A 121896-nucleotide genomic window follows, 5' to 3' on the forward strand; every position below is an offset into this window, starting at 1 on the left:
CTTATATTTTGTATTTTGAATACGTAATCCCATTACATTTCGTTACTCTCAACCCTGTATATAGGATAAATTAATGTTCTAGGGCTTTGGACTTAATCACAACATCAACCACGTGTAATATAATGAATAGTGTTAAACAGATTTAATTACCTGTTGAAAGGAGATGCTCAACAGCATCAGAGTATTGCAGCAGCCTCATAAGGTACATCCAACACTGCAGGCGGTAAGAGTTACCATCACTGGCTTTGGGCTCCAAGTAGAACTTCTCCATACTGCAGTTTCCATTGAAGGCTTTATCCAGAGCAACTTTCTCATTCATCATTTTGTCCATATAGTGTGTGTCTGGCTCTGGCATGTACAGCATCCCTAATGATGAGAGAAACAAAATGCTTAGTAACTCACTAATTACCAAGCTATATATTAAGAACTGAATCCAATGAAAATCACCCCTGAAGAAAAGCATTTAAAGAGGAGAGATTTGACTCCATATAACATATTTCAGTCGATGAGTCTTTTTTCATTGTTTATTCTGGGTTTTGCTAGTTCAATGATTGACATCTGGATATTGTTTGTTTCAGGGTTAATGCATATGTTTACCCTTTTTAAGTTGTTTGTGATATCTTGAAGAGCGATTTCTAGTCCAAATTTTAGAAAAACATTTATATTCACTATAGAAAAGTCAATTTCCATGATATTCTAAGGCCTGGAAATAAATTATAAAATTCTCCTATATTTTAAGGTTTTCCATTGACCAGGATCCCTGTTGTTCATTGTTTGTGGCTGTTCATTGTTAGGTAATAAAAGTAATACATAAAACAGGGAACAAGGCTTTATCATAAGCTTACCCATTTTATCTGCCAATTTTTGTGCAAGTGCTCCTTTTCCAGATGCTAAGTTGCCATCGATGGAAATTATTTTGCTGTTTTCCTTGAAGCGGGAGGTTGTCCTCTCGCCCAGAGCATAAGCCCACCATCCATACCGCAGGTTACTGACAGCACTTGTGTGGATTTGACCCTCAAGAGTTAAAAAAAAAAAAAAAAAAAGTAACATTTATTTTACATACAAATGGTGTGACAAGATGCGGTATCTACCTATGACAGTTCTAATTAGGTAGAAAACCAAACAACAAAGTTTAGCGTGGTTCTGAATGAATAAATTGTTGATGAAGATTGAGATTTAGTTTAATTTATGACTGGCTCTAATTTTGTCATATGTAAAAATAAAATAAAAAATAATAATTGAAAAAAAATATGAATGCAAAACGTTAGTGTGCTTTTCACAGCTGTCGCTCTGATGTTGTCCTTCACTCTGAACTAGTAAGGCCCGACACAACAGATAACCCTTTCGTCTGGACCGTAAAGTGTTTCTTAATCTTACCGTCGGCACAGGCGAACCAACTTTCAAAGCTGCTGCACCCGCGGGCGCAACCATCCGAAATAACCGCAACGCCATAGCAAAATTTCAAACCCCAGCGAGTCTGATGAGCCTCAATGTCGCCTTGAAGGATCCCTGAGCCACGTCGCGGGAGTTTTGCGTCATCATTGTGTCATATGTTTAGACTCCTATCGAATGCAGAACTGGTTGAGAGAGAAAAAGGTTGCTGTTTTGAACTTGTCTTTATATGAAATATGGGAATGATGAATAAGAAGGCAAAGTAGGGTTTTTGATTAACAATATTTTGCTGTTGGTCAAACATTTTATACATAAATGTAGATTTTTTTTAAATCTGTTTGTAGTTTTCAAGAATTATATGGTTCAATACCTAAAAACCCTGTCAAAAATAAAAAAGCTGTGATTTTGAAGAATATATTTTTTTTTAATGTTTGCTTAATAAAAAAAAAAAAAAGGAGAGACTCCAATCCTCTACTGCCCCAATGTTCTTTTATTTATGTAAATAGATGGGGCTACAGGCACTGGCTCTGAAATAAATAAAACATTTAATCTATTCCAGATATTTAGTTTTACCTTAAATCCTTAGAAATATGTACTATACCTAAATATTTAACAACAGACTTGATTGGGATATTAAAGTAAGTTTCAAGAAGGCAATCGTGTATGGTCATAATTTCACATTTGACAAAATTAAATTTTAGACTTGAAAATTTTGAGAAATAATTTACTATGTCTATTACTTTAGCAATCAGATCAAGAGTTTTCAAAAATAATGTTGTATAGTCCACCAGTTGACTGATCACGATTTATTGTCCAAACACATTTAGCTTTTCAATATTTGAATTTTTAATAAGGAAGGCCAACATCTCCGTAGCCATAATAAATAATGAGGGCGAAATAGGCAGCCTTGTTAAACCCCTCTTTTAATGTCAAATCTAGGTGAAGTACCAGTTGGCAAAGCAACTGAGCTATTAGTATCTGTATAGAACATCTGAACAACCTTACAAAAGTTTTCACCAAACCCGTACACTTGTAAACATTTAAAAATAAAAGAGTGTTCCAACATATCAAATGCTTTACAGAAGTCTAAAAATAAAATCTCCATCATCTTCTATCTCATTATTATAGTCAAGCAAGTCTAAAACCAGGCAAATGTTGGTATGTATAGATCGGCCTCTAACAAATCTAGTTTGTATCTCCCCAATTATCTGAGTTAAACCAACAAATTATTATTATATACTGTATATGGGTTTACAATTTGTAGTCACTGTTCAATAAAGTGATAGGTCGTAGATTGTCCAGCAAACTGGAATTCTATCCGGTTTGGGAATAAGCGTGATTAAACCTTGCCTCATTGAGCTGGGTAGTACAGAATTTTCAGATATTTCCTGAAAAACTGTCAAAATAAATTCTCTCAAAAGGCTCTAGAAATGATGATAAGGTACCATAAAGGCCAGGTGATTTATCTAATGTCAAGTACATAACAGCAGAATCAAGCTCTTCAATTGCCAACCTTGCATCACAGGTCATTTTAAGTTTTTCATCTAGGGACGAATTCACCAATTTCTTCAAAAAGGGCATGTAAGTCTAAAATTGAAAGAGGATGAGAATAAGTTCTGATAAAAGTTGGCCATTTATTTTGCAAATAATTTTGCATTTATTTTCCTTTAGCTTTCCTCATATAAACATCATCTAACTGTGACTGCAAGATAAATATCTTGATTTATCGATTTATTTTTAAAGTTAGTTTGTTACAACATTCATTTATTTCTTTAATAAGGGAAGTCTCTTCTAAAATATAAATTCTATTTAGTTGTTTATTGTAAGAGACAGAAAATTCAAAAAATCCAAAATCCTTTATTATGAGAAGGTTTATTTTTCTGATTTATCGTCAACTCAACTGAACAATGATCTGTTTGGGGAGCTGCAGATATACTAGAGACTTTTTGATAAAATTAAACTCTGAAAAATTTACCAAAAGTCAATTCGAGACTGGCAGGAAGTGTCAGGTTTTAAAAAACTCTCAGAAAACTCCTTAGATACAGGTTTGATTCTCTACAAGTATCTTCTAAACCTTGGTCATTACAAAAGTAAACAAATAACTAATTATAATGATGGGCATTATATTTAGTAGAAGACTTACCTAACCACTCATCATACACCATGTTTAAGTCACCACCCATTATAACAAATTTAGAATACTTACTTTTCATTTCTTCTATAACCAATGAAATTTCAGAAATTAAGATTCTATTTTGGGACAAATTATTAAGACCATATACATTTCCAAGAATAAAACAAAAATTATACATTTCTAAACTACAAAATAGCCAATGTCCATCTGAGCTGGACCTTGACTCAAGAATTTTCCCAGGAAAATTGTTAAAAAGAAGACAAACACCTCTTGAACGAGTACCAGGGTCAAATAATGTTGGTTTAACCCAACTGATTATACCAAAAGGTACTATTGCTACCACTTGAATGTGTTTCCTGCAAAAGAACACATTGAGCCTTCCTCTCTTTACAAAATAAAAATGTAGCCTTTCTTTTTGTAAGGTCTCTGAGACCCCTTACATTTAGTGAAAGAAAAGAAAGATTGCCATTTATTTGAAACATAGCACAAAAATAGCACAATGTTAACAAAGAACAATGTTCAATCATGCTGTTTGCGTTTCCAAGACAGTATATTTCTGTTTATATTCCTTAATCTCAGCAGCATTAAACTCCACTGACTTGGAAACGTTTGCCTTCATTATGCCGTGTTGCTTGATTTGTACTGCGATGTCCTCCAATTTCTTGTCTTGGGAATCAAATCTTGCCATCAAGGAGTTAATCACTTGCAGAAGAGCTGCATTGGAGATATCAGCATCATCTGGCTTTACTTTTTGGGGAGGATTTTTTGGTTGGAGTAATGTGAGGAGTCCCGTTGTCTTTCCTTGGTGCTCTCTTGACCGTAATTGTGATCCACATCCGGGGATACATGTTGGGCTCTGTTCACTGAGAACGCCATATTCACACAGGTTGTACTTGTAGATTGATCTAATAACACATTAATTATATTGGCAAAAAATGAGCAATAAAAACTACATTTTCTGAGTGTGCTAGATTAGAGAAATGCAAATAAGCACAAATAATATAAAAACCTGCCAGAGCTCAGCGAAACACATATACCTAGCTAACCATCTTGACGGAATCCGGTCGTTACAAGCATGTGCCACTGAAATTTAAGGCATGTTGTAGATGTTGTCAATGATATGTGCCAGTTTATTTAACGATAGTGATGTTGCACAGACATACTGTATAAATCACGTTGCTTCCAAACTTTAGCTTTTAGAAGGCTAACTGCAAAAAGGCAAAAAGATTGTTTTACAATGTTTAGGTCTGTCTTGTGTTCCGTTGTAATGTGCGTTATGTGTGAAATTTATTATTTTATTTATTTTTTGTAATAAAGCCATTCTGTCATTAAACAACCCAGGTTTGTCTTTTATAAATTTGCTTAAACAATTTATTTATTATTTTTTAAATGGTCACTGTGCTTTGACAGCTTAACTATTTAAACTGTTTAACTTTTCATTATATTTGTATGGTTAATATGTCACTGTGATCACCAATGTGTGATTGTATTCTTCTTAGTCTATGTAGAGTGGTGGCTACAAGTAAAGACGCTGACTACCACCCCTGGAGTTGCGAGTTCAAATCCAGGGCATGCTGAGTGACTCCAGCCAGGTCTCCGACCTAAGCAACCAAATTGGCCAGGTTGCAAGGGAGAGTAGAGTTACATGGGGTAACCTCCTCCTGGTCACTATAATGTAGTTCTCACTCCAAATTGGGGAGAAATGGGGAGAAAAAAAAAAACTTTTGTCCATTGTCTGGAATGACATGAAAAGTACCTACAGTTGAAATCACAAGTGCTGATGTCAAGGTGAAGAGAATAAAGTGGGAGATGAAGTTTTGGTCACATGCATTTATCTTCTTCAGATCACACAAAGAGAGATTACGTGTCTTTACATACAGAGATGTTATCTGTGCCTTTAACTGTTCACACACATTGATGATATGAGTGCACCTTTGCCAAATGCTTCAGAGAAAATGAGTGCTTAAATACAAAGTTTTATGCTTACTGTTACAAAAACATTCAATGTGCATACAAGGTAGACTTGTAAACATTGTTGCAGGAAGACATTAGTGCTTTTCCAAATACAGAGCTGTACCTTTTACCGCTCCCTAAATGCGAGCAGTGTCTAAGTCAATAATACAACATTAAATACTATGTTCTCTACAAGAGGAAAACAAAATGCCATCATGTCCATGTCAGCAGAGGTCTTACAGCAGTCACAGGAGATGCATTTAAGCAATCAGGTGTAATGTGATCACCTGAGATACATCTTAATACATTTACATGTATGCATTTGGCAGACGCTTTTATCCAAAGCTACTTACAGTGCACTTATTACAGGGACAATCCCCCCGGGAGCAACCTGGATTAAGTGTCTTGCTCAAGGACACAATGGTGGTGGCTGTGGGGATCGAACCAGCGACCTTCTGATTACCAGTGATGTGCTTTAGTCCACTACGCCACCACCACTCCTGAAAACCAGAAGTGCATGCACTTCTTCATCGACAGTATCAAAATGCAGCTGCATGTGTCAGTGCCAAAAAATCACTGGCATGTGCCACAACTTATGCCACAACTTCCAGTGGCACATGCCATTCTCAACCAGATGTGCCACAAAATCCAGAGAAGATGAGACGGTTTTATGCACACCAGCTCCAGACACTCATGACTCTCCTAAATCTAACATCACAAGAACAGCATAAATGGGTTCTATGAAACATAACAAATTTATGTTACCCAACTATTGAGAAGAAAAAGAGCCACTTCTGCATCCCTCTTCAAGCCTTTTACCTCTCAGAGGACTCTCCACCACTGAAAAGCCTCACCGATGTTGACCCGATTCCTAGTCCTTGACTTATCATAATCCTTCTTTTTTATATCCATCTGACCTTTTTCTCTTGGTCTGTGTTTCTCAGCCATTTGTCCTCCTTGGTGTTTAGAAAATTCGCATCAGCCAGATTTGCTGTCACTCTTCTAATGAATTTCCTTCTCGCTCTGCCCCCACCCCTCATCTTGTGCATGTGCAAGAACCACCCCCTGTTGCTGATTGGCTGGAGTAGTGTTGTGTGGATAAGTCTGATCCACTTTGTTTTTGTCTCATTTACAGAGCAGGGCTGTGTACAAATACTAGATTTATTTTTTCAGCCCACTCAGACAGCTAGCAGAATGATATCTGCAGAATTTGACAAAAAGTGTATTATATTAGAATTACTGTTACTTATTGCTCCTCTCCCCAGCCTCTTAAATGTTTGGATACCCCAGAATAAAAAAAATGTTATGGTTAAACTGAAGTTGATCAAGATGTGGCAGAAAAACACCTCAACCTATTGTGCAAATTTGTTCCCCCAGTCCACTATTTTCATGGTTGCGATATATGAACTTAGCTGCCCATAAGTTATAGTCATACTTCCCTTGTCGTCCTGTGCAAGATATGAGCTAATTGCCTCTAGTAATAGGCCTTTATTCTGCTTGTTAAAGATCTTTGTTGTCTTTATCGCAAATACATATTTATAGTAATTGTACTACGCAGAACAGTTTTGTTTGACATTCTTGACACAGACACTGTTCCCTCATAACTTATTAAAGAAGTTAGATAAGTACTCAAACTATATGATTTCTGATAAGGACTCAAATTAAGATGAATCAATATATGTTTATAAAGGCTAATCGCAGAGTGCAATACATTTAAAATATATCTTTTCATTTGTATTGTAATTTATATGTAAGATACAGTGCATATGAACAAGCTTCAACAGATAGAGTAAATATCTAATTTGACATGGTGTCAAATTAGATATTTACTCTATCTGTTGAAGCTATGACCTTATTTTTTGAATATATAGATTTTGTTTATAATTTATTGATTTTGCTTTACTGTCAGTCTTTTTTTATTATTTTATTTATTTAAAGAATGGAAATAGAAATTATAATTTAAACACGTAGCTACTTTACAAATAAGTGCTAAGATGTCAACATGAACACAAATATTATAATAGGTTCTGATTCTTTCATTCAGGTAGTTAGATATTATTAACAGTAGATGTCAGTAGTGTTTACTGTTGCTTTCAGCCTGACATAAAACCAGAGAGGAACAAGAAGCTGTTGCCAGAGTAACTGTTGTTAGCTGAGGCCGATTTGAGCTAGTTGTTTTGATGTTGTTGGTATTTTCTACCTTGATGAAAAGCTGATCAGATTCACAGAGACACGCGTGTAATTCCTGCTCTGATTTGGGTCGGTAACTGTGTTTACAGTATTTATATCACTGACTTTCAATGATCGACAGATTATTTATTTTCTCAGGTTTGATGGTTCTGACACATAATTTTGGACAGCTTTTATTCATATATTCTTACTAAAGAACTGTAAATTATTTTAGAAAAATTCATACCTGCCTACAAATAATTAGCTTTTCGAGTGCTAGGCTATTTAACAAGACCAAAAATAATCTAGCTGTCAGTGTTTTATTATTAGTTATATTTAATGTTTAGAATGAATTGAAATTAGTGCATAAATTAAGACGTTTGAAGTCGTTGCTTTGCTTTAAAAACATTGCTTTACAGATTTAGAGCAGTAAATTATATTAGCTCAATCACTAAGCACGAGTATTTACTTTGGTGTCTGTTATATGCATAATGTAACTTCATTCTTATATGAGCCATTTATTTTCCTCAAACTGTAAGTACACTGTCCTCATCAACTCTGCCCTGCTGATAAAAGACCAAATATTTCACAATCCTTTAATATGTTTTCTTTATTATTATTATTATTACCACACATAATGCATTGTATAGTGCTGGCTGTCATTTACACCTTTTCTGTCTCTGTACTGAAACTGTTAGGTATTGGAGGACAGATGATGTCAGGAGATCTTGTTGCTGTCTGGGAAGTGGCTTTGAGCGATGGTGTGCACAGAATTGAATTTGAACATGGCACAACTACAGGAAAACGGGTTATTTACATAGATGGAAAGGTAAGGATTTTTTTTCTGCTGCTATAGACATGCTGTTATTTAAAGGGATAGTTTACACAAATACAAACTACTGTCATCATTTACTCACCCTCATGCTGTTCCAAAACCACATGACTTTATCTTTCGTAAATCAGGAGATATTAGGCAGTATTTCATCCTCAGTCATCATTCACTTTACATACAATGAAGAGGCTAACAGAATGATGACATTTTGTGGGTGAACTTTCCCTTTGAAATAATCCACTAGAGATAATTAAGTATGTATAGATTTATTAAATAGAACAAAGAATGGAGAAAAAAAAGGAAATTAATAAGTCAGTTAGTCATGAAATGTAATATTACAATGGTAGTTTTAAAGTTTTTAATGGATCCTATGTCAGTAAATGTAAGGAACTGAATGACGCAGAAAACCTGTATTTGTTTTTTTGACATGGATACTACATACAAATAAGTGCATAAGCATTTTAGGTTGGCTTATGACTTTCACAGGAAATCATAAGGAGAGATTGGATGTTCAAACTGGTTGGAAAGGAGACTTTTCATGTGGGAGGAACAGACACGAAGGCCACTATTAACATTGATGCAGTGAGTGGCTTTGCATATGAGTACACGCTAGAGATTAATGGACAGAGTCTGAGGAAATACATGGAGAATCGCTCTAAAGTTACCAGCACATGGCTCCTCAACCTGGATGGCATTGACTGCAGAGTTGTTCTGGGTAAGAAATACCTGACTATAGTAGATAATAATCCTCTACTTGGTCCCTACAGTACAGCTTATTTCTGAAAATCGCAAAGCATTTCCTCATCCTCAGTGACCTGATTAAATAAGGTTAAATAATGGTTAAAAAAGATCACAAATCCCTTTAACTAATTAGTGCTTAACAATAGGAGGCGCTTTCTCTCATGAGACCAACAGAGATTTTGCGGTCTCATTAACTTCATGGGATCGCAAGTGGGCAATTTGATTTCTGTCTTAAGTTAACATTAAGCTTTTTGTGACCATTAGAGGAAGGTGCTGCCTGGAATTACCTGACAGGGCTGTAAGGCAGCCTAACCCTTAAAGGGATAGTTCACCCAAAAATGTTTGTGTTACCTGCAGAACACAAACATATATTTTTATAAGAGTATTTCAGCTCGGGAGGTCTTCACAATGCAAGTGAATGGGTACCAACATTTTGAAGCTCCAAAATAGCACATGAAGGCAGCATAAAAGTAATCCATACAACTTCAGTGGTTAAATCTACAGTATGTCTTCAGAAGCGGTATGATAGGTGTCTGTACTTTTATCAATCTTACTATCAATCTCCAGTTTTACTTTAACATTCTTCTTTTGTTTTTGGCAATTTACATTCTTCATGCATATCTCCACCTGCTGGGCAGGGAGGAGAATTGATAGTAAAAAAAAGTACTTAGATATTGATCTGTTTCTTACCCACACCTGTCATATCGCTTCTGAAGACATAGATTTAACCACTGGAGTCTTATGGGTTACTTTTATGCTGACATTGTGCTTTTTGGAATTTCAAGTTCTGGCCACTATTCACTTGCATTGTATGGACCAACAGAGCTGAGATATTCTTCTAAAAATTTTAGTTTTTGTGTTCAACAGGAGAAATAAAGTCATACACATCTGGGATGGCATGAGGGTGAGTAAATTATGAGAGAATTTTCATTTTTGGGTAAACTATCCCTTTAACCCTACCCAATATCAACCTGTCAGGCAATATGCAGAGATGTGCCCTTTTAGTCAGCTCATTCAAATGCAGTATATGGCCTAGACAGCAAACACAATATCTATATAAAGAGAGAAGGGAAACTTCCAAGGACTTTCCATACTTTTGACTAACATTTATGTGCATGGTTGATGCCTTCTTATAAAGGTGATTACATAGCAGGTGTATTGCACAAGTTACAAATACCAGAAATCAAAGCTGAACAAACAAGTCAAATGGCAATTAAAAAAGACAGCCCAAGACACAAGAATGAGATAGCAAAGGCAAATAAAGTTGGAATAGTGAGTCTAGTTTAAAGATTGAAACTAAACGTTAGCTGAAGTAGGATTTGTATTACTGTTGTTATCTTTATCACTCATCCTGCAGCCTGCTAATTGCTCACTTATAAACTGTTCCATGTTCAACAGAGAAGGACACCATGGATATATGGTGCAATGGACAGAAAATGGAAACAGCTGTAAGTTCCAGCAGTTACTTTAATCAAGATTTATTACAAGACTGTTTTTCATTTCAAACAGTTAAATTGAATGTTAGACTGATTTTGACAAGTTGAAGTATTGCATGTTGTTCTTTTAATGTTAAAGAAAAACATGAATCATGAATTTTACTTCTGTAACACGTGCAGGGAGAGTTTGTTGATGATGGTACAGAAACACACTTCACTCTGGGTGAACACGACTGCTGCATCAAAGCTGTAAGCAGCGGAAAGAGACGAGACGGCATAGTTCACACGCTGCTGGTGGATGGTATGGAAGTTTCAGAGTCTGCTGAATGATCTGTGTGAGGTTGTATGTGCAGATTATCCATCCTTATGAGAAGACTGTGTGTACTGTTTGTGTTTGGTTATAGGAATTGCATGTGCATCATCGTGCTAATTTGTAAAGACAAATCAGCGTTGTGTTGGTTTAGGAGTAATAAGCTGTTTTTAGTAAATGAAAAAGAGAGATGTGTCTTACAAACACAGTTTAGTTAATTGCTATATACCTTACATAGTAGCAACAAATAAAAGTGTTTTAACTGTCTTGATAGTTTATTATTACTTTGTGAATTGACAATGAAACTAGGCCTGTAGCCAGTTGCATTAAACACCTTGAGTTAAGAAAACCCTCAGTGACAATAGCTTACAGTTACATCTAAGGGTTTTCTTAGCTTATTTGTTTCAACTGGGTCCTTATCTTTATCATTTGAGATTCTAAGTGAAACAAAAAGATGTGAGGATGTCAGGACCTGTATAGTTTGGTAAGATGGTCATGTGAAGTATTTGGGAGATTGTTGGTGTCAAATATCTGAGTGTTTGTGCGGTAGCACAATCATGTTCTCAAAAGCATTTAATGATCCAAATAAGCATAACATTTAAACATGTTTACAAGTTTTAGAATACTCAGTCTTGAAGAAATTGATCTGACCAGCCACTGTCTGATAAATAAGGTCAGAGTACAGCAATAACGTTCTTTAGGAAATAAATGTTTTTGAGTCTGTGTGCTTTGAGACACTTTGATTCAAGGCCTTGTGAAAAGCAAGAATACTTGTTTCTATAACTCAAACTCTATTTGTCTTGTGAATTCAAGGTGTGGTGATGTGCTAGTCTTTTGTTGTCATCAGTTTTTATTTCTGAAACAACGATCTTGTATGTGAGGTCCAGAGATGCTTGCATTGTATCATGACACAATGTTTAGGCTATTAAAAATGAACTGATATAAATATGTAACAAATATAAAAACTAAATATGAATCAAGCTTCCTTCACAGCATTTTAAAGCGAAATGTTAACTTTCACATATTTTTCTTTCATAGAATGACTGATTTGAATTGAAATGTGCTTCTTGTGTAAATTTGTCTAATACTACATAAGTATAAGAATGGTGGCATTAGTATTGCAATATATTTGCCATTAAAATCTTTTTATAATTTGAAACTGATGTATTTCATCTTTTTATATGTAGAACAACTTTTACAAACGTTAAAAACATGTCTTGTTGTTATGGTCAGTTTGTAACCAATAAATATTTCCCTTGAATTCATTTTAAGTGTGAATAAATATTTACTAGTTTAAGGACAATTTGAGATATATATATATATATATATATATATACACACACACACACACACACACACACACACACACACACACACACACACACACAGTAGCTCATAATGTTGCACCAATAAATTTTGCCATTAGGTTAAATTGAAGCATTTATTTTTCCTTGTTTCAAATTATTCAGTTGTGTAAATCAAATACAGTCTATAAACAGGAAGGCTTTGGTAACTGACAAAATAGTGTCAGTCTGTCAGAGTTCATTTGTATTGCTTAGTTGAACTTCAGCATATAGTTTGAAACAACCAACCCACCACCAAACTTACAGGGTAAAAACTTTCTGTAATTTGAATGGTAAAAACTGTAAAAATTCTACAGATGTTTTAAAATTGATTAACATCTATTAATTGTAAAATATACAGTAACATTTTTTTATATATTTTAAAAACAAAATACAGTATTTTAAGATGTATTTAAGATGTACAATTTTAAGATGTAAAAAGTATGATTTTCATGTATAATTAATGTTAAAAACTTAGTGCATGTGCTTTTTACAGTAAATTATTGTTAAAATTACATTAAAAAACAATCAATCTTTCCCAAAATTCCCTGCATGACCCATCATATTTCATGTTTCTTTTCTTTTTTTTAATATCAGTTAAGTACATTGGAGTGTTCTGTTTTATATTTAATATAGTTTAGTTAATGTTTACTGCATTATTTAAATTTCACATGTGTTTCACACTGATGGTGTTTAGTGTTTGTGTGAGTGACACTGAGCACTGTCTCTATATGTTTATTGGTCATTGCTCCTGGAAGAGCCACTATTGGTGAATTTCATGTCATCATGTGCTTTTCTGTAATGACTACGGTGATTAACAATACCGTTTAAAGTAAAAAGCAGTTTTTTTTACAGTTTCAGATGTTTAATATCAAGTTTATGAAATTGTCTTACTGTAAATTTAAAAATTTTTTTTTTTTTTGGAAAAAAAATTGTTTACAGTGTATTTATCCTCTTTAATTTGATTATGTTGAAGAATAACTTTTACAAGCAATTATTTTCATCTTACTAACATTCATATTTACCATTTACTGTATATACCACATATTTATTATAACTCACATTAACTAAGCATTCACATAAATACTTAGCTGAACATTACAGCTGTTAAGGAAAGACATTGAATGAACTATTGTAAGAGCAGTTATAGTCAAAAGCAGGATACACCCACATTTAGCACATTTTCAAAAATATATAGGTCATTATTTGTTGTGTGATGCCTTTTTAGTTTAAATTTTAAGTCAAACATTCATCCTATTTGATTCCAATGGGGTTAGTTAATGCATATTGCTCTGTGCAGCAACACAGCACATTATTTTTGGCATATGAACAGGTATTCAGGAAGAGCTTGTTGACCACTGAAGATGACATGGGTCTGTTTTGAACTGTTAGTTATGCTGTCATAACGATCCAAAGGGTCACCAGCTCGAGCAGGGGGCAAAATCAGATCTGGTGAACCATGCGTGGATAACCCAGTGAGAACCTGGGCCTGAATAATGTAGATGTACTGCTCTTCGATGAACTGTCCCTTCCACAGTCTCATTGCCTCTTCCAATGTACTGGTGAAGTATATTCCACTGCCATACTGTTGCACTAGAAATGGAGGAAACATTTTGATATGTAACCTGTTGCCAGACCTTACAAGTGAGAAATATCATATGCTCCTTAAATACACATGTTATTATGCTGAAAACTCGCTTTCACAAGAAATATCTTCAGAGATGAACACGGGGGAATTTTTAACTATTCATCTGAATGACTTTTACTTATTTTACCTACCCTACTTTTTCCACATTTATAAGCAGAAAGACTGGATTTTATTTTATATATGTAAATTGTTCTGATATCCCAGAATTGGTTTTGAGCATTGACGAGAATTCAATTTGCAAGTAGATTTAATTGAGAAACATCTCCAAGAAACAGGGAAAGCATCTACAATCATAACTAAGCATCAATTACCTTCTTATCAACAGAAACGTGTCAACTGCACTGAAAAAAAACTGCATTTGTCTTACCTCCAGGAGGAGCGAACTCTTTCTGAAAGCCAACTCTGCAGATAAGATCACAGAACTGAGCTGATACACACTGGTAGAGCTGCTTTGGTTTATCTTTCAGTCGCTTCCCATTCATCTCGAAAAGCTGCTACAGGGCGATGTTTTCCATTTTCTCGACCTGCAACAACCAGTGCAACCACATTCCATTAGAAGCTTTTATTAAAACAACACTGTGCTTCATTTCTTAATTGCTGTCTTCTTATGCTAAAAAAATAAACAATTGTGGATAAGCAAATGGAATTAACCTATGTAGATTTAATTTTTTTTTTTTATTGTTTAACAGCTAGCAGATACAATAGCTACTCTAAAGAAACACACAAAAAAAATCTACTGTTCTTTCAGAAATAAAAAATCTTTGATATTAAAAATGTTGGTTTAAATGATTTCACACATCTACATTGCATTAAGATCCTCCAAGTGTAGGCAATGTGGTTTCTGGGATAATAGCTCACTCACCTTGACTACACTGAGTCCACAATCTTCGAAAGATCTTGTTTTTTTATTTACATAATCTCTGCTGGTCACAGGTGTTCTTGCATAAAATGAATTGCCAACCTTGCTCAAATAGTTGTAATCCATCAACAGGCCTAAGGTGTAAAGGAAATAAATATGTATTATGTCATTGAGGTGTAAACTTAAATGCTATACTGGGGAAACTATTTAACTTTTTACACCTACAACATATTGACAGTCTTAAGAATTAAAAACATACATGTCCTTTTCACAGGGCTTATTTTCCCACGGCTGTCAACTAAATTCTTGAGCGTAAAGTTGACTTTGAGATTATGGCCATTCAGCACAAGGCTTCTCTCTCCTGAAAGGTAAGCCTTCTCTAAAGCTGCACTGATTTCAGGTGTTTGTAGCCAAGGTAAATCTTTACAGTGCCAGCGAACCACAGAATACAGCATGTCATTCTCTTCGGCTAGGGCAAAGTCCTCTTGCGCCTTACTAAGCATGGACTCCACCTCAAAGCCCACAACGCTGATGGCTGCAGGACTTCCAGTGATGACGATACCAGCATTACCACTCCTGAAAGTCTCCTTGATGTGAACACCAAACTTGGCTTTGAGAGAGAGCAGGTTTACATGGTCTCTTTGTCCAAGATATACAACAAGATTATTCTTAATGGTCAATGTCTCATTTTTTTGGCTAAGCATATGAAAGGTCCACGTTTTTGCCTCTCTCAAAGCTTCATCGGAGACAGTGCTTAACTTAATCGTGGGGATTTCATTTGTTGTGGTTTCTTTTGTGCCAAAAGCAGAACCTGAAACATTTGATTGTGATGTTAGACCATTTATCATACATTCATTGTCATTAGGTTTCATGAGTGTCTATATTGTTACAGTGCCACAGTGGCTTTACCAAACAAAAGTCAGAATGTTATCTGCATAACTGAACAACATAAATGTGACAATGAAGAGGAGTATTCCTAATCTGTGCAAAATTGTGAAACTGTGAAATCATTATAACTCATATGGAACATTTTCACTTAATATAAACGTATCTTTGTCATATATACATCTACAGTATGTCATATATTTTGCTCACTATTTGGCATATCATGGTCTAATCCTGAGGACTTCAAACCTCCATTCATGGAAATCATCTCCTTTTCGAAAGCCTACACATTAATAGTACAATCAAATTTGTGCAAAAAGTTAATTCTCTGATGAACTGCATCTGTGCTTGAATACTATTACCAACTGTGTTCAAAGTTTATGTCCAGTTTCTTCTCCATGTTTTGTTTTGCAAATGCTACCACAGCATTCATCATTATTTGGGCAACCTCGTTTTTTTCGAAGCCCAGATTGCCAGTTCCGATAGCTGGGAAGGAGATAGACTTGAATATCTGTATGGCATTTCTCAAACATTCTGTGACCACGGTGTAAAGAATCTACAGACAACCAAAGCAGACAGATTGAAAACTGAAAATAATGGCAGACATAAAATGGTGTGCTGAATTACTGATAATCCTACCACTGTGGATTTAGGGTCAGACCCAGAACTTGAAAAATATTTATTTTCAATTAAGTTGTCTGAGAACAAAAAAGCCTTAAAAACATTATCTGTTTGTAATTCCTTTCCTTTTTTTCAGTGTCTTGTAATTCTTATAATGTATCAATATGTTTAATTTATACCATTCCCCCATTGTTATTTTTTTTTTAAAAAACTTTTTTATTATTTTTATTAATTAATTAATTAAATTTATTTTTTTGGTGTTGTTTTTATATTCTGTTATCTGTTATTATTTGTGTATTGTGTTAAGCATTAATTAAAAAACAAAAAAAAAAAGATTCAAAACAGATGATGGTAAAGGAACCCGTAAACCCTAACCTCTGATCTGAATGACTGCTACGTTACCATTAGAAGTTTCATAATTAATAGCTAAATAATATGTTGACGAAGTGGATGGAGTCCAAGAAACGAAAGTGACCTCTCTTCACGTCCATGGCAATATTGTCTATTCATATAGTATATCTATTCATTGTCTTTTTACACGTTTTATATGTGTGCGCAGTGAGACAGCGGGTTCTGCATAAACAGACGCATGAGCTCAAGATTGGCCATAATACAATTAAAATGACAGTTTGTCTCCCGTCCTCAGAGGTCTCAAATCCTGAGGTGAGTATATTCAATAAAGAAATCGACTAACTATAACAATGGCCTACTGTCACTTAAATTCAAACAAATCTTTGTTTGGCAGGAATCAACACCTTCGTTCAGCGCAATCACAACATGTGAGTTCCTCACTGCCCTGCCTCTGAATAAACGCGCTGTTCTGCTGCCCTCTGCTGGTCATACCTGCATGTACAGTCCTCTTCAAAATACCGTTACAAGTAGTTACGTTATTACAAGTTTTTTTTTGTTTTTTTTACATTTGGTTTTAAATGTCGAATCTCTGGTGTTGGGTTAAAAGTTAATTGTAGGCCTACATATATTCACCACATACACAAATCTCACACTCAACGGAAGAAAATCACACGGTAGTCAGTTTCTTAGTTTTATTGTGTTCACTTGTTGACCTTACAGCTATAGTAAAAATAGAATGATATTGACATTTTTATTTTTTTGGAGGATTGAATTCACAAATATTATTATAATTTAAGGTTTTGAACAATAGGTGTTTGAAACCAACATACAAAATTACTGTTAGAGCAAGCACTTCTGTAATATGACTACTGATTCAGAAACATATAAATAGTGAGATTTAGCCCTAAAGTGACAACTCAGTATGACAACTTGCCCAATCTCCCCTATCTATACTCTGAAATATGCTTTTATTCTGCTTCTGTTTGCTGGTTAATCATGCATGCAGTGTATCTATATGACAAACAGAGGAGGATACTCAAGCTCAATGATTATATCCTAAATAATTCCGAACTGACAAATCAAAGGAAAATAACTCAACATCAGTTTTGGGCACATATTATAAAAGCCATGTAAAAAGATTTTTCAAAGACAATGATGTTTTACATTCAGGCGAACTAAAGAGTGAGGTAGAAGAAGAGGTTGAGCCAATGGAGGAGAATGAAGAGACAACCTGTAGATCAGTTGTAATTGAAAACATCCAAAACAATACTCAAGAGTTTCTGGTGATGCTGGTGGAAAATGTGCTGAAGGGACCTTCTGAGTCAAAGGACTTCAGCATTGAAATAATACCAGAGAGCAACTGTGCTGTGGTGACATTCTCTGATAATATGGGTAAGTCAGAGGTTGTGTTTTGTTCATAAAAGTTACTTATTGTCCCAATAGGATATACTTTTCTGATACACAATGAAAAAATTAATTGCACTTTTTTGTTTCACAGATACAGCAAACTTCGTTTTGTGCTGCTCAAGCAATGCAATGATTAAGAAGAAAATCATGAAAGTCAGATTGCTTGAGATAACTTCAAAGGTGAAAGCTGAAGGCTTACCTTCACATACGAACTCTGACTACCTCATGCACTATTTTGAAAAATTTGGGGAAGTAGAGGATAATGTTGAAATATTTGAAGAGGGACAATCAGCACTAATTACTTTTGTAAATCCCAAAGGTACATAAAAAGTGGTTTCATTTAAGTCATTGGGTTTATTCAACATTCACAAATACATAACATTTTTGCTTTTTCAGATGTGCATTCAGTTGTCAATGAGCAACATAATATTAAAAAGCAACCATTCAGAGTACTGCCATACTATGAAACACTACAAACAGCCCTTTATGGAAAAGACAGACCCACCCTGAAACTTCCAGCGGCATTTACAGAAAGCATTGATGAGACCATATGGCACCATTTAAAAGAAAACCAAAATTCCATGGAACTGATCGGCCAAGCTATGTCCAGTCATTTTTGTGATATGGATTTTCAGTCCCCATTGGTGAAGATAAAACCTATGCCACCCTTACTTCTGCAAGGTGGGCAGACAAGAAAACTCATTCAGACTTGGAGAGAAAAGGCCTCCACTGCGTTCACTCAATGTCTGTGTCTAAGTTTAAATCAGTAGAGCTCCACATTCAGATGGATGCATGGACTGAGGTAGAATCTGAAATTCACAAAGCAGTAACAGCAGTGACGGTCACACTGGTTCCCTATGTGGATCAAGGAACAATGGCTGTAGCCGGCCTGAAAGAAGATGTAAACAGAATTGAGAGTATTCTGAGAGGAATTGTTGAGAGAGTCACCCAAAGAATCCAAAGGGAGAAGGGTAGTGAGACAGATGAAATTTCGATGTCTCCTTCCATTTACAATCTAGTTCTCTGCAGTGGTTTGAAGCAGCAAATTTGTGACAAATTTCCAGATCTGGAGCTCACGTACCATGAGCACAGCAAAAACCTAACCCTCTATGGTCTAAAGAATGAGGTGCTGGAAACAAAGAATGAGATACTGCAGGATGTTGTCAATTTAGATCGTAAGCCAGTTGAACTCCATCAGTCTGTTTTAGATTTTCTGCATAACAAGGACCTAGATGAAATGGCCAGTGGTTTGTTTTTTAGAAAAGGAATCAATGCATCATTGGTATTTGAGGGAAAGGAAGCTTTGCTGCTAGGCAAAACAGAGAAAGCCTTGAATGATGGTGAGGAGAAGCTGAAGACAGAGCTAGGTCATAGGAGCTTTGCAGTAGAAGATTCCAGTGTTCTTGGAAGATCAGACTGGCAAGACCTTGTCTCTAACATAAGAAACACTGACACAAAGGTTACAGTACAGACATCTGTCAATGAAGTTGTGATTTCTGGCTTTATAGATTCCATCAAGGATGTTGAAAAACAATTATATGATTTTGTTAAGAGAAACTCTTTCACCGAGAAAACCTTAAAGGCTCACAAGTCTGTTGTCACATTCATCAAGAATCACAAAATGCAGGTTTGGTCTGAAGAGGTAAAAGGTAAAGTCATTGTGAACTTCAAAGATGACACCATACTGATCAGTGGCCCATTCCATCATGTCACTCAATATTTGCCTATGTTTGACAAGATGCTTAAGTCTATTCAACACTGCACCATGAAAATAGCTAAACCAGGGGCAAAGAAGTTTTTCAAGGAAAAACAGTCAATGTGTGTCGCATTTGCCAAGATCAGTATGGGTTGTTTGATTCAATTAATAGATCAGTATGACCCCCCACATGACCCAATGAAATCTGTGATGAAGCCAATTTATCAATTTAAAATACCAGATGGGGTGGAGATTACCATAAACAAAGCTGACATTTGTTCATTTCAAGTGGATGCCGTAGTCGGTGCAAACAAAGAGACGCTCCTACTGGACGGAGGCTTAGCAAAGTCTCTCTCAGATGCAGCTGGCCCTAAACTTCAGGACAACTGTGAAAAGTTTGTCAAAAGACGGCAATTGACCACAGGTGATGCTGTTCTTTTTGACGCAGGAGGACGGCTCCAATGCAAATATGTCATTTTTGCAATAGGACCACAGTACAATGCTTCCAACCCAAAGGGGGCAGTAGCACTTTTGAAAAAAACTGTGAAAAAGAGTCTGAATCTGGCTGATAAAGAAAGCTGCCAATCTGTGGCAATCCCAGCCATTAGCTCTGCTGCATTTGGCTTTCCACTGGACCTATGTGCAAACACCATTGTGAAAGCTATAAAATAGTTTTTTGATATTGCCGGTGGGGACAGTGTTCTAAGGAGGATTCACCTGGTTGACACTAATGATATTGCAGTTCAAGCACTGGGAGTTGCAGTGAAGAAAATGTATGGGGTCAGTGCTGTTAGTCACGGCATAACAACCAGAGGAAGTTCAGGCAACCAGCAGCGAGACCAAAAGCAAGCAAGTTCCTCTATAAGCCAAGGACACAGTGCTGCAAACACTCAAAGGGCATCCCAAAGTTTTCAGACAAAAGAAGGCTTAACCATCTCCATTTTGAAAGGAAACATTGAGGACACAACAGTAAGTTTAACATTAAATGAGTATTATACAAGTGACAAAATAATATTTGTGATATATGTGTTTTTTGCTAAAGGGACCCTCCAGCTTTTTGAAAAATAGTGAAAGTAGATGTGATAAGTGACAAGCTTACATCTAGTTGAATTTTAAAAATATTATTAAAGTTTTTTCCTCTAAATGATGAGAGGAATTACTTTCTTCCAGATGTTTATAAAGGGTGCAGGGCAGTCTCATAAGTGAAGTGTCAGTGTTGCAAAGTTTAGCCTGCATTATTTCGTTGACATTCTGTTCTCACCTCGGTTCGGAGGATTCCATCATAGGTTCAGCAATATTCAGATATTAGTGAATGTGTTTAACCGCTATGTTTTATTATACATATAAATACATTTGTTACATCATGCTATCGTATCTGTATTTTATATCCCAACCCCTAACCTTTAACCTAACCACTTACCAACAATATTAAACATGTAACCGAAAGTTGAATTTAGTCACAATCATTTTTGTTTAATTTCACTATAATTTACTGTAGATATTTTTGAGCAAATTCGCAACAATATAAAATATGTATCAGATAAAAGTACAGTCTCAATAATTTGTTCCAGAAGTGACAAAAAAGTATTATAAAAGTATTCCAAATGACTCATGCTGCATTCAAAGTCTTCCGAAGTCACACGATAGCTCTGTGTGAGGAACACAGTGTTTTAATCACCGGAAACATGTCTGTGAAGGCAGTCACATAACATGTAAATGCAAAAATATACTTGAGGCATCAATGTTTAAATCAGTGCAGGTCGGAATTTGAGTGTTAAGGTGGACAGGAACCATAATCATTGAATAAAGACTTAATCTTTTAGCTGTTCCTCACAAAAAGCCATTATAGGACATCAGAAGGTACACAATACAGCGTACAAAGAGAGGATTACTTTTATGGTCATTGTTATGGTGCTTCTCTCATTTTTGGAGGCACAACTCACTTCGTGTCCCAAGGCAAAAAAAAAAAAAAGTATTTATACAGCAATGAGTAAATAATGACAGAATTTTCAGGTTATTTGATTTTAAAATTAAGCCTTTATAGTAAAGTAATAGAATGCCCTTAAATGATTGGAATATGTCAGTGTTTCCCAACCTTTTTGCCGCAAATACCCCCACAGCACCATCAGTAAGGCTAAAGTACCCCTTCATCGACAGAAGCCCAAAGATGTGTACCAAAGACTATTTAATTTAACATTACCATTTTATACTAAACGCATTGCAAAGATCTCCATGTCTTACTTTGAACAGAGTAAAAGATTGCTATCGGGATTGTTCAAATGAAGACTGTTGAAGAATATCAAGCTCTGCGCCTTTTTTATTATTATTTTAATTCCAAGTTGTAAAACGGTTCCTTGTAAAATTACAGGTATACCTTTTCAATTCAGTTTGAGTTGGAACAATGGAGTGTAAATATTTGCTACTTTTTGTGCAGATGGATGTGGTTGTGAACACTCTTAGCAGCAACCTGGATCTAAGTGTAGGAGCTATTTCAAATGCCCTTCTTAAAGCAGCTGGACCTCAGCTGCAAGTTCTGCTCAACCAGCAAGTTACAGGCACTGCAAATAATGGAGCAGTCTTTGTAACAACAGGTGCAAACCTTAAGAACAAACTGGTGTTCCATGCAGTTGTACCACACTGGAATCAGGGACAAGGCTCAGAGCAAAAGGTATTTTTAATCTTTTTTTTTTTTTACCTGAAATTTCTGGATCAATGTTAATGTTGCCTATTAATCGCAATTGTTAATAATTGACCTAACACTGTGTTTTTAATCACAAACGTAGAGAAAATGCTGTAAATTAGTTTTTAAAATTGTAACATTAATATATTTAATGATTAGTGTTTAAAAGACTTTTAATCACTTTATTTTCTCTTTGAGCAGGTGCTGGAGGATATCATTGATAAGTGTTTGAATGAGGCAGAACAGCATCAGCAGAGCTCCATCGTGTTCTCTGCCATTGGCACAGGAAACCTGGGATTTCCAAAGGCACTTGTGGTTTGCTCAATGCTTGACCTAGTCCTAAAGTTTAACCGTAAAAGGACTTCAAAGCATGTGCAGGAAGTAGTGTTTGCTCTTCACCCCAAAAACACAGCAACTATTCAGGTACATTTTGTGAGATTTCAGCCTTTTTAACTGCGCACAGAATCAAAATTCCAAACTCTGCAGGCACATAGTCATTTTCAATAACATTATGTTATTATCACCTAAGAACTTTACTTTTTACCTTCCTCAACAGGTGTTTACAGATGAGTTCAACAAAAGGTTTATGGTCCAGCCTGCCTCGGCAAATAACCCCACACAGCAGCAGAGCACAGGTGCACTAAACACCTTTTTAAAAAGCTGCTTTTTTATGCTTGCGTAAACATATATTTTATATATTGTGTGGTATATATTTGATAAAGCAAATTATCTTTCTGTCAAGTTTAATTAGTTCTGTTATATTTGATAACGATTCACAGGGCCTTTCTCAAAAGTCACACTGAAATCTGGGGTTTATGAGACTATAGTGGGAGGAGTAACACTTCAGGTTCTGCAAGGCGACATCACTGCAGAGAAAACTGATGTCATTGTGAACTCCAGCAATAAAGATTTTACTCTGAAGTCAGGTAAGTTTAACAAGTTTTTTGAGTTCTTAGAACAATTTTGGAGGGATAGTTCACAGAAATTTTTTAATTCTGTCATAATTTACTCACCTTCATGTTGATCCAACCCTGTATGACTATTTCTTCTTTTGTGGAACAATAAAGGAGATGTTAGGCAAAATGTTTGCAGCAGTCACCATTCGTTTTCACTGATTTTCTTTTATTTACTTTTTCTATACATTGAAAGTGAATGATGACTGAGGCACTAACGTTCTGTCTAACATCTCCTTTTGTGTTCCACAATAGTTTGGAATGACATGAAGGTAAATAAATAAAAACAGAATATAAATTTTTTGGAACTAACATTTAACTACTTCATATCTGAAACATGACTTTTCAAATGCTTTGCATTGAATTGCTTGAAATGTATCATCTTATAATTAAGGGATAATGTATAGTCAGCCGGTTGTTATCGCACAATAAACCCCAACTACCCCAACGCAAATCGGAGGGGTTTTGGATCACCCTGAAGGGGTTTATTTTGTGATAACAACTGGCTGACAATACATTATCCTGCTTATTACATGGCTACTAACCAAAAAACAAATACATGGACATAAAATATTGATTTGCATTGAAATTATGTAATCTGAGAAGAAAGAAGTTGCTGAACAGCTGAAATCCGCCTCCGGTTTGCGGAGTTCTGTTGGTGTTTATTTTGTGAAAATTACCATCTAACTCCTCAACATTCAGCCTATTACAAGACTACTTGCCAAATAAATAAAGAAATAGACATGAAACATTGATTTGCACTGAAAGTGTTTAATTATGTGAGAAGAAATAAATAGCTGAACAGCTGAAATCAACATCCGGTTTGTGTCAGAGTTCTGTTGGTGTTTACTTCTGTAAAAATGTCCATCTGAATCCTCGTTGTTCAGCCTGACAAGACTACTTGCCAAATAAATAAATAAATGCACATGAAACTTTGATTTAAGTTGAAATTATTTTATTAGCTTACTGGTAGAGATCGCACAGCGATCCGAGAATCAGGAGAGATGTCTCACAGAACAAGGATGAGCGGTCTGACACTTCTTAATCCCCGGATATGCGGTTATCACAGAGCAATATCTGACCCCTGGATGGCACCATTGACCAATCAGAATAGAGTATTCCATGTAATAAAATAAGAATAATGAAGTTGAGAGTTGCAAGATAAGACACGTCATAAAACTTTTATTTTAAACTAGGTGTCTCAAAGGCTATCTTGGATAAGGCCGGTCCAAATGTAGAAGCTGAGTGCCAGCAACTCGGTAAGAAACCGTTTTTAAGTTACTAAATAGTGTAATAATAATCAAATAATACATGAATCATTAAATAAAATTATTTATTTAAGTGAAAGTGAACAATTTAACACAATGAACATAATAGGTGGTGTCTAAAATATTTTTTATATGCTTTTATAGGGGCCCAGCCTAACAAAGGACTGATAATGACTCAAGCAGGAAATTTACAGTGCAAAAAGATTATTCACATTTCAGCCAATAACAACATAATCCAAAAACAGGCTGAAAAGGCTCTGCAAATGTGTGCTAAGGATAAGTTCACCTCCATCTCATTCCCAGCTATTGGTACAGGTGAGGACAAACAGCAAAATGCACAGAGGAGGGGGAAAGCAACAGTGTTCATTTACATGTAAAACATTACATATACAGTAAATATACATGGTCTTTGATACTGTATACAAAGAACTTACATGAATGCAATTTTTATAAGTTTTAATTTATCATTAATCTAGTGCCTAAAATCATAAACTTGGTTTATTTTAACTTGGGCTAACATATTATTTCTGATTAACGTTGGTACCAGATACATTGTGTTTTGCTCATAAGTTATATATTATAATGTTTTTCTAATTAAATTTTATTATACAAAAGTGCTGATGATTTTTCTTTTGTTAAAAGTCATTTAAAATAAATAAATGAGTGGTTATTAAGTTCTTTCTCCATCATTTTCTATATAATGATGATATATACATTTTCTGATGTATAAAGTTAGGTCATAAGTTAACACGTTAACTTTGGCAGTCCTAATGTTTACACAAAGCACATGAATTTTATTAGGACAAGCAGGGCTGTCTCCAGGTCAAGTAGCAGATTCTATGATGGATGCTGTGGTGGACATGGTAAGACAGACACCGCAGTCCTCTCTCAAGCTGGTCAGAATGGTCGTCTTCCAGGGCCCAATGCTCAATGAATTCTACAAAAGCATGCAGAATCGAGAAGTCACTCACAAACAAGAGAAGGAGAGTACCTGGTCAAAAATCAAAAGTTTGATTCTCATCACTTTCATTTCTGCCTAATAACTTAATTTTATAAAACATGTATTTTTAAAAAGACAGGCTTTAAAAACACACAAAAACCAGACAGAATTATATTTTTTTTGGTCTGCTAATTTCAGTCTCTGCTTTCTGAATTTCTGAACTACCCCTGTGGCCTAAGCTACAGTTATACAGTTAAACACATGCACACCTTCGTGCAATGCACGAGACATGAGCAACCATTATCCAAATGGAAAATTAGATTAATATCCTACTAACCCAAACCTAATACTATGCTAACAATACTGAGAACAAAATTGCATTCTTTTACTTACTTCTAGGGCTGATACGATTAGTCAACATTATCGACAACATCGACTATAAAAAATTGTCTAAAAAAATGTTAATTATCGAATAGTCGTTTGATCTCATTTAACGTAAAATGAGATCACATTAAACTCTTAATGAAGACGTGCGAGAGCAGCACTGCAGTTCTCTCCTGACTGAGGAGAGGAAGAATTAAACAGCTCTCAGTCCAGATGGACTCTAAATATTCTAAACAGCTTCAGGTGATGTATGAGGGAATTATAATGCAAAAATACCAAATAAGTAAATGCAACTCTCGCTGTGGAATAAGTGGAGCCGGGGCTCTTTAAAGGAAACACCCCAACATTACATCTTAAATGTTATATTGAATGCATTACAGCTTTATTACATTTCAAATAATATGGAACCAGATCATATAAATAATTACAAACTCCGAAACTGGCATTTCTCTGTGTGGTCAGCGCCTTTTCTATGGGTTTTGCAAATGTCCCGATCTAAGGGGGAGAGATTGAAACTGCACCCGGCTGAGAGACACACTCATCACGCATAATGCAGTTAGATTATAACGTGATGCTCGTGACTTATTGAATCATAATATATGTCACTGTGCATTTCTTACCTTGAAGAAAAGTGCCAATATGCAGCTCTATTAATAAGAGAGCTGCATATTTTTTTTTTTGTTAAATATGGACTGAAATGAACGGAATTGTGAGAGAGGAAGTCTTTACCCCTTTATACACTGCAACAAAATATGTTTTTGATTTGTTTGTTTTTTGGCTTGTTTTCCAATATAAATATCTAAAACAATGTACATTTACTTTAGGAACTATACTGCAGAAGATAAGACAAATATTTTTAAATATCTCTAAATCCTTTAAAAAAAGATGCAGTCACCTGATAAGCAGCATATATGATATTTAGACTTGCTTTTAGAGAATAGATCTTGAATATATGTTTATTTTGTCTTTACTGCACTAGAAGTATAACCAAGTGAAAACAATACATGTATATACAAAATAAACTTATATTTAAGATACATTCTCTTAAAGCAAGTCTAAATATATTATATGTTACTTCTTAATTAAATGTATCTCGTTTTAAGGATTATTAGACATTTTTAAATGGAAAACAAGACATTTACATTTAAATTTATGCATTTGGCAGACGCTTTTATCCAAAGCGACTTACAGTGCACTTATTACAGGGACAATCCCTCTGGAGAAACCTGGAGTTAAGTGCCTTGGACACAATGGTGGTGGCTGTGGGGCTCGAACCAGCGTCCTTCTGATTACCAGATTACCAGTTATGTGCTTTAGACCACTACAGCAATAACACACTAGACCACTACACCAACACCAATAATTTTTTGCAGTGAATCCCCCATCATTGCAATAAATGCAGAATAGTCAAATAATCTTTCTAATAATAGTTAGATTAATCGACTATCAAAATAATCATTAGTTGCAGCCCTACATACTTCTTTACAAAGTAGTATCTTGCTAGCCAGATATCAAAAAAGGAATGTGATGACAAAGGCACAGCATGGCCAGGTTTCAGTAGAATAAATGTTTTCTGGAATTTGGCACATTGAGTCAGAATTTGGGTGGAAGAAATTTGAGAACTAACACGGTGATTTTCGGAGAGAACATGTTGCTAAAACAGTCATTGATCAAAAAGAATGGTTCATGTAAAATGCAACCTAACTTATAATATTTCTTTATTCCAATGTTCTGTATTTTTACAGCATATGCTGCTAGTGGTATATCTTTATTAACCGGATCTTGGGAGAAACATGGTGGCAAAGACTTTGTCATTGAAGGAATGAGAGTAGATCCAGTGTGTTTTTCTATCTGTGGACCATCACAAACAGCAGTGGATAAAACAAAGCAATTTTTAGAGGATATGATCACTCAGGAACAAGCATTCCATACCTTCACTGACACAGCGATACTGAGTTTCTCAGATAAAGACCAGCAGCGAATCCAGGATCTGCAGAGTACACTTGGAGTGACTATAAGGTTGGAATACAAAGCCCATAAAGGTTCAGAGGGTAACGCAGGAAAGGGCACACTCACAGTGGAAGGCCTCACCCGAGATGTTCTAATAGCCACTCAAGATATCCAAGACATGGTCAAAACAGCCAAAGAGCAAGAGATACTGAAAAAAGAAATGGAATACATAAGTGAGCTTGTGGAATGGCAGTATGAACAGGGTGGGCAATATCAGAGTTTTGATCAACGTACAAACTTTGAGTTGGAACAGGCCCTCGGTAGAGGTGATGCAGACATCAATATTTCCTTACAAGGCCAGAGTTACCTGATCAAACTGCCTGAGGGTCCTGCGGTAAGCACCAGTGGTGGCACCCAGATGAATATCAAACGCATTGACAAACTGAAAGGTACATATTCTCATGAATTGATAGACAAATCAATTTTTAACAAGATTATTTGAGTGCTGCTTCTATGCCTTTTTCAGCCATTTGGATTTAAACCTACTTTTGTAATTTATTTTTGTTGATTTAAATACAGAAAGGTATAATGAATATTGTTGGGGTTCCACTTGTCTTACTTCACAACAACAAAAATGGTGTAAAGATTTTTGATTTGTCATTTTAATAATAATTGTTAATTAACTATATATTTTTCTCCACCAGCTACTGAAAGTATCCCACAGAATTGGGATGCAATGGCTTCTAAAGAGTTGTACAAAGTGTGCAACTTGCAACCAACAAGTACCGAATACAAAGAGATATCGGGGCTCTTCAAGGCCACTTGTCCTAAATGCAATGTAGTGTAGGTGTGTTTAATTTTATGGTGTTATTTTGTTACAACATATGACCTAAAAGACTTGAACCTTGATATTTTTAGCATAATTTCTGAACAATGACTTTTAGTTATGGACAGATTCCTCATTACAAGGTTTGTGTAAGTAGGTTGAAGAACACCGACTTGCAAATTACATTGTGTCACTTTTACACCACTTCTTTGAATTAGACATTTACAATAGCACAACGCAGTGTAAATGTGCAAGAAACATGACAGGGAAATAAGCACATGACAACATCATTTAGATAATAGAGACTACATAATATTAAACTTTTGACCTATATGCTATTCTTACCTTGTTTTCACTGCTGTTTTCCATAATAGATTGAACGAATCCAGAATCCTGGCATGAATTACCACAATAACAAAAGTGTCATGGAACAAAAGAATGGGCATCTCAAAAATGAGAAAAGACTGTTTCATGGAACCAGTGAGCAGACTATAACTCACATTAATCAAAGTGGCTTTAATCGCAGCTATGCAGGAAAAAATGGTAAATCCATCATTTGCTAGTAGAATCTAACTACTACAGAGTTCAAAAGACCCTTTACCTTCCACATCAATCTAAGACAGTAAATAGTAAATAGGTATACTGTAGTTGTTCATCTCTTAATGTTCATCTCTTTTTTTTTTTTTTACAGCTGCAGCATATGGAAATGGCACTTACTTTGCACTTAATGCAAGCTATTCTGCCTGTGATAAATTCGCTGTGCCTAATGCTCAGAGACAAAAGCACATGTACCTCTGCAGAGTCCTTACAGGAGACTTCACTACAGGCCAGAAGGGAATGATTGTCCCTCCAGGAAAAAACACCACCAGCTGTGATCTGTACGACACAGTTGTGGACAACCCAACTGCTCCAACCATTTTTGTGGTATTCCATGATGATCATGCTTAACCAGAGTATTTAATCAGTTTCACTTAAAATCAAGATTAATCATGTTAATCATACTGTAAAGCTGAGGGCTTGAACACGTGCAATAAATTAGGTTGAAAATTGTAAAGACACTGTAGCCATAGTATCTTATTGTACAATTTTTATATGAAAGTGCTTTAATGCATGTGTCTTAGAATATATAAATGAATGAATCAATAAAGGAATGTAGGAAGTTACAGACAAGTAGTGTTCTAATTTACTGAATATCTACTGTAAAATATTTAGCAGTAAATTTATAAAAATTTTACAAGTCTTCTTGTTAATTCAGGTGATCTGGTCATTAAATAAACAAGACAAGGTGCAAGCAAATCTAAACATACTGCTCTTCAAATAAAGAACTTCTGAACTTAAAATGCAAGTTTTGCCCTTACAGGATATACTGTACATCCTCTACATTAAACTTTTAAATAAATACCTTTGGTATCCAGACAAGGAAAGGACTATGTTTCTAAAATGGAATGAAGGTTGGTGCATGCTGATAACAGTAATAACTTTATAATTATTCAGTATTTAGATTTTAAGTTAAACCGTTTTAAAACATGAATAGAGCACCAATAACATTGCAATACACTTTCATGACAAGACCTGATTTAAGAAGTGTTTAATAATTACAATTATTGTTATTGCTACTTTCCAAGTAAGCTTCAATGAGATCAGTAAGCTCTGAACTATGTTCTTCATGTTATTTACAAATGTAAAAATAAAATAATCCAGTTACATGTTTCTGGTATCTGCTTGTTTTGAAAAAATATGTTCTAGACCACAATATAAAGTAGACATATTAAAAAGTAGAATGAAAATGTAGATCTTCGAAGTCCTGAATACATTACAGCAACCAAACAATACTTTATGCAAGCATTCCAAACACATATTTGTATGTTATTCAGAAAAGTTTCTTCAGTAAAATGATTCTAGTTTGTCTTCTTTAGCCCAGGGAGAGTGAGTTCATACCTGTGTTTATCAGAAAGAAAAAAAGTTATACATAAAGCATCTGCACAATTACTTGAGGATCCATGAGAGTCAGTAATGTACAGTATGTGTTTTCAGCAATGAAATGTAACTTAAGCCAATACCAAACAAATTCTCTCATTCAATTTCTTTAGATGACCACACACTACATGCTTATTCTCCTTTTTGTTTAGAAAAATTACAAGAAATAAAACTTAAGAAAATATAAAGTTGACCTTATTTGAGGATGTAAACTTATTGCTTTTCTTACCATTCTGTGGAGGGCTTAGGCAGATCTATTTCAGACAGATCAATCAGAACCTTTGAAAGGGAAATATTTTACATAATTAGGCAAATTAGAAAATGTGTTTTAGAACATGTTTTAAGGTTGAACAATGAACACATGTTGGACTTTGTGGAGGGCATTTATAGTCTATATTTAATCTCACTCATGTGTTCATGTCACACCGTGTTTCCCATTTACTTACCATTCCGATCTCCTTTCGCTCTCTTTTGTTATGCATTTTATTGTTTTTTACTGCAATGTCCAACTTTCTGGTCCTTGCTTCCTCCATTGACACAGAAAACTCAAATCTAAGATGAATAGGTACAGAATGTTAAAACCTTTCAGCATTTCAAGAGATGACAGTACTTGGTTAATAATAGGTGAAAAACACTCTTACATCTCATAGAAGTCAGGGTTAACCGTCTTCTTTTTAACTTTAGTGCATTTGCGGTGTTTCCATGTTTGATCAGGTAACAGATATATGCGGACGTAAGTATCAGAGCCGCTCTCGCTACAGGAGAACAGGCCCCTGTAGGGAGCCAAGAAGAAGCCATGAAGGGGATCATATTTAAAAAAAATAATAATAATTAAGCTGTGGTGTTAAGAACAGCTACAGGGTTAAGAAAAGAGGAATAAGCTGTATCACCTGCAGCTGTTGACCATCACAGTGAGTCGTCTCCTTAAGGTGGCATAACGCAACGTCAGCTCAATCTGCCCAAAGCTGCCTTGATGATTCAGTATGGCCCTACAATAAACATTTTATATAACACATTGGTTTAAATCATATTAGCCTATTTAAACAATTAATAGCCTCAAAAAGTATTTGGACACAAAAGTATTTGGATAGAAGTCTCACTTTAAATGTCTGTATGTCATTGCAATTGGAAATAAAAAATCAAACCAAGTAGCATCTGCAATTAGCTTTAACTTCATTGAGCCATTTTTTGCAAGGACTTTTACAAACCTCTTTTTGTGAAAGGTTTTGCTTGAAAGTGTGGTTGTACTTGTGTGATCAAAAGCATGTGGTCAAAGTGTGAAAAGTGTGGTCAAATACATGCTACATGCTTTTTTTGTTATTTAATGCAAATGCATCCAAACTTTATTAAAGGAACAGAATTTAAAATAAAAATTCTCTCATCATCCTCATGCCATCTCAGATGTGTATGGTTTTCTATCTTCTGAACAACACAAATTAAGATTTTTGAAGACTATTTCAGCTCTGTTGGTTCTCACAATGCAAGTGAATGGTGACCAGAACTCAGAAAGTCCAAAAAGGACATAAAGGCAGCATAAAAGTAATCCATAAGACTTCAAGACTTGTTTAAATCAAACATATCAATATTAACTCATTTTTACTGTAAATATACACTTTTACTTTCACTTCAAAATTCTGGTTTGGAAGTGACTTTCAATTTCAGATTCAGCCAACTACTGGTTGGGGCTAGTCAAAGGTGGAGATTTTTATAAAACAAGAACTTAAATATTGATCTCTTTCTCTGTCACACCTTTCATTTTGCTTCTGAACACATTGATTTAACCACTGGAGTCCTATGTATGACTTTGATGCTGCCTTTATGTCCCTTTTGGACCTTCAAAGTTCTGGTCACCATTCACTTTGTGACAATCAGCATTGTGAGAACCAACAGAGCTGAAATATTCTTCTAAAAATCTGAAGAAAGATGCAGAAGAAAGAAAGTCATACACACCTTGGATGGCATGACTGTGAGTAAATAATGAGAGAATTACATTTTCTTGGTGAACTATTCCATTAAGTGATGCTTAAGTGTCTAAAAACGTTTTAGGGCCACTGCACTGGTTCAACCCCAAGAGATATTGCAATACAAAGTATTTGTAAATTTTAGTAGGACAAAACAACATTGAATCTGTCAGTGAGGCTTTAAAGCACAGGTTTCAAGCAGTAGCAGATTGTACTCACTCTGGATAAGGGACACTGTCCGCTAGATCAAAGCGAGAAGATGCAATTGAGTTCTCTGACAAGAGGCTGTGGGAATCATAGCGACGCATTTGACTAGGGATGGAGGGTGAGAAATATCGCCCCTCTGTGGCCATGAAAGAACTTCGGCGGTAGGGTGGGTAATCTGCTTGGAGTCCGTTAGTTGAGCTGGCTGAACCTGTCATTTTGACTGGTACAGTCTGTGTTCTTGAAAGTTGGACAGATGAAATGGGCATGTTTTCCTTCTGGTCCAACTGTAAGGTCTGAGCTGTTGCTGGACTTGCAACTGGAGCTGGAGTTGGAGTTGGAGTTGGTGGCTGAGGATCAATTTGGGAAGCTGAGGTGTTTGCCTGAGAATTCGGTGGCGGGGTGACAACCTTTGGTTCTGGTTTCTCCAGTGTAAGAATCTAGTTTGGATGCAACGGGTGTTTAGCCATTGTTTACAAATATACAAATATAATCTGCCTCACTATAGCAAAACAGTAACTTTGACAAAACTGAGTGATTTCCGCTTCTCATTTGCATTAAGTTGAGCATTTCTCAATTTTTTGAGAGCTGTACACACAGGACATGCTGCAGTGCCAGGCATAGTATTAAAAAGCCTTAACGGGGGGCCTGGGTAGCTCAGCGAGTAAATATGCTGACTACCACCCCTGGAGTCACAAGTTCGAATCCAGGGCATGCTGAGTGACTCCAGCCAGGTCTACAAGCAACCAAATTGGCCCGGTTGCTAGGGAGGGTAGAGTCACATGGGGTAACCTCCTAATGTTCCCTATAATGTGGTTCTTGCTCTCGGTGGGGCATGTAGTGAGCTGTGCGTGGATGCCGTGGAGAATAGCGTGAAGCCTCCACACACGCTAGGTCTCTGCAGTGACGCGCTCAACAAGCCACTTGATAAGATACATGAATTGACGTCTCAGACACAGCGGCAACTGAGATTCGTCTTCCGGCACCCGGATAGAGGCGAGTCACTATGACACCACGAGGACCTAGAGCGCATTGGGAATTGGGCATTCCAAAAACACAGAGGAAAGAAAATTGCCCACATTGGTTCTTGCAAGTATTGTCACGTTTTTTGTTTTTATGGGTGATGAATGATATTTGAGAATAGGGCGGTCTTTGCCACATTTTGAGAACCACAGGTCTAAGGGACCTGATTTAGTTTATCTCAGTTTTGACAAAATATGTGTTTGCCTTTGCACAGAATTGTTCTTTTCACAGAAACAGCAACAAAATAAAAAATATTACAGTTATGACTATTATGACTATGATTAATTATAGTAATTTGTGTTTTCATACAAAGCATAGACCAACATAGTTTTTTAAAAGTCAGCTGTTTAAAGTTCCCTTCACTGTTAATTAGTTCACTTACCCTGAGAACAGCTTTCATCTTGATTTGGCTATTGGCTCCTGAGCGTTCAAGCTGGAAGCGCTGGTCCATGGTCATGTCGGATACATTGAGCAGTCGTACCAGAGGCAATCTGAGCAAGCCCAGTGAGCCTTTCTTATCGTTTTCTTTCACCTGAGGTAATTCGGTAATTGTAGAAGAAAGAGAAATTAATCTTGAGTCTCATAGTATTAGGTAGAAACTCATTAGATCATAAACCAGCCCACGATTCAATGTTATTCAATCGTTCGCATCTTCAGTCTAATATATTCACACTGTTTGTCTTTTCAAACTCTTTGTATTGAAGAACAAGTAGATTCAAGTAAATGGCAGCTGTACTTGCATGACTAAATATAGATGTCACAAATATGGCCACCAAGTGACATATCGGGACTGTGGTTACACATACTGTACCTGTTAAGATTTAAAGACTGTTCTTCTTACCTCAACATTCAACACCTGGCTATTCACACTGTGTACAAAGAATGTGAAGCATTCTTCATAAACAGGGTCTTTTGAGGCAAAAACAACCTGTCAAAAAAATATAAAACACTTATGAAAACACTCCACCTATTAAATATTTGATCCACATTTTTAAGAAAAGGGAAAACAGGATTTTGACATTAAAGTTAGATTCCAAAGGAACTATATACCTTGCTTTTTTGACTTTGTCGATCTATGGAAAACTCCACATATGAGTTGGGGTCGTTAGTTTTTCTGGTGAGCTGCAATTTAAAAGGTCATTGTAAGCCTCTAGACATATTCTGAAACAGATTGTTCTTCTTAAAAATAATTTAAAAGTGATTACTGGATAAGGGTTTTACAAATCATTTTAAAGAAATTTCTGGGGCACATTTCCCCAGAAATAAATAAACATCCAGATAAGAATGCACCTCAATAGACAATCCAGTCTTCCCCTATTCTCCTTTCCTATCCTACTGGACCACTTTGTGTCCAACAGGAAACTGTTAATAGTTTATAATATTTGCTGTCTGGTGAATTTCTGGCAGTTACTCTCCAAAGGACAGACTGATGACACTATCAAAGAGCAATATCTAGCTGATGAAATATTTCATGACAAAGTATAACTAGAAAAACTTCTAGCTTTTGCACTACAGTTTCACTAAATTTCTGTGACTTATAAGATTGTTTTAATTTCCATTACTCTCCATGCCTGGAAAGCACAATGCATTTTGAAATTCCCTGATATTTCTAAGTTTTCCAAAACTGATGGAAACCTTTGATTACAGCACCACCCCAGATTGCTCCAGGGGAACCCTACTGAACAATGATGGCACACTTTATGGTTATGCTGCATTCAGTAAAGTTGCTTAGCAAATATTACTTGCTTCAGTCATGGGACAAATAAAGTCTCTATTTATTCACCCTAAATATGTAATGTCAATGCAGTTAAGGTTTGGAGCTTGCAAAAGAGAGAGATAAAGAAGTTCACTGTAGCGCTGGCTAGTGTTAAATGGATAATTCACCCAAAAATTAACATTCTCTCATCATTTACTCACCCTCATGCCATCCCTGATGTAAATGACTTTTTTTTCTTCATTTGAACTCAAATTAAGATTTTTAGAAGAATATTTCAGCTCTGTAGGTCCATATAATGCAAGTGAAAGGTGGCCAGAAATGTGAAGGTCCAAAAAGGACATAAAGGAAATAGTAGTATGGTAAAAGTAATCCATAAGACACCAGTGGTTAAATCCATGTCTTCTGAAGCGATATGATATGTGTGGGTGAGAAAAAGATCAATATTGATGTCCTTTTTAATGTAAATCTACACTTACACTTTCATATTCAGTCACTTACACTTTGGGACAGGTCAAAGGTACAGATTTATAGTAAAAAAAAAAGACTTAAATATTGATCTGATTGAAAGCATCAAGAGAGCGGAAATATTCATCTAAAATTCATCTAAGTTCTGCAGACAAAAGAAAGACTAGTATGGCATGAGGGTGAGTAAATGATGAGAGAATTTTAATTTTTGTATGAACTATACCTTTAAGAGGTGATTGTGGTGCCAGCCTAAAAACATTTTGTGCCAAGGGCAACTCTGGCAGTTGCAGAAATGCTTTTACTTTCAACTGAAGAATTAATTCATATATTTATCTAATAAACCTCTGGATCTTTGAATAATAAGTTTGTGAGCCATTCACAATGGGGCACACCCATGATTATGAAACCATTAGTCTATGAAAAAGTCTTGGATGTTTCACCTTTTAATTTGCATGATGTATATGTGGTTAACTTGTTCATTTTCATAGTTGAGTCCTTGGAAACCAGCTGAACAGGTCATTAAAATGATTGAGAAGTAGAAACTAAAACCTGTGCCTTGACATTATTAGGTTTACAGTTAAGATGTAATCTTTGGTATGCTCCATTTTCCAAACAAGTTGGCAAAGTCTGCATTCCAAAAACATCAGATAAGAAATCACAAAAGGAAATTATTATATCTAGCTCTATATTAAGTCTCCAGTGAGGATTGGGCAATGCTTTGGACTCAACAGCAGATAAAGAAAGGAAAATCTTGCTTTTCTCAAGGGATTGTGAGAATTTCATAGTAGCCTATCAGGATATGCATAAGTCCTATTTGACCTAAAGGAATAGTTCAGATAAGTGAAAAAGGTGTTACATTGTAGTCTGTTCACACCCAAAACCGAATAAATTACTTTTATACTGAGAAATTATTCTAAAAATATTTGTTTGTGTTTTGCAGAAGAAAGACATACACATCTGTGTTGGCATGAGGGTGAGTAAATGATAAGATCATTTTTATTTCTTTAATGTGAAAATGTGAAAACTATTTTCTCCAACCCCAGCTTAATATGCTGAAACAACTATACTTAAGCCTTTTGTAGGTTGATTCCCCAAACTGTAAACACGGCGGTTAATCTTCCATTTTAATTAAGAGTTTTTCTCTTAATCAGCTGTGACGGGTGACAGGAAATTTTGTTGTTTCTATTTCTGCGGCGTCATGCCTCATAGCCCCGTCCACTACGAAGTTTATCTGGTCCAAAATCCAACTCCTCATAATTGCAATTTAAACATCAAATATGTTCTGATTGGCTGTGATTGTGCCTCTTTGCCCAGCAGTTTCACATTAAGTGTGGACAAAATTGATTGTTGTTAGTATCCTATTGCGTCGGGACTATGTAGAGCAAACTTCACAACAATAGCATTCATGAGCACTCTGTACCAGAACCATCACACAACTTCTACACAGTGTACAAAGATCAGTTGAGGTGATTTCCTACCCGAGATTCTTTGACTGGTTTTCCATGCTTATCATTTTGGGTGAATTCTCTTTGGTCTTTCTGCAAAGAAAATGGTTAAAATGAAATTTGTTGAGCCATGTTGTGGTATGAAATGCTGACAGTCTGTAAGAGATTACCACATTGTGTATGTATACTCACAGGCAAATTGGAGGCACTGTCAAGGTATACTGCCAGCATGGCACAAGCGAGGCCATCAGTGGTCTAAAAAGGAAATAATGAACAACGTAAAGCATTCTAAATCTAGTAGCTGAGCCTGGCTGTTTTGTAATTAAGATCTTCAGGTTTACATGACAATAATTTTGTTCGATAATCCAGCACTTAACACCTGTCTGGGAAAGTACAGTTGAAGTCAGAAGTTTACATACACATTGGCCAAATACATTAAAACTCAGTTTTTCACAATTCCTGAAATGTCTTATTTCTTTCATCACATTTTCAGTGCGTCAGAAGTTTACATACAATTTGTTAGTATTTGGTAGCATTGCCTTTAAATTGTTTAACTTAGGTTAAACGTTTTGTAGCCTTCCACAAGCTTCTCACATAAGTTGCTAGAATTTTAGCCCAATCCTCTAAAATTCTCTAATCATTTACTCACACTCATGCCATCCCAAAAGGCAACAGATCAATATTTAAGTCCTTTTTTGACTATAAATGTACCTCCCTGCCCAGAAAGTTGCGATGTGCACGAAGAATGCAAATCGACAAAAAAGGGGAAAAAAAGAATGTGAAAGTGAAAGTGGAGATTGATTGTAAAAAAATAAAAAATTATTATCCGTTTCTCATCCATACTTATCATACAGCTTTTGAAGACACATTTATAATTAATAACTTAATGTGCTTTAGGAGCTTCAAAAGTTTGGTACCCATTCACTTGCATTGTGAGGACCTAGAGCTAAAATGTTCTTCTAAAAATCTTTGTTTGTGTTCAGCAGAAGAAAGACATACACACCTGGGATGGCATGAGTGTAAGTAAATGAGATAATTTTCATTTTTGGGTGAACTATCCCTTTAAATGCAGCAAGATTGCAGAAAGTTATTATTATAAACAATGTTCTCCCTGATTATTATTAGTGAATATAATTGTTATGATGATGATGATGATGATGATGATGATGATGGAGAATTGTGTTTGGGTTATGATTCACTTTTTACAAAAACCTGATAAATATTTGATCACCAAAAAAGAAAAAAATATATCTAGCATGACAGAGGATACAAATTGGTAAAAAAAAAAAGTACACTATTCTTAGCCAATGAATAGAAAATACAAGCTTACCTCCTTCATTAGTGCTTGGTTTGTTTGCAGAGAAAACCACTGTAACTTCATATGTATCTCACCACTCTGAATGTCCTCCAGAGTGAACCACTGTGAATTAAAGACAATGCTGGTGTGTTCACTTGAACAACAAAACTAAAAACACAGACAAGTCTAAAGAAGTTAAATGAGTATTTAATCCCTGACTTAAAAAACAAATGGCAAAAATGGATTTGCCCACTGTCTGTTTGCACACCACACAGACATTCTGACTGTATAAATGTTGTTTTTCTTCAGCATTCCTAATCACATGTGTGCTTTGCTTCCCTTACAAAAAGTACTCTGGTGGTACAATGTTAAAGTGATAGTATTAGATGATAATACCATGGTATTTACATGATATTCCCAGGAACTTCAATGAATAACTTGATATAACCATGGTACTGTTTTGTTAAAGGAATATTCTGGGTTCAATACAAGTTAAGCTCAATTGACAGCATTTGTAACAATGTTGATTGCCACAGAAATTCATCTATACTTGTCCTTCCTACAGTGAGGCGCTTACAATGGGAGTAAATGAGGCCAATTAGAAGCTACACATTTCTTCCTTTAAAGCCTCCAAAGATTGGCCCCACTTAATTTATTTATTTCATAAAAAAATTGTAGAAAAGGAAGGATGAGTTCAAATTATCTTTTTGTGCCAATCAAAAAAATGCCGTCGATAGCGCTTAACTTGTATTGAACCCGGAATATACCGGAATAACCCTTTAATACTTCAGGGAATTCACCCAAATTTTATGTTCTCACTCCACTCAAATGAGATATCAGAGACAACAATGTATGCATCATAATACATGGGATACAATTTTAAATCTGTTTAAAAGTTACATTGGCAAAGAGTAAAACATTTTCAATATTGTTTGTTAAAAAATACAAAAGAAAAATAATTAAATTCATTTCAGAGCATAAAATGAGATGGACTGAAAACTTTTCAGATCTACCAATTGCTTTATTCCACCACTACAGACAATCATCCAATGCTATTATCATTTGTAATCAAACTCATTGTACACATTGGCTATATGTTTAAAACCTACAAATCCAGAGCAATGACACCAAGCTGTTATTCCTTGTCTAATTAGAGGAACCTGCCTACAGAACATTTTATCATATTCATCAACAAAAATGTATGACCATAAAGTGAGAATACCAGACATTCCAAGATTTTCTTACTGTTTCATAATATGTTGACAGAGAATCCCAATTTCTTTCCAACCACTGAATATTTTAAGCTATTTTTGTGAGAATAAATACATAAATAAAGATTATCTATAATACATAAAGATTCTTTACTCATTCGTCAAGCACATATTACATTTTTATCATCTATTCTTATTACACACAAACACAAAGGTATATAACACAAAACACACATGCACACACTTGTTGAAGGCAATTATAAATTAGCACTGAGAAAAGTCTTGCACATTATGCACCCAGGGGCCGGCTGCATAAACATAGACATTGAATGCTTGCGTCTAACAATTAGTCTGACTAACTTAAGATCCCAGAGAAAGCCTGTTGCATAAAACAAGCTCACAGCTGTCTTTATAAGACAGTCTAATACAAATTTTTTGCAGGAAAAGTACAACACTGAACAACATAGAAAATGGCCGACAGTGGGCACTCAACATGCTGAAAATGTTTGCATATTATAAAAATACAATGCTTAAAATCTATTCTAATGAACACATTTAGTGATTTTAACCCAAATAATATATAAAACACAAGAAACTGTGTTACCAGAAGTCGAAGTTTTCTACAAAGTCTCAACTCGAGCCCCTTTGAGCCCTTAACTGAAGCGCCCACGAGCACAGCTGACAGTTATTTTTCATGACAACATAGAATGGAACCAAAAGTTAGCCTAGGTGTCGGCAGGCTTATATTTTGGTCTTAAATAAGTTCAATGTAAGTTTTTATGCAACTGACTGAAAAAGTTAAGACCAAAATATTAGACAACTAAGTTGTAAGACTGTAATTGTTGATTTACATTGATAAAGCAAAGAATAAGTTATATAGGTCTTACACATACCTCAAGCAGCCACATCTTGCTGTTGAAGTGCTGATGCCAGCTGAGGCGGTTTTACTTCTTTTATCTTAAAGAATTCTGAAATGTCCATTGCGATATTCTAATAAATCTCCTTACCGAGATAAGTGCACACCTATAAACCGTCTGTCTAAAGCAGTCGAAGTAATTACATCCAAAAGTTTTAATCTCATTGGCTAGATCGTAAGTAACTTCTTATCGATGATTGGACAGTTAACATGTCAGTCAGTAGCCTCCTTGTCTGAGTGGGCGGTTCTTGTCAGGAGTGAATGAGCATAAATGGACAGCAGAATTCAGGTTCTGGATTTTATTTTACTGTGCGCATGAAAATGCGATGATTAGTACAAGGTAATAAAAATGCTGGGGCTTTTCCTAAAATATTCGGGGCTTTAGCCCGGTAAACCCACCGTAGTGCCACCCTTGGTGTGGAGCACTTCGATTTAATCCAGGAAACTGTGCCTATGGATTCTGTAAAGGACCTTTCTAAAGCTTACCTTGTCTAGCACTCTTTCTTTCTTCACCTCCCCAAAATCCAGATTGAACCTGCGACATACAATCCAACACCTCAAACTAATTTACATACTTTCCAAATGCTTACCAGATTTACAGGAAATCATTTTCATAATATTCTGCACTCTAATCTGCATGAAAGGTAAAATAATGATGATGTTTGAGCATAATCACCTGCCCAAAAAGTCATCAGCATCCGTGTCTTCATCGAAAAGTTCCACTTCCAACTCTTGCCCAGGAGCTTCATGAATGACGAACTATTGAAATTCAAATATAAGTACAGCAATGAGAGCTTTTGCATTTCCTATTTTTCATTTGAAATGAGCAAAATCGATTATGTCCTGACACCGTGGCGAGGCCAGAAATCTCAAAGTGGGTGGACCTTAGTGTAGTGGATCAACGTCTATTCTGTGCCTATGTAATTTCATTGTAAAAAAATTATGAAGTGCACCACTTTATTTAGCCTTTATGAGACAATTTTTTGCTAAAGTCAAAGTTTTCCGATGTGAAAAATATAATTCGTTTTTTCAAAAACTGATAATGATGAGTGTGTGACAAAATGTAGTTTCTTTCAATTTCCAAACTATTAGTAGCCTGCATTCCAGCAGTTTATATTGGGTGGACCCACTGTCAATCTGGGTGTACCAGTGCCACCCTGGCTCTTATGTGGCCTCGCCTCTGGCTTGACAAGAATAGCAGGTGTACTAAACAAAAGGATAGGGGTGTATTAATGGACAAAACATCAGCTGCTACCTCAAAAACTTCATTCCAGCGTGGATTCAAGTTTTCTTTTATAGTCTTTGTTTTGAACTGCTTATTTCCGACCCTCAGCACAGTATATGGATCTGACTTGCCCTTCACCAGTCCCATCATGTGCGCATCTTTTGCTACAAGATCCCGGGCCTCCAAGATGTGGACCCGTACCACGCCCTTAAGGCATCAATAAAGAAAGAAATTATTCATTCACATGGTGATGAAATTAAAAAACAAATCTATGTAAATAAAACAAAACTAGAGAATTGAACATTATATCAGCACTGCCAAAAGAAAAACACATCAAGCATACTAATATATTTTCTGCTTATCAAATGCTCTAAGACTACTGTACTCCTTATTTTCCAATTCATTTAGCATACAGTATATAGGCCTTGTCTGAAACACATAAGAAGCTCTTTGATTGAGGCAATGGGACTCATTCATCTGAAGTCTTACTCGAGGCAGTGGAAACCTCATCTGGTCGACCTTGACTTGTTCAATCAATGGAAAGCACATCCGATTGGGCAGAACCATGAGAGAGGCGATGATGTCCACAATCGCAGATTCTGACATATGACTAGAGAGTAAACAGAGATTCGGGTTTATACTACGAGAAACTCTGTGGTTTAGTTTAATTTATTTAGATGAACAATGATGTGCACAGACCTTAGCAGGGACAGGGGCAGAAGGATAAAAAAGGGCACAGATTTTTTTTTTCTTTTAATTTAATTGTTTTTATGAGTAGCCTAGTAATTATAAATACTTAACAAATTTCTTTGCTTATTGAGTATTTAACCATTTTCTTGTATACTGTACATAATTGTAAAAACATTTCTTTATCACAAATAATAGCCTATTCTGTTATATTTCTCACAAAAAGCTCCATGGTAATACACTTGTTTATTTATCTATTTTCAGACATGGTGATAACCCCATGTTTATGACATGTGTCATAGGAAAACCATGGTATTAAAGTACCTTGGAGTACCACGACAGTATCATGAAATATGAACATGATCAATAATTCAGTACAATGTTATTACCCTGGTAATGGCACAGTGTTGATTTTTGTTATACTACTCTTATGTTTTTCTTGTCTCATCTCTGCTCCCTCACTCTTTATATAACTGACACTTCTTATATTACTTTCCCTTAATTTATTTTAATATTCATATAATGTTATTTTCAGTATTCTGTCATTAATATCTATAAATATACAGGACCTAAAAGCAATAATATGGCAGAACCATGGTACAATAATGGAGTCAAGATGGTACCATGGTTTTGCATGGATATGTCTACATGTAAACTACATGTCTAAAAAATTATTAAGTATTTTTTTCTGAAAGTGATCTAATGGCTTATTAGTTTCAACAAAACAAAACTGGCTTTGGCTGAACCAGACAGCGCCTTCAGTTTATGTCAACATTCACTGAAAGTGTCGCAACTGTTCACATTATAATGAATAAATCTTTCTACACTGCAGATGTGCAATGCAGAAAATGCAGGAGCAATCGAGTATTATTCTTCCGATGAACTTACAACACAATACATGGAGTAGACTTTTTAATTTTTAAAATGTCTCCCCTTTTTCTGGATGCCCAAAAGGGCACCTTTAGATTTGTGAATGAAAGGGGCTTGTGCCCCTGCTGCCCCCATTCTGTGAACGTCACAGTATATTAATTCAAACTAATTGTGCCAGTCTTTCTCACTGGCTACAGCAAGCCAGTGATTGAAGGAGCCTAACAAGTCAAATCTGTCCTGACTGGCTGGGTATTTCAGTATATCTTTACTACTAATTATTAACAGAGGGTCATTTTAACAGATTTAGTAATTTTATGCAAGTTGTTCCAATAGTTTGAGATAGACATCATGCAATGTGACAAAAACTGGCAAATAAGGAACATACAGCATATTGTATTAGGAGCACAAAAACAAGTAATCTTTTAACTTGTTTTAACACACTGGCAGAAGGAAACCTTCAAAAAGGAATAGTATTATCCGGCCTAATCCTATTCATCCACGACGGCATCATTTATGACAACATTTAATGCCCTGAAGCAAGGTGGCACTAAACAGGTTCATTTATCATTACATCGGTGTTTCTATTATTTGTTTAGCACCTGTAGCTTTCATTTGACCAAGTCGCTAATGCTTGTTACGATGCTAACTGCTGTCTTACTACCATAAATCAAATGCACATTTTACAGCACAACAGACAACAGCGATTAGGTTATAATTGAAATAAAGACTTAAATATTACTTTAATAAAAAAATACTTTCATTCTTCTGGGACAGCGTGTGTTTTTAGAATAAAAATACATAATACTGTTATTCTGACATGTTTTTATAAATACCAAAAATTCAAGGAAATTTGTACGCACCTATAATAAGAAATAATCAAAATCTTTGATCAGAATCTATGAATGTACCTTAGTGCTGGACTGTCCAAAACATTAGTCATGCCAGTCCAATTTATTTGCAGAGTCTGAAAATTCAATTTTACACACAACAGAGTTGTAGATAAACTCATGACACATTTATGTTTTATTTTAAAGTTGCTAATTGCATGCAGTTTCCATACTCACGGGTCGACGAATAAAGAACATGGTGACTCCACCTACAAGGGGTGCCTGACCAATCAGAGGCTCAAGGATGACACGTAGCATCCCCTGAAGCTAAAATTAAAAATAGATTTATACTTGCTCAATTTTTTATCTTTTTAATGATTGACTGTGCAGTGAGAACGTTCCAAGATGAATGTGTATTTACTCTGAAATTATGTGAAACATCTAATCTCTGTTAAAGTGAACTTTCACAATGTACTATGATGAAATTCAAGTTTCACTGACCTGAAGCCCTTTGACTCCTACTTTGATGGCTGGTTTAACATCAGCATCAATGTCCACATCAGCCTCATAACTAGAAGGAAAATAGAGTCTAAAACATTCAAGTGTAGATGCACTTACACAACTCATTATTGGCACAACACAACACCACGTAAATGGCACATTTCATATAAAACAACCTATCTTTATGAGTCAAAAAGCAAAAATCCTGAAATATATAATACTGTAGCTATAAACATCTGCTTAAACAGTCATTTAATTTAACAACTGTATCTGTGATGAATTTAAGTGCACATGTTCTGCCAAGGCATAGCCAATTATTACTGTTGAATTCTGAATTACATACCCAAAATCAAACTTAAATTGTTCTAACTTGATTTAATAAAAAGACCTGAGAAGTTTTCAGTTGTGTCTATCCAGTGAAATATTTATAAGTGATACGTTTGTGTTGTTGACAAGCAGTCTGCTTCAGTATGGTAACTGTAACTGTAAACTGCATTGCAATTGTTGTGCATAAACTTTATTAGTGCAACTCGAATTTTAGTCTATTTGGAAAAGATATTATGTGCATATAAAAACAGCCCCATGGGTTAACGATGGCATAAAAACAGGTTAGCAAAATAATCTCTCAATTAAATAATATTTGTTGTCAAAGCTCACACAATGTTGAGGTCAATGATGACCTCTCTTGTGTCCAGCTCATGTGTGTACACCCGTACACCTGTGATAGTTGGAGCCTGAAACACAAATGTACAGTTATAAACTTCTTTATGATGTATATTATGGTCTACTCCCAGTTAAGATCACAGTTTCTCAGACAATTATGGAATTATACCCTCTGTCCGATGTGGACTTTAGTAAAGCTGAAGGTCTTGAGATGGGGACTAGACGATCTTACGGACGGCTGAATGTTTTCAATTAGAAGCTTCTCCATGAACATGCCAAAAAATGGCCATGCCTGCTGAAGAATCTACAACAAACAAGCACATTTAGAGATCTGCAGTTAAAAAGAAAACCTGAAATAAGCCAACCTGTACTCTCTCAGACAGAAAAATGTATTAAACAGACAATTACCACTACATTAGAGGTGCAAAACCTAGATGAAGTCTTACCTTGTTGATCCAAGCAGCCTTCTCAACATCAGCAATGTGAATCTATAGAGGACAAAGACAAAGAAGCGTGGACATCTATGACAATTCATAACAAAATGATGGTCCACCAGTTTGGTAGTGCACAACTTTCATATGAGCTGTTAATGATTGTTCACCAGATTAGACAAATTAATACATCTTCCCCATAACTGTCCATAAAACGTTTTAGAATTTAATTATGTAAATACTAGATCAAAATCGAATCCTATGATTACATTTAATCCAAGTTTTTTTATGCCACTGAAATAGTGAGTTCACCCAAAAATGAAAATTCTCTCCCTCAACCCTTCCCAGGTGTGTATGATTTTCTTTCTTCTGCAGAACACAAACAAAGATTCTTAGAAGAATTTTTAAGTTCTCTAGGTCCATACTATGCAAGTGAATGGGTACCACATATTTGAAGCTACAAAAATCACCTAATTCGCTTGCATTGTATGGACCTAGAGAGCTTAAATATTCTTCAATATAAACAAATATTTGTTTGTGTTCTGCTGAAGAAAAAAAAGTCATACCCATCTGGGATGACATGAGAGTGAGTAAATCATAAGAGAATTTTCCTTTTTGGGTGAACTATTCCTTTAAGGTTAGTTTAGAGTTTGGAAACTAGAGATCTTGGGAACTATAAAAACTGGGTAACTGTAATATATCAAAATAGGCCAAATTGATCTATTTAAAATATTTGTTTCAACCCTAGTTCTGCATTAAAAGGTGTCAGTCTCTAGTTTCAAATGAAAATTGGTAACACTTTATATAAGCTTCCATTTGTTAACATTGGTTAACTACATTAGTTAACATGAACTAACTTTTACAGCATTTCTTAATCTTGGTTAATGTTCATTTCAATACATGCTATTTTTTTAATTAAAAGTTGTACAAAATGTAACATTAGTTAATGCATTACAAACTTGAACTCATGATGAACAATTTTATAAACTAACAATAACCAAGATTAATAAATGCTGTAAAAATATATTATTCATTATAAGTTTATAATATCTAATGCATTAACTAATGTCAACAAATAGCACCTTTTTGTAAAGTGTAACCAGACATTATTTTATCTTTTTTAAGCATGAAAAGCAGGTAGGTATTTTAATTAAGAAACTCAAGCTGACACGTTTTTGTGTGATGTTCCCAAAGCAACAAAACAAGAAACCACACCTCTGACAGTTCGCCACATTGCAATCCAGTATTTTAAATTGGACACCATGCAGTATGTATTGCACAATTACTGTAAGATAGGGTTTAAAACGTAATATGCATAGAAACAATACTGTACACCATACTTATTTGTTATTCAGGGTGTCATCTCATTCAAATAATTTGCACATAGAGGACTAATACTTTAAACTAGTATTATTTGCATCAAGGTTAACTGGTAGTAAAGTCTTGTGTAGAGTATCTCAAGGCCACCCACCCAAGCTGGCATGTTCATAGCCTTCAGTTCAGTGTTGATCACCGTCTTCTCGTTTTCCAAGAAGTCGATGGCTGTGTCGAGCCTGTGATCTTTCCACTTGCGGTTGTTTTTCCACATGGTCCACATCAGCATACTCAGAAGAATCCAGCTAATGCTCAGTCCAAGTGATCCGGTCAGGTATACGGGATAGCACAGGACAATCGCTCTCATCATGAACATCAGGAATTCCATGACTATTTGATTGACATCCTTTACACTGAGACCGAGTCCATCGCTTGTTTCAACAGCAGGGATGGAGGGCACTTGACCCTCACTGTTTGTAACTGCAGCACTCATTTTATTCTGATTACGTCTGTCGATCGTTGTGTTGTGTTTGGATGTCTACTTTAGATTAAATACATCCCCCAACAAAAATAAAAATAAAAGCCAATCATCAGACGACAAGAGTAAACAAAACATTTACCCAGACGCCCTCAGCATCATCTCGTAAAATCCATCGTGTTCAGTTCATCTCCACTGAAGCTGGAGCGCAATCCGCGATTTTGGAAGCTCTCTGTCAGTTTTATGAACTTCCGTGTTTCCCCATCCATTGGATGTTTTTTGTTTTTTTTTACCTGGCATGGCCTCGGAGGTAGACACGCCTAAATCCACCCTTTTCTTGTTATTAGAGTTAGGCTTGCACGCACATTCATATAGTCGACAGACAGGACGATCTGCCTCGAAACAAAACAATTGCAAATACGATTGACTGTGCTTGGAGGAGAAAGACAAAATTACTTTAATAATCGTCTGATGAAGAGTCCGCCACTGAGATTCATAGAAATGAATGATAATTTGTAAACTAGGGAAGTAGGCATGGGTTTAATTGGGATTTCGGAGGTGGGGGAACACTAAAATCGTGTGATGTCGTAGATATATTATTATGCCTGTATGATATGTAATTCATATAGCTAATTTTTCTTTCTTTCAGATGAATAAATTTTACAGGGATAATGATTTGTCTGTAATTATTTTGCATAGCATTATTCAACTTAATTGTGAAAATACATAATTACATGGAATATTTGGTTTAGTGTTATTGGTAGGCTATATAATATTATATTGGAGAAGTTACCTTTTTCTTGTCCTATAGGTTTGGGGTCAATTTATAGAACATGCTAAACTTTTATCTAATTATGTTTAAAAGTAATTGCACAGGAAACAAACACCTTCTACCTTTTACTTAAATTGTAATGAAAACATTTGGATTAAATTAGGAAAGAGTTTCAAATTCTTCACTCTAAATTATATTGATTAATGTTATTGTTGCTTTTGATGCGAGAGATTCTGGATACAAAACCCCTTAGTGTATACAGTTTTTTAATAACTAAGCAAAATCACTTCTGCATATCAGTGGATCTAAGAAACGGGTGAGCAGTTGACTCATTCTTTGAAACAGAGTACCACTTTTTATAATGTAGGGTTCTTAATTTGAGTTACATGGTCCTTTGGTGATTATAAAAGTTCTTTATGTTTCAGTGTTCAGTATCTAAGGTTTCATGTAAGTGAAGCCCTTCTAGGTGTGTGTGTGTGTGTGTGTGTGTGTGTGTGTGTGTGTGTGTGTGTGTGTGTGTGTGTGTGTGTATGTGCGTGTGTGTGTGTGTGTGTGTGATTTAGATTTATATTCACTCACGTGGGTATGTGTAAGAGTTGTATTTATGTACACACAAGTGTGTGTGTATATATACCCAAACATACACTTATGAAAACAAATAAAACTCTCACACACACAAGTGTGTAAATAAATAAAACTCTCACAGACACCTGTGTATGTTTGAATAAAATCTTCCTCAATCACTCACACACACACACACACACACACACACACACACACAGGGCTGGATTGGTAATCTGGCATACAGCAGTGGCGGAACTAGAGTTTTATTTTTGGGGTGGCCACTGCTACATTCGGGGTCCACACACACACGCACACACACAATGTTGGTTTTCCATGTTTTATGGGGAATTTCCATAATGATTTTTATACTGTACAAACTGTATTTTCTTTATTTACCTAAATATATAAATGTAAAAATGTGGTATGTATGATTTATAAGCTGTTTTTCTGGTATTGATAGTAATAACACACACACACATACACAGTACTCACATAGAGGAAAGTATAGGGTTACTCTGTTTGTGTCTACAAGTGTTGAACATCCTAAATATTTTCAGAAAATAAAGCTTAAGTACCAAGGAGACAAGATACAGTAGCATGTGTCTGTTACATTAAATGCTGAGTTTATTTACAAAAAATTACATAAAAGAATTCCACACAATACTTACAAAGAGGAAAGAATTTATTAGTGTTGAACATCTCCTGGCAGCTCTGGCTCACTGTCTTTCTCAGAACAAGAGGTCACTGCGTCATCCCTTGATACATCTATTTATAACACAAGAACCATTAGTGTATAATCAAAATATAAATGCCACAGCCATCAACAACAAGAACACACATGAACCAACATTTTAAACGTCCAAACCTGTATGACTGACTTTCTTCTGCTGAACACAAAATGTGATATTTTGAAGCATGCTGGTAACCAAACAGTCTTGTCCCATGTGAATAGGTTTGTTTTGAAGCACAATTCTGATTATAGTAACAAAAACGTCTTGTCAGAAGTGGGATTCGAACCCACGCCTCCATTCGGAGACCAGAAGACCCATGATGCACAGGGAAGGACTGAACCTTGAGTCTGGCGCCTTAGACCACTCGGCCATCCTGACAACTGTATACGCTGAAGTACATACACCCATAAGTAACATAAGTAACAGACACTAATACATTTATTTATCCATAAATACTAATAATTATGGTATACTCGACTTTCCCTAAACAGCATGTTACTAGAATGCAAGAATGTGGTCGAATAAAGATTTAATCCCCGTATTAGGAAATGTATGGCAAGCCGTTTTAACTTTTATTCATTTTCAGGATACGAATTCTTGATATCAACAATTCAATTTTCACTAGTTAAAATTATAGTTATTTATATCAGGAATTCGATATCTACTAGTAACAATGGGAATGTTTAATATCAGAAATTACATTTCCACTAGAAACAATGCTAATTCTTGATATCAACAATTACATTTTTACTAGTTAAAATGTTCATTCTAGATATCAAGAATTGTAATTCAACTAGTAAAAACTATCATTCTTGATATTTGTATTTTCACTAGTGAAATGTCACCATAGGCTGCCATTCAAAATCAATTGTTGATATCAAGAATTGATTACTTACTTGTTGAAATGTCTATTCTTGATATCAAGAATTACGTTGTTACTAGTAAAAATGTATATTCTAGATATCAACAATTTAATTGTTACTAGTAAAAATTTTAAAAAATTATATCTGAAAATGTATTTATGATATCAACATAATTTCAGATATCTAAAATGGCTTTCTGACTAGTAACAATCACATTCATGATATCAGAAATGAACATTGTCACTAGTGAAAATGGAATTATTGATATAAAAAATGAACATTGTTACTAATAGCAATTCAACTGTTGATATCAAGAATAGACATTTCAACTAGTGACAATTGAATTCTTGATATCAAAAATAAAGGTTTTTACTAGTACGAATTGTATTTCTGATTTCTGAAATTGGAATTTCAACAAGTAAGAAATCGATTCTTGATATCAACAATTGATTTTGAGTGGCAGCCTATGGTGACATTTCACTAGTGAAAATACAAATATCAAGAATGATAGTTTTTACTAGTTGAATTACAATTCTTGATATCTAGAATGAGCATTTTAACTAGTAAAAATGTAATTGTTGATATCAAGAATTAGCATTGTTTCTAGTGGAAATGTAATTTCTGATATTAAACATTCCCATTGTTACTAGTAGATATCGAATTAAAGATATCAATAACTATAATTTTAACTAGTGAAAATTGAATTGTTGATATCAAGATGGAAATGAATAAAAGTTAAAACTGCTTGCCATAAAAATGCGCATGCGTACTGTAAATCGCTACTCGCTTACAACACACTCGACACGTGATGTTATCAAACGCTACAGGGCCGTGTGTAAAGTGTTATGAGACCGTTCTGGAGTAGAAGCTCGTAAAACCGTACTGATGTCTTTCTATCGAAACACGGTTTGGTTTATAAAAGGTCTACAGGAATATACAAAGTAAGTACTCGTTCTAATGTAGTTTGTCTATATTCATCTGAGATTCCTTCCAACAACGTGACAAGCAAGGCACAAATTTATAAAATTAAATTAACATTCTCTGCTATTACAATGTTTGAATGTCACTTTCAGTCGTTTAATCTTTGCTTCTCATCAGGAGCGGTTATGAGGCAGCGGAGAGGCGTTTCAGCGCGGCGGATCTGGAGGCGAGTGTGAGCGGCCGCTCGTTCATCATCACCGGAGCTAATAGCGGCATCGGTAAAGCCGTCGCCTGCGAAATAGCCAAAAGAGGTGAGAAAAAAACCTTTTTACTAAATAATAAAGATTGCTCCAATGATATTCCGTCATGTAATAACCGTCAAACTATAAAGATCTTGTATCTTCCATCAAAACGTTGGAATAGCATTTGTAATGTAAAAGTTTAACCATCAAAAGGGACGCAACAGTGACTCCTTCTGGTAAATGATCTGCAGTGCTATTTAAATCAGAAAACGATCAAGCTGAACAAAAGTTGAGTCAGAATTTCTTGTTTGTCTTCAGGTGGGACGGTACACCTTGTGTGCAGAAATAAAGATCGGGCGGAGGAGGCAAGAAATGAGATCGTTGAGCATAGTAAAAATGAGGTATATTTTCATAACAAAATAGAACTGTATAACTCATTATTATTTCACATTACATCCACACGTACTGTAAAAATGTTACCAGTCTGATATTATTTGATGTACCATGATAGGAACATGCCGATTAAATAATTCCATACTCCCGTTACCTGTACACTATACTTGTATTCCACTGGAACAGAAACAGTGGACTCTGTTCTAAGTTTGTCTCTCAATTACTTTTTAGAATGTCCATGTCCACATTGTTGACATGTCCAGCCCCAAAAAAGTGTGGGAGTTTGCCAATGAATTCTCTCACAACAAAAGTCTACATGTTCTGGTAAATCTGATGTGCATTGTATGCAGTATGTTCATTTGCATGCAACCACTGCCCGTTTTGCCCAACCCCTTGTCTTATCATCTTGTTGTTTAATGCTGTAGATCAATAATGCCGGCTGCATGGTAAATCAGAGAGAACTGACAGAGGATGACCTGGAGAAAAACTTTGCGACCAACACACTTGGTAGGAGAGTTATAACTTGTATTCATGTTATATTGTGTTTTTTTATTTAATTTAATTTTTTTATTTTATTTTAAACAATGACTACAAATAATTAAGTTTTATTAAAGCATTGTTACAAAGGTCACAGGAATCCATACTCATGGAGTATTTCCATTATCTCTGTAAAGTAAATGTTTTTAAGTGTCATCCCTTTACATGGCATATATGACTAAAGGGTGAGTTCAGAACGGCATACTACCCATACTACTCCTACTACTTCTGCCATGTCTGCCTATGGCAGAAATAGTAAGAGTAGTATGGTAGAATGCCAATCCGAACTCAGCCTAAGTTCAAGCATGAATTTACATGGCACAAGCTGATAGGTTCAATGAACTTATATTTATCAGCTTGCTCACATGTGATACGTCAGGCCAGTCGGCTCAGATGGTGTAAACAATTGGATCCTTTCACATGTAATCGGGTATCCAGTTAACTTGCAGACTCTCTCTTTTACTAACATTTTAAATATGCTCAGTTTGCAAGTAAGCCCATTTTACTTCAGTTTTACTTTATCTGAACCCCCCCAGATCTGCTACAGGGGTATTGTATTTATGTCTGATTTTGCAGCAGTATGTCTGTGTATGTTCTAACAGACTTAGACCAAAACCAATATCCTATCAATATGTAATTCCCACAAACACATGCTAAGTCTTTCTGAGAGTTGTCATAACTGAATCTTGTTTGCTGTTAGGGACATATATTCTGACAACAGCACTGATTCCCACGCTGAAAAAGTCACAGAATCCGAGAGTGGTGAGTGGATCCTCTGTATAGAACCTCTGTGTATCGATATTGTGGTAAACTGAATTAGTTATATGTGTGTGTGTGTATATATACACACACACACACACACACACACACACACACACACACACACACACACACACACACACACACACACACACACACACACCACCTTGCCAAAAAAAGTTGCCTTTTGGATTTAAGGCAGCATTATGATATGGGGTTGCTTCAATTGGTCAGGTCTAGGCTCAGGAACATTATGTGGCAATAAAATGAAGTCTACTGACTACCTGAATCTTCTGAATGACCAGGTTATCCCAACAATAGATTTTTTCTTACCTGATGGCACAGGCATATTCCAGGATGGCAATGCCAAGATTAATTGGGCTCAAACTGTGAAAGAGTGGTTCGGGGGGGCTGGGTAGCTCAGCGAATATTGACATTGACTTCCTCCCCTGGAGTCATGAGTTCGAATCTAGGGTGCGCTGAGTGACTCCAGCCAGGTCTCTTAAGCAAACAAATTGGCCTGGTTGCGAGAGACTGTAGTCACATGGGGTAACCTCCTCGTGGTCATGATTAGTGGTTCTCGCTCTCAATGGGGCACGTGGTAAGTTACATGGGGTAACCTCCTCGTGGTCATGATTAGTGGTTCTCGCTCTCAATGGGGCACGTGGTAAGTTGTGCGTGGACTGCAGATGGTAGCATGAGCCTCCACAAGCTGGGAGTCTCTGCAGTGTCATGCACAACGAGCCACATGATAAGATGCATGTATTGACTGTCTCAGAAGCGGAGGCAACTGAGACTTGTCCTCCACCACCCAGTTTGAGGTGAGTAACCGCACCACCATGATGATCTACTAAGTAGTGGGAATTGGGCATTCCAAGTTGGGGAGACTTTTTTTTTTTTTTTTTTTTTAGTGAGTGAGTGGTTCAGGGAGCATGAATTTTCACACATAAATTGGCCACCACAGAGTCCTGACTTTAACCCCATTGAAAGTTTTGGGATGTGCTGGAGAAGACTTTACAGAGTGGTTAGACTCTCCTGCCATCAATACAAGATCTCAGCCAAAAATGAATGCAACTCTGGATAGAAATAACTGCTGTGACATTGCATACGTTTTTGAAACAATGCCACAACGAAAACGCTCTGTAATCTAAGCAACAAAAATATTAAAGCATGTGACTTTTTTGGCCAGGCTGTGTGTGTGTGTGTGTGATATAATATATATATATATATATATATATATGTATATATATATATATATATATATATATATGTGTGTGTGTGTGTCACATTATTCTTTGTACAGATCACTGTGTCTTCTGGTGGCATGCTGGTTCAGAAGTTGAATGTTGAAGACCTTCAGTTTGAGAAAGGCTCTTTTGATGGCACCATGGCATATGCGCAGAACAAGGTACTGCCATAAACCCCCATTTAAACCTGTCTGTTCTGCATCTTCATTCAAAGTCTTGAGCTGAGACCTGCATTTTATACTGTATTTATATTAAGACTTGACCAAAAAAAAAAATCCAGATGATACGAAACATACGATCATTAGCGGCTACATTTTTTGACAGAAAACAACAAATGCTAGCTGCATCACACATGCTGCACTATGTTTGTTAACACAAAGCTTTTTTTTGTCTCTCATGCAGCCTTCTTACTCTGGCTTTTGGTTTTGCTGAATCTATATGGATTTCTTGTTCATTTAAAACATGATTTATATTGTTTTATAGCAACACAAAATGTTATGTTAAATGCTGATGTTAACATTGGTGTCAGGAAAGATTCTGGAGTTGTTTAGTGTTTACGGTGAACTTTCTCAGAGGCAACAGGTGATCATGACAGAGCAATGGGCAGCTCAGCACAAAGAAATCCACTTCTCGTCCATGCACCCAGGCTGGGCAGATACCCCAGGTGGGGAATGTGTGTTTGTGTGTACTAGCTTCAGTAACATTTGCAAGTAAATGTCTTGCTTATAAAATATAGACATACAGACATTTTTGGAGTCTTGGCACCGAGTTTCTTTGTGCGTCTTTGTTTTTCCCACAGCGGTGCGGTCATCCATGCCAGACTTTTATGCTAAAATGAAGAACAAACTCCGTACTGAAGCGCAAGGTGCTGACACAGTGGTGTGGCTGGCCGTATCAGATGCTGCCAGCAGACAGCCCAGTGGCCTCTTCTTCCAAGGTCAAGCTACTTTTATAATATAGAACTCAATGGTGACAGAGAAGCTCTATAATGTATTGTGCTTTTATGTGCTGTACAGTTTTAAACATGTTTTGTGACCCAACTCTCCTTGACTTTGCAAAGGATTTAATAGTCTATCTATCTAGAGTTTTTTAACCTGTAACTGAACTTTCACACATTGATTCATTAACAGACAGAAAAGCTGTTTCTACGCACCTGCCCCTTGCCTTCTCCAGGTCCTCTCCCTCTGAAGAGGAGAAGCTGATGAGTACGCTGGAGGAGCTTGCTGTTAAATTCAAGTGCTAATCGGTAAAGTTCAAAATCAAATGGTCAAATCCACAGAGGCTTTATGATCAAAAATACATCATTCCACCGAGAGACTTTGATACTCATTCCTAATCATGGGATTGCAGTGACCTGAGGAGCTCATGAATACTACACCAAAAAGGCATAAATGTGCATTAATAGTGGACTTTTTGTCCCCTCTCCTAAGCAAATACACTCCTCAGACAAGACAAGAAACAAATACATCCACCTCTGCAGCTAATTAAATGTGCACCCTGTAGAGTTGAGTTCTGAATGTTTTATATAAGATGGTTTGAATTTTTGAATAGCTGAAATTACAACATGCTTAACAATATTTTCCATGAGGACACACAAGTACTATAGAGATTTGACCAGCCCATGCAGATAAAGTTATGATGCCAGCATCCTGTATAACTATCAAGAAAATAAATGACACTATAAATGTGAAAGGAAAGTTATGAAACTATATTATGGACAAGGGGGTTACCCTTTATACACACTTACAAATGAGTTTACTAACAGTTAACAAGCTAATTATTAATTTACCATTTATATTATATATCATTTATATGACCATTTGTGGCTGATGAGATGATTCTTAATAAAATACTGAACACTAAATCGCTCTCAAAATCATTTGGGAGTTTTTAATTGGCTCTTTATTAACATTTGATGATTGTCACAGATACATTTTAACCACAGCAACTAATAGAATCCATATATTTTCTTTATAAGGAATACATTGACAAGTATCTAAGGATAAGTGCTAAGCCGCAAGGTATTGTTTACTATTTTCTGTTTTATAGAAATTAGCAATTGCAGAACTGAAACTGTTCTTTCTCTATGAATAGTATTAATGTAATAGGTAAAGTTAATATTGTTTGTGAGTCTGGATTTATAAAATGAGTGCCAATATAGTAAGGGAACAGAGATGAAAAAATTACATATCTATGAACAAAAATGGTTGCGAGGACATGGCAAACTACCTGTGATGAATCTTTTTTGTTTTGTTTTTTTGTGTAAAGAAAACAACAAAGGAACCTGCTGAATTAAGACAGAAATAAGAACAGACAGACTGCGACATGTTCTGTACAACTTTTATTTCACAATTTCAATCACACTTAAGTACTGTCACAAAGGCCTTTTATGATGTTGGGTCATAAACCACTGATGGGAGTCACTAAAAAGAAACAAAAGTTCTTAGTTCTGAATATTGAGTAGAAAAGGTTGCTCCAGAGGTAAAAGAAAGGATCAAAAAGACTGCTTGACTACTGTTTCTCTTCCCTGAGACGAGATACACTTTTTGGTCAGTTGGGTCAATAGACAATTTACTGAATTTGTATGCGAGCAAGAAAAGCTTCTTCTCAATAAAAAAAAAATATCTATTAGCTTTTCATTCAAGGCCAGCAAAGAGTTCAACCTTATTACTATTTATTTAAAAAAAAAAATGTTTTTCATTTGACTTGAATGAGTCAAAATCCTTCCACAGTTCATTCATTGTATTTAGCCTCTTTGGAAATCTCTCATACTTGTGAAAGTGCAGACACATACTGCTGTTTAGTCATCAAAAATGTGATTTTGTTAAATATGGAGAAAGTTAAACTTCTTTATCATATGGAGTTTATTATCTGCCCATACCCTGTATCCGCTCAGCTATTGTGTTTTTTGGGAATCCCAAATGTCCATATTGTGCTATGGGAAGTCACTGATTAGGAAAACATTGCTTGATTCAACATTCAGTGAAAAAGGGTGCCTGGGGAAAGAAGTCAAATGATGTTTCAAATTACATGATATGATCTGACGAAGAAGTAAAAGAATGAAATGCTGTGTGTGTTTTTTTTTTTTTACAGTAATCAGATGTCTATGAAACATTTGATCTTAAGATTAGGATTTTGTTTTAAATGAAGCATGATTGATCACTTATAATCAAATAAATATTTAATTGTCCCATTAAACTATACCAATAAAAACTACAAGTGCCTATGTTTTAACATGTTACGGATTGTGACCAAACAGCAATTGTACAGACCTTTTTCCCATGCCAAATCTGACCACTGATTAAGTTGTGGTGAAGGCACTTAAATATAAAACAGTTCCAGCTGGCTATGATGTAATATCAGGATAATTAAATTAAGTATAAGACAGTGAAATATAGACACAGACAATATATTGTATAACAACACTGGTTTATGTCAATATAAACAACCTCAAATATTTAAACAAATTGGGCCTTATTCATGAGCAGAACTAATTTGTGTGTAAATCATTAGTAAAACCATTCTTACATAAATTCTTCAATTCAATGGGACAATTTATATAAGAATGCATTTACACACAGTTGTTCTGTTCATGTTTTATGTATAAGGCCCAATATATCCAAGCAGATTTAGAACATATTTACACTTTTACCATTACCCACATTCACAAATGCACATGTTCAGTTCTGTTGTTTTGTTTTTCAATGCATCACTTTTCAATGTCACTTCATGACGTCCTTGTGTTTTTCACATGGGAAGCGATATCAGCATTCTCTTTTGTCATTGTCACAAACACACTATTCTTGGTTCGGCTTCCAGAATGACCACCTTCACAGTACCTGTATGCTTATGGTGCTGAGAACATTCAAGATACCACTGGAGTCATGTCCCACATCTGCATGTCCAAGCACATAACAGAGATTAAAATAATTTATATCTTATTTACAAACACACTTGAGTCTTATTGACAAACAGTTGTGTGAGAATGGTACTGACCTTGATGACTTTGTCAGTCCCAGAGGTGAGCAGCCAGCCCCTGGTTGGTTCATACTGCATGTGTACGATGCTGTGCTTACTGTCATGGAATGTTGCTGTGGGTGCCCGTCTGTGCAAAAAAAAAGGTTGATTCTATATCATCTAGAGACAGGAAGACATTCAAAATATTTAAAACATTGATGACAATCAAAGTCTGACTTACTCCTCATCCGTAATGGAGTCATAACAACTGTCACAAACCCGCACCTCAAACTCAAATCCCATGAGAGGTATAGTGGAATGCTTAGAGGAGCACTTTCCACACACGGCTTGGCCACACTTCCTACAGTGATGCTGAAAGAGATGAAAAAACATGCTTCTTCATATGGTTTAGTGAAAATTCTGAACTTGTATGCCGTTATTTGTTACGAGAAACACAAAAGTAGATATTTTTAAAGAATCGTTAAGCAGCTCTTGTCATACAATGACTGTTCATGGCAACCAGGCACTGTCAAACTCCATAAAGGCCCTATAATAGTAGTCCATATGACGACTCCTATATTTCAAGGCTTCTAAAGCCAATCTTCACCTCTGGCAAAACTTGTGTCTAGCTTGTGTTTTCTTCCAGAATTCAAAGATGCAGTTTGAATATTACACATGAGAAAACCTATTCCATTTTGGTGTCAATAATGTGTAGTTTTTTAATCTGGAAACTGACATGAACTCAACAAGCTTTGGCAAAGGTTAAGATTATCAGTGAATAACGTTAGTCTGTTCCTCAAGCAAAGCTATCACACGGCATCAAAACACTATATATAGAGCGCAAGTCATATGGTGCTTTTTTGTCCTTTTTAAGGGATAGTTCACCCAAAAATGAAAAATTTATTTATTTACTCATGGCATCCCAGACTTACTTTTTTCTGCAGTATACAAATTAAGATTTTTAGAAGAATTTTTCAGCTATTTTGGTCCATGCAATGCAAGTGAATGGGTGCCAACATTTTGAAGCTCCAAAATCCACATAAGGGCAACATAAATGTACTCCAGAGGATTATGATGGTTAAATCAATATCTTCAGAATCGATATGACGTGTGGGAGAGAAACAGATGCATATTCCTTTTGAAAAACCTCCCTGCTCAATCTCCTGGTGATTCTCATTATTCATGCATATCGCCCTCCACTGGGCAGGGAGGATAATTTATAGGAAAACAATTCTAAATAAATTATATATAGATACATTACTTAAACATTGATCTTTTTCTCACCCACACCTATCATATTATGTCTGAAAACATGGATTTAGCCACTGGAATCATATGGATTACTTTTATGCTCCCTTTATGTGGATTTTGGAGCTTAAACATTTTGGCACCCATTCACTTGCATTGTAAGGACCTACAGAGCTGAGAAATTCTTCTTAAAATCTTTGTGTTCTGTAGAAGAAAGAGTAAAAATGTTTTGAGTGAACTAACTCTTTAAGAGCTTGACAGCCCCTTGTCTCTATTAACTGTCATTTTCCCAGTAATGATTCTTCAAAACGTTCTACTTTTGTGTTCCGTGAAATAAATCATATCAGAGATATGCCTGCTCATATGTGCTGTGAATTACCTGCCGCAGGCCAATTTTCTTACTGTCCCACATCTGTTTGAAGTTCCAGAAGAACGGTTGTTCACACTTTTGACACGAGTCACTGTCTAGCCACTCTGGGGTCTGAGACAGAGAACATAAAATTATGAAAATAACACAAATATGTAACTAACATAAACAGGTATAGCCAGTTGACAAGAATATCCATTTTGTCCTAGATGCTCCATTTTCTCTTTATATATCCTCCCACTCTCAGTGGGTTTTCTCTAACCTCTTGTCGTGTGACATCCATGTTCCAGATAACTATTCCTCCATCTGAGCCACAGGAAATGAGCTGACGAGTGTGTGGAGCGTAACACAAACCCTGCACTTTATCACTGCATAACACACAGGAACAAACACACACATTTCATGACATGCTACACTTAGACTAATATCTTGAATATACTGTATAGGCTGACAAAAATTCATAATTTCCTACTTATGTCCCTGCATTTCGATGGCTGTGCCTTTACGGCCCCCAATGTCCCACATGATGATTGAATGATCTGAACTTCCAGAGAATAAAACCCTTTGAACAGGATCCCAACACAGAGCAGTAACATTGCCTGCAAACATAAACATACACAGGGGCAACATTAAAAGATTCAGTAAGCTATTAGCATATGCTTTTAGGTACTCTGTGAATGTTGCTTAAATAATGAATATTGCCTTAGGACCCATTTCAGTGTGCTTAAGTAATGGAATACTGGAATATGAGGATATTTGCATGAGGAATAGTGTGTTTGTGTATGTTTGTTTATCCTGCGATAATGAGGAATCCTTTGAAGATACTCTCCATATTTAAAGATGTACATTAAAAAGGTGATTTTATTTTTTATACATGTTGTCTTGGACTTACACTGACCACTCGGGCCATGGATGCAGCATCATTCAAACACAACCGTTTTCAGTTATAGATGCCACTGTAGAAATTCTCAACTTAGTCATCCATGATTAATTTAATACTTTAGTGTACGTGTCCAGTAACAGGGCGGTTACTAGCAGTATTCAGCTGGTCATGTGATCGTAATGTGGGGATCCTCTCCATGTAGAATAATACAGCTTTTATAATGTTACTGATATGACTGTGGGTCTTCATCTCATGTGAGAGTTCATGATTTCATGCATGTTTAAAATTACTTTTCATTTATTTTTGAATACAGCTTTTGCTTCTTTTTTTTTTTATATATTGAGTGCAACTTTGAGGGGTAAATTATGGTGTTACTAATACTCTGGCACAGTATATATAGACGCTTTTACACGCTTTGGATAAAAGCGTCTGCCAAATGCATAAATATATCATATTGTGTGTGTGGATTTGTAATACGTTTATCATAATCGTGTGCAGTTTGTTTGAGTGAGCACCTGTGTGGCCTTTAAAGGTGGTGACCAGGCTGCAGTTGTCCTGCTCCAGCTTAAGGATTGTCACTTGACCAGAATAATCTCCAACGAAAGCATGTCTGGTCTCCACATCAAATCTTACACAGAGATCGTGAAGGAACCAAAGCTGAATAAGTCCTTATCTCCTGTCCACACAATTTTTGTACAAATTTACTAACTATATCCATATATTAAAAAAAAAACATTTAGTTATTTATATTACATGTGTAATAATTATATTAACTTCTAAATAATAAACTATTGATGTTAATTGGCTAACTATTTGTGGTTTTGTTTTCATGCTTTCAAAGAAAAGTGAAACAATTTAAAGAATCATATTCACTATGATGATGATGGCATGTCAAGATTGCATTCAATCAGATTGACTTTTGTCATTGCCCTGTACTTTACTGACAAGATACGGAGCGATCTGAAAATATTTAGTGTGATCTGAAATGTGTTTGATGTTTTGGGTTGAAGAAGGCCACTTGGCTATAGCATTTGAATGGGTACTGTAGTCCAGACACCCATGCTGTGGTTCTGTATGTGCCCAGCTGCTGTCCACTCTCTGAGCAGTGCCACGTAAAGCTTTTGTCCTGAGCTGTGCTTAGAACCCACTCCATCTCTAAGACAAACAACACCACAGTCACAGCACCCTGATGAGCTAAACACAAACAAAAGAAAAAATACAATGAGCAAAGGGGGATCAAATTACCAGCACATATACTTTTTGATTATCTGCATATACTTTTATATCAACTGCACACCTACATCAAAAACATTGTTTTCATTTATCTTTTTGCCATATGCCATAAGCATTTTGCCATATGTTTTCAAGAAGGTTCGCTATTTGTATCTTATTCATGACAATAATGGCACACTCTGATTGAAAGATTAATGCTCATAGAAATACTTAATAATAAAGTTTCCCTGCACCTACATTGTACTTTTCAGAATTGTATATTTATATTGTTCTTTGATTACTGTTGTATAAATGGAACTTTCTGAATTGTCTGTATGTTCTAGGATTACCATTCATGGTAAACCAGGAAATAAACTGCCATTACAGTGTCCCGTTCACTTAATCAAAAAGAAATGTCAGTTTTTTGGCATAAAATGTTAATTGTGTTCAGAAGAACAGCAACATCCTTTCTAAAATTTGAAAGAATATTTTTGTTGTATTGATGATAATGACAAATAAGATTAATTTTGACCTGGTGAAATACACCTAAAAAAATACTATCAAACTAAAAGTAACTCCTCACTAATTATGCTTTTCTGTAAATATTATATAAAGCCACATTTGACTAGACACAGTTTTTACCTTAAATCTCAAATCACAGGGAAAGACAAAAGTGATCCTTCCACATCTTCATATGATGTAATGTATGTTTAGCACTTACATTTAACAAAACATACAGTACAGTTAAAGGTATAGTTCACTTAAAAATGAAAATTCTCTCATCATTGAGTCATTCTCATAACATCACAGATGTGAATTACTTTCTTTCAACTGCAGAATGCAAACAAAGATTTTAAAAGAACATCTCATATCTGTAGGTCCAAATGCAAGTGAGTTTTTGTCAAAAAAAAAAAAAAAAAAAAGAGTAAAAGTAAATCCATACGACTCCAGTGGTAATATCAATATCTTCAGAAGTGATATGATAGGTGTGGATGAGAAACAGATCAATATTTAAGTCCGTTTTAACTATAAATCTCCACATTCACTTTCATATTCTTCTTCTTGAGTTTTTGATGATTCGCATTCTTCATGCACATCATCACCTACTGGGCAGGGAGGAGAATTTATAGTTTATAGGTCAATTTATGTATGGACCTACAGAGCTGAAATACTCTTCTGGTTATGTTCAGCAGAAGAAAGAAAGTCATCTTGGATGGCATAAGAGTGAGTAAATGAGAGAATTTTCATTTTTGGGTGACCTATTCCTATAAAGGTACACACTTATTTTTGCTAATTGCTAAACCTTTTAAACAAAAAGAAATAGTAACAGTAGAATAGTATTTATGAAAAATATGTTCAAAATGATGTACACTCACATAAAATAAAAAATAAAATAAATACTCAAGTTGTAATTGTTTGTGGAAAAAGCTGCTTTTTTCTTCATATGATGCTGGGCAGACATTAATGAGTACCGGCATGTTAAGATCTGATGAATATTAGGGCTACTAGCTTTATCTCAATCCCTTTTCATTGAATGCTTTCATTTGCATAATAAATTAATCATGGCTTAACAAGGACAGTGCATCAATAGCTGAGAACTTCTGTTTTTTTGTGGTGCTGCATCAACGCTGCAAGGTGTCAGTGCACCATAATCACTTGTATTACTGAGTGCACCTATAAGAAAACAAACTTCATGCATGTGGGGCCATCTGCTAATAGATTTGTGACTCACCCTGATATGTTCGTGCAGGAGTCATCTTGTTGTAGTCCTCAGACAGGACAAACTCCTAAGAGAAAAAACACACCCATACAAACAGAGCAAAGACAAAGGGTGAAACATAAATTAAGCTCAAGTCATGGCTTCAAGAAGCTTTAGATTTAGAATGTAAATTAGTACCTGCTAGAGACATATTACTAGGTGTGTGTAATACTATCTCTGCAGTTCAGCTTATGCTGCGGTTGGCGATAATGTTTTAACAACATACCGACACAACACCATTGTCCATCCCAACAGATATCCTCCTTGTCTCTGGGTTGAAGGACATACATGAACATGAAGCTACAACATAAGAAAGACAAGCTTTGTGTATGAGCATCTCTCCAATAAAATCTATGCCAATGGCATTCAGTCATACACATACTCATTACTGGGAGCCAGTGACCTCTGCAATAGTCATAGTCTGCAATAGGTAACTAGAAAGCAAGCTAATTACATAATTACTGAGAAATTAAACTGATGAATGTGGGATTCATCTGAATCTGAACACGAACAAAAGCAGAAGTTCATTCCCAAACTGGTTGCATTTAGCCTTTTAACTTTAACAGTAAAATTCCTAATGTTTTTGGTTGTATATCCCACAATTGTGGCTCTCAGAAAGCTGCAAGCAAACAACAACATATTGGACAGTAAACTCACCAGGCATTGTGTGATAGACACTGGGCCAGTACTGACCGCTGTCCCTCTTCAACCACACACGGATTGTCCTAAAAAAAAAAAAAAATCATTATATATATATATCTTTACTCATCCACTGTAACAGGCATGGATTAAAAGATTGATCTTTGGATTAAAAATCAATATCAAATCGTTCAAATAAAGATCATCATTAATGGGAAAAACTATATTTTGTATCTAGCCCTAGGTGCGTTTGGCTGTTTTCACAGGTGTTGGGACTCAACATGGGAATTGGCTTCAGAGTTGAGCAGGGCCATAACTGCAATATACATTGAGGGGGACAAGACATGGCCAGTTTGTCCCCCCAGTAATTGGTATCCTTGTTGCTGTTCTGTTGCTGTTCTGCTGCAGTTCATTATGCACCGCTGTTTAATTGTCATTATGTTGTTGCAGGAATAACATAATGGTTTAAAAAAAGTTACATTTATAGCATGTACAGTAGTCTAACACCACTCGTCAATGTCATTTGAGATCAATCAAATCGAGAAGACAGGACTCAAATTTAAGAAGCAGAATGGGAACCTTGTGGATTATTCCAGCGCCACGCAGCAGGCACGCATCACTGTCAGCAGTTCAGATTATGAGTGTTAGTGTCTGACTAAATATGCTAAATTTGACCACTGTTTTATCATTAAAGTGTTGTACCAACTGTAAGTAATTTCCAAGGGTGCAAACTATTCTCCATTTTGCGAAATTTGGGATTTTTAATTAAAAGAATATGTCACATACAGTATGCGTTTCGTATGTCATTCATAATTTTAAATGTGAAAATATTAACGGAGCCGTTTTCAGCATATCAGGCTTAAGATATAAAGCGATTGTGTGTACATTGTAAAGAATTGAATGAATGTGGTTATCTGGTAAGTTTCTGAAGTGCCTTTTTAGAAAATTCACTTAATATTGTCTTAGAAAAAAATCTATAACAGCATATCAGCATATAGGTTTGTGATAAAAAAAAAAAAAATCTTGAACCTTTAGCTGTTATCTTTAGCTTGCTCAAATAAGGGTAGTACAGTACAGCTGCATTGGAACAATATTTTTTGTGAAAGCGCAATAAAAGTACATTTGAATAGCGATTGATTGTACATCAATAGAAAAATAAGATAAATCTGCCTTTATATTTTGAGAAGGGGGGGTCCCTCGCAAGGGTATCATCCTATTTGGGGGCCCTTGGCATCAAAAAGTTTGTAAACCCCTCATCTACTTATTTTGTATTAGGCTATATTCAAAAAGCAGTGAAATGCAAATTAAGACAACATCTTATAGCATAACTACCCAGCTCCCTCTAACATCCCACTAACCCATATTTAAAAGCAGCATGCAAACTAACATTACGATGTGAGAGGAAACATGATTTCTGACACTGACTGTGAACCCTGGGGCTTTTTCAGGGTGTTTACTTGCTTCAACCGAATGTGTACTTGCACAGCCAATCATATGAGACGAAACATAAATCAGATTTAATCTGAGCAGGAAGAGTAGATCTGATGTGGTGATTATGAAAATAAAGACACTGCACAGTGTTGTCGGTTTTTACATAAATTGGAAATGAGGGCGGAAAGAGCGCTGCTGTGTTGGAACGGAACAGCAATCAAATGCTCGGAATACTTTACAGCATGTAGAGTTGTACATGCAAGCACACGACGTTCCTCGATATCAGCGGTTTAGGGGGCGTTCACAACGAACGCATTCATTAGCTTTGCATAGCCGGAGCGGAACGAATAGAACAGACCGCATGTTGCGGCGCTAAAGTCTGTTTTTGCATGTTTACATAGGAAAATAATTGAAAATCTGGGCGGATGAAAGCCAAATTGCGTGTTCGGCGTGAACGCTCCTTAGGGCAGCCGTGTTTGCATATTGAAAGCTCTTTATTATTATTATCTTCAATTTGCGCTATGAAATGTAAATATATCGATTAACCAACTCGTTTATTGACACGAGCCGAATTGGAAATTAAATATATTTGTTGTTGCGCAACAAGAAAATTAGCATCTTATGTTGTAACTGTTACTTGTCACAAATGTTATATATATATATATATATATATATATATATATATATATATATATATATATATATATATATATATATGTTTTTTTTACATTTCAGTCCCAGCTACACGATTAGCCTACTGTATAAATAGCCTATTCTTGATTGTTTGGGACATAGTTTTGTTTCTAATCGTGGTGGGCTGCTAACCTGTCCAGAGATACGCTGATAACACCATCCTCTTTGGGGATGATCACAGCCGTGTTCACCACATCTTGGAAACCCTCGATCTTACTCAGCAGGACGGGCTTTCGTGTCTGCGGACGGGGATGAATCTCTGCCGCCATGGTGCTGTAGCTTCTACTCCGTCACATGAATTCCCTCACGGCAGCATAACACGCGGAGCTCAGCTCGATTATTAAAACGACCACACGGAGAACTGTAGCAGTCAGTCAGGGATGCTGCTGGTCAGCTGATCGCCCCTCGCAATCTATCGCTTTACAATGAGACGCGATCTTTATGTCATGTTCCATACACAGAGACGCGTATATTCTCACTATAATGTCTATGGATCAGACTATCCGATTTACGAATGAATAAGTGACGTTGCGTTTGCGTTGTGCAGTGTTGACTTCAACGAATACAGAATGTCTAGAACAGGAAGTTGAACGTCATTCCTTTTTTTTTTTCATAAAATGTTTAAACATTTCTGCACGGATCATTCATTGCACCAAAGTTGGGTAGCAATTGTGTGGCTGTCATGTGGTCTTTGTTTGAAATAGTTGAGTTAATTCCTTTACGCTGAAATACATTTTGAAATTTTAGATTAGTCCATTGTATTTCTTTGATGTGCTTTTTTAAAATTAATACTTTAGTCACAACAGTCTTATTTTTTCTATTTATAGTTCAGACTTATCACAAAACTCTTGTAGGCTACATGTTCTCAAAACTCTGCAACATACACAAAGTGTTTCTGTTTCCCTCTTTTTATATTTTATTATTATTATTATCAGTTTTGTGTTTTATACACAGTGTCACGAAAAGGTATTAATTCTTAAATATCCTCCACATTGCGTCATATAAAATTATTCACTATATTTTTCAAATCTGAAACATCCAACTAATCATTTCCATTCACTGTGGCTGGAAAAATAACAATACTACTATCTTTTGTTTCATTTGGCATTCATCCTGTCAAATCTGCCTGTCCCAGGGAACTTAGCTGCATCCTAATGACAGAGTATAAAATGCTTTTGAGAAAGGACACAGCAGGTGTGTAGAATACATTATTTACTGTACATACTTCAAGTACAATTTAACGACAAGCAACACATTTATATATTACAATTGAAAAGATTTGCAAAAACTTTTTTGCAAAAAAACTTTGCTGGTTTTCTTTAATTCATCAATTTCAAATTGATGTTTCTGGAGCTTCCAGGGCATTATGGGATATTCCCAGTGGATGTGCACTTCAGAATCTGAAGCACCGCCTTAAACTGTTCTTTATTGAAAAGATTTGTGCCGCATAGGTCCTTCAATGCATTTTGTAAAAGTCTGATATTCTGTCATTCATTGTGACTCTGTTCTTCTGATCAAATTAAGTATATTTCTATGTTTTGTTACCAATGATCATGGTATGTCTGTTGTATAGCCCTCTGTACAGCAAAGCAGGCTGTATTGATTGACTGGTTATAATCTGTAAGAAATTAGATGTGATCATAGATTTAGCTCAAAATACTTTTCCTATACACTGACTTGTTTGCTGTTGTAATTTATATATCTCCTGAAAAAATATCCAGAAAAGGTTACAAACATGTGTTTTAAAATAAATCTACTTTACCAAATATAACATAGGCCTACAGTTCAAATTTTAATTTTAAGTAGGCCTACACCATACATCACAATATGTAAGGAATTATATTAGACTATTGTTGTGGCAAAAAATTATTAACCAACCATTATCACTGCGTAAGAGACACTCTGAATCAAACAGTATTTTAAAATAATTTATTCTTGCAAGAAGGACCACAGGAGTTACTCTGTGCCATGAGCGAGACGCTGAAGGGGAGGGCTGACATTGTTTTTTATACCTCTTTTCCCCAAGGTCTCCAACAGAAGCAGATCCTCCCCCTCTGCATTCCTCAGACACAGGGGCATTCCCTTGCAATGACTATTGCTGATCAATGAGTACTAACATTTCTACAGCACTATCAACACATGTAAAAAATGAACATAACTTTCCAAGATATAGATTTTTAAATCAGTAAAGTGAAAGTATGTAAAACACCAAAATAAATGTTTCAGATGTGGTGCATTATTTGGAGCATTGAACAGGTTTGCCTTCTACTTTGTATAAAAAATATTTTTGTAATAAATAACAATATTATAATGATAAGAGATCATCATCTAAATCAAATTAAAGGGATAGGTCACCCAAAAATGGAAATGTTCTTGTAATTTACTCACCCTCATGCCATCTAGGTGTGAATTACTTTTTTCTTCAGCACAACACAAACAAAGATTTTCAGTAGAATATCTCAGCTCTGTAGGTCCATACAATGCAAGTGAATGTTGATCAAACCTTTGTAACTCCAAAAATCACATAAAGGAAACATATAAGTAATCCATAAGACTCTTTTGGTTAAATCCATATCATCATAAGTGATGTAATAGGTGTGGGTGAGAAACAGAGCAATATTGAATTCCTTTTTTTACTCTAAATCTCCACTTTAACTTTCACTTTCAGATGTGAAATTGAAAATGTAGAGTAAAAAAAGGATTTAAATTTTAACCTGTTTCTCACCCACACCTATTCTCACTTCTGATTATATGGATTTAACCACTGGAGTCTTATGGATTACTTTTATGCTGACTTTCTGGCATTTCTGGAGATTTAAAGTTCTGATCACCATTCACATGCATTGTATGGACCTACAGAGCTGAGATATTCTTCTGAAAATCTTTGTTTGTGTTCTGCTGAAATAAGAATGTCATACACATCAGGGAATGGTATGAGGGTGAGTAAATGTTGAGAGAATTTTCCTTTTTGGGTGAACTATCCCTTTAAAGTCAGACAGTTTATTTATTTGTTTATTTATTTTTTAATATTTTTTTTATTGTGAAATAGTGGACACCATGTATAGCATGATTATGCATGGTCTACTTGAGAAAAACAAACAACAATAACAAAAACAGATGCTCAAATGTTCTTTATCTAGAAAACTAATACCTATAAATAAGGGCCTCTATGATTCACAAACATATTACATGTGATGCTTATAAGGGAAATCGCAGTTCCTCTGCTGTTATCTGAAAACATCACACCTTTAGCAGCACAGTACTGTCTGTCTGCTTCTGCTTGTAGGCTATATCTTGTTTTGTGTTTGCAGAACGTGCACTCTTAAAACCTCTTTTTCTTTGGTGGATTTTGAAAAGCGATATAGCTCATATATTCAGTGGCATAGAAAGACAAATAAACAAAAACAAGTCGATGAACTTTAGGACAGGAACGTATACGTCCTTAAAATAATTATAGCTTGTCACAACATGTAAATCTTGTACGTGCTCCTCCAAACACTTTCCACGGTAAACGCACAACCCAGTACGTTCTTATATACGCATGCTCCTAGCTGTCGAGAATATGCTAATCAGTAATTTTCAAGTGCCAATCAGCTGAGGCGTTTTGACGCATTGTACTCGGGCAGTGCTTGGGAGGCGGAGTCATGAGCACAGCGAAGAATAAAACCACTGCAGCCAGCGAGCAGCTTTCAGTGAGAGGAGAATAATGGACGAAAACTAAACAGAAAGTTACCATGATAAAAGTTAGACATTTCTTTAAAATTGCAGCAACAACATCAGTTTCCCTTGTAAATCAATAACCTTCCCCCCCAGGGTCCGAGGTTTGCTCAAGTTTACAAGGCATCGCTCTTTAAACACTAACAACAATTACACTGACAGAAAGAATGCGCGAGCCAGTTAGCATTAGCCAGCTATCAGCGTGCTGACAGCAGCGACAGGAGGCGAACAAAAGATTTCTCTGCATTTGTCCGCTTGCTCTGACACTCGGTCCATGTAGAAGGGGTGATTATCAACACAATGCCCGTGTTACTTTTTCTGATAGACACGTCCGCCTCCATGAACCAGCGCTCCCATCTGGGCACTAGCTATCTGGACATAGCGAAGGGCGCAGTTGAGACTTTCCTGAAGGTAAATGAACACAAAGCCTCTGCTTCACACTGTCTCGCTTTGATGGAAACATACTATAACACACGTTTTCATTCGCTTTTCTCCACAGTTGAGGAGCAGAGATCCGGCAAGCAGAGGAGACAGATACATGTTAGTGAGTTTCGAGGAAGCGCCGGCTGGAATCAAGGTACAAACAGTTTTATTTCACCCCAGACGCTTTCAGCTTTCGGTTCGACTGTTTGCTGTTAAAACACGCTGACTGAAAGTGTGATGTGAAAACATTGTTCCCAACATGAATGTATGTGTGTTTAAACATGGCCGACATTTTGTTCAGTGAGGCAGCATAGAGCTGTGTGTGTGCGCGCTTGAGAAAACAGAGATGGTGTGTGTGAACTTAAGTTTTCTACCCAGAGAGGGCGAGAGAGATCTTCATAGCGCTCTGTGTCTGCACTCTCCGTTACTGCCTCTCTGAAACCTCTTTCAGCATAGTCCAATAACCGATCAATGTGTCTGACCTGTCATGTTTAAGGTAATGAATGTCTGGATGTTTAAAAAGGCATAACACACATTTTGCTCTTGTCTTCATATTTCAGGCTGGATGGAAGGACAGTCATGCCACTTTTATGACAGAGCTCAGGAACCTACAAGCAATTGGATTGACAACGTTTGGCCAGTCTTTAAGGACCGCTTTTGATTTGCTCAATCTCAATAGATTAGTTTCGGGGATAGACAACTATGGACAGGTATGTTATGGACAAGTGACTGGTATAAAGTCTCTGGCCTGACCCCATGAGCCCACCCCCCCACATATCACAGTTTTACAAGCACCCAATAGGCTCACACTGTGCCAACACAATCCCAAGAGACCCTGCAACAGTAGTAGTTAAAAATATTTTGGATGCATATAAGGGCAAGAGACAAACTGAACCAGGTTTTGTGATGAGGCTAGTGTTTATGCTTTGTATGTATGCTCAAATACTGATTTTCCCAGGTTAATTTTGCTATATATTTTTTTTAGGTTGTATGCAAAACGCAAGCAAATTAAATTCTTAGAGTAGAAAACAAATATTTTCAAGGCAGATCTTGTTTTTGATCAAGTTGTGAAACTACTACAGATGGGCTGCAGCATCGCCTCACATTTGACGATAACATGAAGTTGCTATTGAAATATATTAAACCGTCGTGGTAGATTAGGTTTTGTTTTTAGGTTTGCCTAGGAGAAGTTTCCCGCAGGGGCCATGTGATTATGCATCTCAAAAATCATCTGTTGAAGAATATTATTCAACTAGGTATTTTAACATTTGGTAAAGAAAGCGTTAGTGTTGCTTTAAGAATGCGGTTGCCAGTGTGTTCTGGCCCATGTCAAAAGAGCCCACTACCAATTCTGTATAGTATTCTGGTCCCTGTACATTGCTCTGGGCCGTCCTGTAATCTGTGACATTTTTAGAGACCAATTTGTTTTACCAATATATTTAACCGATATTTACACTTCACTTAATTCTAAATTGGTTCTTTATATCTAGTTTACTGATGAAGTTAGACAAAATACTTTGAATTTTAAATGTTAAGTTAGGGGCTTTAACAGGTTTATGTTGACCAAGTAAGGGTTAATGTACAGTCAGCTGGTTGTCATCGCTAAACAGAAGCAAAGCAATACCAACCTGCTGACTAAACATTAGCCTGCTTATTACACGCTACTAACAAAATAAATAAATACTTTGAAATAAAATATTGATTTATATTTAAATTATTTGAGAAGAAATCACTGAACAGCTAACTTCCTTCTCCGGTTTTCGTTCTGTTGGTGTTTAATTGGTGCAAATGACCATCTGATTCATCACGCTTCTTGCAAGACTACTTGTCAAATCAATTAATGCACATGAATTGTTTTGAGTTGAAATTATTTTATTTGCTTACTTGTATAGAGCACTCAGTGATCCAAAAAGCCGAAACGATGGCTGGCAATACCTGGAGGAGCAGTTTGATATGAAGATGTGCAGTTGTTACTAAGAAATATCAGACCGCTAGATGGCGCCATTGACCGAATTAGAATTGAGTATTCTAGATAGCCTTGCAATAAAAACAGTTCAAATTTATTATTTGTAGACTGTGTGCAATATTGGTTTTGTAAAGCATTTCACTGTTCAAGTTGTTTCTTTTTGCTTTAAAGCAGAAATAAAACAAGAATTAAAAATCAGTTATGTTTAATGGTTATTGGACACTTAAAACAAAAATCATCTGTATTGTATCGGCCATTAAAAACCCTTATCGGTCGGTCTTTAGACCTTTTTTTTTTTTGCTGTTTTATTGAAGTTTGATATGTGGTATCGTTCTTGGCCTTAGCAGTGAGTAATGTCTCTGAGGATCCATGCGTCGATGTTTAATACCTAATACAAAACTATTTCTTACTGGAAAGCCCAAAAATTATATATAATTTTTATACTGTATTTAAAAATACTCTCAACTAAATAAACTATAAAATAGTGTCATTTTTGTACTTGTTTTATCAGCCATTTTGTCCTGGCATGAGGTTGATTTGATCCTTCACTCACCAAAACGACAAATTATTTGTTTTCTTGTTCTGAAAGAAAGAGGATTTCAAAAATATGCTTTTCTTTAAAGGGTTAGTTCACCCAAAAAATCTCTCATAATTTACTCACCCTCATGACAACCCAGGTGTGTATGACTTTCTTCAGTTGTACAAATTTGAAGAGAAATAGAAAGTCAGCTCTGTAGGTCCTTAAAATGCAAGTGGATGGTGATCCGACATTTGAAGCTCCAAAAATCACAGACAGTCAGCATTAACGTCATTGATAGTAATCCAGCAGTTAAATTAATGCCTTAAGCAATACGAGTTCATGTGGTCTCTCGTATGATGAATTTGCATTGGCATGTTACACATGTAATCTCACGTTTTTCTCTCAGTTGAGACATGCAGGATAAGCGCACAAATGTACCATTGTGAGTAAAGAAACAGATGCAAATACAGATGTAACCAAAACCAACAAAGCGTATATAATACATATGTAAGTGATGATTTAGATTTAAAAAGAACTTATATATAGATTTTGTTCCACACCAAAAATGATTGACAACTGCTGGTGGTATGGATGATGCTTATGCTCACTGTCTGTGATTTTTGAAGCTTCAAAAGTTGGATCACCATCCACTTAAGAACCTATAGAGCGAAGATATTTTCTTTTTTTCTTCAAATGTGTTCTGCTGAAGAAAGTCATACACACCTTGGATGGCATGAAGGTGAGTAAATGATGAGAGAATTAAAATGTTTTGGTGAACTATGCCTTTAATATAGTAAGAGAATATTTGATTTATATGTATGTCTCAGAGTTTACTGTTGTCATGAATTCATTGAGAACTGAATGTACTGACATGACACAAGGAAAAGGGGCCATACAAATTGTCCCCTAGCTGCTTGTGGTAAATTTGGATAAAATATTCTCACTTTGTCATTGTGAAAGCTCAGTGGATCTCACAACTAACAACAGTGATTCTAGCTCTATTAATTGTTTCAGAAATTTCATACCACTGCTTTTATTATGTTGTTGTCCATAAAATCTACAAGATGCAGATAAGTGTGTAGTCTTAAAGGGTTAACCATTTGATTAAGTTACATTATATTATCTCTGTGCTTTTGCTCCACAATTATAGTGTAATAAAATCACTTTAGCTATGGCTAACTTGAAGAACATTGAGTGCATTTCAAGCTCTGTATTTGTCTCGTGAGATGCAACCTTCGGTTATTGTTTTATTTTTTTGTGTATTGTATAATTTTTGCAGGGTAGAAACCCCTTTTTCTTGGAGCCTGCTATTATTTTGGCCATAACTGATGGAAACAAGCTGACCAGCAGTTCAGGGGTCCAAGATGAGGTGGGTCGTCATAGGCTGGCCTTGAGGATTTCCTTAATGAGTTCTCTCTCCTCCTGTCTTTCCATCAGTTTCCTATTTTCTCATGCTTCTTTTTATGTCTTGCTTGCCTTTTACCACTCACCTATTTTCTTCTGATGTAATTTACTTCTCTGCTTCCTTGTGATTTCTCACTTCCTTTCAGTTTTTCTCTTTATGCATGCAGATCTGTAAAATAAGTCTGTAGCTGATAAGATGAGAAATGGGTGAAGTCACTGAGAAAGATAAAGAGAGAGTTGAACACAACCACAATTAAAGAGTGTGCTTTTACGCAATCCCTTGAAAAATTTTATTGGATCACTCTAATTTTCAGTGTACATGCTCTCTACATTTTTGAGTTTGGAGATGTCATAAGCCTTGAGGAGTGATGAGTGTGCATATCCGATATCTTTTTTTTTTTTTTTTACCATTATGTGCTGACATGTGCAGTGAATTAATTCATCCCTATTCTCCGCTCCAGTTACATTTACCACTGACAACACCGTTGCCAGGCAGTGAGCTGACCAAAGAGCCATTTCGATGGGACCAGCGACTCTTCTCTTTAGTGCTCCGCATTCCAGGCCACATCTCCCATGATCCTGAACCAATAGGGGGAGTTCCACCTGACACCTCCCCAATTAGACCCATGTGTGAAGTCACAGGAGGTGTGTGTTTCTTTAGTTTATGTACTCTAATTTCATACATTTGTAAGTTTAAGCACAAAGGGACTTTTTGGCACAAAGGGATATCATTCTCTAAGGATGAATTCAGTGCATGCTAATTAATAGAAATACTAATCTGTTATACTACAGTCATAATCCGCTTCATTAAAGTTCACTAAATTTTTTAATCCTCTCATAATTTACTCACCCATATGCCATCCCAGACGTGTATGACTTTCTATTTTCTGCCAAATACAAACAAAGATTTTTAAAAGAATAGTTCAGCTCTGTTGGTCCTCAAAATGCAAGTGAATGTTGACCAGAACTTTGAAGGTCCAAAAGGGACATAAAGGCACTATAAAAGTAATCCAAAAGTCTCCAGTGATGAAATCCATATCTTCTGAAGCGATATGATGGGTGGCACAAAGCACAAAGTCCATGCAAAAGGGAGTTAATCTCTCCCACAGACAACACTGCTTAAGAATTACACGAAACGCCTGGTTTGTAGTCCAGCCATTTCTTCCGTAAAGTATCTACGTCAGTATGTAATACATTTGCATAATGCACACCTATGAGCTACTTTGGCCCGACCTCATACAAACATAGTTATAGCAGAGGCCAGGATGAGTTGTGTTAGTGTTGTCGCCATGTCAAGAAGACGCTTTTTTCACTGCGAAAGCAAAACCAAAGGTAGATGAATTGAAGAATAATTGGTTAAAATATATTTGCATTATTTAGCAGTACTACCAATGCTGGATTTTCAAGTCTGTTACCCCTGAAAGATGATGCAGTTCCCACTTTGTTGGGGCAATATGGTGCTTCAGGATGTTTGATTATTATTAAACCACAAGTATGTTTGATTATTTGTGGATTTATCTACTACCGAGTGTTTAAATGCAGAGTTTTATGTTGCAGCTACTTTGTACAACCAGTGCACAGCTGAAGGCCTCTGCTAACCTGATAGCTAATCTTATTGTGTTGAAGTAGTTTTGCTAATCCGCTACGGGCCCAATTTTACATACAATTGTGTAGAATTATGCAGATCTCAAAGAGACTTTTTATAATTACAAGCTGTAATATTATGGCCGCTATTCATGGTAGTCCATGGCTAACTTGCTCAGTAACTCTAATAAACCCAGTTATGTCCAACTGGGAGTAAACCTCTGTTCTCTGTTCATATCTAAGGTGAAAAAAGTTTGGCTACACTCATTCCAGCAAAAGATGACTGAATTTGATGCACTACATTTCTTTTACTTGAAGCTTTGTTAGGTTCACAATAATCAACAGTACTTGTAAGAAAGCTACAAAATTAAAACCTACCACTGTAAAACGTCCTGTTCAAGTCGTGCTTTCAGTTTGTTCTTCCAAACTTTTCAGAAAGGGGGGGCTTTAAAGAGATAGGAGGTAAATCGGAGCATTTCGGCCAGAGTATGAAGAGCTGGGAAAAGAAATGTACAGTATGAGAAAAATAACTTGTTTTTTTTAACATTAAAGCATGTAAACCTATTCTAGTAGACCCCCCCCCCCCCCCAAAAAAATTAAAATTATGAACCTGTAAATTAGCATTATATGGGCTCTAAGTCCTTTTATGAGGGTGAGTAAAAAAGAGAGAATTTTCATTTTTGGGTGAACTACCCATTTAAATGTGGGCAACTAAAGTCCAGTAAAGAGATAAATCCAGTATGATTTGTGTGCCATAAACTAGCAGGTCATTGTGCAAATTTGTAGTGAGAGAAGTTTATAAATTTGGCAGAACTGAATGGCAATAATGCCTGACATGCTCTGTCAGGTGGTATTTAAGTGCTGTGGAAATGGTGTTTGAATTGTGAATTGAAGAGAATAGCTGATTTGTTAAGGATATATTCTGCTGGACACAGGTGTGCTTACATTTATGCATTTGGGAGACGCTTTTATCCAAAGTGCAATTATACAGGGACAATCCCCCCGGAGCAATCTGGAGTTAAGTGTCTTACTCAAGGACACAATGGTGGTGGCTGTGGGGTTAGAACCTGTGACCTTCTGATTAACAGCCCTGTGCTTTAGCCACTATGTCGCCACCCACTCCACCACTTAGTGTGCTTACTAATACAGCTGTGTAATAGAGACAAGCTGAACAATACCATAGAGAGGAAGAGTCTTTGCTTTCATGCTGATGAACTACTAAACACAATATGACATCTTCTTTGTAGTGTCACTCGCATGTGAATAGCTGTGGCCTGGTAGTGAACTGATAAGAAAAAAAGCACACAGACTGGTTCAGCTTAATACAGACAGTGGTTTAAATTTTAGTTACCGTTCATAGTCTTCATATATGAATGGCTTTGAACAAAATTAAAAGTTTTAAATTAAGTGCTTATCTTATGTGGTGGATGTATTTGTTACAAGATTTTTAACAAAGAACTATGTTTCCCAATGTGTTCAGGCCGGTCATACAGCGTGTTTTCCCAGAGAATGCTAAACCAGTGCCTGGAGTCTCTGGTGCAGAAGATCCACAGTGGAGTGGTCATCAATTTTGAGAAGACTGGACCTGACCCTCAACCCACTGAAGGTTAGGAAGGCACATAAAAAAAGAGTTCAATAGCTCTTACCTGATATTGCTACTATACTAATATCGGATATTAGTGTGTTCCGTCTGTAATGGTAAATGCATACAAATGTTGTAGATCTACTTGCATATCCTTTTGTATGATACACATGCATCTTTAGATGAGATGTAGACACAGTTTCAGTTTTCACAGATCAGTTTCTGCAGTGTTATCCGTGAGCAAGATGGAAGAGTACTTCCAGAAGTCTGCATGAAATGAAAATTCACCCTATTTTCTAAATGCATGTTATTGATTTTATTGTGAACAATTCATCCATGCATGTTTTATTAAAAAAATGTACCTCGTAATCATTAATCAAAATATCAACACGACCTTCCGGTGAAACAACAGACTTCTCTCTGGTGATGTATGCAGGACTGCTCCAATCATTTAGTCTGCTTAAACCCTGTTCTTATAAAAACACAAGCACCACAACCTTGCGTACTTTCAAAATGCCACCTCGCTGGCCCAGCGTCGGAATCCAGCGAAGCGGTGAAGGTATCTGTGCATTCGTCTGTTTAATGCGTGTGTCGCTGTAGCGTCATAACTATTTGATTTTAAGACAGAATCTTACTCTATTAATAATTTAATCTGACTCCCAATTATATTAGATCACAGATTTATATCTATTTATTTGTATATTAGATAACAATTTAGTTTGAGATTAATCATTAATTGACATCTTATCTAGATTTGGATACTTGATGATTCTAGTCAATTCTGTATTTTTAAATTGCACTCGTTCATTCAGAATTCTGTCACTTATGGCCTTGTCAGCCGTGTGCATGGGTCTCATGGTCACAAACTTGTCTGTTTGATCTTTAGCTAGAGGTAAATGACTAATTCTATAAAGAATGATTATCTATTTCTAAATTGTAGTTTTGCTTAGTTTCTATAGATCTGTATACACTTAATGACATAATATTATCTCTAGAGAGAGGTAAACGACTAATACTAGTTGGATAAGGCTGACCAACATACCATTATCCAAATAGTAGTTTTGTTTAGTTCTATAGTTTCCTATTACATTTGACTAGAAAATTATTAGCAGGGGTCATGGCTAGTGACATCTGGACAGGTCGATTAATATTACATTGTCACAAATAGTACTTCCTTTTAGCCTTAAGTCTATTACACTTAACTGAAGTCAAATGGTTAATCAGAAAGCGTAAGATCCAAGGTCTTAGTATGTATTAACCCTGATCACAGATTTGCAGTCACAATAATTTAACTTAATCTACTAAAGCCAATAATTTCAGAATAAATCATAATAGAATCAAGTTTAGCAATTTATTAGTCGGTTAAATATGTATAAAGCCAATTACACAATACATTAATAAATAATCAATACAAAACAATCTAATGCTCAAAGATGAATCTTAAGAGTAATAGATGCATATCTGACTTCAGCAAAGTACGTAGTTTCAAACTGCAGGGATTTCTGGCTGCAGGAAATTCCAATTAACAATGTGCTAAGTTTCCTTAAATACTCAGACCTGTGGGATGAATAGGTTTGGAAGTCTTGGGGTCGCACCTCATCTGCATACAGGAGGTAGGCACACCCCCAGAATTGGTCAGAATTCCTTTCGTCATGTTCACAGACGGCCGATTAATAGCCTTTGCAATGATCTTCAGCCTCCGAAGAGGTTCTGGCAGTGTCTGAAATTTTGCATTGCAGCCATATAATGTGACTGCTGTTACCACGGCCAGATGAGATTTTCTGCTCCTCTCTCACACCCAAAAAAAGCCTGCTTCGCGTTTGCACCACCATCGCAACATTTGTGCCCAGTTATCACTCAAGCACTTTCAATATTGTTTCTTTTCATTTTATATAAATAAGCAGAAAATAAGTGGAGAAAAGTGTAACATGGCAGCAATATGAAAGCATTATTCTCTGAATTATATAAATACAGAGCTTAGGCTACAAAACGAATGCATTTTCTTTACAATGTTATTTTAGTAACCATTTTACTTTTAAAAATTTACTTAAAACGTCTGTAACATTCTTTAGTTAAGGTTCACACCACTCCAATTTTATATATAAATAAATACGTTCATTCTCAACATATGTAATTTTCTGTATTTGTGTTATTGTCTTATTATAGGCCTATTTGACAAAATTAATCTTTCTTGTAAAAGTCAGCCTATGCTCGTGATGGAGTAGTATTGGAGGAATGGAAATGCTGATGTCCTGACTATCAGAGAGAGAGGAAAAATCCTCCATGCTGGGCAAATTTCGCCATTTCGCTTCTGTTCCGTAACACTCCCGTAATGGGTGTCACGTTCACTGATCAGGACGATTGGGTCACAATCGACTACGATGTATATTGTGCAGTCTGACATAACGTCGCACAGTGTGCCATGGCGATATCAATGTGTTCATATCATACAGTCTGACAAGCAACAATCATAAAGGACTATTATAAATTGTACAGTGTGCACCCGCCTTTACATGTAGATTTGAACAAAGCATCAGTCACATGTTGGTGAAGATAGCAATGTATTTATGTCTATTTTACTTCAAAAATAATGTTCCTTAACTCTTTCCCCGCCAAACACGGAATTTTCTGTGTTTTATGAACTTCCGCCAAACACGAATTTCCGTGTTTATGACGCTTCCGCCAAACACGGAATTTTCCGGTTTCCGTGTTTTAGGTGTTATACGGTAAGGAAGACCCCTCCGCATGTTTTGAAAGAGTACGCAACTCTTTGATCAAAGAAACAGACTGCGATCGTCTCAAACATGAAGAAGTGGAGTATTGAGAAGCTCAAAATATCAGACATAAACATGCCTTTTTATCAGCTTTTTGTCTGAAATGTTGTTTTTGACAAAACCGACCTCTGTTCAAGTCGCAATAAAAAAGAACAAATGAAGATAAAATAAAATCGTTTTTTTGCCTAAAAGCAGAGGCTCAGATCTTTATTGTGATATATAGCATCTTCATATATTCATGGAAGAAAATATTCTGCGGGCCATTAAAATGTAGTGAAAATCGTCAAAAACCCTGGCGGTGGCTGACAACTTTTTTTTAAAAACGCTGGCGGGGAAAGAGTTAACAAAAGCTTAATTGGTTACTGGGTTAGCTGGCTTGAATTTAAATTTAGAATGTGCAGGAACAATGGTGAATTTGTGAATGTGTTTGAGACATTTCATGACTGAATTGCTGAGGTGATTGCTAATGAATACTGGTGCTCCTGGAGTATATTTATATTTTTGAATGCAGTTATCTTGGAATGCAAAGCACAGTTTTTTTTCCTTTATATTATTGTGTGTGTGTGTGTGTGTGTGTGTGTGTGTGTGTGTATATATATTAGTGTATTGTGATTCAAAACATTAAAATATTGTTATCTTTTACTCAAGGAAAGAAGGTGTGTGTCCACTGCAAACTCTTTCAGATCTGCCTTCGTTCTGCTATGCAACGGCTATATTTTCAACAAGCAATAGATCAACTTAAATCCCCGTCCTACATTTTTTTTTCTTGTTCGATATGCCGTTTCACTCGGAAATATGTGACAATATGGAAGTCAGTCACAACTTCTTTTTCATGGCGATTTTAACCCTATGTGGGAAATGATGGTGCTTAAGCAGCCATACAAAATCAACACTGTATGGTACAACATGTATTACAGAGAATATGCTCTGCATATACTTTTCAATATGTAGTTTTCACATCTGTATCCACAAAAAGGAATGTTTTGCACTGGTAGTATTTGTAGTACATTGATGATATGCTTAAATTTGTAAACAAGATAAGGCAATACTATGAGTTACAAGAGAACTGTGGGACAGAAATGAAAATGTCATTGTGATATTTCTTCCCAGATGGTCCAGCAGAGGTGAAGTTTGGACCGCAGTCATGGCACAGCTGTCATAAACTCATTTATGTCAGACCAAACCCTAAAACTGGTGTTCCTGTGGGCCACTGGCCTATCCCAGAGTCTTTTTGGCCTGATCAAAACTCACCTACTTTGGTATGAGAAAACTGTGTGTTTGTGTCCTGTAAATTGTGTCTAATATATGCTAGGTTTATAAGATATATTTTGTATAGGTTTGCTTTTTATGCTTTTGTTTTTTATTTATTGTCATGAATCCTGAAAATACTATATACCATTCCCTTGCAGCCTCCACGGGCAGCTCACCCACAGGTGAAGTTCTCATGTGTAGATTCAGAGCCCATGGTTGTGGATAAAGTACCCTTTGACAAGTACGAGTTGGAGCCTTCACCTCTCACTCAGTTTATACTGGAGAGGAAATCGCCACACACCTGCTGGCAGGTACTGCTCATTTCAACATTTAACTCAGTCTAAAGTAGGGTTGTGGAAGGACCAACCCTAACCCTTCATTGTCATTAAAATGTAAATTTTGGAGTTGACTAGTCTAAGTAAGGAACCCTCGGAAAACAGTCAAAAAACATGTGACCCATTTAAAATACTGTAATCTATTCCAATAGCCAAATCTGATAATAAATTCCACTGAAAAGGGGCATTTATCTCCAAAGTGCTTCCTTTGCATTATGATTATTATATAAATATGATTAAGCATAGAACATGACACGCATTCACTGAATCAACTTTAGTGAATACAGGCATATAACTTGAAAACAGTTGAATGAATAGTGCAGACCTATAGAGCAAACCTGTTCTAAAGATAATTCAACAAGTAAAAGTTACTTAATATTGTTGAAAATAATTAAAAGGTAAGCCATATCTACGAGAGAAAATAATGCACTGATTTGATTGCTGTCTGGTTAAGAATGTTAACCAATAATAATTAGGATGTTAAAAAAAAAATAATTGCTAGGATCTAAAAAATAAGCCTGTGAGAAATGTACAATAAGCCTAATATATTGTTTTAAACATGTGCGCACAGAATAAAATATAGTTTAACCAGTTAAGTGGTCCGCACATCATTGAAAATAACTTTGTTGATCAGTAGGGCTATAAAAAAAAAATGTTTTACCTAGCCCAAAAGTCATTTTCTAGGCTACTTAAAGCATTTGTGATGAGCAAAATTAACTTGTTAACATGGGTCGGTGAAAGACGGGACCTTACTCGCATGATCCGGTTATCCTGCGCTTAAAAAAAAGCCTGTTTGGCAGGAAAAAAAACTTTCAAAAGACTCTGTCAAAACATCCATAGTGACTTGCTAGCCAACGTTTCGGAAATTTTTCCCCCTCTTTTTTTAATAATTGTATTATTAATTATATTTAAAATGTAACATTAACATGAAAGTAATTTAAGCACATCCTTTGTAAAAAATAAAATAAAAAAATAAATATATATATATATATTTTAAATAAAAGCCAAACATGTGTGAAAATGCTGAACAGATTAATGGGGGAAAACTATTGACTGGCTAGCAGCATCAGAACCATTTAGTCGAATAGTCTCGCACATCCCTAATCTAAAGCAGCCTACTTGAGTCACGCAACAGACAAGCTATATATTCAAATATTATGCTTTATTGCTACTGCTATGGCTAAACATTAAATGCTGTAACATTTTGTTCTACCTCTTAAGGTTTTTGTGTGTAACAGTGCGAAGTATGGAGAACTTGGGCAGCCATTTGGCTATCTGAAGGCCAGCACAGCTCTCAACTGCGTCAACCTTTTCGTCATGCCCTACAACTATCCTGTGGTGCTGCCTTTACTTGGTAACATCTCATTCATTTACATTTTTAAAGATCAGATTGAATGAATAATTATTAATAATTCATACTGACAATTGCTCAACTTCCCTCTGAGCCTTTAACATCTTTGGAAATAAAAACAATAAGTCTGAAACCCTGTATTTGCTCTAAATCAGATTCAAACTAGCCACAAGTTTTCCTTTGAGCGTATTATTATTAATATAATAGTGTATGTGCATTTTTTTTATTTCTAGATGACCTGATAACTGTGCATAAGTTTAAGCCTCCAGCAAAATGGCGACAGTCTTTTGAAAACTATCTTAAAGCAATGCCCCCCTACTACATTACTGTAAGTAATGAAATCACTCTTATTTTACTGTTACAACAGTGTGTTTACTTATAATATGTGTTGATATTATTCCTTTAATGTTTTCTCATCCTGATCCTGCTAGGCCCTGCGGAAAGCACTTAGAATGATGGGAGCTCCAAACCTGTTAGCTGACAGCATAGAGTATGGCCTCAGCTACAGTGTTGTGTCCTACCTCAAAAAGCTCAGTCAGCAGGTAGTTGCTGACATACAGCCTGCTTTTATCATCTGCATTATTAAAAATGCTTTATGAAGTTGAATTGTATTTGTGTGTTTTACAGGCGAAGGTAGAGGCTGATAGAGTTTGCGCATCAGTAGGAAAGAAGGCGGCACCAGAGGGCGGGATTAAACTTCGCTGCAGAAGCTCCGCCCTCTCTCTTGCACACAGGAAGGATTTCACACAGCTGCTGCACAGTATCATAGGAGATGGGCCAGCTCTGCCATTGGAGGCAAACCCCAAGGAGTTTGCTGGGTTTCAGCTAGCTGCTCTGAATAAAGTACACGCACACAAAATACTTTGTCACACCAAAATGTTACGCACTGTGTGGATGTTTGTACTTTTCTCATATGAACAAAGAATAGGCAAGTTACATTTCAATGAAGTCTCTGTTCAGAATATGTCTCTCTGAATATTTTCTGAATGTGCAGTTCAAATTTATAACATCGCTTCTGCTAGAACTTAACTTTCCAAGGACCAATAGAAGGAATTGTTATTTGGATGTTAACCTACAAGGTTTTAGATGGTTTACTTATGGCACATGTGCTGTATAAAATGTTCCATGTGCCACTCAACATGGTTTTTGCATACTGAGCATGTGGTACATGGTCAATTTTTACTAATTTAGCTCCCACAGCTTTTCCATTATCTCTATTATCCTTCAACTCTCTCTTTTCCCACAGGCATTGAAACCACAAGGATTGCGGAACCCATATGATATCCCAAGAGCTCATCTGCTGGACCAGCTGAGCCGAATGCGGAGGAACCTCCTGCATGCCAGCATCTGCATTCTGAAAGGACAGGATCAAGGTAACTCTCAGTGGGCCATGTGTGAATATTGATATTCTTGAAGCAATCTCAATTGTATTTTACTCATGATTTCCAAGAGAACCATGAGACTCTGATTACATCATTCTGATTTATTGTGAAAGTAATCTCAAGTTAATTTCTCTTTAGTTGGTACATTTTGAATTCTGTTAATGAAATAATTTTAAAATCTGTGATTTTCTTAGATCAGCTTCACAGTGTGCCCATTGCTCAGATGGGCAACTATCAGGACTACCTGAAGCATTGCCCGGCCCCTCTGAGAGAGGCTGAACCTGACCAGCCTAAACGTCTGCACACCTTTGGCAACCCCTTCAAACTGGACAAGAAGGTATCGTCAGGTTTATTTATGTATTTTTTATTATTGAGGTATGGACATTCAGAGAGAGGAACTAAAAACATACTTGATTTTCAGCCATAAATCACTCTGCTTTTCTCTCTGTGTCAGGCGATGATGGTGGATGAAGCAGATGAATTTGTTACTGGCACTCAAGGCAAAGGCAAACGTCCTGGAGAACCCAGCAGTACTGCAGTGGGAGGGGCTCCGAAACGCAGACGCTGCATGTCTCCTCTGCTTCGTCCAGGGCGAGCCTACACTCCTCCAAAAACACCACCCAGAAGTAAGTCTGACCAACCCACACATGCGGGAAAAACCCTATTTGTAAATTTTATATGCACACAAACTGTCACTTTCATTTATGTTCAACAACAGATACTGGATACACTGTCACACAACATGAAAGTCATCTACATTTTATTACATGTGGATTTTCCATGCTTTTGGACTGACAAGTGTCTGATTCCTCAGCTCCAGAAAATGATCACACAGCATTGGACGACGACATCACTAACCATCTCGAGCCAAATCATAGCCTAGACAGTGAGCCGAGTCCAGGACCGGAGTCTGCTTCCCTTCAGCAGAGAAACCACCTTCAGCCAGATGAGGCTGAGAACCAGCAGGAGGAAGTGCTGGAGAATGGACAGTCCAGCGAGAATGAGCTGTCTCTAGGCAGTGAGGGTGAAGAGGAGTCCCCCAGGTGCTACCCTTCCCTGTGCAAGCTTAAGAAGATCAGAAATCAAGAAAGCCAGGAGCTGAACTCTAAACTCCGAGTGCTCATCACCAAGGAGATCAGGAAACCTGGGAGACGTATGTCAAGTAACAAAACATTCATACATGATTGCAGGTGTCTGGATTGCAAATTAACTCTGCTCAAGTGTTTGTCATTTCCTCTACCATTTACGTCATGCTCTGATTATTAGCAGTAGTATTGGAACATTTAAAATCATGTTTGCAAATATAATGTGTGCTGCACATTTTGGAAGATCTTACAAAGATGCTGACACTTAATTGACAGACGATGATTAACAATATCAGGAAATGGCAAAACCATGGATCTGGGAAGTCTGCAAATATATGAATCAGTACACCAGGTTGTGGATCTGGTGTAAAGATGCTGACTACCACACCTGGAGTTGCAAATTTGAATCCAGGGTGTGGTGAGGGACTCCAGTCAGGCTTCCTAAGCAACCAATTGGCCCGGTTGCTAGGGTGGGTAGTGTCCTGTTGGGTTAACCTCTTTGTGGTCACTAATGTGGCTCCCGCGCTCAGTGGGGTGCGTGGCGAGTTGTGCGTGGATGCCACGGAGAATAGTGTGAAGCCTCCACACTCGCTAGGTCTCCGTGGTAACACGCTCAAACCACGTGATTAGATAAGCAGATTGACAGTCTCAGATTCGGAGGCAACTGAGATTTGTCCTGCGCCACCCAGATTAGGGTGAGTCACTATGCCACCATGAGGGCTTGGAGCGAATTGGGAAGAAATGGGGAGAAAAAAAGAAAGAAATAAACAGTAGCCCAGGGTGTGAAACTAGCACATCACCCACCAAATGCAACGAGGCTGAATCCAGTTCACAAGCTCCTCGTCCAAATGTATTTCATGAGTGGGTTATTTTTCTCATCTACCCGCAACAGGCGGGCGACCTGTAAGGCGTACGGAGTGACACGACAAGGAATATTGTTAGTCACAAAGACATAAGCTATTATGTCTTTGGGACATAAGACAATTCTATTTTTAAGAACCGACAAAAGAAACGCTGTCAATGCTCGTGTGTCTGATTCAATGTTTGAACATAATCCTCCAGCATGAGACTGTCTCATGGAATATGCACATTTAAAGAGTTTTCACAATTTCTTTTCTGTTTCATTCATCTGAAAACTGTTTGCAAGAATAATCTATGAGAATGCTGTAAATGATCTCCGATCATCTCGGAAGGTACTGTGAGTTTAGTTCACTTTATTTCCAGGGACCAGTTTGTGACAACTCGGCATGTTTGGTAATATCTTTGTATTAAAGAAGCAAAGACATGAGTAATTTGATCATAAAATAATACAAGACATGTTCACCTTGAACCTAAAATTAGTTCTACTTTATTTTCTTTAGGCAGCATTAACTGTATTACCAAAATGCAATACAAACACAAATTTGATAAGAACAGAAATTTGTCAGCTTTATTTTGGGAACACAAGGGAATTTATTAGGCTTTATTATGATTATTACTATCTTTACATTTCTAATTGTCTTTAGGTCTTAATTTGTAGGCTTTTAGTAATTTTTCTGTGATTTACTAAAATATTTGCATGATGGCAAATGGAGCTGTTGGAGATGGTAAATGTTTGGATTTGAGGAGGTGGTTAAATAAGATTTTTGATCACTTGGTTATTTCATTTACTTTTTTCGTTTAGTTAAAGTGCAATTTGAACTTCGAAAATATTCACTAACCCTCAGCAGGGTGGTTGACGATATAATTGTATGTCACTATTTTCTTTAAAGCCGATTATCGATACAATATTTTTTACAAATTGCCCAGCCCTATACTAAAGTGTTACTTAATTGTTACTACGTGGTTAGAATACACATTTTCAGTTATATATATCTATTTAATTATTATTTGTTTTTTGTTTTTTTTACATGTGCAAATGTTGAATCATGCATTTTACTTGCATACAAATTAGCATTTTCTATGGATGATGCAAGAAAATGCTGCCCACACAAGAAAATTTATAAATTACATTAGGCATAAATATACATTACAGTAACTTTGCTTTGGACTTTTAATGGGTGCTACAATCGGGAACATTGTCCCAGGGTTAATTACTGTGGGGACCTGGATGCAATCAATAAGCACAACATTTTTACTCATGGGCCTGGCCTACATTTGCTCTACTTGCTATGTGAAAGCTCTAACATTGCTACAGATGGTTTCTATTTGTCTGTTTTATTTGCACATTTGTTATAAATGTTCCTGTTATTGGGAAATGGATTTGGCCTCCATGGTTTCTCAGTTGCTGATTGATTTGACAGTGCTCATTATCAAAATCAAATCACTTTGTCACTCTACAATATACACAAGTGCAACAGTGGGTGAAAGTCTTGGGTGCAGTTCCAAGCAACATAGCAGTCGTGACAGTAATAAGACATATACAAATCTACAATAAACATCTAATTTACACATAAAATATACATCTAATAATATATATTTTACAACAATATACACAATGTGAAATAAACAGTATACAATAAAAATACACAGTATCCCCCCTCCCTCTCCCCCCATTTACACATGTAATCAGTTGGGAATAAATTTGTAGTATGATGTTGTATAGGCATATGGCATATGTCAAACCTCATCTGTGTGAAAGAGAATTGTTAGCAGGGATTTATTCATTTTTTTTTTTAAAGTCCCCATTTTCTTTGTATGTCAATGCAGGTTATGAGAAAATCTTCTACCTCCTCAAACAAATCCAGGGAAGTTTGGAAATAAGGCTGATTTTCTTGCAAAGCATAATCAAAGAGGCTGCCAGGTACTCTTTCCATCTGTGGGAAAATGCAGTTTGAGTTAAAGGCTACATATGCTACTAGTATTTGTTTGTGAACCCAGCTGTGTATTTTTATTATACATTATAAGCAAGAAACTACTTATTATGTAATGCTGAGCACAAATGTTTTTTCTATACATCTCATCTCCATATTAATTGACAAATAGACAAAACTCTTTAATTTATTATTACTTTCATGTCTTTGGCCTTACTTGTTTAACTTGTGCCCTTTTCCAGAAAGCATTGAATGCAGAATGCTTTAATAGACTGTGGATATGAGAATGTTTAGTGTGTGAATGAAATGTTTTGGCTTTTGTGTGGATAGGTTTAAGAAGAGGGTCTTGATTGAGCAACTGGAGAACTTCTTAGAGGATATTCACTTGAGAGCAAATGGCATGAATCATCTGGATGGTTTCTGAGCACTCTATTTTCCCTACTTGAAGGACTTGCACACATATCTGCACTATTTATGTAACTTACTTGGGACTCTTGTGTTTTGGGTCTTTAGCAGTATTGAAGTTGATTTTATTGATGAGGAATTTGGGTGTAATTTCTGAACCTCAGGGCTGGGGGGCATAATGATTCTTTCTTTCTAACAGACACACAAACGCACTGTTCTTTCTCAGTCCATTTTTCTTTCTATTTGTGCCAAAAATGAATTGACACATGGTGTCAGATTTGTCCTTGGCTCATTTGCTTTACTGCATCCCCCCACCATCTCTTAATCACCAATATAAACATGCTCTTGTTTAATTTCAATCTGGAATAGCACCTTTACAAACTCTCCACTGCATTCAGTCTCAGACTGTCAGATTACTGGTGGGACTTCTTGGGTTGGATTTCTCTAATAAAGAGACTAAATCAGCAATATTCTACACCAATAAAAGGCGTGTTATCAAGCAATTCTTTAATGTTGGAGCCTTGAGTTGCTTTGAGAGTCTATAATTACTTTTAGACTTGCACACACCACACTCCAAAAGTAATTGTTTAAAAAAAATAACTCAAGAATTATGTAATTTCAAAAGATTTGTCAGAGGGACATGTTTTTGACATTTTGTTCTTGTAATTCTTAAGCAATTTCTTTCTCCTTAATCAAAAAGATGTTCTACGTTTACGAACCTTTTGCCACTTAAACATCTGATGTTTTGTACTATGTGGTTTTCAGACCACATGTGCTTTTGTAAACTTTGAGGTCTCTTATTTTTGCTGAACATTGCAAATGAGGTATCTTTTTTCAGCATTAAGTAACCAGATTTTAGTTACACTGAGGCTACAATAGGATGGATTTAAAAAAAAAAAATAAAAATACAATTGACAGGAAAGATGTCCAAATGAGTGAGAAGGCCTTTTTTTCCCTCCCCTTCCAAAAATGTAATTGTTTACGCATCCAAGATAGTCACTTATTCATTGACATGGGAGGCAGTTGCTGCTAATGTTTCCTACATTACTGCCAAATATTCAGTTTCCCTATTTTTTTTTTTTTTTTTCTTCCTGTCTCTTGACTTGTCTCTGTCCCTTTTATCCCTGCACCCTAATGTAGGGACCAACTCTTTGCCATATATGTATCGATAAAGATAAATGAGTAGCTAAAAAAATAAAGTATGTTTAAAATGCTGTATATATGTACATGGTGACATTGAAAGTATTATTTAAGAGATTGTTTGGTGGAAAGCCTCTTTTTTGTATGTATTTGAATAAAGTCTATTTTATAATGTCAGTAGTCATGTAAATAAAAGCTGTTTTTCTGATTAACTTCTCAGCGGCATTATGTCATTAAAAGGAGTGCAATCTTCAGCCTTCAACCTACTGTGATTATAAGGCATTCTCAGGTTTATGTGAATAGTCTGCCCCCCCTTCCAATCATTGAGATGCTTTATTGATGAAAGATATAAGCAATTTCAGAGAGGCAGCCCTGCCATAGTTACTAGATTCTCTGAGGATCTTATGATCAAAAGCTTACTGGTGTAGCCTATGAAGATGTTTATCTTGAAGATTGGTCACTACACTACAATACAACACATCCTTCAAACTTTATCAACTCATTATGATTTTTTGAGAACTTCATGTTATCTGTCAGGTCTCTTTTTAATTGCTGATACGTACGGTTATTTGGCAATCAAACACATTTATTGTCCTTATGCAGCTGCATATATAATGGATTGCCATGTTCAACTTATTCACCCCTTCAATGTAATATTAGAATTCATAGTCATATTTAATTTTAATTTGCATTAAGCGGTCTATCAACACGTGGGCAAACACCATGGATTTAAAGCTGAAAAATCTAATGAATTGGTTAAACCTATGAAATCCATAACTGATGGTAACCAAAATATAATAAAAAAATGTGGGAATTTATTGAAGGTAGAGATAATAAATGACTGCAGACACTTTAAAGTGCAAAAAACACTGATGTTATAAAATTGTATTTACAGATATGTACAAAAGTCTTGTCCCTCTTCCCGAAGTGCCAGTGGACCCTCCTAATAGCCTCAGATACTCTTATCCCCTACGTCCATGAGGGAGGTGGGGGTGTGCTGAGCTGGCAAAACCATTTGAATTAAAGTGTTTATTAAAATAGGTCTCCTGTGTGTGCACGGTCGTAATTTCAAGCATATGTGATTGCATGTATCTTCTTAAGACATCTGTTCTGCTGGATTCAAAACTCGACCTATAAACAGCAATAAACCTGTGGAATAAAAACCAAATAAATTAACCTCAATCATGTCTGATACCGGTAGACATGTTAAAGCTAGATTCCATGCAGGTCTGTCTAAGTTTTGGTATTTACCTGTGCTGATTTGTCGTAAGATGAAGAGAAATGGTCGATCTGCTTTAAAAACTGCTGCACGAGATCTTTTCAATAGCACCATTGCTAAAGAAGAGAGAGACATCAGTGAGTGGTTAAGCTCTGTGGAAAAAAACATGACCTTAGAATATACTCCAAGTAATACTTAGGTTCAACTTTAGCCTTAAAAACTGCAACTACAAAGTGGTGTATTTAAATGCCTTCAGTCTTTGTATCCTGAGCAACACTACATAACTCTATTTGCATCCTATTTGCCAGTGGATACATATATCTAGTCATCCTACTTCAGCTGTATCCCACATGTTCACTTATATCATACACTAGAATGCTGCAGTAAACAGAAACTGAGTTAGATTTTGAGTAAATCTATTAATGAATGGGGAATTGTTTTTTATTTTATTATACATTTTTTAGGTAATGTTAGGACAAGCTTTGCTAAGTGCGATATCATATTGATATTTACAAGCCTGAGACTTCATTATATGATTAACATGAAAACTTCAAAAACACATATGGCAATCAATATTCAGTGATCTCAAATGAGCTGCTCCCAAACATTTCCCTCATTTTCAACTTCCTACCAACCCTCAACCCAAAGTAAAACTGTCAGGTTCTTACCTGTGGCTGAAGCTGCTTTTGTCCCATCTTCTGTCACCTGTATTCTTGCCTCATGGAAAGCCTCAGATACGAAAAGTCCTTCCTCATCTGTAGAGATAATGGCAGTAAACTTCAGAGTGAGCAATTTAGTATTCATTGATTTAAAAATGCTATTAATGAGTTCATTAATGACATAATGACAGAAGTTGAGCCACAAAATAAACACAATAACTTTAATAAAGTTTGAGACTACGAGATAATTACTATGATGAGGACTCTGGTAAATGGTCAGTGTTTTAAAATTAGTTTTCCATAAACTGTACTAATGTAATGTCTTTATATCAAACAATAAGTACACATCAACAACTTGAATTACAGAATGTCTATGTTCAATAACTACCTGAGATGCCTCTAAAATCTGCTGCTGAAGGGCTGAAGATGTCAGAGATACCAAGAGACTGTAGAACAGGCTTCAAATTGAGCCTGCTCTGCATTTTAAACCTGAAATACACACAACACCAGGGTATTCCACTGATGCCAACCCCCATTTGTAAGATTACAGTACATTTAACATGGCTTATTTCTTCATAGTATTACCTGGGAAAAAATATATCCATCTTGGTTCGCCTTAATCCATTATCCCATAGTCCCACAGCATGGGCGGTGAGCTGCGATTCCAGCTGGGATAGAGGGGTCTTCCGGTCACTAGGTAATACCACCAATAGCCTGAGTGAGCGCTCCAGGTACGGCAGTTCCAATACTGTGTATTGCTGATCTGAAGGCAGGCGAAATTGTCCTGTGAGCAGTCAATCAGGAAGACAGGTAGAGTGAGGTCACTTTCATTATTTAACATACATTAATATGAAAGAAGCATATCTTTAACAGTGTTGTGCTGTAAAGTTCATATTTATATCAATCGACCATAGTCCAGATTTATACAGTCCTGTTCAAAAGTCTGAGTTCACATTGGATTACAAATCTTTTTTTCTTTTTTTTTTTTTCCCTAATAGGGCAGTGTAGAGAAGCAGGGGAGAGAGATGAGGGAAGGACATTGGGACATGACCCAAGTCAGAATCAAACCCGAGTCCCCGTGAGCCAACAGCTCGGATACGTGTCCTACGCGAGTGCGCCACCGTCTGCACCACTCTCTGACTGGGATTAGAAACCTAATGTAGACTTTATGGACGTTTGAACGGCTCTGTATTTTTGTTTAGAGCTTGGTTGCCACTAGCGCACAAAATCTAAAAAGTATTGTGTGATTAGAGCTGCTATGTTCATCAGTGGCCCATGATTTAATCAATGTCTTTTCCATAAATGTCCCCCATAGATGTTTGTTTATGATTCTAAACAGAGCAGTGTATTTTTTGCTCCTTCCTTTACCAAAGTTGACTTTGGTTGACTGGTACATCATTGGCACTTTGACAGTGCTGCCATCGGAAAGGGTGAAGGGCAGGTTCTGAGTCTCTGTGAAGAGGAATTGTTTCTGCCAGGCACCCTGGAACAGCACTGCACTCAATAGAGTCATGTGTGGCAAAATATCCTGCCTGGAGACCTGCAGTTGCTTCTCTCTTGCCTGAAGGTAGTCATCAGCTGTAGAAATACGATTAATTACATTTAACCAAGGATGTAACCATATGCTTCAGGACTGAGGGGGACCAAATATAATAATTTAAGGATCAACCATTGATAAACCCATTTTGGTCGACCACTGAACTGAATATTGGTCAATGTCTATGGTAGGGAATGGCGGTACTGTACATAACTTATAAATCCAGTACTAAGCATAGATTACATTAGATTCAATTACAGAGCCAATGAAAAGCAGTTAGCATCTAACTAGAAGTGCAAATAGCGATATTGCATATACAGTAAATAAAAATGATGGTATTATCATATAATGGCATTATGATATTATATGTACTGAAATGAGACACAATAACACAATCTTAAAAAAAAATATATATATATATAAACTCACATTTACTGTGGTAGCGTGCCCATTGCTGTAGTTGAGTGTGGTTGGAATTGCTGAAGTTTACACTCAGTAGACTGCTGTTACTCCATCCCAGGGCATGCTGAGTAAACTCTGGCAGGACTTTCACACCACTTTGGACAAATAAAGCATTGGCAAGCTCAAGCCGCATGCCCTTACTGGAATTACCCAGGTCTCCTTGTGGCCGAGAAAGAAAATCCTGGACACGAGCATCTATGAAGAGACCTTGCTGTCATTTTATTATCATGACTGCTGTATCATCTTAACTGAAATGTTTAGTTAATACTTGGCATTGTTTAGAACAACAACATGCACAATACAAGTGAGATGAGAGTGCCATGCAAATATAAAAATGAAACATTTGAGCACTGGTCACATTTGCAGGCCTAGTACATTACATATACCAGAATGAATAGTAAGAATTTAAGCAATATAATTCAATTTACAGTGCAGTAATGACAGAGCATTTATCTCATAATATGAACGCAGAAAGAAATCTGTTGATCTACATTCAATTTCTCAGAATCTTTTAAAGAAGCAATTCATCCAAAAATGTTCATTCTATCATTATTTACTCAAACACATGTCTTTTTTAAACGACTTTCTTCCAGGAAAAACAAACTGGTCTCAACCAGCTTTAAATGTATGGAAAAAAGCAGCATGTACATTCTTAAAACCTCTCCAATTTTGTTCCATGGAAGAATGAATGAATTAATGAACTTTACAAATATATGGTGCGTTTCTGACACTACACTCAAAGTGCTTTACATAGTGAACAGGCTCTCCTCAACCACCACCCTCCACCTGGATGATGCGATTGCAGCCATATTGCACTAGTACGATCACCACACACCAGCTATTGGTGAAGAGGAGAGTGTAGAGTGATAGAACCAATTCATGGATGGGGATTATTAGGAGGCCATGATTGATAAGAGCCAAAGGGGTAATTTAGCCTCAGGACCTCAGTTTAACATCTCATCCGGAGGATGGTGTCACGGTCCCCGTGACTGTACTGGGGTGTTAGGACCACAGCCCACAGGGTGAGCATCTCCTACTGGCCTTACTAACACCTATACAAGCAGCATCCTCAGTTTTTCCCCAGTTACTGACCAGGCTCAAACCTGCTTAGCTTCAGTGGGTAACCAGTCTAGAGCTACAGGGTGATGGAACAAATAAAGCCATACTGGAATGATATGAGGGTGTGCCAAGGAGGGTCAAGCTCTTACCGTTTACATCATAGCCCAGAGTTCCCTCAAGCTGAGCTAGAGTGTTCCCCCTGGCACCTAACTGCAGAAGGCCCAGACACAACGAGATGCTGGCCGGAGACACGATCAGGTTGGAGTTGTACTCTGTCTCTGTTAGTATTTGGTAAAGGCTGACACCAAAGTGTGTGTGCAGATCATTGAGGCTGTTGCCCAAGCTGCTGTTGCCATGGCTGTGCTCCACCAGCCACAGACAGACGAATAGAGAAGTCACAGACAGTTGATGCATGATATCAGATCAGAGGATCAATTGGTCAAAATCTACAAGAAATGTCCAAGAATGAATAAAAAATGGATGACTAATTCAGTGTAACAGGAGTATTCAGTTACACAGTATTTAATTGGTTAAATTCCAGTCTGAAGAGCTGTGATCTTATCATAATTCTGGAAATATTGTAAAAACAGAGCTGGATAATCTTTTTTAGCTTTTCACCAGCACAACCATAAAGGATATATATGTATATGTAATGGTGGAAAATAGGTGTTATAATAATAATAATTATTATTATTAATCAAACCTGTTGGCTCGTCCTCTGTGAGCGTTCTGTCAGTGTCAGCTGCGTTTCCTCACGACCTTTCACTGACGTTCACCTTCAGATCCACTGTCACTCAGCGCACTTTGCTTTAAGTGTAGGAGGACGTGCGATCGCCTTGATCCTGTAGGCCTATGCCTAGATAACTGATTGAAAGAGTTGTCAATCATGAGACTGTGTTTGTGGTCTCCGGCGGCTATGTCCGTACCACTTGGTCAAAATTCCTGCCTCCCGCCCGGCACTATATGGATCTAGGCAGAGGGAGGCATGCCCCGTCCAGCAAATCCGCACTGGAGCTGAGAAGCAGGCAGACACACATAATAGAGAGAGGAGGTCTCTTCGTTACACAAGTGGTTTATTCTTTTGATGGGGTAATCAAATGCCATCCCGGCTATCACACAGGAATGTGGCCTGAACTCAGGGCCAGCTTGCTGCATCAGCATTTCTGCATTAGATGCAAGTCATAAGCGTAATTATGTTCACCCAAAAAACGAATGTAAGATTTATGCATTTCAAATAGATTTGTTATGAGAACATTCTAAATGAATTTACATTGACTGATCCAATCACAATGGAGATTTACTTGTTTATAGACTACTGTAGATGTTATGAAATGCCAAATGTGATTGACATTAACAGGAAATTGTGAACCCTTTTCTGAAATGCTTATTATGAATATGCATTATCATTGTTTCTCAAAAAAGCATCTTGCTGTCTCAAACGTATTTGCACAAGTTAACAAATTTTGCCCTAAATATTTCAGAATCACCATATCCCTCTTCCCCATCAAATCAATCCTCTGTTATTATTTATCTTCACACAAAAATGTTGCTCTATAAATATTCAATAAAAAGATCATTTATTTCAATATATTTTGCGACCAGATAAAAGCACAACTTCATTAAAGGGTGCTTTTAGCCCCATTCTACCCTACTTACTGTATTGTTCTCTGTACATTATGGATTGCAAGTAAATAACCAAATTATCCAGCCCTGTTCACTAACATTAACCTAGGCGATTTGTGTAGAAGCAGTTCTTTTGTTATAACTTGACTCTCGTAAATGGATTGAAATATTTATGGTTATTTCTAATTGTCCAGTCAGATCTCCAAAGTAAGTTTTCCATAACAAGTAACCCTGTAATCAGGGTTGGGAGGGTTACTTTTGAAATGTATTCCACAACAGATTACAGAATACATGCTGTAAAATGTAATTTGTAACATATTCAGATAACTCAATGTCAGTAACTTATTCTAAATACTTTGGATTACTTCTTCAGCACTGGTAGATTTTTTCACTTGTTTTGACTATTAAAAACTCTGCCAGTACAGTAAGACAATATACACAGGTTAAAAATACATTCTCTGAGAAACCTAAATATCTTATGCAGTGTTGTTTCTAAAACAAGAAAATTTTTACAGGAAAACAATAAAAAAATTATTATCAAGAATATGATTTTTGCCCTAATATCAAAGGTCTTACAAGAAAAAAAGTATTTATGACACAACGTGACAATTTACACAAGGTTTATTTCTATTTCTTCTGCTCCAAACTTACTTCAAACTTACTTCTCTGTTTGCTCGTATGAATGTAACACATCATAAGGAAGTGTTTCACTGCTGTTCAAATGCACTTTGGATCGCATCATTTATATGTATAAATGTTTTCCATCTGAAAGGACTAAATATTAAATGAAACAAATGACAATAAAATGTATTGTCTGAATGTACTGAAGTAATCTCTTCAGTAATCAAAATACTTTTTGAATGTAACTGTATTCTAATTACCAATTATTTAAATTGTAAATGTAGTGGAATACAGTTACTTATATTTTGTATTTTTAAATATGTAATCCCATTATGTGTATTCCATTACTCCCCAACCCTGCCTGTAATGTATTGAAGGCACATTTTCCCATGGTAAATTGCAAGCGGGAAATGATCATTAAACATCAGGTATTTGGACTGTGCCCATCAGATGGAATGTTAATTAGTAGAGTCAACTTGGCAGCAGATAGTGAAGATGATTCTTTAATTCCAGGGTTCCAACCATGGATATGAATTTTTAAGGACATGACGGGAAAATCATGGTAACTTGCGCAAGAACAAAGGACCCAAAATGAATAGCGGCCTAAGTAATCAACCTCATCTTTCATCTTGAGGTCAGTTTTCAAAAAGTTGATATGAAAACACTCTTTGAATAGGGAAGATTGTCCGGGGGAAATATTCATGCAGTAATTGTACAATTCTCAGCAGTGTTAAAGGGAAAGCCCCCCCCCCCCCACACACACACACACAAACACACACAAAATCCCAACTCTCATCATTACTCACCCTCATGCCATTCCAGATGTGTCTGACTTTCTGTCTTCTGCAGAACACAAATTAAGATTTTTAGCATAAAATCTCATCTTTGTTTGTCCATACAATGCAAGTGAATGGTGGCCAGAACTTTGAATATCCAAAATTCACATAAAGGCACCATGAAAGTAATCCATAAATCTCCAGTGATTAAATCTATGTCTTCAGAAGCAATATGATAGGTGTGGGTTAGAAACAGATCCATATTTAAATGCTTTTTATTATTGGCCAGCCCCAACCAGTAGGTGGCAATATGCATCAAGAATGTGAAAGTGAAATTTTTTTGTAAAAAAGAGCTTCAATATTTATCTGTTTCTCACCCACAACTATCGTAGCATTTCAGAAGATTTGGATTAAACCACTGGAGTCAAATGGATTATTTTACACTGACTTTATGTAGCTTTTGGAGATTCAAAATTCTGGTCACCATTCACTTGCATTGAATGGACATACAGAGCTGAAATATTCTTCAATTTTTTTTTAATTTGTGTTCTACAGAAGAAAGAAAGTCATACACAACTGGGATGTGAACAGTTGGGAGTGAGTAAACGAAGAGAGAATTTTCATTTTTGGATGAACAATCCCTTTAATTAAACTGATGCAGATGTATATTAAAACATTAAAAAATTAGAGAGTAGCCTCTCTGGGTCAATGTGTGTCATATACTGCCTGGACATGCTAGATCCCAGTTTAACATTAAACTTACATATTTAAGTGTGCTGTGGAGAAGGTATGTTGATGAGGTAGAGAGACAGAATGATATAAAAAGATATAATAAAATGGGAGGGACACAAGTCAAATAAATAAATAAGATAAAAAGGAGCATTTTTTAAATTGAGCAGGGCTACATTTCACAAAAGCATCATAAGCCTAAGTAGATTGTTGAAACCATTGGCGCCAATGGTCTCTACGATCAACTTAAACTTGCGATGCTTTTGGGTAACACAGTCCAGGCCATCTCCCAATTACAGTATAATAGTTGCTGCTGAAAAGAGGGACTTGGTAGCCTGTAACAGTAGCATTCCCAGGTGCTGAGAAACTGAGTGACATTTGGAGAGTACACTCTATCATTCACCTGTTGTGCCCTATTTCCGTAGTACTATGGCTGCTGGGATGGATTAACAGCATCCCAGAACAGTGTTGGAGCACAATAGCACTGAGAGCCTGTATCGAAAGAGTGATACACCAGGTACACTTGAGGGATTTGTTGAGGGGGTGTTGGCACTAAGAGATGGGCAACTCTCAAGGACGGAACTCTGGCAGTCCTGTGTATTTATGTAGGTGTATGAACATCAACCGTTTACATGAGTGTACTGAAATATGAAGTTAAGGAGTTAGCCAGTTGAAACAGCATAACATATTTGACCTTTTTCCCTATATTGAACAAAAGACTTGTGAGTCATAATGCCATAGTTATGGTTTTGTTCAAGGAAGTAATGGCAATGGCTGAACAAAATTACGGCTAAAATTACAAAATATAGGCTACCAAAGGACAGGATGTTCAACTGGATGAAGAATTTTAACTGTGATGTAACTGAATCACCCTTACTAATGCAGCACCAAAGGGTGTTACTTTTACTATCAATTAATAACCAAAATGCAACCTTTTTTTTTTTCAACTGAATGTGACAATTTCGATAGTAGTAATATTATTGAGAATTAACATTATAGTAGATCCAGTAGCTATAAGAGAAGCAAAAGTAATTGGTTACACTATATTTTAATGTGTCCTTGATGCAGTGTAATTACAAAAGTAATTACCGATGGTTACTAATTAACAACATGTACTATTGGTTTAGGGTTTGGTTTAGGGTTAGTTGCTTGTAATTATGCATAAACTGTTATTAGTGTATAGCAAATACATGTAATGTGTAACAAGGACACATTAAAAATAAAGAGTTAATAAGTAATTTTCTTCAATAATACAAACAGGTTGAAACATAATTTAGAAATTATAGAGAAGTAAATAGTTTCTCTTTAAAACTTGTGACATTAATTTCCCTACAGTATGTTAGATGTTTAGCATGTGCCAAGTTCAGCCACTGGGTGGCAGATTTTTAGTCCTTCTATGTGGTCAGTTAAACACAGTTCACTGACATGAATGCTCTCCTGTTCATAAAAACTACAGAATACCAACCACACTATAACAGAACATACACATGAAAAATCAATTTAATTGATCTTAAAATCATTCATTATGAAAAAAAAAGAATAATTATAGAACAACAAAGCTTTAAGGTTTCACTCAACTAAATTATCAGCTAACAATTTCAGACAAGAAGGCATTAAAATGTCCCTCTTCTTGCAACACCTGCAGAAATGCAGATCTGCTAACTGTGTGTCATATTAATGAGATGATTGTCCTGCAACCACTACACTATGTGTCAGATATAAAACTCTTGTTCGTCTTCCTCTGTGCCCTCTTTGCTATAGTCATTTATTGTTGCAATGCCATTGCCACTCTGCTGTCCCTTGTCCTGCAACACATCTGGCTGTGACACATAAATATTCTTTGGCTGGGAATTGTATACAATGCAAGGTTTGGACTTTTCAGAGAAATACTGTGTTCTAGGTGGTAAAGCAGTCTGTCTCGTGGGGAAGGAGGCATTATTATTGGTCGGTTCAGCAAAGTCAGAGCCTCCATTGCATGGAGGAGCAGACTTGGGCCGTGGAGGTGGGGCCTTTTGATGGGGCCTCATCTGTGGAAGACAGTAGCCTGAAACCACTGAAAGGTCCACTGAGCTGCCACTGATGGTTTGTCCAGTGTCCACATCTGTCTCTTCAGCACCCACCAGTGCATCAACATTGACACGGAAAATTGGAGCAGCCATGGAGGAGAAGCAGCGAGGACGAAAGCTTGAAGGGGAGGCACATGTTGAGGAGTCGTCTGTAGGCAGAGAATAGAGTGACTGTGCGCGGTGGCCTGTCCATCCAGCCTGTAAAAGTTTCACATCCCTTGTGTGGCTTTCCTGATCACACAGCAGAGGCAGAGATGTCTTGGAGATCTGGGTCCGCGAACGCGATGAGTTGCGGTGGTACCGTCGGTTCCGGTAGCAGGCGGGTCCGCGGCCGTAGGGTGGGGGAGGAGGAGGAGCCTCAGGTGGAGGAGGGGAGGTGATCAGAGGATCATCAGGAGAAAGATAAGGGAACTTTGCAATGGTGTGTATGCGGTAATACCGTGAACCTTGAACCTGACAAATTTAGAATGAGAACAGAGTAGTCAGTAGCCTACTCCAGTCACTTTGAGGGATTCAGTCAATTTCAGTCAAGAAATCATCATCATCATCACACACACACACACACACACACACACACACACACACACACACACACGTTTCACTATATAAGTTAGGACATTTAAAAAACAATGTGACACTCACAAATATAATGAAACCTGTACACACACACTTGTGAAGCTATATTAGTGAGCACCTCTCATGAGCAGAACTGTTTTTCGTGTAAATATATATATATATATATATATATATATATATATATATATATATATATATATATATACACACACACACTCTAGAATTTAGGTTTCATAATTTAGTATAGGCATTGGTAAACCATGTTCAGTATATAACGTGGTCAATGGTAATGCTGTTAAATCCATAAATAAGCACAGTGCGAGCAGTTGTGAACAAAATACAATGGGGGAACAGAAAAAGAAAAGGCCCGGACAATGTCATCTAACTTGCAAATCTGTAGCCTAATATTTTACAGCGTTTCAGTCAAAAAATTTCTTCAGGCATTCTATCAATTTCTTTAAAGATTTTTCCTGTTGCAAGGGAGGTAGGGTAAGATGGGTTAAGAAGCCCCCCTTAAGAACAATGGTCATTCACTTTTAAATTGTAACATATACAGATAAACTTTCAGCCTGTACAACATATTATCAAAGGAAATAAATCATTGCACAAAGTTAAAAATTATGAAAAGGGGAATCTTACCACACTACTTATTCTATGAATTATGTATATGCTGTGCAGGCCTATGAATATATAAATATAAAGACACTCATATTTTTTATTTAAGGCATGTCATAATAGCAATCCTATGAATTCCTGAACTGGAGTGGTGGTGGAGTGGTCTAATCACATAACTTGTAATCTGATAATCAGAAGGACACTGGTTCAAGCCCCACAGCCACCACCATTGTGTCCTTGAGCAAGGCACTTAACTCCAGGTTGCTCTGGGGGGATTGTCCCTGTAATAAGTGCACTGTAAGTTGCTTTGGATAAAAAGTGTCTGCCAAAGACACTCATATTTGCATAAATGTAAATGTAAATTCCACTCAATTAGCCTATTAGGTTACAAAGAATAGAGAAGAGTTTTGAAATGTACATCTAATGCATGTAAGTATGTAACAATAACCCCATAAGTTAATAATTATTAAATTAAATTGGGGGGGTGATCTCAATCAGCAGGGAGAGAGATAAAGAGGAGGCAGAGCCGCAGTTGGAAAGAGAGAGCTGTGCAGTGACGTGCGGTGATGTCTTAAAGAGGCTAGGCACTGAGTTATGAAAGCCAGATTACCTGATTTATTGTTTAAGCTAATAATACGTAATAACAGTGAACGTTACGCACAAGCGTAGCATATCAAGAAATGTACAAATCAGGATGTATATAGTTTTCTCTCTCTCACGCACACACACAAGCGCGTAAACAGTGAACGCTACGCACAAGCGTAGCATATCAAGAAATGTACAAATCAGGATGTATATAGTTTTCTCTCTCTCACGCACACACACACACACAAAAGCGCGTAAACAGTGAACGTTACGCACAAGCGCGGCATATCAAGAAATGTACAAACCAGGATGTATATCGTGTACTCTCTCTCTCTCGCTCTCTCTCTCACGCACACACACACACACACACACACACACACACAAGCGCACAGCCACATAGCCAATCTTTTCTTACATACCAATCAGTTTGAAATGATCGGATAATTTTTGGGCCCTTTTGCTGTACTAGTCCATCTAAGGCTGGCGTAGACCTCCCTCTCGCAATTAACTCATATTTGGAATTAAAATCGAGCTTGGAAAAATTTCTTAATTCCGTGATTACAGCCGGTGCTGTCATTTTGATTTTGAATTTGGCGGGGATTAGGCATGTAGGCTACGCTAGCTGTGATGTAATGACGTCAGCTTCGCAAATGTCCAGGAATATCTTGATTTTAATTGGTCCATGTCTGATACGTAACGGAGATGATTACGGGCATAACATATTTACGTCAAAAGGCACAGCAGATTTGTGCTTTTTGCCGTACATGTTAATGAATACAGGATCGAAGTGCGCATGCGCAACATGGGTTTTCCGCTTGTCGTCTGCAATGAATGGACCGTAAAAGCACTGCTTATTCTACCATATGTTTTTAGTTGATTATGCGTAACTGCTACATTTGTCATCATAACGTCTAAACAATTGGAATAACACACATATTGCATATATAAATCACAAGAATAAAAAGTAAAAATATAAATACAAGTTTATTATTTAATAAACATTTTATTTTTGAATTTTGGCAGGGTAGGCAGTGCCTAGTTTGCCTACCCAGACCGCACGTCAGTGGAGCTGTGTGTGTGTTGATGTTATTCGTACTGCTGAAAAGCAATATGTTTAAGAGACTGCTGATGTGGTGCTGAAAATCATATCATTATGTGTGACACTGAAAAGTGATGTACATTGGATTGTTCACCTGGCTCCCACTTCCTCCTTCACAAGAAAGACAGAGATTTATCACATACCATAATCAACCTTCTGACACAATTTTGAGGGAAAATAAAAATCATATTTGTGGTACCCGTGTGCGGCCAACAGCTGAGACACTTCCTGAGATACTTCTTCCTTTCGCTCATCGCTTCGCTCATCTGCAGGGTTTTGACATCACATTTAGTATCGGCTCGACTCGCTTGGAACCTCGACCGAGTTGGTACTAAAAAAGTATCAGGTACCAGGTACTATCCACAGTGGAAAACCCCCAAAAAGTGAGCAGTGTCAAGTTTTGCCATGCAGTGGAAAAGCCCCATAAGTGGAGCTGGATAAAAACTTGCATGACGAGCGTCTTTAAAAGTAAACACCCCGATGTTACATCTTAAATGCAGTTATATTCAATGTGTTATATCTTTATTAAAGTTCAAATAATACTGAAGCATATCATGTAAATAACTACAAACTTGGCATTTTTATGTGCAGTCAGCACCTCTTCTATGAGTTGCGCGAATGTCCGGATCTAAGGGGGAGAGACTGAAACTACCCGGCTGATGCACACTCTGTCGCGGGGAAGCTCGTCCCTTGAGCATGCATGCTTAATTCAGCTAGACTATAAAGCATTGGCTTGTGACTTATTGAATCATAATATATGCGTCACTGTGCATTTCTTATTGTGAAGAAAATTGGCAATACGCAGCTTTATTAATATGAGAGAGTTTGTTTTTTTGTGAGTTAAATATGGACTGAAATGAACAGAATCGTGAGAGAGGAAGTCTTTACCCCTTTATACACTGCAACAAAATGTTTTTGATTTGTTTTGGCTACATATAGATGGTGTTTCTGTAAACCAATCTAAAACTCTTTTAAAACAACAAACATTTAGTTTAGCAGATATACTGCAGAAGAAAACATTGTTATCTGAGAATGTTGAATATAATATTAAAAATACAAATATTTTAAAATATCTAAAAATCCTTTACCTGATAAGCAGCATATACGATGTTTTGACTTGCTTTTAGAGAATAGATCTTGAATATATGTATATTTTGTCTTTACTGCACTAGAAGTATAACCAAGTGAAAACAATACATGTATATACAAAATAAACTTATATTTAAGATACATTCTCTTAAAGCGAGTCTAAATACCTTATACTGTATGTTGCTCAATTAAATGTATCATCTTTTAAGGATTTTTAGACATTTTTAAATGGAAAACAAGACAAAAACACTTGATAACAATAGGATTTTTTGCAGTGAATTTTTATACTAAACTTATAAAGTATTTTTCCCCTTCAATTCAGGTATTTTTAAAAGATTATTTTTTTCCTCTTTATTGTTAGTAAGCATGTTTAATACAACCTTTTAAGTCGGGGCACAAGCAGAATAATCGGTTAAGAGCTAATGATTAATCAGTGCAATAATCGAAGAATAGTTGAATAATAGTTCTAATAATCATTAGATTAATAGATTATCAAAATAATCGTTAGTTGCAGCCCTACAACATACCCTATATCACTATACATTCTTGGATTTACTTAAGTTTTACTAATGATCCTGGTGATGCACTCAACCAAACCAGAGTAGGTTAATGGTGGTGGACATCCAAACAGATTTTTTTTACACTAAAGCTTCATGTCAAACCTCTTAAACTGTTTAATTCACAAAAGAACCTCTGATGTCAAAAGCATGAAATGAATGTAAGTTCCTCTCTTACTTTTAGAATGAATATGCGAGTGTTTACTAAATCAATATTTTACGATATTAAAAGCTTCCTATTCTCATGTACTAGCGAGTCTGAAGCCTTCCTTATATGGCACTTTCATGGGTGTGGATTATGATAATTGTGAATGAACGTGCATCCACGCTCTATTTACAAATATTTGGATTTCACTAACATACACACATTTTTACCAACAGATCTGGGGAATACGAAGGGTTTATGAATCCAGTAAAAAGTTTTTGGGAAGCTCCATTTTATGCATAAATTACTCATAATTTCTTCGCACAGAATATATTTATGAAATATTCATGAATGAGACCCAATGGATTTCATATTAAATTAATAAATTAATTCTATATTTAGCTATAATACTGTACCCCTAACCCTCTTAGTCTAGTGTTTGTATATATGGATCTGAAAGACAAAGGCTTTGCCCTCAGTTCTAAGATATTCAACCCAACCTAGAGACAACCACACTAGTACACATACTGAAAATGTGGATTAAGATAAGCAAGCAGTGGAAAAAGACCACCTGTTATCCTCTCTTAAAGACACAACACAGCTCAGACAATCTCTTAATGCAGACCTAGGGGAATATAAAGATGACTAACAACATGAAGTCCTGTAATGGATGATTCTGCTTTTAGCTGTCATAATAATAGTTTGACCTTTGACAAAAATATCTTGGTGAAAAGCAGCCATGTTCCTGCAACTCTTAAACAAAACACAATGTGGGGATGTGGCTTTGATGAGGTAACTGAATACCTGTGTGTGTGTGTGTGTGTGAAAGAGAGAGAGAGAGATAGATAGATAGAGGAAAATTTATATTTAAACTTAGCAAGCTTTGTGGTTTGAGTGTGTGTGCATGAGTGTAACAAAGTTCCACTGTTTCCTCCTTCACAGCTCACTGCACATTCACTCTATCCCTCTAACTCTCCATCTATCATTTTCCTCTATGGCTCTTTTTGTTGCTTTTCCATCCATCCATCTTTGTGCTCTTTTTTTCTCCCTGTTCCACTCTCACACATTTCCCACCTTCTCAACATTCATGCATTTCTTAAATTTGTACAACGTTCTATTACATTTTTTTGGAAGTTTCTAAACATGAAACAGAGTTGGGGCAGTAGGTTGAAGTCCACTCCACTTCAGGGAAGTGAGGGAGTCTGTGACTTGGTTCACACTGCACACAAATCAGAATTTATTTTCAAATCTGATCTTTAGAATTGGATACACCAAAATATTGTATTTCTGCTGCATATCTGGAAATAGCTTATATCTATCTGTACACTCAGTACAAGTTTTGCTAATTCATTTGAGAGATAATTGGTATTATGTGTGAAATCCCTACTGCCATTTGGCACCAGCAGGGGTTATTTAATGATGAGGCTATATAGACAGAGGGCCAAACCCTGCTTTGATCTCAGCTAGTCCAGGTCAGACAGAATGTAAGTGTTTGTAAGGGTGGTTTTCTTTAAGTTTGTTTGAGTATCTTTACATAGTAAAGTATCAAGTCTTTCAACTGCACGCACAAACACAAGAGTTTGTATGTAGCTAGAACAAGGACTAAAGTATTTTAATCTTAAATGTGTTAATCTGAAGTCTAAACATTTTGTGGATTTTATAAATGAGCATTTTTAAACAGCAGATTATTGGTTTAGAATTTTTAGAGGTGGAATTAGCCCATGTACATATTTTACAAGTTTATGATTTTATCATGTGCAAATGCTCTGATGTGTAATGCGGAAGTAAGCACGAGTTCCATGAGCGAGGTGTCAAGGATATGCTTACTACTATTATGCCCTTACCCATGGGTGCCTGCGGGATTTAATCTGAGGGTACACAGAAATCTGCCTAGAGGTCTGCACGGGCCTTAAAATTAAACCCAAGAATCTACCCGAGACCCTATCCAGCCCAAATGATATCGTCAGATTTTAAGCCCGAACCCAAAATTGCTTACTATCTAATTTATTCTTCTAGTATAGCTGTATTTTATGTTAGCATAAAGACAACATTCTTATCAGTACTAAAACAGTAAACATACACAGTTTTAACAAGGCACGGCAGACCCTCAGTCAGGCCCGGATTACCCAATGGGCATTATGGGCACGGGCCCAGGGGCCCATGCGCACTTGGGGCCCAAGCGAGAGGAAGATTTATTTATTTTTTTATTTTTTTTTAATTTCCGAAAACGGAGCGTATATTTGCACTACGTGCCGGCCCGGTGCCTGTCTTTTTAGCAAAAAGACGCTCGACACAAAATAACTACTGTAGCGTAAGGCGTGAGGTGCATGATGGTAACTTTTGACGCGTTCGGCCAGAGTTCGAATCCGCCTTTTGCCGAACTCGCTCTTCTCCCTTTTCCCAACACATGCAGGTACTTACTGCTGGTGGTGACACGTACGCGTGCATTTGAGCAACACTGGTAACAAAACTAGCACTAGTGTAATTGCTAAATAAGTTAATTGCCATTATGCAACGTTTTAGAAAAGTATGAATTAGCAGAATATCCAGTGTTATGAAAACAGTATTAAATTCTTTAATTCCCTGTCTTATTCTGCCCTCTGGCATATCGAAATTAATACAAACCTTAACATAAAGAGACGGACAGTGTTATTAACAGACAGTAAAAATCATACTAATAATACTATGTAAAAAAAATCTGATGAGCCCAGAATATAAACTCAACGTGTTTAATTACACGTTATAAGCATTGCCGAATACACTCAAATGAGATCGACTCAGAAAAGACAATAAATGCACGCGTCACCTGCTACATCCTCTTTGTTGCATGCGCAAATTATGATCACTAATATAAAATACAACTTTTTATTCACAAAAATGTCTCTATTTGTAGAAATTGCTGCACATTCGTTGAATTCTGAATTTTGCACACATAAGTTGAAAGCAATTTGTTTGTGGATAGTAGGCACAGGCTAACCTAGAAGAACATATCTGCAACATTTATCAAGTTCACGGATAATTGTGCGTGCATCTGATCTATTAAATTAGTATTATTAAGATAGACAGACAGATAGACAGACAGCCCCTGAGGAGAGGAGGAGAGCATGAGACAGACAGACAGACCCTGAGGAGAGGAGGAGGTATTGTGTGTGTGTGTGTGTGTGTGTGTGTGTGTGTGTGTGTGTGTGTGTGAGAGAGAGAGAGAACAACTTACATGAAATATAGTATTATCAAAAAAAAAAAAAACAAGCTGCTTTATTTTACATTTGATTTACATTTACATTTAGGGCATTTGGCAGATGCTTTTATCCAAAGCGACTTACATGTAGTACATTTGTCAATAGTTGGACAGGTCATATACCAGCAATTGTAATTTGTATTGTAAGCAACCAATATTATACCATAATACTTACAGCATCTTGTAATGTGTCTACTACCATTTCACTATCATTCAATCATCAAACAAAGTGCCATTAGGGGCCATGAATAATAAAGTGCTAAATACATAAGTGCAGAATTTTTTTAGTATAAAGAAGAGTAAAAAAGTTGAGTTAAGATGACCTATACTGTTTTCATCACAGGAAGAGGAGAGGGGGAGAGAGACAAAGAGCGGCAGCCCCTGTAGAGCCGAGGAGTAGAGGACAGGAGAGGAAGAGAGAGACAGACAGGAAAGCTACATTAATGGGTGTGTGTACGTGTTTGTGTGTTAATTATGGAAGAATTTGATTCATATAACTGGATTGGTAAAGGTGACGCACTATGTGCTTGCATATGCCAGCTAGTTGCTCGCTATAGGTGTTACCAGCAAATAGTATCCAAAAATTCAAAAGCTTGATTGTGTGGGTGGGGTGGGGTGAGGGGCCCTACAAGACATTGTGCCCAGGGGCCTCTGAATTCTTAATCCGGGCCTGCCCTCAGTACACTAAAACAGAAGGGGAAAAGCATTATCTTACCGTTTATTTGCTGAAACTTCACCTGGTGCAAAACAATCTGGAATTACATTAAACAATGCAGCAGTCCCCTCTATGCAGCCTGAACTTGTTCAGATTGCTGAATCGTTGTGACAACTACGCTAACAATCTAGTCGCAGTGCAAAGTATGAAACAAAGCACAGGTGCTTTGAACTCAACATGCGTTTTTGAAAATGTGAAGTACTTTTTAACTTGACATGGTGTTTGAAATATGCCAGTCCTGCGCGATACGCTTAAGAAAAAGCGAGACGCGGTGCAAATATCAAAGACATTCGTTCAGCAAGTGTTTAAACAATGGGAAAACAGAACAAACGTACGCAGTAACACATTCGATGTAAATTCGTCCGTTCGCGCGTGTCTGTGTGTGAGTGCGCGTGCGCGAAACAAGATCAGTAGGCCTGTTTTCGTACAGTGGAACGCACCAAAGCGTTCAATTCTGGTGACCTTGAGATAAGCATTTATTTATTTTCTCAAGTATGAGTAGCATTCATGTAACTATTGACTTGTAACCGTTCAGATAAATGCGTTTTCGCGCGCAAAGTATCAAAACGCACCATAATAAATAGAGCAGAATGCTGGAGTCTCGAGACGTATCAGCTGAAGAAGTTCTTCTTAACTGGACACGGCGTCTAAAAATTCAACGCTCCCGTGAGAGATGCTAAAAACACAGTGAAACGTGATGCAGTTGTCAAAAGACATCCATCTAGCTAATGTTTACATGGAAAACTATTATAAAAAAGTGCGAGCGGATGCAAAAACAAAGTTGGAACAGCCCCTTGTTCTCATGACACAGTACTAGCTGAAGTTTCTCAAAGTTACCTGACAAAAATACAGACTTTTGTTTCAGTTGACTGTAGTAAACTTTACATTGTATCCAGCTTTATTTTATTTTGTCACACAGTAATTACAGCAATTACTGTGTGACAAACCGCTCAAAATGATTCAGTGAAAGAGCGCTCTGAACGGAATTGTACTGAATCACGAATTTACTCAGACCGTTTTGCAAGCTCGTTTTGCCAATTCACTAAAAAGATCCGACTCAAAAGAATTATTCATTTGCAAATTGGGCTTTGCTGGTTCTTTTAAACAGCCAACAGAAATATGGGACACATTTCATGATTAATGAAATATTCTGAGAGTAAATATTTATCAGGTCATTTGGAGCGCTCATGGTACGCACAGTGCATACAGCCGTACATCTGCAGGGGCCACTGCCCTACCCAAACCACTTATCTAAACCTAACCAATCAGTAGAGTGTATAAACATGACAGGAAGCTGTTATGTGTGTGACAGAAGCAAGTAATTGCCCTGTATTAGATGAAAACGATGTCCAGCGACATCATTGGCTTTAGTGAAGTTCGTACAAATTCATACGAGTGCAATTTAGAAAAGTTGTACAAATCTGTACGATTTCGCTGTGAGAATGTGTTGGAAATTCAGATCGTAAACAAACTAGGTCAAAAGTCAAGCAAAGTTTGGTTATATACTTACGCTACCCAGTGGTCAGCGCAGCGGTGATCAAACAGACCCATGCAACAAGAGCCAAATTTACTTTGGAGTAAAAACTTAATATACATTGCTGCGTTCATTCATTCAAGTAAATAACCCAGCTTTCCTTGACCTTTGGCCTAGTTTGTTAATGATATTAGTTCTTGAGATTTGAATGTGAGAAATTGGTATTTGGAGTTCTGAAATTTTGAACCTGAAATTCTGTAATCTGAATTTTTTGCTGCTAATTCCACCTCTAAAAAAATAAAATAAAAAAATTAATCTGCTGTTTTAAAATATAAAAATATATATAATATGGCACACAAATCTTCAGTTTTGTTAAATACCACATGTCAAGAATTCATATATACACATGTTCTTTTTTCTAGCTCCATAAGTTTGGAGGTGTCTGGATCTCATTTAGATCTGTCTGGATGCAAACATTCAATAACAATTTGTAGCTTTAAAATAGTTGCATGATCATGATGCATCATCTATTTATTTATATATGTAACCAAGTGGAGAAATTTAATGTAATTTAACTCTAATCATAAATTGGATGTGGCCCCTTTAAGAGTTTTGCAACACCCGCTTTCTGGCACTCTATCATGTTAGAGACCTGAGAAGATATGTTGCGCAAGAGAGCTCCCGGTTTTTATCATCAGTTGAGAATTCAGAAGAGTAATTTGTTAAAATTTAGTGTTTGCTGCTCATGCAAAGAACCTGGTATGTACAGAATTAATCATACCAAATTTAATGATTTATAGCCCAGAGTGTTTTCCTATTAAGTGAACATGTGTAATGAGAATTCTATTGTTTTAAATATAGATGCTGTAATGCATGTCCTTAAAGCCTGGTTTAAAATGCCTAAAATGCTTTGAGTGATTTAAGCATGTGTTAAATGCATACAATGCTATGAATTATGTAAGTATGTGTTAAGTATGTTGAAATATATGGTTAAGATAATGCCCTGTTTGTATTTTCATTTGGCATTAGCATCTACCGTATTAAGTTGAACCATATTTCATTACTGTATTTCATTTCCTTTTTTTTAATATACAGCCCCATCAACCGCTGTTTTCTTAACCTGCCGGCTACATGTATTATGTTCTCCTATATGTATGTATGTCATTGAGATTATAAAAAAAAACACACTACATTATTTGCTTACTGACTTTTACACACACACACACACACACACACACACACACACACACACACACACACACACTCACTAGCATGTCTTACCTGTAGCAATATTTTGTTCCCATCATAATCGCTTGTTTGCCAGCGGACTTCACTGATGGGTGTGCAGGGGTGTGGCAGCAGTGGCACAAGTTCAACAAAGTCCCTCACTCTAATCTCCATCACAGCATTTTCAGTAGGGATGGGGCTCTGGCCACAGGGCATTCGCTTCAATGACAGCTGAATTTCTGTGTCAGGGCTGGAGTAGACCACACAGAAGCAAAAATTATCTTTCTTCTGGGCCAGTCTTCGGTGCAGGAGCAGCCTGTACAGACGCACCTGTTCGGTATAGCTCTCATAGCGACAGTAAACCGTAAAGCGCACAATCTCTTTGCCATAGTGCACCTGGCGAAGCGCCCAGAGTGGCGTGCCTGGTGCCAATGTAACAAAGTCCTGGCTGGCTGGAGAAAGGGGTAACATCCCTCGTCCATTCACCTGCTCTGTGTGGTGGTATCGCCATGGAGGGCATCTCAGCTGACCGTGGAGACGTTTGAGACTCTCCTCGCCTCCATACTCATCTTGCAGAAAGAGGATGACAGCCAGGGCTGGCTGTCGTGGTGGGGGTTTGGTGGAGGGTTGCAGGCGGACTTTGGATCTTCGGGATAGGCCAGATGAGCGCTCAGACACCCTGAAGAGAGTGAGATCAGGGTGGAGCCAAGAGAGTACCTGATCAGCAGCTTGCTGGAGGGCTCTGGCCTGACCTGGGTCAGTGATGATATGCATAGAAACTAGAAAGGGGTCTTGTAGGTCCCCCATGGACAAATCACCTAGAATGTTATGAGGTCAAGAAGATAAAAGGAAGAGAAACAGGGAGAAGATATTTCAAACACATTCTGTATCTAACTGTACTTTTTATTTATTGTACTGTATAGTTTATACTTTAAAGACTCAGTACATTTACATGTACACCTATAATCAAGCTACAGTGGGTTTTTTTCATGGTCTAGATTTCATTTGTGAGTGTAATATTTGAATGAATATTACAATATTTGATTCGAACTTTTAATGTGCATGCTGTAATAAACATACTAATATTTCACATGACTCAATGGCTCCAGTAGTCACTGTATTTTGTTTCTTTGTTATAATGTTGGAGAGAAATGACAATAAACCTACTTTTACTTTGTTAAAAGGAAGTACTCCAAGAAATGGAAAAAATGGATGGGTTCTAAAGACCGAATTAAATCTTTTCATCATGAGCTCTCTTGTTCTGTAATAAGGCTGTATAGTGAACACAGCAGCCTCATTAGTTGCATTAGTGGATGGTTAGTAACCCCTTGAGAAATATTTTGGCTCCATGTAGAAATTCTAAAAAAAGTTTGCCCTTCAATTGAACCTTTGACCAGACCAAGCCCCTGACACACACACACACACACACACACACACACACACACACACACACACACACACACACACACACATACACACACACGCATTGGTGCAGCTATCCTTTTGAGGACTCTCCATAGACATAATGATTTTTATACTGTACGAACTATAGATTCTGTCCCCTAACCCTAAACCTCACAAAAACCTTTCTGCATTTTTACGTAAGAAAACCCCCCAAAGCATAGCTTAGTATGTTTATTAAGCGATTTGAATTATAGGGACACAAGAAATGTCCTCATAAACCACATTCATAGTATAATACCCTTGTAATTACCAATTACCTAAAAATGTCCTCGTAAACCACCCAAACATGCCCTCCCCCCACATATGTGATGTTTTATGATTGCAGAATAAGATTGAACCACACTATTCATGAACAAGAATTAAAGAAAGGTTGCCCAGGAAATGTTCCCATGATGTGTGAAATACACATTTTGAGAAATCTTGGGTAAAGAAACAGCCCCTTTAAACTCTATTACTGATGAAGTAGATTAAGCACAGATGACATCACCAGCAACACCAGCAGAAATCTTTATTTGTTATAACAGTATGAGAACACAATTATTGTGAGGCTACTCTCACAAACCCCATGTCACAAATACCACACAAAATAGCAGAAAGTGGCAGTACATAGACAGCTGCCTCTTTCTTTTTCTTTACTTCTTTTTTGGTTGCATGACACTCCTGACTCAGGGGACTCGTCCCACTTTGTTTGTAGTTTAAGGTTGGGGGCACTAGAGGTCGAGGGAACGCTATGCTCTTACACACAAAAACACACTCACACAAGTAAACACACCTCTCTAGTTGCACTGCACTCTTGCAGGTGTAACTGACGCACATCTGAGTGCTATTACCATAAAACACTGAGAATATAATCTATTTTATGATTTCTATGCATCCACAAATAAGTGGGGTCCAAATGCTTCAATTTGGGGTTCTTTTCTAATTTACAGTTTTTCCCAATTGCTAAGACACATTTCATAAATCATTTCACCATTTACTCTAAACTATAAGCACAATCTCAAAACTCACACACTAGTTTGTACAAACATCAAACTTCGAAACCGTCAAAATCAAACATTTCTCTCAAAAACATTATCTTCGGTCACAATTAAACACTGACTTCATTGATACACAAACCTGATGCTCCTCAGTTCTGCAGAAATACAGTACATGAAGTCATGGTTAGGGAAATTGGGCCAATAGAATCAGTTCTAATGTGTTAGCAATTAAGAAAATCTCTAAGATCTGAATTGAAAAATCAACATATTTTTCAGAATTTCTCAGTATTTGGTCTTTCATGCCTCTCTGGGGTCCTGGGAGAGATGAGGGGAGAGGGAAAGAGCAAGGGGGGGAGAGAGAGAGAGAGGAGAGAGAGAGACAAAAACTCCCTCGCTGTTCCCCGGACACTCCGTCGCATGGTCCTCAGTCACTCCGCCCTCTGGCGCATGACAGTTGCTCCTCCCCTGGCGGACGGCAACGAGTCCTCCAACCCCTGGAAGACAGTAACGGCTCCTCCACTTCCTGGCAGATGGCAGCGGTTCCTCTGTCCCCTGGCAGACGGCAGGGGCGAGGACTCCACAACAACGCATCCCTCCTCCTTCCCGGGTTTCGGCACCAGTGTCATGGTAATTTTTTTAGAATATTTTGTAGAAAATATTCAAATATTTAATAGAATATTTTAGAATTTTTGTAGAGTATTTACACGCACATGATTGTAGGGGATTTGTCCAGGGGGATTTGTAGGGATTTTGTTAGCAGATTTGACACAATTGACATTTGGATCATACAAATGAAGATTAAGTAGAAAATCTTGGTTGAGTCTGTAGTGGAATATAATCTGTTTGGCAGTGATGGACTTAAGCAACAACAGCCACGTTGTGGCAGGGCGGAGGGCGGGGTCGGGTCATGATTCCGCACACCTGGCCCTGCCACACACGTTTTTATCTGTCAGAAAGTTGCTGACGCCATTATACCTGTGTCTGTTCTGCCACTATCCAAAAGAGAGAAGCAATTGTGAAGATCGACTTATATCTAATATAGCCGCCAAAAAGTTTTGTCTGCATTTTCACCTACAGATTTCTTCTACGTCCAGGTGGCCACGGATCGATTGTTTGGTGCGGATTTGAGAGTGATTGCTGTGTTCATATATGCCTATACGAAACAAACAAAGTGAGAAAATGCACAAAGTTCCGAAACAAACATTCCAAACAAGACAGATGTGAGATTCAGATGAAAGTGTTTGATTGTGTATTTATTCCATAGAGGCTTGTCATAGAGTGTGGATATCCATATGCAGCTTTCAGTGATTAACAAAATACATTCAATAAAAACAGACTGCTGTGTCATTTTAGATTAGGAAAAAATGCAGGAAAAATGCTTAGTGACAGAATCACGATAGATTTGTAATGATATGCAGCTGAGTGTGATAAAAAACATTCAAATCTGCTTGACGTCTTGTCAGTTCTTCAGTAAAAGATAATGCTCATTTGTCACTTGACGAGAACATAAGAGCCCACCTCGGTGACAGAACAGTTTTGTCAAGCAAGCCAGATGTGTTTTTTTCTGTTTTTGAAGAAATTAACTCTGCAAGGAGTCCAGGCGGTCAAGTTATTAACCATCTCCCACTGACAGAGGCTAATGCACGCTTCGTCCCGCTCTACCTGGCCAACGATTATGTTAATGAAGCTCGCAACTGACAAATCACTGCAAAAATTGGCTAGTGTTATGCTAGTTTAAGGAATGGTTTCACAGGGTGTCCTAATGCCAACCCAAAGATGAATTATGTATTCAATGGACTGGGATGGAAAGTACTGCAGTAGAACCTTGCTGCTGACCCAGACTCTTCTGTTTTTAAGAACTTAGCTATGAAGAAGTATATAAATATATGTCAATAAATTCCTTCTGTGTCAAAGAATGTTGTATGTCATGAATTGCACTCTTTCATCAAATGAAAATAATAAAAAAATGCAGTCTTTTCCTACAGTATGTGAAAACCGTTAAAACAAGGTATGCACAGTGGAACACAGCCCAAGGCAGCTAATGCTATTTCAAACATTTTATTCCTTTTCAACCCCTCCATTTATCCCCCTCTCATATGTCTCTCATATGGTCTCATTCTGATTTCTTCATTTTGTGTCCCTGAGTCCACATTGAACCACTTTTCTTCCTTCTTCAGTAAATTATACACAGTATATTATGTGGTGTCCTTGAAGGTAACTAAGTATTAGTGTGGGTGTGTGTGGGTGTGTGTGTGTGTGTGTGTGTGAGAGAGAGAGAGAGAGTGTGTCTAAATGCGAGTGGGTGAGTGTGTGTAAGTGTTTCCTGCTCTGTCAATGGAAGGAGTGTGTTTCCTGCTGCCCAGATTAATGGGCTAATATTGGACATTAATCCCCCCATAGGGAAACAAACCAGGACTGACACAGCCATGGGGAAAGGTCAACCACACACACTCACATACACAACAAGCGGAGGTGTTAGATCTCAAAGCATTTCAAGCAGTGATTCTGAGAACAACCTAATCTCATCGTCATGGCAACAGTCTATCAAGTCATTTTACAGTCAAGACAGAAATCTTCCACTTCAAATCTAGCAGAAAGACATTCTGATTTTCATTTAAAGCAGTGATTCTTATACAGACTTTACATTGCACATCAAGTGGCAATCCAAAACACACCAATATCATTTAGGCAGATGCTACTGGTGCAACCTGGTGCAAATAATGGTGTGTGCTATTTACATCCCAGTGTAAATAGTGGCAGATATTATTTGCACCCCAACTCTGGTGCAAATAATGTAGATACCAACTGCACCAGGTATATAAACAGTAACGTATGGGCATCACTGCAGTGTTTGTTGTGTTTATTTAGAGTCCCACATACATTATATTAACCCCTACCCTTAAATCTAACCCTAATCTTACCTTAGAAAAATCACCTTGGTTTTACTACAGTAACCATAGTTTCATCATGGTATTATTTTTTTTATTTACAGTAACTACAAAATTAACCATAGTTACTATTACCACCATATTACTGTACTAACACCATTAAAACGATGGTTTCTGCCAAAAATACATGGTTACTATAATATTAGATATACAGTGAAGAAATCTACAAACAAGCAATGCTGAGCTGCTGGAACAAGTGCGATCGACAGACCCCTGCCTCCGGATCAAACCCTTCTCTGCACTCCCCGACATTCACCATGACCAAATCACTTCACACTGTCTTTACAACTGACGCCACTGCAGCGACACCTAAAGTTTAGTTTGTTGTATATTTCTGTGGTTCCACCAGACTATTGGGGTGCAAATAGCTGCACTGTGTGGCAGATGCTATTTACACCGGGAGCAAATAGACACTCCGTATTGGGCATCATACATACAAAATTAAAGAAGCATTCTTAAAACCAAACATTTAAATTTACAGTATATTATGTAAATTACACAGGCACAACAGTATAAATAATTATTAAAGTGACATAGGCTCTAATAGACCATAGGAAAATTTACAATTGTAATTTCTTGATGTCTCATGTATGCTCTCAAATACACTGTGGTCAGCACAAATGATGTTTATACTAATTGTATGCGTTGTGCTCATGGTTTTTAGGATGAAGGCATGTAATGCAACTGGTTGACATCTGCCTTATTTGGTTAGCTTCTGTTAATTCAAAGATGAATTTTTGCAAAATACCATAGAGCTTGATTGGATGTCAACAACTAAAGATACTGTATGGGAAGCATTTCTCCTCCATTTTAAAAGTTGATAAGTCTATTTATTTTACTATTCTAACCTTGCAAAATGATATGATTAAATTTTGCCATTGTTTTTGCCATTTTGGGTGATGACCTGTCAGTTGAGAACTACTGATTTAAAGACCATCAGTCAGATTCAGCTAATTATTTGTTAAGTACTGTATGTGTAAGGGTGTGTGTGTGATATATACATTTTGAATTGCATAAAAGGGATGTGTAAAAACAAATTACATGTACTCACTGCTTGCTGATGACATAAGACTGTAGTCAGACCTGAGAATAGAGTGAATAACAGAAAAGGACACAGAGAAACAGAGAGAGTCTTTTGTTAGAGACTGTTAGAGTGATTTAGAGCTTTAGGATCCCAAGGTTCCAAAGGAAGGTCCTACATCTGGATAAACAATATTGGGTGTCATGGTATAGTGTGTGTTGTGTAGTAGCCTCTCTGGTGTACACATACACACAGGTTATGATCAAAGATTTAGTCTTTAGCTGCTCTGAGATGGAAATGTTCTATTGTCATGACCCATGGTTGCTGAGGACAGTCAAAAAAAACAAGCAAACAAAAATACAATCTTAAATGTACCCATATTTATCATACTTTATGTACATGTGCCGTACAGAGTGGCCTTCCATTTTACATGTATTTTTTCTTTTATCGCACTCTGGACAATCTTTTTTTTCTCTCTTTCCTTTCTCTCTCTCTCGCTTTCTCTCATTTTCCTGTTTCTCTGATAATGAGATCAGCGCAACAAAATATAAAATGCTTTCTAAGCACAAGGAAATTCCACGTAGTTCCATGTAGATTTAATATAATGCCGTTAAGTGTTTTACATTTGTGAATGCAAATAGGGCTGCACAGAGCTTTACAGAATGTGTGATTTGGACGAATTTAGGTGACTGATGATGAATTTCTGCATGATTCTTCTTTGGAATGAGATGAACACTGATAGCATACTAAATATCTACACTCACACATGCACAATGAACTCTTGAGCATCATAAGAGAGATGCTTATAACAGCTTGTCTTTTTAGAATCTACTGCCATCCAGTCTGTTTACAGTTACCGTTGTTAAATGTGAAGTGTGTCATGTCGGCACCACTAGCCTCGCCAAATGTATTTGTAAAAATACTGACTGTTTCAAACAAATAAAAATAAAACACTCCCTGGCTTCCATTGGTCATTGGATAAACAGATTGTCCCCACTATAAACCAGGAGATTGGGTTCAAACCGAATAATGTGATCAATCACCACTATACACTTGAGCTTAAACCCCAAGTTACTCCTGTAATAAGTAAGTAAGCTTTGGATAAAAGCATCAGCTAATTGCCAAATGAATAAAGGTTCCTCAGGAGAGGGAATCTCTAGGAGTGCTATTTTCATAATTTCAGTGTAAAACCTGTGCTACAGAGAGTTGGTCAAAACATAGTTTCTTAAACGAATTACACCTGAGATACCTACTGTACACCCACAAATACATCAGACACATGTTTTGCAAAAGGGAGGATTCAACAGTGTGCCATGTCTACTGTCTGTCTGTCCTACTAAACACAATACCTACATTCATTCTCACTAAGACAGCAACTATGAAGTGACGTACCTAAAAAAATACCAGCGATGCATCTTTTCTTATTTTCCACAGCTGAAATTACAGAATGATTGAAAAGATCACATATGACTTTGAAAAAAAAAAAAAAAAAAAATATATATATATATATATATATTTATGTTATAGTTACTTTTTTTGCATTTAGGCGATTCAAATTTTGGGTATTTCTAAACTCTCCTGTGATAAAACAAGAATGTTCTAGCTCAAGATTTGTTTTATTATTATTAAGAGATCAATTGCCTTTCCATCTAGACTACTTTCCACAGACTGTGATCAGTAAATATCTGCGCCAGATGTCTTGTGTGTTAATTCCAAGCAACAGATGGCAGATAAGAAATAGACCATAAGAGGTAGAGGCGAAATGAAAATGCTCAAATTAGCGCCCTTTTAATATTCTCATTAACCTTACCTAAGGAATCTAAATCTACGTCTATAAATGAAAAGGCTTGACGCACACTTGAAATGAATAAGATTATTATAAGCGCGTTGATGTTTTCCCTTATTAGTGTATAACCTAAATATTGTATTATGATTACACTCTCTATTCTGATTATTTATTTTTCACTTGTTCTTCTAATTGTCTCATTGCCCTTATCATCACTCACCCTCCTGTCTCCGCTCCCGAATCAGCGCACTCGTCTTCCGCTGAATTTTCCATCTCTGGTGAAAGTGACAGCAACTTCACATGCCTTCTGTTTTCTTTTTATGCACTTTATCCTTCGAAACGAATGAATTTAGCAACTTTTTAGGCTGGAGGAGGTCCGGTGACAGACCCAGCTATTAGTGACAGGACACGCCAGAGTCTGACTCGGATCCGGTTCACGAAAGCTCGTGCGTCACCGCAGTCCATTCAGTTCAATAGAGATGCGTTTACCGCTCCCAGGTGGCACAGTACTGTTAAAGCGCGCATTCACGCACTGTCTGAGACCATAGACAGACGTAATACGGCTAACAGATTTAAGTCATTGTATCAAGAATTGGTTCTTATAACATTAGATAACAACACAAGTTAACATGCAGGGGAAAATGGGGTAAGATGACCCTCCCCCATCTTTAATTGTCCTCTTGACCATAGATGCCACTTTATTAAATCTC

General features: G+C 36.6%; 10 protein-coding genes and 1 non-coding gene across 14 annotated transcripts in view; 4 read left to right on the forward strand and 7 right to left on the reverse strand.

Annotated features, from left to right (window-relative positions):
- Positions 1-1529, reverse strand: part of ndufa10 (NADH:ubiquinone oxidoreductase subunit A10) — a 5758-nt gene extending 4229 nt beyond the window's left edge. The window contains exons 1-3 of the mRNA XM_052148671.1: positions 1378-1529; positions 846-1014; positions 151-366 (exon numbers count right to left, since the gene is read on the reverse strand). Coding sequence (XP_052004631.1) covers positions 151-366; positions 846-1014; positions 1378-1452 — 460 coding nt within the window. The 5' untranslated portion in view covers positions 1453-1529. The remainder of the gene's footprint in view (positions 1-150; positions 367-845; positions 1015-1377) is intronic.
- Positions 1530-7595: 6066 nt separating this feature from the next.
- Positions 7596-12217, forward strand: faima (Fas apoptotic inhibitory molecule a). The gene is made up of 5 exons (XM_052148816.1): positions 7596-7738; positions 8347-8477; positions 8967-9195; positions 10620-10669; positions 10838-12217. Exons 2-5 carry the CDS (start codon positions 8361-8363, stop codon positions 10985-10987), a joined length of 546 nt encoding a protein of 181 aa, XP_052004776.1. The 5' UTR covers positions 7596-7738; positions 8347-8360; the 3' UTR covers positions 10988-12217.
- Positions 12218-13622: 1405 nt separating this feature from the next.
- On the reverse strand, positions 13623-15689 carry parp9 (poly(ADP-ribose) polymerase family member 9). The gene is given in 4 exon segments (XM_052148348.1): positions 13623-13903; positions 14326-14482; positions 14821-14919; positions 15054-15689. Coding segments are annotated over 4 exon segments (1173 nt in total).
- An 88-nt stretch (positions 15690-15777) lies between these two features.
- Positions 15778-29753, forward strand: parp14rs1 (poly(ADP-ribose) polymerase family member 14-related sequence 1). Its single transcript, XM_052148349.1, is given in 18 exon segments — positions 15778-15787; positions 16883-16986; positions 17069-17102; positions 17845-18066; positions 18173-18400; positions 18478-18821; positions 18824-20746; positions 22212-22445; positions 22659-22880; positions 23014-23092; positions 23237-23383; positions 24607-24669; positions 24823-24993; positions 25480-25686; positions 27748-28401; positions 28657-28799; positions 29153-29321; positions 29470-29753. Coding segments are annotated over 18 exon segments (5238 nt in total).
- Positions 29754-29856: 103 nt separating this feature from the next.
- Positions 29857-48244, reverse strand: esyt3 (extended synaptotagmin-like protein 3). The gene is made up of 23 exons (XM_052148965.1): positions 47670-48244; positions 46214-46255; positions 45937-46071; positions 45762-45838; positions 45105-45174; positions 44841-44930; positions 44685-44740; positions 42709-42829; positions 42250-42426; positions 41671-41753; positions 41481-41529; positions 38901-38990; positions 37763-37825; positions 37604-37663; positions 34994-35065; positions 34785-34871; positions 34326-34475; positions 32936-33360; positions 31646-31744; positions 31397-31528; positions 31202-31307; positions 30985-31034; positions 29857-30716 (listed from the first exon to the last, which is right to left on the reverse strand). Exons 1-23 carry the CDS (start codon positions 48003-48005, stop codon positions 30677-30679), a joined length of 2610 nt encoding a protein of 869 aa, XP_052004925.1. The 5' UTR covers positions 48006-48244; the 3' UTR covers positions 29857-30676.
- A 2078-nt stretch (positions 48245-50322) lies between these two features.
- Positions 50323-50435, reverse strand: trnal-caa (transfer RNA leucine (anticodon CAA)). Its single transcript has 2 exons — positions 50398-50435; positions 50323-50368 (listed from the first exon to the last, which is right to left on the reverse strand). It is a non-coding gene; the product is annotated as a tRNA-Leu (tRNA).
- A 1282-nt stretch (positions 50436-51717) lies between these two features.
- Positions 51718-56893, forward strand: dhrs12 (dehydrogenase/reductase (SDR family) member 12). The gene is made up of 10 exons (XM_052148382.1): positions 51718-51861; positions 52019-52152; positions 52402-52484; positions 52708-52800; positions 52902-52983; positions 53714-53775; positions 55076-55180; positions 55593-55683; positions 55819-55956; positions 56150-56893. Exons 1-10 carry the CDS (start codon positions 51806-51808, stop codon positions 56260-56262), a joined length of 957 nt encoding a protein of 318 aa, XP_052004342.1. The 5' UTR covers positions 51718-51805; the 3' UTR covers positions 56263-56893.
- A 119-nt stretch (positions 56894-57012) lies between these two features.
- LOC127658851 (WD repeat and FYVE domain-containing protein 2-like) lies at positions 57013-67754 on the reverse strand. The gene is made up of 12 exons (XM_052148381.1): positions 67341-67754; positions 65103-65170; positions 64672-64745; positions 64419-64473; positions 62518-62668; positions 61990-62102; positions 61064-61190; positions 60854-60959; positions 60604-60705; positions 59218-59348; positions 59016-59124; positions 57013-58914 (listed from the first exon to the last, which is right to left on the reverse strand). The coding sequence occupies exons 1-12, from the start codon at positions 67475-67477 to the stop codon at positions 58885-58887; spliced, it is 1203 nt and encodes a 400-aa protein (XP_052004341.1). The 5' UTR covers positions 67478-67754; the 3' UTR covers positions 57013-58884.
- Positions 67755-70917: 3163 nt separating this feature from the next.
- LOC127659308 (integrator complex subunit 6-like) lies at positions 70918-91091 on the forward strand. Its single transcript, XM_052149065.1, has 18 exons — positions 70918-71336; positions 71425-71502; positions 71909-72058; positions 75114-75203; positions 75700-75883; positions 78303-78428; positions 82289-82437; positions 82588-82740; positions 83986-84118; positions 84349-84443; positions 84547-84657; positions 84743-84958; positions 85362-85488; positions 85692-85834; positions 85952-86123; positions 86312-86650; positions 89271-89364; positions 89705-91091. The coding sequence occupies exons 1-18, from the start codon at positions 71226-71228 to the stop codon at positions 89796-89798; spliced, it is 2565 nt and encodes an 854-aa protein (XP_052005025.1). The 5' UTR covers positions 70918-71225; the 3' UTR covers positions 89799-91091.
- A 644-nt stretch (positions 91092-91735) lies between these two features.
- Positions 91736-96768, reverse strand: LOC127659288 (probable serpin E3). Of its 3 annotated transcripts, none has more exons than XM_052149037.1 (9): positions 96559-96768; positions 96005-96301; positions 94764-94991; positions 94166-94375; positions 93383-93581; positions 93186-93286; positions 92807-92893; positions 92171-92254; positions 91736-92068 (listed from the first exon to the last, which is right to left on the reverse strand). In XM_052149037.1, exons 2-9 carry the CDS (start codon positions 96267-96269, stop codon positions 92016-92018), a joined length of 1227 nt encoding a protein of 408 aa, XP_052004997.1. In that variant the 5' UTR covers positions 96270-96301; positions 96559-96768; the 3' UTR covers positions 91736-92015. The 3 variants fall into 3 exon arrangements, with proteins under 3 accessions (XP_052004997.1, XP_052004995.1, XP_052004996.1); XM_052149035.1 differs by having other exon boundaries at positions 92171-92290; XM_052149036.1 differs by lacking the exon at positions 96559-96768 and having other exon boundaries at positions 92171-92290; positions 96005-96336.
- A 3897-nt stretch (positions 96769-100665) lies between these two features.
- LOC127658621 (protein FAM124A-like) lies at positions 100666-121560 on the reverse strand. 2 transcript variants are annotated; one of them, XM_052148001.1, is made up of 4 exons: positions 121407-121560; positions 119431-119462; positions 113045-113808; positions 100666-102123 (listed from the first exon to the last, which is right to left on the reverse strand). In XM_052148001.1, exons 1-4 carry the CDS (start codon positions 121457-121459, stop codon positions 101317-101319), a joined length of 1656 nt encoding a protein of 551 aa, XP_052003961.1. In that variant the 5' UTR covers positions 121460-121560; the 3' UTR covers positions 100666-101316. The 2 variants fall into 2 exon arrangements, with proteins under 2 accessions (XP_052003961.1, XP_052003962.1); XM_052148002.1 differs by lacking the exon at positions 119431-119462 and having other exon boundaries at positions 121407-121540.
- Between the last annotated feature and the right edge of the window lie 336 nt (positions 121561-121896).

This window comes from Xyrauchen texanus, chromosome 18 (genome assembly GCF_025860055.1).
Source record: "Xyrauchen texanus isolate HMW12.3.18 chromosome 18, RBS_HiC_50CHRs, whole genome shotgun sequence".
Taxonomy (NCBI): domain Eukaryota; kingdom Metazoa; phylum Chordata; class Actinopteri; order Cypriniformes; family Catostomidae; genus Xyrauchen; species Xyrauchen texanus.

Excerpts from the sequence above, each read along its gene's own strand:
- LOC127659308 (XM_052149065.1), top strand. The coding sequence starts at position 71,226 with ATGCCCGTGTTACTTTTTCTGATAGACACGTCCGCCTCCATGAACCAG. Across the intron at positions 85,489-85,691 it reads TCTGAAAGGACAGGATCAAG|ATCAGCTTCACAGTGTGCCC; the intron begins GTAACTCTCAGT and ends TGATTTTCTTAG. Across the intron at positions 89,365-89,704 it reads ATAATCAAAGAGGCTGCCAG|GTTTAAGAAGAGGGTCTTGA; the intron begins GTACTCTTTCCA and ends TTGTGTGGATAG.
- esyt3 (XM_052148965.1), bottom strand. The coding sequence starts at position 48,005 with ATGAGTGCTGCAGTTACAAACAGTGAGGGTCAAGTGCCCTCCATCCCT. Across the intron at positions 42,427-42,708 it reads TGAGGTTTCCACTGCCTCGA|GGCGTGGTACGGGTCCACAT; the intron begins GTAAGACTTCAG and ends TGATGCCTTAAG. Across the intron at positions 41,754-42,249 it reads GCTGGAATGAAGTTTTTGAG|TTCGTCATTCATGAAGCTCC; the intron begins GTAGCAGCTGAT and ends GAATTTCAATAG.
- faima (XM_052148816.1), top strand. The coding sequence starts at position 8,361 with ATGATGTCAGGAGATCTTGTTGCTGTCTGGGAAGTGGCTTTGAGCGAT. Across the intron at positions 9,196-10,619 it reads TGACTGCAGAGTTGTTCTGG|AGAAGGACACCATGGATATA; the intron begins GTAAGAAATACC and ends CATGTTCAACAG. Across the intron at positions 10,670-10,837 it reads GACAGAAAATGGAAACAGCT|GGAGAGTTTGTTGATGATGG; the intron begins GTAAGTTCCAGC and ends TAACACGTGCAG.
- LOC127658621 (XM_052148001.1), bottom strand. The coding sequence starts at position 121,459 with ATGGAAAATTCAGCGGAAGACGAGTGCGCTGATTCGGGAGCGGAGACA. Across the intron at positions 119,463-121,406 it reads TCGGGAGCGGAGACAGGAGG|GTCTGACTACAGTCTTATGT; the intron begins GTGAGTGATGAT and ends CTCTATTCTCAG. Across the intron at positions 102,124-113,044 it reads GGAACAAAATATTGCTACAG|GTTCAAGGTTCACGGTATTA; the intron begins GTAAGACATGCT and ends TAAATTTGTCAG.
- LOC127659288 (XM_052149035.1), bottom strand. The coding sequence starts at position 96,269 with ATGCATCAACTGTCTGTGACTTCTCTATTCGTCTGTCTGTGGCTGGTG. Across the intron at positions 93,287-93,382 it reads ATGGATATATTTTTTCCCAG|GTTTAAAATGCAGAGCAGGC; the intron begins GTAATACTATGA and ends TGTGTATTTCAG. Across the intron at positions 92,069-92,170 it reads CTTACGACAAATCAGCACAG|GTTTATTGCTGTTTATAGGT; the intron begins GTAAATACCAAA and ends TTTATTCCACAG.
- LOC127658851 (XM_052148381.1), bottom strand. The coding sequence starts at position 67,477 with ATGGCGGCAGAGATTCATCCCCGTCCGCAGACACGAAAGCCCGTCCTG. Across the intron at positions 64,474-64,671 it reads TGGACAATGGTGTTGTGTCG|GAGTTTGTCCTGTCTGAGGA; the intron begins GTATGTTGTTAA and ends TTTTTCTCTTAG. Across the intron at positions 62,103-62,517 it reads GCATGGGTGTCTGGACTACA|ATTTGATGTGGAGACCAGAC; the intron begins GTACCCATTCAA and ends TCTCTGTGTAAG.
- dhrs12 (XM_052148382.1), top strand. The coding sequence starts at position 51,806 with ATGTCTTTCTATCGAAACACGGTTTGGTTTATAAAAGGTCTACAGGAA. Across the intron at positions 51,862-52,018 it reads GGTCTACAGGAATATACAAA|GAGCGGTTATGAGGCAGCGG; the intron begins GTAAGTACTCGT and ends GCTTCTCATCAG. Across the intron at positions 52,801-52,901 it reads ACAAAAGTCTACATGTTCTG|ATCAATAATGCCGGCTGCAT; the intron begins GTAAATCTGATG and ends TTAATGCTGTAG.